At 41.8% G+C, this 144,179-nt stretch overlaps 8 protein-coding genes across 13 annotated transcripts in view; 6 read left to right on the top strand and 2 right to left on the bottom strand.

The window, feature by feature from the left end:
• The window catches only part of josd2 (Josephin domain containing 2), a 6,398-nt gene extending 226 nt beyond the window's left edge, over positions 1 to 6,172 (bottom strand). Inside the window, exons 1-5 of the mRNA XM_083919116.1 lie at positions 6,048 to 6,172; positions 5,794 to 5,923; positions 2,585 to 2,710; positions 1,313 to 1,507; positions 1 to 1,034 (exon numbers count right to left, since the gene is read on the bottom strand). The exon at positions 1 to 1,034 is cut by the window's left edge and continues 226 nt beyond it. Coding sequence (XP_083775242.1) covers positions 926 to 1,034; positions 1,313 to 1,507; positions 2,585 to 2,710; positions 5,794 to 5,915 — 552 coding nt within the window. The 5' untranslated portion in view covers positions 5,916 to 5,923; positions 6,048 to 6,172 and the 3' untranslated portion in view covers positions 1 to 925. The remainder of the gene's footprint in view (positions 1,035 to 1,312; positions 1,508 to 2,584; positions 2,711 to 5,793; positions 5,924 to 6,047) is intronic.
• A 2,937-nt stretch (positions 6,173 to 9,109) lies between these two features.
• Positions 9,110 to 14,494, top strand: ube2s (ubiquitin-conjugating enzyme E2S). Its single transcript, XM_083918990.1, has 4 exons — positions 9,110 to 9,260; positions 10,484 to 10,631; positions 12,708 to 12,898; positions 13,001 to 14,494. The coding sequence occupies exons 1-4, from the start codon at positions 9,258 to 9,260 to the stop codon at positions 13,370 to 13,372; spliced, it is 714 nt and encodes a 237-aa protein (XP_083775116.1). The 5' UTR covers positions 9,110 to 9,257; the 3' UTR covers positions 13,373 to 14,494.
• Positions 14,495 to 20,180: 5,686 nt separating this feature from the next.
• shisa7a (shisa family member 7a) lies at positions 20,181 to 24,044 on the top strand (the record flags this gene model as incomplete). The annotated part of the gene is made up of 5 exons (XM_083917813.1): positions 20,181 to 20,956; positions 21,745 to 21,899; positions 22,277 to 22,342; positions 22,619 to 22,804; positions 23,002 to 24,044. 5 exons carry the CDS (start codon positions 20,181 to 20,183, stop codon positions 24,042 to 24,044), a joined length of 2,226 nt encoding a protein of 741 aa, XP_083773939.1.
• A 7,516-nt stretch (positions 24,045 to 31,560) lies between these two features.
• Positions 31,561 to 41,249, top strand: LOC310950371 (uncharacterized protein). 3 transcript variants are annotated; one of them, XM_083918132.1, is made up of 4 exons: positions 31,561 to 31,731; positions 32,285 to 32,406; positions 34,853 to 35,518; positions 37,613 to 41,249. In XM_083918132.1, exons 3-4 carry the CDS (start codon positions 35,302 to 35,304, stop codon positions 39,979 to 39,981), a joined length of 2,586 nt encoding a protein of 861 aa, XP_083774258.1. In that variant the 5' UTR covers positions 31,561 to 31,731; positions 32,285 to 32,406; positions 34,853 to 35,301; the 3' UTR covers positions 39,982 to 41,249. The 3 variants fall into 3 exon arrangements, with proteins under 3 accessions (XP_083774258.1, XP_083774256.1, XP_083774257.1); XM_083918130.1 differs by having other exon boundaries at positions 34,853 to 41,249; XM_083918131.1 differs by having other exon boundaries at positions 31,561 to 31,883; positions 34,853 to 41,249.
• Positions 41,250 to 44,404: 3,155 nt separating this feature from the next.
• On the top strand, positions 44,405 to 53,361 carry dbpb (D site albumin promoter binding protein b). Of its 2 annotated transcripts, none has more exons than XM_083919026.1 (5): positions 44,405 to 45,073; positions 45,209 to 45,495; positions 46,205 to 46,675; positions 49,737 to 49,987; positions 50,995 to 53,361. In XM_083919026.1, the coding sequence occupies exons 2-5, from the start codon at positions 45,306 to 45,308 to the stop codon at positions 51,208 to 51,210; spliced, it is 1,128 nt and encodes a 375-aa protein (XP_083775152.1). In that variant the 5' UTR covers positions 44,405 to 45,073; positions 45,209 to 45,305; the 3' UTR covers positions 51,211 to 53,361. The 2 variants fall into 2 exon arrangements, with proteins under 2 accessions (XP_083775152.1, XP_083775153.1); XM_083919027.1 differs by having other exon boundaries at positions 45,206 to 45,495.
• Positions 53,362 to 54,196: 835 nt separating this feature from the next.
• On the top strand, positions 54,197 to 63,604 carry ntd5 (ntl-dependent gene 5). Of its 2 annotated transcripts, XM_083919130.1 has the most exons (9): positions 54,197 to 54,266; positions 55,423 to 55,557; positions 55,994 to 56,185; positions 57,560 to 57,589; positions 59,565 to 59,691; positions 60,724 to 60,800; positions 62,011 to 62,193; positions 62,763 to 62,960; positions 63,093 to 63,604. In XM_083919130.1, exons 1-9 carry the CDS (start codon positions 54,200 to 54,202, stop codon positions 63,173 to 63,175), a joined length of 1,092 nt encoding a protein of 363 aa, XP_083775256.1. In that variant the 5' UTR covers positions 54,197 to 54,199; the 3' UTR covers positions 63,176 to 63,604. The 2 variants fall into 2 exon arrangements, with proteins under 2 accessions (XP_083775256.1, XP_083775257.1); XM_083919131.1 differs by lacking the exon at positions 57,560 to 57,589.
• Positions 63,605 to 75,846: 12,242 nt separating this feature from the next.
• LOC310950787 (uncharacterized protein) lies at positions 75,847 to 88,414 on the top strand. The gene is made up of 16 exons (XM_083918780.1): positions 75,847 to 76,107; positions 77,042 to 77,200; positions 79,550 to 79,603; positions 80,544 to 80,599; positions 81,033 to 81,099; positions 81,836 to 81,961; positions 82,090 to 82,286; positions 82,407 to 82,553; positions 83,104 to 83,269; positions 83,377 to 83,527; positions 83,856 to 84,000; positions 84,109 to 84,702; positions 84,820 to 84,918; positions 85,066 to 85,203; positions 85,286 to 85,340; positions 85,430 to 88,414. Exons 2-16 carry the CDS (start codon positions 77,146 to 77,148, stop codon positions 85,858 to 85,860), a joined length of 2,481 nt encoding a protein of 826 aa, XP_083774906.1. The 5' UTR covers positions 75,847 to 76,107; positions 77,042 to 77,145; the 3' UTR covers positions 85,861 to 88,414.
• A 23,070-nt stretch (positions 88,415 to 111,484) lies between these two features.
• pitpnc1b (phosphatidylinositol transfer protein cytoplasmic 1b) lies at positions 111,485 to 131,283 on the bottom strand. 2 transcript variants are annotated; one of them, XM_083918170.1, is made up of 10 exons: positions 130,619 to 131,283; positions 124,236 to 124,384; positions 121,754 to 121,842; positions 121,472 to 121,479; positions 121,246 to 121,317; positions 118,879 to 118,971; positions 116,208 to 116,363; positions 115,321 to 115,384; positions 115,070 to 115,156; positions 111,485 to 113,054 (listed from the first exon to the last, which is right to left on the bottom strand). In XM_083918170.1, the coding sequence occupies exons 1-10, from the start codon at positions 130,664 to 130,666 to the stop codon at positions 112,897 to 112,899; spliced, it is 924 nt and encodes a 307-aa protein (XP_083774296.1). In that variant the 5' UTR covers positions 130,667 to 131,283; the 3' UTR covers positions 111,485 to 112,896. The 2 variants fall into 2 exon arrangements, with proteins under 2 accessions (XP_083774296.1, XP_083774295.1); XM_083918169.1 differs by lacking the exon at positions 121,472 to 121,479 and having other exon boundaries at positions 121,746 to 121,842.
• Between the last annotated feature and the right edge of the window lie 12,896 nt (positions 131,284 to 144,179).

Below are 144,179 nucleotides of genomic sequence, written 5' to 3'. Positions count from 1 at the left end.
TTTGACAAAAATAAAAAGGAGGGTCACAATGTTGAAATCTCATCCACATTTCAAATGAGAATCTCTGCAATTTTTTTGTTCTACACTGAGGGGAGGAGTGAGAGGAAAACAAAGGCAGCCTGGAGAAAAAACAAATCACATATTTAAAAAAAAAAAACTAAAAACCGTGGCACGCTATGAAAAGTGTCTAAAGCGTTGTAGTAAATGGATGAAAACATGCAAAGACACTGGTGGTCCTTCAATGCCTCACCAGGTTATGCCTTCACACACAAAGACAAACAGTGCGAACAAATCTAACTGCAGTGCATAGAAGGTTTACAACAATGGAAGAGATTGTGCACTCGGGCGCTTCTTGATAGCTGATACACTTTGACATCTTGTACGCAGAGTTACACACTGATCTGATTTTGGTGACTTGATAATAAAAGTCTCAGACAGTTAAACCATTTTCCTCTTGATCATGTTTCAGTTCTCAAAAGTAGTCCAGTTATAGTTATCGCAGATGTTTTTTTTCATGCACTAACACGGCAACCTTCCTACCGTAAAACAGTGAACGTTCAGTCTTATGTCACAACTCAAGTATCATCAAACAAGCCCACATTTGCCTCAGACTTAGTTAGCTTAGATGCCCCTTCCCAGTGTTAAAAAACAAAAGGTACTAAGAGGACCACGCAGATGCATGGGTTCTATCAGAGCAAAAGCTTTTACAGCTGTTACAATCAAAAGAGTTCTTCATCTCAGGAGCAAACGTCCGTCTCTGCTTCTCTTTGGAATTTCCTCTGTGTGTAGATATTAAATGTATTTTAGTGCATTCCCTGAAGAGTTTTCTGTACTGAGGTTGTTTTTTTTTCAAAGTCTGTCATTATCCCAGAGAGGGTTTTTTCCCCCCTCCATGCTATGTAACGGTACGTCCCGACCCAAGGCATCACTTCACGTTCTCAGAGTTCAGCCATGAACCGTCCTCCTCCACCTCCCGCAGGACGACCAGGAGCATCTCCGCCACGTCCTGAGAAAGCTGTTCGCTGAGAAATGTACTGAAAGAGTAGCAAGGATATATAAAAAAAAGAAAGTTAAAATAACATGGACACAGACAGAGGGCAGTTTACTGGAGTGCAGCAGCACTCTAACACAAACAAACAGTGAGGTAAGCCCCATGTGACCCCTCATATGGGATGACTCACTCGCGGAGACAGAAATCAAGCAGCACACCAAAGCCAAGTTTGATCTCACTCAGAGCAGACACTCAGATCACATGTCTGATAACATGTCTGCTCTAAAGAGACGCTTCAAAGGAGTGAATGTGCATTCTTACCGTAGTTCTGCTTCTCCCCCGATGCAGACAGGACTCTTCAGTTTGGAGTCCAGGTTGTAGTACTGTCCGTTTACTTGCCGAACAGCGAGCCAGTGCCGCCGTCGAAGTGGGAGGGACACGATGCCCAGAGACACTCGTGATGGGACATTAAGGATAAAACCGTGGACCTTTGACATGCAAAGGCTCTCAACCGTCCTTTATTTGAAAAAAAAAAAAGGGAGAGAGGAAGTATTAAACACTGTGTTTACTCGAATTATTCTTTGTTAACAGTGGTGGGTGTGAGTCATTTTGGGGTCAGTTCAACTTCAGTTCATGTCTCTGTCCCATTTTTGTGTGTATGGCCAGCTGCAGAGCTAAAACTAAAAATCTAAACGGTAGATGTCCTCCAGCATTTTGTCACTCTGGTGTTTTTGGAGGCTAATTTATTACTTTCTTTGGTACATTTTCCTTTCAGCAGGGGTGGAGAGTTTCTTGCTGCTGAATGACTTCTACTAGGTTTGGTTTCTTTCTTCATAAATCCATAAATGCATCCCTAAAAACCATGTGAGAATTTTCGCTCCGCTTAGTGGGGATGTGTCCGGGGCGGGGCAAGACGGGTCTTGTGTTCTGGGCTGGTGCATATTTCTGACGACTGCCGAGCTAGCATCTCCATCCAAACTGGCTCATTTCATTTAAATAACTGACCAGATGTTGCTTTGCAAACGACGTTACCACCTCTGTCTTTCACCAATTTTAGCAGCGGCTGTTTTGACCACGGAGATGATGACTGAAGGTGGTCGCCGTCATGTTCAGTATATATCACAGTGGAAGTTCCAGGTGTGCCTACTTGACCTTAACCTGGCTCACCTACTTCTCCTGCACTTAGTGACTTCCTAAAGTTACCAAAATAAAAGCCTACTTTTTACATTAAAAAGCTAGAGTCTGGGCAACATGCCTTGGGGTTGCATTGAATGATGGTCTAGCATCATTACCTGCGACTTACTCACTGTCTTTGAGACTAAAATGATGCATTTTTTCTTTGATTAGGACAGACTGACACGCAGAGAACTGATACTTAGTGATTAGCTTCAATATTTAAAGTCCAAACTATTATTTACTGTATCTTCAAGTATCTCATAGAAATAGGAAGAATGAGATAATTTGTATTTGTGCATTAAGACCTGCAGTGTGAACGTAGCCAAAATGAGGCCTCTTCAGATTCTAATAAAACAGTTTAGTGCAGTAGAGCAGTCAAGTTTCTCATCTCACAGGTTCTCAGTGCGTTTCACTCACCTGCGCTTGTCCCACCACACTGCAGCCAGTTCTCGGCTCTGTAGCGCCGCCATGATGACGTTGACGTCATAGTTTCCTGTACCTAACACTGAGCGATGAGGGTTCACCACACACTGTGGAGCCAGTCTGCATGGGGGGGGGGGGGGGGGGGGGGGGAGCAACACAACAACAGAACATTTTAAAGGGAAGATCCACCTCCTGTTTGCTACAGCTGCGTTTTAAAGTTGACCTCTACTTGCCCGGACTGTTGGGAGTCAGGACTGCTCTAGGTTTTGTTTTGTTTACTTTCTTTTTTTGTACGAACTTCCCAACATCCGTGGTGATGTAACTGAGGACTGCCCTTCCTTCTAATAAAAATAATTTGTTTATAACAACCTGGACAAAGTTCCTGTGTGTCAAGGAAGTCACAGGGTTTCATGCATGACATTCCTTATCCCACATCACCAAAACTCATCTCATTTCATAGTGAATTAAGTTTGAATTTTACGTTCTTAACAACAGCAACAATAAATGTAATGGCTTTTCCCCTGAAGGTTTATGGTATTTAAGTTTTGTTTTTCTATTCCCTGTTAAAAGGTCCGAGGTTTGTTGCTTGTTTCTCGCTCCAGACAATATGGCCAACATCTTCCATCCCTCTACAGGCCACGTCATATCTCGATAATATATATATATATATATATATATATATATATATATATATATATATATATATATATATATATATATATATATATGTATGTATGTATGTATATATATGTATGTATGTATGTATATATCACGATACAGCATGTTCTCTGCTAATTCAATAAACAAATAGTCTATATGAAATAACCACATGTTGAAGCCTGTTTTTGTATACTTTTGTATACTAAGAAATTAAAAAACACTGAGTTTTTTCTCATTTTATTTGGAATTTAGGGCAAAATATAAACTTAAAATATGTCGCATCACATTTTCTGAATTTTTATGAGTTAGTATGTGTTTGCTATTAACATCAATATAGATTCAATTTATGATTTCATAACGATACCATTCCACTGTAAGACAATAAACGATCAAATCGACTTATATCGCCCAGCCTCAAGACAAAAGCAGCTCCAGACCTGTTTAGACTTGCTTTTGTTTAATGTTTTAGTGTCTTTTAATGTTTTAGCTTTTTGTCTGCATTTCATATCTCTTGTTTTGTGTTTTTACTTGCTATTTTGTCTTATGGAGCACTTTGTGACCAACTGCTGGATGATAAAAATGTATCTCTGTACCACTGCTCTTCCTCTCTGTTGGTGTTATCTGTGACACAAGCTGTGGAAAATACTGCATTTTAACATAGATTTAACCTTTGGCAAACATTTTATCACTCTGCACAGAGAGCAGACATCTGGGGGATCACAAGTACAGTTCAATTCAATTTTATTTACGGTGCCAAATGATAACAAAAGTTATCTCAAGACACTTTACATATAGAGTAGGTCTAGACCACACTCTATAGTTTTTTCCCAGCATTATTCACAGACAGGCGTCCACAGGCTGCTCCGTGTTGTTGGAGACGCCTTTTTTAAGTTCAATAAGTAAATTATAATCTTTTTTTTTTTTTGAGACTTGTAACATTTGTTACATAAGATTTTCCTTTATAAGGCCCACAAAGGGGAAATGTCCTTATTACAGCAGCGAAGTGGACAGAAAACACAAAAGAAGCAGCAGTAAGAAACAAATAAGAAACTAATTGTAAAAAAAGAAAAAAAAGAAAAACAATATAAACTAAAAATAACAGGCACAATATATAAAATATTTTTGAATATTTTAAATTCACACTAAGGCACAGAGGAAAATATTAGTATTGCAGACTGTGAAGTGAACCCAGTTGGTGAACATTATAGTGCAGTTATTGTCATTATCTATTATTAATGTTTATGGTTATCATAATTTTGTCATTTTTATGATGTAAATTGAGGGAGAAAAATTTGTATCAGCGCCAAGGAAATCGGCAAAAATCGGTATTGGCCCTAAAAAATCCATATCGGTCGATCCCTACAGCAGCAAGTTGCAATATCTATAATAATAATAATAATAATAATAATAATAATAATAACTTCCATTTGTCATTCTTCAATTATCCTTGTTCTATATCTCACAAAGCATAATTATATTACAAAGATATTTATCTTAATAAGATATTATATTATTTTTTATATTATTATAAAGAATGATATTATAATAATAATCATAATAATAATAATAATAAATAATAATAATACAGTATTTATCCAGGAAGCGTTTGGCACATTGAACCATACATCCCGCTTTTACACAACATGTATAAAATAACGTTCTGACCATGTAAACACATTATATTGTCATGCAAATGACGCTATGGGCCAATACTTTGTCAGGACAAAAGACAAAACAATACAGGGGATTTTCAATTTACTAGTTCTTCAAGGGAAGCATCATATCCATAAAGCTCAATGCTCCAAATCTCGACCAAACTTTAATCCCTTCAATTTCGTAACTATTTTGAGTCTATCCAGATTATCAATAATAAGAAATGTAATTATACCGCAGAGAAGTTACATGACTTTTTAAAAAAAGATTTAAAACAGTATAGCCTACATCTTATTTTAAGTTCTTTACATGTACTTATTCTTTCTTTATTTATTGTCTTTTTTCTATGCCTTTGTATAAAATATTGTCTTATTTAATCATATTTATTCACTCCATATCACATTTTTACAAACAAACAAAACAAGAACAACTGCACTACATCATGTGAATATGTATATATGTCTATTTCTATTTCTTCCCTTTTCAAATTTAACTTTATTGCTTATTTTTGCTATTTTTTTACCTTATTTTGTAATACTCTGTTGCTGCTGTGACAAAAGAATTTCCCCGTCTGCGGGACATTAAAGGTTTTACTGATTCTGATTATTAAGTATTCATATGTAATGTCATTATAATTTAATCTGTATTGTTTTTGAAAGGAAAACTAATTGTCATTACACACATATATCGTTGTCAAGTATGATGCCATGCTGTTCTGTTTGTACTATATTTGTTCCAAACTGCAAAAAAAGAATAAAACAAAATGTCAGGGGGACTGGTGTGCCTTGTATTTAATACTTTGCATGTGCTTTTTGGTCGATATAAAACAGTTATAGTGCTTTTAGCTCCACATACAGAGCACCGACTCATCCTGAAAACGTTAGCCCTACCGTTTGCAGATGTCGTCGGCCGTCTCCTTGGTGAACACCCGCTCCTGGAGCACGTTGTTGAGCGCATGAATGGCGCACAGCTCCAGTCGTTGCTTCTCATGAAACACTTCTCCTTCGCTCATAATAAAAGCTTTAACATACAGAGAGCACACGGAAGAAGCGCCGTTAACACATAATAAACACGAGCGTTAATGTAGTTAGCTATGGGGGAAGCTACCGGAGCAGCACAGTTCAGCCCTTTATCGTTATCTTACCGTAACGACGGTTGATGTCACCGTGTTTGGTTTCCGACAGCAAAACAACAGCAAAGTGAACTATTATTAATCGACAATGAAGCTTTACTGTCCTGCTGATGAAGCGCTTCCCCGTTATAATAAAAAAAAATGCTGGAGTCTGACAGCTACATCCAGAAACCGGAAGCGGATCCTTTGTTGTTGTTGTTGTTGTTTCTGTTTTTGTCGGTTTGTCACGCCCGTTTACAAGATATTTAAGGTCGTTTGAACCGTTGTGATTCTGTTTTTACCATAGGTTTATACTCGTTCAAGTTAAAATAAATAAACGTTAAAGGAAACTTTTTTTTATTTTATTGAAAAAGAAGTCATTTACAATATCATGGCACAGAAAAAATGACAATAAAACCCCTAAACATGCATAGGCACACTGGATAAAAAGGATAACTTAAATGGTCTTTTTTTTAATGTAACAAATGAAAGCGAAAAGAAAAAAAATAATACGTGAAAATCAATAAATAAACACATAATAATGATGATAATAATAATAATAAAATAATAATGATAATAATAATAATAATAATAATAATAATAATAATAATAATAATAATAATAATAATACTAAATCTAAATTATTTTGTCGTTGCTAGGGGTTAAGTTTAACTTTTCTCGTCTCCTTGACGACGAGCACAAACGTTCGGTCCACAGAGCTCGTAACTGTGGACGCTGTGTTGACGCGCCCCCTAGTGCTGAGCCTGGGTGGTGGTGTTGTATGGCGTTATATTAGTGAAGGAGCAAAGGGAAATTTTGAGCACAGAAAAATACATCTTCCTTCACTAATGTGGCACAAATATAGTAATATAATGTAATATAATATAATATAATATAATATAATATAATATAGCCATAGTGATGAGCTATAATCTTTGGTATAAGATAAAAATATTGATAAATTTGATATAGATCGATGTATTTTACATGCTGAAACTTTTGTCCATCTGTTCTGGAAATGTATACATGTGGAGAACTAAACATGACTTAAGTCTCAATAAATAAATGAATAAATGCATAAATAAATGATTTATTTATTTCTGTATTTATTTATGAATGTATTTATTTATGGTCCTGCGTAGTTGCAAACTGTGGCAAGATATTTGTAGATTTATCTTGGATAATTACCTGTAACTTTAAACTGCTATTGGAAAGTGTCATATCCTCATGATACTATGAAAAAGAATATTTTCCTATCAATCTCATAAATGTAAATTTGCCAAAGTAAAACCTCACTTTAATGTGTTAAAAAATGGTGTTACATATTAAGACAATTACTTCACCAAAAAGAACAAAAAAAGCCATTAAAACTGTAAGATTGTGCTCCCTATGTAATGTTTTCAATTAATTTCCTATTCTTTAATGACCCCTGGTGTTTTTTATGTTGCAATTTTTCTTTTCTTTTTCTACTCATTTGTTTTTGTGTATATTTGATATATTTCTGTATATTGTCATACCTACTTAAAAAAGTGACGTTGTATCGGGTTTTTTTTGCATATTTGTAATGCATACCAACTTCAAATAAAAAGTTTAAATAAAAATAATAATTACAAATGATATAGATTTTTTGGGGGGATTGTAATAACAGACGAACGTGCAGGGAGACAAAACACGTGCAATGGAGCTTATAGATAACCTCTACTTAGCTCTAGTGTTTTTGTTCTGAATAAATTTAAGATGAGTGAACATCTGTCAGATCCTCATATATACATGTGAGGCTCTATATAAAGGGTGTATCATACATAATGTAAAGAGTGCATTTATTGTTATCCATGATGATGAGTGATTTTAGCAGAGATTTGTTCCAAACTGGGTTAGGCCTATTATGAGCACTCATGGTAAGGATTTGGCCTTTTTATGTTATCTTATGTTATCTTATTTGATCTTATCTTATCTTATCTTATCTTATTTTATCTTATAGTATTGTATCTTATCTAATCTTATTTGATCTTATCTTATCTTATCTTATCTTATTTTATCTTATAGTATTGTATCTTATCTAATCTTATTTGATCTTATCTTATGTTATCTTATTCGATCTTATAGTATTGTATCTTATCTAATCTTATTTGATCTTATCTTATCTTATCTTATCTTATCTTACCTTAACTTATTTTATCTTATAGTATTGTATTTATCTTATCTTGTCTTGTTTTATCTTATGATGCAGCTGGTAACCAGCTATGGGGCTTATTCATATTGATATTTAAAAAAAAAAAATATTGGTCTTGATTATTTGTGTAGATTTTAGTTGGTACAGCCAAATCGACTCCTGCATCTTGCTCAACATACACGACCATTTTTCCTCCTTCATATTCATATGTTTTTCTTGGTAGCCTATATAGTATTCAAAAACAAATACATTGATTTTAGTCATTGGCACATTAAAAACAAGAAAAACATCTTTTTATATACAGTTTTTTTCTTTTTATAAAAAGAAACCAGCGTTGTTCCTGCTTGCAAGTAGGAGCGATAAGATGCTGTATTTGTCTGAAATGAGAAGATGTATTGCTGTTGTTTTGTCTTTTTCCGTGCTTGTTCTAGCTTCTCCTGTAGATGTCTTCTTTTATCTCGTAACCATTAGTACTTTTGCTGCTTCTGATGACTCTGGTTTCCAGATTATTCACATGCTTTCAGATAGGCTGCAGTTTTTAAAAACAGTTTTCAATATATTAGTTTCACCCTATGAATAAAATGCAGGTATTCTTCAAATCATCAATGTTCTGCCTCTCATCGCTTCTGTTTAGATGTGATGTGTAGTTAACTTTCTTGTGTACTTTAAGTGTATTTCAACAAAACAGACTCATTTTTCGGTACTGTTCAGGGGGCGTGTGTGAGTTTTTCAAATGGACCAATGGCTGACTAGCATCAGTCATATCCTCGACTCTGTGTGGCTGAATGGGCTTCTCACTGTGACGCAGGGACAATAACGCATCATGATTGGTTCAAGGGCTCTGATGTGCAACGTCACTAAGAAGCCCATTGGTCGAAGGCAGTAGGTTAAACTGAGGATCGTATTTTTGTTCCTGTGTCAACGAAAAGAAGAAAAGAAGAGTAGCCACCAGTGAGACCCGGTTAAGTTTTTTTTTTAATCAGAGATAGTTTTTTAAACATTACGGAAAGGTCTCCTCATATCTGACACCAGACAGACATCCACCTTCTTAGCAGAACTCCTTTTTGAAGATGGTAAGTCGAGGTTGTTGCTAACGGCTAACGGGAGTTAGCTTGATCCGGTGTTTAGCCGTCGCCAGTCGTCGAGCTTTTTAATTTGGGTCGTGTCTACTTGCTGGAGTCTCCGACGTTAATTGAGAGTCGTCATCTACATTTGAACAATGTAATAGATAAATAGATGATGTGAGATACTATATAACATATTTTAAGATCGCCGAGCAGCGTTTATACCATTAATGTTGTCAGATTGAGGCTAGGCTAGTGTTGCTAACGCTAATGAAACACTACCGTAACTATTGGATTGGATGGACGTTAACGGATGTTTCAATTACCATCCCATAATAGAAATGTTGCCTGGCTGTCGTGATTAGTGTAAATACCAGATAGGCTTAAAGGTTACGTCAAATAAATTAACTTCTGCCAAAACTTTTTGAGTCAAATAGGATAACATTACTTACGTGGTGTAAAAACTTTATAGCTCGGCCTAAACAGCCGAAATGTTTCTTATTAGCCAAATTATGTGATAAAAATAAACATTAACACGAATGCAACCTCATATTAGCAAAGAAACATTTGTGAGTAAATAAATAAATAAATACATAGTTTCACAACCTTGATGATAGGCGTACTGACTGGCAAGTTAGCCACTAAAGCCACAATTGAGCAGAATTATACAGTGTGCCTTGCAAATGCATGTTTAACATTAAAATATGATGTATAAATATATGAATATGTCAATAATGATCATTGTAATATCTTAGTATTGTATGCACCATAAACAGCTGTGTTTATAGGCTTTATTCCACCCTAACTGTTAAGCCCAATTTAATATGCAACCCAATTTAATATAATTCAGTATTTGTAGTAGGGGGTCCCTGTTTGGTCTCTCTTTCAGCTAAGGGGTCCTTGGCCCAAAAAAGGTTGAAGACCCCTGTTTTCTTGCATGGTATATATTTCTGTCAGTTGCATTGGTAAAATTCTTTATTTAAAAAAAAAAAAAGATCACTAGAGTGTCAAGGGTTAACAGGCATAGCTGTGTTTAACTATTTTCTGTCTATTGAGGTGAACTTTCTCTCCATCGGTCACAAAGTTAATGGCGTCTGTGAAAGCATCTTGGCCATTTCTCTCAACAATGTCAAAATACCCCTGAGTTTAAGTTTTTTTTTCTTGCAGCTGCTCTGTGTTTGAGCATTATGCAAAACTGGAATTGGCTTAACCATCTTTTTGTCTCTCTCCAGAACTCCAATGTGGAGAATTTGCCTCCCCAGGTTCTTCGGTTGGTCTACAAAGAGGTTTCAGCTTTAGCAGCAGATCCGCCTGAAGGTATCAAGATTTATCCCAGTGAGGAAGACATAACTGAACTACATACAGCTATCGAAGGACCGGGTAAGGATTGTAATATGTTGTCATACCAAACTGGCATTTGCCACGATTAGTTAAATAAAATATAAACTGTGTGTGTGTAAGTTTGTTCAGTGCATCTCAGTCTTGGTTTGAATCCTTTTGTCTGTCCATGAGATACTTAAAAAAAACAACCAACATTCATCTAAAACCCTGGTCAAATGGAATTACGGAAAGGTCGGTACAGAAGAAGTTTTGAATTTTATTGATTCATAATTCGATAACAATCATTGAGCAGACCATGTGATTTAACTAAAAAAATAAATGGAGTAAGTTGGGATACAATTCCTAAAGGTCTAAGGTGAGTTTATCGAGTTCAATCTCAAGCAACTTATTCTTAATTTTCTGTTTTAAAGTCCTCCACCAGATGCATTAAATTATGTCAAAAAATAAGTTATTTGATTAACATTTTTTTAATATGGCTTTCCCACAAAAAGCCACTCTCAAAAGGGGATGGAAGCACATCTAAGCCGAAATTATACTTTCCATGTCTGCTTTGGTCAGCATGACTTAATTGTTGTCATCCTCATCTCCGCAAAGGTCCGTGCAGGCCATCTGCAGGACGGCCCCAAAAATAGGTCAGCTTAACTATTCCTTTTTTGAGAAATTCTGGATCTGGTTTGGCCCCGCCCACCCACCGCTGCTCAGTTGACCTGGGAATTTGGACGCTGGCACAGAGCTCCGCGGTTGGCTCGCAGTCTGCCACGGTACATTTGGCGTCTGGTCAATAATCTGTAGTGGAAGTAGTGGAAGCGGCGCCCATGTTAACCAATCGGGTTTTTCAGACAGGATGCTCCACTTAGCGTCTGGTCTACTGTCATCTGAGAGTTTCAGCCATACACGTTTGTCTCAGGTGAGGCGTTAATATCAGCGACAAGCAGACACATCACAATAATAAATGGGACTAGCATCTTTTATTTGTTTTGTCAGGGGTCTTCAATCGTTTTTTCCTCTAGGAGCTAATCCGACAAATTGAGATCGAATTGAGTCCACCAGCTCATCTCACTGGATAAAAAGCATCTGCACTTGTCAGGGTCTCGTTATAGCTGCTGCACTGAGTCCACAGACACTCTCCATGCCACAGTATTGGGGCCAAATTGTACAAAGGAAATTTCAGACACAATTTCTGTCTAACTTTTATGGTCCTTGAATGACATGTAAGTCACTGCTGTCAGTTTCGTTGACAGATACTGTTGTCTTATTAGGGTTGTTTTCAGCTCCTTTACCTTTTCTTAACTGTACAGTGAAGACAGATGTCACTTGATGAGCCCTCATCACTTTTGGACTCTTAGCATGTCATCATATCGTATGTTTTAATCTGTATGTCTATCCTTATCATCTTCTATGTATATATGCGTCACTTACTCTTTTTGTCACATGATTAAAAAAGATTAGATATATCTCAACCTGAGGTAATAACAGCTCTTATTAAGGAGTCTTGCTCATGATAGCCAAGATGTGGTCACCAGCATCATGGAAATACTTTTTTTTTCATAACTTGAACAGTCAAAAAACTCCTTAAGATTTGCATTAATGCATCATTTATACAAAGTAAAAATAATTGCCTTTCCATAGCTCCTTGAAAATGTCCATATTATTGTATTAAGACATTTTGTCTGGATTTGGTTGATGCTGCTAATTACAGGTGAGACACATATCCCACTGAAACCACACAACCAACAATGTCCATGCCATCTTATCACTACAACTCCTTCACCTCTCTGCATGTCTAATATATTAGACACAGAGACTGGTGTAAGCATCATATATTTGAAAACAAATTTCTAAAACTAACATTGCTTCCTTCAGTGAGTGGCAATACAGTATATTTTATAAGGTCACATTCAGAGTGTGAGTTTTCATCAAAAGTTATAACCCAAATAGATTATGATCACAACAAGAAGTTTGAACTAAATAATGTGGGCTGACTTGGATGTGATATTTTCTATGTTTTTGTTTGTTGACTTATTTGCTTATGCATGACCCGCTTTGTTTTTATGGAGCAAGTATGGCACAGTCAGGACATACTGTTCATGAGATGAATTCTTTATGCCTTGACAGAGGGAACTCCGTTTGCTGGTGGCGTTTTCCGAATGCGTCTGGTCCTTGGGAAGGACTTCCCTGCGGTTCCACCCAAGGGGTATTTCCTGACCAAGATTTTTCACCCCAATGTGGGTCACAAGGGAGAGATCTGTGTCAACGTGTTGAAGAGGGACTGGAAGGCAGAGCTCGGCATCAGACATGTCTTACTTGTAAGCGGAACCATCGGTCTTTGTTCTTCTGATTTTCAGCCGTGTTGCCTTCACTTTTTTTTTTATATAACATTTTCATCTCCTTTTCTTATTTCTCCACAGACAATCAAGTGTCTTCTCATCCATCCGAATCCAGAGTCAGCTCTGAATGAAGAGGCTGGGCGTTTGCTATTAGAGGACTATGCAGAATATGAGTCCCGAGCTCGTCTGCTCACAGAGATCCACGCCATGGGCGGGCCCGGCGGGACCTCTGGGGCACCTCAGGACCCTAATGACGGCCCACAGCCGAAGAAACATGCAGGTGATCCCATGAAGAGAGCAGGACCCAGTGCTGCAGCTGTGCCAGCAGCTCTTGGTAACGGAGCTAATGGAGCCAGTACCACCACCAGCAATAGCAACAGTAGTAGTAGTAGCAGTAATAATGTAGCAGGGAAAAAGAAGGCAGATAAAAAGCGTGCATTGAGGCGACTTTAATACCTCCTAAATTCTCAGTGTGTGTGTGTGTGTGTGTATAAGTGTGTGAGAGGAAGAGTGTGTAAATATAAATATTGAAGTGTGCTGACAATGTTTTTGTTCCCTTTTTTCGGGCTCTTTCTACCACCTATCCAGACTGTCCACTTTGTACTCATACCATAACTTCTGTTTTGCCACCAGTTTGTCCTGTTGGCATTACAGCTTTATTTCCAGACCCAAAGACATGATGATAAAATGTTTGTTCCTCTTTTTAAAGGAAAGAAAAACCCCTTCACTGCAGAAATCATGCCATCAGTTTTTTGCCCTCGGCCTAGTGTGAATGAATGATACAGGAAATGGGTTTCACTGTGGAAAGCATGGCCTCTAATGTCTGTCCATTATGAGACATAACGACTATTGTCTCAGACTGGATATCAGCTCTTTTTAAAGCATTTCTTGGTAAATGTTGCTGTGATGGTACTGTGTACTGCTCAGCAGGATGTTACTTTATCTAAAGTCAGGTTTTCAAATTTAACTCAAAGGAAATAATGGTAGAAGTTTCTAAATGTGTGCAAGAAGTCGGTGGGTTCGCTGTTGGGTGAGAAATATTGTTAATGTCACACAAAATTGTAACATCTTTTTAAATAGTATTTTTCATATTGTGATCTGAGTGAAGGTATGGAAAGAGTTGGCCCAGGTCGCTTTATGTTCTTCATGGAATCTCAACCCCCTTATTATTTTTTATTTTTCTAAAATGGTTTCACTGTCCAGTATTTTCAGAAGTTGTTTATAATTGACATGTTCATATTCAGCTGTCTTGTGGTTGTGTGTGTGAAGACCTAGATCAGTGGCTGTAAGCGGTCGGGGTAGGTTGCCAGACTTGATTAAAACATTATAATCTATTCTCTGTATTAAGCATACAGTGGTGTGACTTGCTTGAAATTCACCTGCTTCCCTACAAAAGCAGTATGTGCTCTCAGATACCCAGCTCTCTGAGCAGCCATATGGGTACCTGAGAAGACATCTGTAGGAAAACCTCCACGTTTGATAGAATATGTCTCCCCACCCGTTGCACTGACAGGGTTTCCTGGGCAGGTTTTCTCTCTGTACTAAATGCATGCGGGGCCTACATTTCCCAAGGAAACACACTGAAGCACTGTCTTAATTTGGATGGAAAATGTGCCTCTGAATCTCCTGTCATTGTGCAGACTGTTGGCTGGATATTTTGTGTCCATTTTAAATTATTTAAATTAATAAAACATTGAAATAAATGATGTAAAATTAAAAAATGAGTCATATTTGCTCTTTTATTCGGAGTTCCCTTGCATAAGTATTTATTCTATTAGCTGCCCTGCAGGAATAGGTGTTTATCAGTAGCCGCTGAGAATGGATACTAGCCTCTACTTTTACAGCTCAGCGATGTACAATAGCGCTTTATTTTGCTTATAGTGGCCTCCAGTTCTGCAGTGATGGAATAAACATTATGAGGGAATCACTAATTGCATCCACCCCCAGCAAAACTGAGTGAAAGTGCACCCGGTAGAGCGTCATTGGACCACCTAATGAAGGCTCCACAAGCTTCTGCTGCAGCCCACCCACCTGTGTAGAAATAGCAGCCTGCCACGCAGGTAATTATCAGGCCCTTCTTAGACACCTGGGGCTCCGCATAAACCTTCACACCTTCCCCAAGCCCCATTTCGGAGGTGCTTAACTCCTTTCCGCACGTGGTGTGGACCTCCATAGCATCACCTATTGACCAATTCGTGAAGCCATTTCCCCTTAAAACAAACAGTGAAATGTATTTTGTGACGTGTCTCTTCTGGTGCAGTGTGGGCCAGGTGTAAATGACATGCACGCTCGGTTTCCTGTCACTTTCTTTGCCATTAATCATGATTCATCCTGTTGTAGGCCTGATGTGGGATCACTGATTACAATTCATGCAACATACAATCCTCAGTTAAAATCTACAAAAAAAAAACAAAATCCGAAATCCGGTTTCATTCATGTGTTTGTTGATGCGCGGCTCGTAAGGAGGCAGTTGTATGTGACTGTGGCACGAAGCCACACACGAGCCGAGCTCATGATCATCTCTTACATGCATCACACAACGTCTCCCTTTCCAAATGTCCCCTGCTCATGTTACACTTTAAGAAAACCTCTGAATTACCACTGCAGGTCCGGGGTCTAATTGACAGTTTCGTTCACGCTCCAGTGTTAAAGCTTTTGCGCCAATCCTCTCCCCTTCCCCGTTTTCATCGCTTTCATAATTGCCACCAACATAATGACACAGTTGCTGTGGCAACCATGTCTCTCTTTCTCCCTCTCTCTCTTTCTCACACACACACACGCACACACACACACAAACACAAAGAAAAACACACTTTGGATCTCGGAGGTTTTCAGCTGAATTTGGATGTTTTAATTGTGTACGTATTTTGTCTCAACCCTTTACTTTTTAAGAAAGAATAGCAGCTACATTCCTGACCATATATATATATTTATATATTCTGTCAGACACAGTCAAAGGTAGGTTAGGGTCATTCAATTAAAGAGGCAAACCTAATGGAGGGGAATAAAGATGAACGCCACCAGTTGAATGGACCTAATGACCATCAGCACCGGTCTGAAGCGACCAATCACAGCGCTCCCCCACCGGCGGACCTCCCTGAGGCCACTCGCAGCCAGGCGATGTAACTTAATCACGCTTGGATATTATGAAGGCAACCAGCTTTAGTCGACTCTAGATGGAGAAAAAGTTAAATTGTTGTTATTTTTATGAGCGCCTGAATTATTGCGTGTTCTCCAGGATATAGTCGCACTAAAATGTGCTGTGCACCACACGGCTTTTTCCAATGTAGTGTAGTTGTATCGCCTTCTCACATGTACTATCAGAAAATCTCAGAACATCTCGTCGGGAACTCTCTCTCTCTCTCTCTCTCTCTCTCTCTCTCTCTCTCTCTCTCTCTCTCTCTCTCTCTCTCTACTCTCGCTCGCGTCTCTCCCGTCTCTTCCGTGATAATGGATTACCAATAGCCTGATGGAGACGCATTAAAAAGAACGACTGAGATCCGCAACATTTGTGAACAAAAAAAACAAAACAATTAAAAAAACAGGTGGCAGCAGATGCAGCAACAGTTCATCCTCTGGCACAATAACAGGCTGCCATCTGAGAGGGATCCAGTGCGCAGGCTCTCCCACAGCGCTGTTCTCCAGCATCAAACCCCAGAGCAACGCACAGGTAAGACACGACATTATGCACCTTTCTTTTTATTCGAGTCACGCAACACGAATGACCGAATTACGCGTAAAAAACTTCATTGATACCTCGATTGTGTGTTTCTGAGTGTATGAAAAAGAAAACGAGTTTGTCTTCTGTTTAAGACGCATCAGCTGTGCTGGAGGCTGTCAAACAAAAACATTTGGATGAAAGCTGCGCCACAGAAACATCTTTACGCGTTATGCCGAGTGGACATGTTTATCATCACTTAAAATACTTTTAATCGACACCACATCGCGACATTATGAACATACTGATATTATAGGACCGACACATCCAGCCGGACTACACACGCACACAAACACACGCACCGGCACGGATACACCCACGCACTCTTACCCTACTGATACATGCAAGTCGTTTCCATAACCCGCATGCTTGTTCGTTGCAAGTTGCAACTTATTAACCTATTGGAGGGTGGATTGTATTCTGGAGAGTCGATGTCCGAATGCAAAGTCATTGCGCAGCATATATTTGACTGAATGCTGCTCCGCCGCTTTCACTGTAATGCATTGCCTTGTGCGTCAACATGACTTGTAAGGAGGATTTTTTTCATCTCAGTGCGGGTTTTTTTTCTTTTTGCAACAGTGTTTCTTGAGAAAGAAAAAAGGAAGCCATTTTGTTTCATTTCCAACAAACACCTGTTGAAATTGTTGCATGCCCCAGCCGTCTGCACACTGGTCAACATCCTGCAATGGAAAGCAATGGGAGCCCGTGATTCATTTGCTTTGATACAGTCGGTTGCAATGAAAGGAATCTGAGGAAATGGTTTGTTCTCCCTCCAGTGGCAACTCAAGGATGCATAGTTACAGTTCTGAATGTGTTGCCCTTCACCCCTTAGTTCCAATCCTCGCTCTCTCTCTTCCTCTCTACTGCATTGCCTCAGCAGCAGAATAAAGAAATACCTACAGGAAAACATCTGCCTCTTGTGTGCGTTGAGCCACTTTTGCTGGAAAGATTTTGGATGCAGGAGGCTCATGTTTTGAATCGTAAATTTTTTAAATCTCATTCATTGTTAGAAAGCTGTAATTGCACATTCATCCGGGGAGTGGTTTGTACAGTACAGTGTTGGCCAGAGGTGAATGAAGTCAGAGCAGAAAATACGGTGATTGAACTTGTGTCGTCTTGTTCGAGCAAGAGATGTGCAGATGTGAGTCTGAAATCTGGTTCTGGGCTGATGGGTGTAGATTGGATTCTGCCTCCCTTCTCTTTCACTGCCTCTTTTCACTCACACAGACAGAGCTGCAGTGCTATTCTGAGAGAGTTAGCTGCCTCAACCCACGCACAGAATCTGAGAAAGAGAGAAAGGCAGAACGAGGGAGAATAGAGGAGAAGGAGGGAGCAAGAGGAATAAAGGAGAGAGAGAAAGAGAGTACAAGGTGGTTTACAGAACGCCTGCTGTAGTCTCTCACATGCACACAAAGCCTTTTTTAATTATATATATATTTTGTATTTTTTTTACAGTTTCTCCCTCTTTAAATGTTCTAACAGCGGCTGATTTTCACTCTTGATTAGCACTCTTCTCGTGTGTGGCATTGACTGTATTTGCAGATCTGTTTGGCGGTGCTGTTTGTGTGATGTGCTATGTTGGATTGGTAAGTGCTGGGAGAAATGTACTTGATTCTGTGCCACCCACACACCGCCCTCCCACTCATGGTCGTCTCTGCATCTATACCTCTGGCTCTTCCCGCTCGCCACAATCTCTTTTTGCTCATTTAAATCCCTACCCTGCATTTATCCTTCTCTCGCTCTCGTTCTCTCTTTCTTCATCGTTTCGCTTTTTTCAGGAGCTCCTGCTAAAACACCAAACAGACACACTAACACACGCTCGGCCTCTCACATGCACACAATTCAATCAGTGAACATGTGTTGTGTGACAAAAGTGAGGTTTGCAGAGCTTTTTTCTAATCACGCCTCTTGTTTGTGTTACAGCGGACACTCTGGCCCACTCAGTCCAGGTTCTACAATTCTGGGAATCCAGCAGAACATTTAGAGACGATAGAAGATAACTTTTGGAACATTAGTCAGTGGGAGAACGGCCGCCTTTGTGTCTCGTTTCTTTTTCCTCTGCTGAACTCTCCTCAGAAGGTCAGAGGAGCATGTAACTGAAACAAGTGGAGCCCTTGGTGATTTCAGCATTCTGTCTCCCCCATCTGTGCCTACATTCTCCGCTACAGATAGGGACGTTTTTGATAATTACATATAATTATAATTTCTGTGGGAGACAGATCTGCCTCTGTCTATTATTGCCAACACCTCCAACACAATAACTTCATACATTTACATATTTCTCAACAAAAGTGATATTCTTTGAACCTCAAAGACAAATCAGGAATAATTTTACTTAGAGACACATGTCACATTGAGACGCAATGTGCCATTCAGTTCATATCTAATTAGTGATACGCTTGAATCACACGGGTAACTTTTTGCGCCTAAAAGCTGAATAGAGAGCATTTAAAATCTGTGACGTTTGTCTCATTTTTTTTGCAATGCGTTACACAGGCCTGGAGTATTTTTCTTGGTTTATCCTTACTCCTTAATTTTCATCTGTTACAGCACTTAAGCTGAGCCTACTTCATTATCGCCCCCCAAGCCCAATCCCAGTAACAGTCTGTGCCAGGCGACAATGGTTGCACATTCATCCAACCATAGAGAAGATTGAGATAAAATACATGGTATATCAATCCTAGATGTGAATAGTGCCTGGAACAAGTTAACATGGAGATGCGTCCCTGCTACAGAGAAATAGGCATCATTAATAGAGAGTTTTTTTCATCTGTGGTGCAGCCTTTTCATCCCATTTGATGATTTACAATGCAGATAAACACAAAATACATGAAAAGAATTATAGATTTCTTACAGCTTAAATAAGTGCCAGTTTTGAATGTTTGCAGTACCAGACTAAACTAGTCATCCAGGAAGGAACAAAACAGATAAACCTGTTTACATTTGGCCATTTACTTTTGTTACAGTGCCACGATCTGCACAGGAATATACAGGACTGCCATATTTTACTAAAAAATCCTTGCTACTCATTTTTACTGGTTACAAAATTAATTCCCTCCAGCAGTGTGTCAGGTTTTTTTGTTCTTTGGTTCAGTGGGAAGTGTAGAACAAGGCATTAAGGCACTAAGCATGACGATTGTTGCTTTCAAATTATCCTTTTTACAAAGCTGCATCCATTTTAGTGTTCTAGACTTGAGAGGGCAAAAGATGAAGTCATTACGCATTCAGAGTACCTTTCTAGCAGTAAATTAAAACCATTTTAACACCATTATCGACAATAATTGAAACCTACCAACTGTTTTTGATAGTGTTCAACCTTACCGCTTGTATTGTTCCTGACCTTTCCTATTTTTACACCATATACATACTTAGTTTCTGTCAAAACAGAAAAACGGGCTTCAGATATCAGTATCCAAAATTACTGAATGAAACTAGTATATAATATTTCACATGCCGTTTTAGTGGGTTAAACTGCAAAAGCGGATACAGCGTTGCAACTGCATTGACTCAACAACAAAAAATAGATCTATTAGTCATGTAAAAATGACGCCCACCACCAATCTCAGAGTCCTCGCTGTCTCCCTGCTCTCCCTGCTCTCCCTCCTTACTGCCCCACTCACCGCTGTTGTGGAGACCTCTCCGTCCCCCCCTCCTCAGCAAATAGACCGCTCAGGGAGGCCTTTCACCGAGCAGCCCGAGCCTGGCCCCACCCCCCCTCTCCTGCTTCTTGCCATGCAGGCCAACATCAGGCCAGCTGCTCTCCAAGCCAGGAAAAAAAACCCTGAGAAACTTCCAGAAACCTCAGAGGGAGTTCTGGAGGTGCCTCCGAGACCCCTTCCCCAGGTCATGTTCCCCAAGAATGTGACTTCATCAGAGGCCCTGGCACCTCCCTTAGGCGCCGCCCAAGTAGCACCCATTCGACCCCGCATGATGGACATATGGATCGACGTATGTCGGGGTTATTATGATGTGATGGGACATTTTGACAGCGCTTTCAACTGCTCCAAGGACACGTTCATCTTTTGCTGTGGGACCTGCCACTACCGCTTCTGCTGCCCAGAGCGTAGCCGGCAACTGGAGCAGGACAACTGTAAAAACTATTACTCTCCAGACTGGGCCAAGCCACAGACAGACGCCATGATATTACCAGAGGACTTAGGTCCTGACCCAGACTTTGATCCACTGAAGCAGCAGAGCCACAACACAGGTTTCGTCATCGGAGGGGTGATTGTGTTTATGGTGGCTGTCGCAGTGGGCATCAAGGTGGTCTTCAACAAGGTGCAACAGGAAGCCAACCAAAGGGACCTCAATATGCCCAGGTGAGCCTTTGTAAAATGAGTTCTTCCATCACCTCTCACTAACGGACTTGTTACTTCATCAGATGCATGAATACTGTAATTAAATCAGGTTTTTCAGGACTCATCATTCTGGGCTCAGGATGATTTTGTTAGTCATCAGATGAAACATATTTGATCTTCATTTACTGGCTGCTGCAGAACTCATGGTTGTTTTGATTCATCTGGGCTTTAAAAAAACCCTCATATATGGGCTGCCATCTTGGCAATAACGATTTGCATTTAGATTTTTGTACATGTTGCAGTTTTCTATCTCGGGCTTTTGTAGTGGAGGATGATGGTTGTAGACCGATATAGAGCGTTTGGTTGATGCCTTAAAAATGCTAATGATTAAAAGTGTATTTTTTCTTCTAATTCTGCTTATTCAAGTATAGCAACAGGTCCATCATTGTACACACTTGTATAACCAAACAGTGATTGTGAAAAAGAGATTACTATACGATTTAAATACAGTGTATGTATATTACAAAAAATATAAGATGCTCTTGAGTCAAATTACTTAACTGTATCCTCCCATCAATATGATTTATCAGTTACCTACCAATCAGCAGTCTAAAATAAAACCTAATAATAATACTACTAATAATATAAAAATACCTGTGAACAATATGGATTATGTGCAAAAGTGCTAGTCCTGAAACAACGACGACAAAGCACAACATCCTGAATTTGATGTGATAGTCAGCCATTAGTGAGTTTATTGTCAATTTCATCTTGTGTTTCCTTTTTCCTTGTGTTACTTTCATCGTTAGAGCCCTGGTTGACATGTTGCGGCATCAGTCGAGCCCAGTCCAGCAGGATGAGAGAAACAACAGCGTAGCTCTGGCTGTAGGCGACGGACAGGGGACACTGGGGAGACCTCCGAAAAATCTTTATGCACCAGGACTACCCAGCAAGGACAACAGATGTGAGGGTTTGGGGTCTCTTACAGCATGAGTGAATAGCACAATCAGAGCTATTGTAACTGCATCCACAATGTTTGCCGAGGCACATTGTGTTTGTCACGTCTACACGTGAATACAGGTTGTTTTCTTTGTCCTACCATCAAGATGTCTTTGTAGCCATTAGGTATTATGTTGGTGAGGGGGACAGGCATCTGGAGATAAAATATGTATGCTTTACATGATAGTATTGAGAAGCTCTGTGCATGTGATAGGATGAGAAGTTGAAATGATGCAGATACATGAATGTTTATAGTTGCCATAATCTTTTTAAGGACTATTAAACTGAAAACTGGCTGACTTCCATTTTGACCTGATCACCTTATGTTCTTTCGACTTGCAGTGGGCAATTTGCAACATAATTTCATCCACTCATCAGGCACCAGCCCCAAACACACCGCAACTATCGGTAAGGCAGCTGTTGAAAGCCGGGCTCCTATGAGAATTACATGTAATCACCACAATGCTTCATTTACTTTGTTCAGTTTCATTTAAGCTCAAAAGTAGACTCATTCATCCCAACAATAATAATGATTATCAGAGCTTTGGTTGCTTGTGTTGAAGTTAAAAACAGACTGTTCCAGTGAATGTTAGCAGATCCACACACAGCTACGTGCGGCGCATTATACCCAGAGGAGCAAATCTCATTTAACACACAGTCGGTTTCTCCCTGTGGTCTCCATAGAACGCACCCCGCGGATGAACAATGCTCAGCTGGCAGCTGGAGGCACCCTGCTTTCCAGTAAACACAACAACACCAAATCCCAGCCTGCCTTCCACCACTCCCTGCACAACCTGGCTCAGCTGCCACCCTCCTATGAGAGCGCCACCAAGCCTGAGCTCAACAGATACTCCTCGCTCAAACGCCTCGGTAAGTACCTTCATTTTAGAGAAATGCGGACAAATGTACCAGTCTGTCTGCCCCTCTCTCCACTCGCAGCTGTTTCGTAAGCACTGAAGCACGGTGACACTCTTGACACGAGGCACAAAGTGCACGATGCGTCATTATGTGCTGATGCTATTTACTGTGGTGATAAACAATTCAGAGAAATTTTGTTTGGCTTCCAGAGAAAGGTCTCGATGAGTACTCGTCTGGTTACTGCACCACCAAGCGCCGGCCTCACACAGCCCAGCCGGCCCTCCAGTCCTCTCAGCACCACCTCCACTGGGGGGGAGACTACACCCTCAGTGGGAGAGGAACCCTCCCCAGGCATGCGGTCCGTCCCTGGATCCCTCCGCCGCCTTCTGGCATGCCTGCCTCACCCACCCCAAATCCTTACCCTCTGGATCCCCCTTACCCTCTGGATCCCCCCGAGCCCCAGTACAATCCCAATTACGACACTCTCTCCAAGCCGAGGAAAGTTAAATCCACTGACCAGCTGCTCAATATGGGTGATGTCCCAGGCAACACGGGGACACTGTCCAGATTGTCCAAGAACCAGCAACACCAGTACTACAAAGCCATGGCTGCCTCCAATAAGAACTCCAACACGCAGACCCTCACCAGGAAGACCCAGGACAGGCAGGACCGACAGGACCGACAGGACCGACAGGACCGACAGGACAGACAGGACAGACAGGACAGACAGGACAGGCAGGAGAGACAGGACAGGCAGGAGAGACACGACAGACAGGACAGACAGGAAAGGCTGCTCATGTCCCCGGATCATTTGGAGGAAAGGATGGGGGTCGGTGGGATGGGGGTTGTGGATCCATATGCCCACACAGGAGGGATTGTCCCCACTCTGCCTCGCCAGCAGAAGGCCCAGTCCCAGCAGAACGTCTGCGCCACACCCTCCCTCGATCGACACCACATGATCAAGATGAACTCTCACCCCACTTCCGGACGAGAGCAGGAGAGAAACACGGCCATGACAGGGCACATGAGCGGGGGCATGGGCTGGGCGGGGGAAATGCCCGGGGCGGGGGTAGTCATGGGAACGGGAACACTAGGGGGCCACAGCGCCAGGAGGATGGCTTTTGCAGCGAAAAGGCAGAACACCATTGAGCAGCTACATTTCATACCAGGAGGGGGCGGTGGGGGGTCAGCAGGAAGTGGAGGGGGGAGTCAGGGGATCAGGACGGGAAGTAAAAATGAGGTGACGGTGTGAGGATTGTGCCTAATGTAAAGTTTCCCCTCATCAAGGGTATGGGAATAGATCGCCCTTCTGCATTTACCTATTAGAAATACAACTACAAGAAATAAAACTAGAAGTATAAAGTATAGTAACAGTATAATGTGTTTAGGCTATTCAAATTAGTGTTATCTTGTAATTAAATAGCTTAAATATGATTAGGATTAAACTCTAAGTGGGGAATATCTGTTCCAACTATGTGATAGCCTACATCAGCCATATTTTGTAACAAAATCTGCCATATTGCCATATACAGCGGTGCCATTACTTGTAGAAAGACTGACTGGAAGGGTGGAACAAAACCAACAGAAGTGTTCATAATTTTGTTTTTATATGTTTTTCAAAAAGTACTCAGGAGCCATATTAGATAGGGAACGAGAGGATATATATATATAGCCTATATCTATATACCGTATATATATCTATATACAGTATACTGTATATAGAGATATAAAGAGGTTGATGAAGAGGAGGACCGTGTGGAATATTGTATCGCAGAATTTATTAGAGAATTGAGCCAACTGCCTGCTGGACTGTCAACCTGCTCAGCTCTCACAGACAATGATTTATTAAACTGAACGCCATGGGTGAGAAGCCCGTCGGACCAGATGAGCGTGAATGACACGTGAGGAGTTTTGGAAACCTGACAACCGACCACATCCCGACACAGGGAGACGGAACAGATTTTTTGTTGCTTCCTATGTAAATGAGCAGGACGGGATGAGGAGTTTCTGACTGGGACGCAGCTGCCTGACACTGTTGGCAGGACTCCACGCCCGATTTTACCGTTGATGTACCCACATTACCAATCTGACGCCTGGGTTGCCTAGTTTTCCATGTGACCTTAGATCCAATCCCCCAAGGGACTCACACTCTGATCACTGTTACACTACAGGAGTGTAAACTGATGTTACATTATGGGTGAGTTTCCCCCTAATGTCCCCATCTGTAGATCAGCACCTACCTGTAAAAAACAATGGGCTACCAAATAATATAGAGCCATCTGTCACGTTATCGAAAAATATCTTGACGTAAACATAGCATGTGTTCAGTTTACCAATAAAAAGGCAACTTGCTTTGATGCAGGTTGTGAACGGAGAGCAAAGGTTTTTTCTACAGAGCACAAATGAATAGGCCGTGACGCAGAGGTTGCACTTACACAACTGTCCTTCAAAGCCATTTATGGAGATACAAAGAAAATACCACAGAGGAAGCTGGTCTGACAATCACCATTTTATTATTCTCACCAGGTGTCAAATTATACAAGTCAGTGATATTTTGTACAGTCAAAGGATTGGCTTCAGAGCGAGCCAAAAAAACCTCTGAGTCAGGAGAGAGAGGGCGACCTGAGGCCTTCTCCTGCGTGGCTCCATACGCCGTAAGAGACTCGGATGGTTAGGAAGCCCTCCCTATCCTCAAGACCAAGACCTTGCTGTATCATAACGCACTTCAGCCAGTATGAGTAAAAAATACAAAAACACAAAAAAAGAGAAAAAAAAGAAATCTTCATCAATAACAACGCTTATCAATACTAAGGGCTATCCTATCCTATATACTGTAGTATGTGATATCTGTGGTCCATATAAAATACTATCTCTTACTCTTGATTTTGTGTTGATATTGTCATGATGTATTAAGTATTAATGTGTACAAAAAAACAAGAGCATTTTAAGCACAGTTCAAAGAGAAACACAGACAAAAAAACAAACACTTTGCACAAATCTACCCCCTGATATTTGCACCAGATGCAAACTTACTTTGTATCGTGTCCTCAAGGTTTACATTCTGCACAACCGCAGCTGATAAGTGACTGATCAATAGATGGAACTGTATTGAGAGAAGGGTCTTTTTTTTAATCAACATGAAATCAGAGATAAATTACGCCGATAAAAGAGGGAATTCGTTACTTGCTTGTTTTTTGTTCAGCCATGTGAAAGGATACAGAGATGATAATAATAGTGACAAACAGAAACACAGATTTCATTTGGACAAATCTTCCTATACACAGTGCTAAATGTAGTTGTTATGAATATGATGGAGTGTTATTATTAATAATTATTATAACTGTTATGGTTATTATTAACAATTATCTTATGATGTGATGTTCTTTTACTTGGTGGGATTTAAGTGTTTATTGTTTTTTAGATAACTAGCATTCTCATGACTAGTTGTTGTTTTTTTTCATACATCTGGTCATAGAGTCAAGTTTTTAAAAACATTCCCAACGTTGATGCATGCCAGCTCCATTTCATTGAGAGGCAGTTACAGTATGCCTGGATCTGAAGGTTATCGATGCCTATATGGCTCATTTTTCCAGCTGTATGTACTGTGCCTAGACATCGGCCTTATGACTTCTTGATCTCAAGTGAATACTTATGTTTCCACCTGGGTACAAAAATATCTATTGAAAAAATCTGCAGCCTTCTAAACGTATGTGTAGACGACGGAGTGTTAGATGTGTTCGGGACGAGCCAGAAGTTATTAACCAGACTGGAGGCGGTCTGCTGTCTCTGCTGCAGCAGCCTGACCCAATAACATATTAAGGGTTGTACACACTGAACCCATGATGCCATAATGTATGTGTGTTCGCATGAATGTTTATTACACAGAGAGGAGAAAAATGGAGGTCTAATGGAAACCTGAATGCGTTGAGTGTCTTTTTTCAGGGAAATAGGACAGGTGACATACAGTAGTATTAGATTTTTTTAATAGAGCCACAAAAAGGTCTGTAGCAAAGTCTGTAATATCTCACAAGCCATATCCATCGGAACTCATTATCACAATTTTATAAATGGTTAATCTAATTTGTGCAAGTATTGTATTTTGTATAGCTAGTACAATCAGAATATTTTGAGTGATCTCTTCGACATTAATTTGAGGATTCAACAAATTATGTGTTAGTATTTAATGACTTGTACAGTGCCAAACTCATAACATTTTGTTGTCTTTCTATTGTCATAGCCTCCTACAAGACTACAGGGGTTATTAATTTTTCACAACTGAGAACTAACACAAAGGCAAGTAAGCTAAAATGGGAGTCGTGAGAAAGAAATGAATGAATATGGTGTGTGTTTTTACCATTATGAATTCATTTAGAGAGAGGATGGTTAATGGCCACCTGAAATGTAAAGCATTGCTAACAGTAAATTGTACGGACAGGGACCGTGTCCAGTAATGAAATTCATGGATTTATTTTCATGCCTATAAATTTCAAAACAACCCTTTTGTTATTGTTCAATGCATTGATCCCCTTGGATACGACAGTGACTTACACAGAATTTGTATAATAAAGTTGGTGGAAAAAATGTTTTGTCATTCATTATAGCATGTGAGTTTCATTCATTTATATTATTAAAGTAATATTATTTATTATTTCACTAAATTATTAATTATTACCTTTTCCCTCTCTCCTACGGCATCTGAACTTATGTTTACTCCTTTTACACATGCTTCAATATTAACCAAACCAAGGCACTTAAAGATATTCAAGATTCAAGATTCAAGAAGCTTTATTTATCCCGAGGGAAATTATTGTGCAACAGTTTCAATACAAAAATGGGAAAGGATCAGAGTGACAATAAGCTAACTTAATCAAATCAAAATAAAGCTAACGTAAAATAAATCAAACAATTAACTAAGTGTGACAGAGTGCAACAGACATTGTGGTTAAGCGTAGGTATATACAATATACAACAATACGCAGCGTGCAGTTTAGCAGCAGATTGAAATAAAATAAGTACAAACTAAATAAGTGAGAAGGAGCGATAAGTGATAACAGTGTTAAAAATGTAGCAGCATTTCCTACAGAACTAGGTTACAGTAAAGCACAGTGAAGTGTAGCAGCATTTCGTACTGAAGTAAGTTACAGTCAGTTACAGTAAAGTACAGTGTAGCAGCATTTTACTGAGATACGTTACAGTAAACCACAGTGAAATGTAGCAGCACTTCCTACAGAACTAGGTTACAGTAAAGCACAGTGAAGTGTAGCAGCAGTAAGTTACAGTACCACTAAATAAAGTGATGTAGTGGTGATATAAAGTGACAGTGTAAAGTGTAGCAGCAGTAGTTACAGTACCACTAAATAAAGTGATAATTCCTCAACCATTGGACCCTCCACACACTTTTCTTACACTGAAACATTAAATGGCTGTGCACCTTACCATGCAATAAAATGAATACTATGTAACCTGGGCTGTACGCCTTACAATTATTAATTTATGAGAGGAAAAGTGTACCTACCTGCCTGTCTGCTCAAAAATATCTATCTAAGATTTTAATATATAAGGCAGAAGTACAATGCTCACTTTCTGTTTCTTGAACCCCTACTCCGCCTCAGCCTCAGGTAACAAACAAAACAGAATATAACAAAGCACACATTAGGGGGGAATAAAATACCGATCTAAGATGTAACAACATATCAGACTTCAGTTAGATGTCCATGTATATTTGCAAAAGGGTTCATTCAGGACTATCTTAAATTGGAATAATGTAATAGTGTAATCTAGTTTAAGTGAAATTATTTAGACTTGTTCAATGATGCAAGAAGTATTTGGATCCTCTACTTGAATAAAAGTATCAAGACTACGACATAAAAGTACTGTATTATGAGTCCTGCAGTGAGAACAATGAAGTTTTATTAGCCAAATGCACTTAAAGTATAAAAAGCGAAAGTGTTCATGAAGCAGAAAATCAGCTCTGAGTATTATTATACACCATAAATGATATTAACGGTTTCCTATTTCTGACGCGTTCATGTCAGAGCTGGATGAGGTGGAGCTAGTTTTATATACTGTGAGCAGTTTAATCTGCAACAGTACATTCAAATCTTAATCTGTAAAGTAAAAACTACAATATTTCCCTCTGAGTTATAGTGGGGTGGAAGTATATAGCACAGAATGAAAATACGCAAGTAAGTCCAAGTACCTCAAATCATCCTTAAGAAGCACTTGAGCAGAATCACCTGCTTACATTCTGCCTTCGGTCACACAAACATGTTTAGCTTTAACTTACCGTTGACCTGGTGACATCTATTCAAATCTTTTCTCACTCTTCAACATGTTTGTGCTGCTTCTTTCTTTTTTTACATTTTTTTACAGAAAAACACATCTTAGTTTAGACATGGCCTGAGGAAGGGTCACTATCTTTTCTAAAATATCTTCCTCCCTTGAAACAAGACTTGCGTGAGACGTCTAACATGCGACAGAGCAGACTAACGTGTTTCTGCAACCGGCCATAGTTTTGAGACCAGTGGCTTGGTCAGAGGCAATATCTTGTCTCTGACCAAGACCAACATTAACAAAAGGCCTTTTAGTCTTCAGTAGGTTAGTGCGTGGCTCAATATCTCACATCAAGATGTGAGATATTGTATAAGTCACATTAAGGCTATACAGTGCCAGTGGGAGTGGACAATGTGCTTTTTAAATTAAATGAAAAGGCAAAAATTGTCTTGATGTAGTCCACAGCTCAGAGTGCAGAGTTATATCACATTGTTGAGTGAGGTGAGGGCTATGGAGCTCATATTTAAAACCTCCTGTGAATACATTTATTGCACTGAGATGTATGAAGGCATAAATAAAAGAGCAGACGAAGACATTGTACTGAAACAGAAATAATTTTTAAGGAGGTACACAAAGGGCACGAAAAATATTATGTTTGTTTTAGCCACTGATGCATTACGGTCCTAGTAATTTGCACATTTCACCACCAGGAGGTTCAGTGGCTCTTCAGCTTCGAGACAAAACAATGTTAATGCTGAGAAAGACTGCACATTTTCCATAAAAGGACAAATATGTGTAAAATGTATGTGTGTGTGATTCAAGGCTTTCAGGGCCTTTGATGGTCCTGAGTAAACGATTCTGCATCCTACACACTGTGATGGGCATCCTAACCCAGGCGTGATTGTAACCATCCGAGAGGCAGAGCTGAAATGATTCATATCTGTGTGATTATTACGACTGAATCAAATCCAAGTTGTGTGTGATGATAAAATGGTGATTTTGCCTGAGGTAAACGTCCCCACAACTTCATCTATATTTCTTAATCATCAAATTGATCTGGTGATGCAGTTTGTAGATTTGTTGCTGGTTGTTTATAAACTGAATCAGTTATCATCTAAGTAACATCCGCCAGTCACAGTTGTTAGTACAGTTTGGTGTTTTTTTAATGCTCAGAGTTATGGATGTATTTGTGATTGAAAGCCCAGTGATAAATGAAATTACAAGCTCCATATTACATCCCTAACAATATCCAGATAAACAAACAATTTGGACTGGGAACAGAGATAATTGGACATGAACTGGTTGTGGAGTAGATATAAAAAATAATAATTTTGATAAGCATAAAATGTATCTTCAGGATAAACTAATTATGTTTATGAACATTACCAGTAAATAGATCCTCTTTTTATTGTTACTTGTGTGATCTTCCTTTTCTTTCTATGCAAACTTTATTAAAGGCTAATATCACTGGAGAGAGCCAACAAATACTTCCCTGTACATGATGAATGAAAAGTTTATTATACAAATGAGAGGCTATGATACGTATGACCTTACAAGAGAGGGAATAACTGATGAGACAGAATAACTTATCACAACATATTTGTTTCATTTAATGCTGTGTATTTGGCTGTTATAACCAAAAGATCATTTAATATCCCTTGGGTATAATAGGCCTTATTTATTTATTTAATGCTGTGTTTATTAGCTATACATATATATATATATATATATATATATATATATATATATATATATATATATTATTATTGGGTAAGTGTGTCTCGTATGTATCCAATCGGCAACTTATATTTTTAAATGTTTCTCAGGGCTTCAATAGGAGGCAAGTTTTTTTCCCCAGTGTTGAAAATAAAATAAACATGAATTAAAATAGTCCGGCCAATCTGGGGCCCTGCACATCAATCAGCCTCTGTATTTATATATATAGGTATATTTATATTATTATCGTTTGAGAGGGCCTAAGATTTTCATTGCCAACAACTGCTTCCCTGTAATTGATTGACATGATAAATAAAATATAGTCTATCTGGGCATAATTAAATATGGAAAATACAGGCTATGACCTGTGCTTAACCCAAAGTAATAAGAGCTAACTAACTAATACAGACAGAATAAAAGATCACAGCATGTTTTTTTTGTATTTAATGCTGTGTGTTTATTAGCTACAACCAAAAGATATAATATCCCTCAGGTATAATGACACACACACACATATATATATATATAATAACAGGCCTATAAGACAGCAGCTAAGATGCAGCCCAGTCTCCCAATAAAGCGTGACTTTTAATATAACATAATAAAGAGGGCTGTGGAAAGTGTATAAATGGAGACTATAGTTCACTCAAATGATTATGCAGGAAGAGGGTTGCTCTTTTCTATAACCAAACGGTGAGTGTGGAGTGTGAGCCTAAATATGCAGCCACCCGTCAGCCCCGCAGCTCGCGCTACCCGGAAATATTACAAGGGCCGGAAAGGACCGATGTTAAGGGAGCACACACGTCACTCAGTTTTACCCAAAAATATTATCACCGACCATCCAAATTTACACCTCGGCCGTCGAAATCCTTGGCTCCCTGTCGACGCAAACAACCACAACCAAACGACCTGGAGGCGGCTGCGGTGCTGATTTCTCTCGTGGGAACCGTGTAAGTTAAGTGTTCACTCGGGCTCAGCATCAGTGAAAATGGCTCTGGCTATCGACTGGAAAACAGCACGCAGAAATGGACGCGAACGGTAGCTAGAAGGCGTGACAGGCCTCATCCATCTGCATCTGTGCTCTGCGACTGGATATGCGTAGGTAAACATTTAGCCGAATATAATCACGCATATGAGTGTGTGCTACCGCTGGCGTCGCGGTGTAAACGGGAGTTTGCGTGTTTTTTTTAAAATAATTTAGCTTTGGGAAGAAAAAAAATGGCTAACGTTAGCTTCGTTGTGGTTTTCTACATTGCCGTTAGTCGCCAAATGGCTAAACACGGCGAAGCCAGGGTGGAAATATGATGCTAAGGAAGAACCGTGAAGTTTTTGCAAGCAATGTTTTCCCTTTTTTTTCGTTTTTCGCCTTCTCAAATGTTAGCAAATACTATTACAGGACGCCTCCTCGAGTGTGCATCCGTTATTTCTCGAGCCTGCTAATGTTTACATTGTGCAGCGGGGTTTGATACTGGTGTTAACGCATTTACTGCTCCTTCTTCGCAGGATCTGGTGATTTCCACTAAAACATGAGAAGCAGTCAAATGTGCGGTAGATTATCTTCCTCGTCATCTTCCAGGGGAGCAGCTCACTCCCCGTTGGGTTTAAAGCATCGATTGGAGGAAACGGTAAGATATTAACGAGGTGAGCAAAACGAGATTCAAAAGTGAGGGACTGTAGTTTGCACTTTTTAGCATTTTTAGTTAGTTTATTAACGGGGAGATTTAAATGCACAGAGCAACTTACCTTCATGCCGTTACAAACTAATGCGTTACGCAACAGTTGCATTCTCTATTCTCCCTTTTTTGTCGCTATGAGAGGTAATCAAATTGTTTATTATAAGAGTTTTGATAGGTGGGGTAAGTTTGGAAAAGATACAGCTTTAATGCCACTGCACATGGTGAGTACAGGTATAACAAAAACAGTTTAATTCAATAACATTTTATTAATATTGCCAAATCTTAATAAAAGTTAGCTCAAGACACTTTACTTATAGAGTAGTCTAGATCACACTGACTAAATTATGATTTACAGAGACCCAACCATTCATCCATGAGCAGCAGCAGGTCACATCTATAATAATGTGCTGAGAGAGGGTCAAGGCACACTGTATTTCATTGCTGTGGTACTCTCTACTTATATGTTTATGAAATAATATGAATAATAATAATAATAATATTTATATACAGTATTTATCCAGCAAAGTTGTGCAGAGTGGCTTTTAACAGGCAGGAACGTCAAATGGACTCAGCTCTATGAAGGACGGCCATGTGTCTTGACTTGAGTTTAACATAGTTAAGTGCCGTAGATATAAATAAAAAAATAGTCAATATATAGGATGAATTATAATCAATATGTGATATGAATAGATAACTTCATATCTACAGCCGAGTCATCCTCTTGACCTGCCGACCTGATCTGCTGTTGAATGTTGTTTTCATGCAACATTGCTACACCTCTCTGTACATTTTTCTCAATAAACATTTGGTACTTTCAGAGATAGCCACATGTACTGTATTTATGCTGTATTGAACTGCTGAAACATGTAAGGATAAAGGGGTAGGTAAGTTAGTGTTTAGTATTGTCATACATTGGGTCACCATCTCAAAAGTAGCTTTGTTAAATAAGGAAGGTGTGCCGCTAATGTACCTTTATGAACAGCTATATGTGTAGACGGTAAGAATGTCGAAAGTAACTTTTGCCTCCTTAGTAATGATGAACCAAATGTTAAAACGAATTGGCATTCATGCAACAAATCTGGTTGTGCTGCAGTCCAGCAGAACCACATCATGGTAAGTTATTACAAAACACAAAAAGATGTTTATTAACATGTTTAAGTGACCGTAAAAGTCAACATTTCCTGGAAAGAGATACCTTGAAATGTTGAGATTTTGTATTTCCTTACCTTACATAAAGAGAAGATGTAACAGAGCGTTGAATTGTATATTGGTCACATTTCTCACGTAAACTGATCATAAACCATTTGCGCTGCCTTTACCAGTTTAAGCGTGCCATGCACACGATGGGCCTTCTCCAGAGTGCGGCCAAAACCCGCCCGTCCCGCTTCCAAGCGGGTTTGCGGTGACCTCTTGCTGACCGACGTGACAATTCCCCTTTCTCCCCCTCAAACAAGCATGTGTTGCAAGACTCAATTCATGTCTCTGCAGCAGGACAGCAAAGAGAAACACGTTTTTTAAAAGTTCAGCTCTCAATACTTTTGCAGCTTTTAATGGAATATCTGTGGTTTGAAATCTATTTTCTCTCCCTGTTCGTACTTTAAGATCTCTGATCATTTTTCTGTTTATGTTCGCTTTCAGATGTTTAGGAGTCATGTTAAGTTAGGGCTGATTGAAACACAATGTTTTCTGATTATGCTTCATGATATAGCTTTTAAATAAAACAATAAGACTTTGGTTGTGAAAAATGTACAGGAAATGAAATGTATTTACCCACCGTTTTAAAGCCGCTGCTTTGACCTCTAAGGCTCGCTGGCTTCTAAATAGCAACAGAAGATGTTGCCACGCAAGAACAGGAATGTCTGTGGTAATATCCTACGTTTGTGTAAGTGTATATTTTATGAAACTAAAAATAAGGTTATTGTCTACCGACGGTCCCTTGTGACCTCTGTGCTTCCAACACCGCCAGGCAACAGTGGCACAGAACTCCAGAGAGCAGGGGATAAGGGCACACGGCCCGGCGTCAGATCTGTGCGGAGCACCGGTACAAAACACCTACGCGTCACCGACCGTATGATAATAAACATCCAAAACAAAAGATTCACTTTCAGGGTTTTCTGTGACATGAGAAACACCTTCAATATACTTGTGCTTAAAAAAATACAAAAAGGCCCAAACACACAGAGCTACCATAGAGCCATAGCCCTGAAAAGCCACGCCACTGAAGACACCCCTTCAAGCGGGTAGCCCTGTTGTAATGGAAATGCAAGTCCCTGCCGTGCTGGTTGAGCCAAGCCAGCACGTGTATGGAAAAAAAGGCTCAAATTAAATTTTATTCAAAGCTATAGTCCTGTTCCTCTCTATGACTTTCATCCCTTTGTGAATTTTGTTTCTTCAGCTGTAGGAACGTCTTGGCTGAACACGGATGAGGAATCTTGCTTAGATGAAGGATAATGTCATCGCAGTAACTCACAAAGGAAACAACAAGAAGTCATTTGAACTGCTTCTCAATAAAAACTATTCTAAGCAATTTTGAAATTAGGTGGAACTCATCTACCTGTCTTAAAGACATTTTTACCCTTTTAACTCATCTTCCCGACCACCCCACTCATTTTGGAAGTAGAGTGTGGGCAGTGGATAATCAACAGGGAGTAACAGCACCAGAAGTAAACTATCTGGAGAGACGAACTTGAGATTTAAGACATTCAAGTAGTTCTGGAATAAATAGTAGCATAACCTCACTCTTAGGGTGTAGCTTGTTTTTCACCATTCAGTGGTGGGATCATTTTTGCCACTCCTAGAGCTGGAGGTTTGGCCCCTGCACCCCCATGTGCCAGTGAGTGGGAAATGTTCCAATTTGGAAAATACAATCTGGACATTATAGAGATGTTAAGTGGGCACCAGGCCCACCAGTTTAAAGGCCTTGGTTTAGATCGACAACTCCAGCATCAACAGCAAGTGCAACTTCACCAGCATCAACTCCAGCAGCAGCAGCAGCAGCAGGCTGAGTCTTCTGGAGCTCTTCTGTCTGGACTTGGCTTGGGCCCCCTGCAGGGGTCAAGAGGTAACGCCTTTTCTGATTCTGCCTCCATTTTTGCCAAGATGAGTGCCCCTCCTCCCCCACCTTTACAACAACAGCCTTCCTCATCTCAGAGCTCTCGTTCAAAGTCAAGCAAGATGAGCAGCAGCAGCTCAAGCCATTCATCAGGCTACCCACAGTTCCTGCGCTCTTTCCACCCGTCTGAGGCAGCACTAGCACAGGAGCAGTTACATCCAGGTGTAGGCCGCTTTGAGCACTTTGCTGGGGGAAGTAGCAGTAGTGGGAGTAGTGGGGGATTAGGAGGATTAGTAACATCAGCACCCCCACCCCCTCCTCCTCTGCATCCCGGCCTCTCTGTCCCCCAAGTAACATCTGGTCCCTCCTCTTCCTCTCCTTCCCCTTCAACATCTGTGGCCACGTCTATTAACCCCTCCAGCAGCAGTGCAGTCAGCTCGTTGGGACACCAGTTGGTTGGGGCCCAGTCTGATGCACGAAGCCTTCACCAACAATTTAGTTGCATGTTAGCTGCTAATCAATATTTTCTTTCTGGGGTGCCTGCTAATGCTAGTTTAGAGCAGTTTCTTGTTCAACAGGGAACCCATAACCACTTAGGGATTGGTTTAAGTCAAGCAGGTGGGGAGCCTAGTTCTAGCCTTGCACCGCCTCCTGCTTTGCATTCTTCTCACTCACATGGCCACTCCACTTCCCAGACACAGCAGTCCCCACAGCAGCCGCCCCAGCAGCAACAGCTTCCTCCTCACACCCTTTCTCATCCTCACTCCCACTCCCATCACCACCCGCTCCACCCAGGCTCCCAGCCCTCATCACTGGGTGGCTTTGACTTCCAGGGCATCCCTGTACTCTCATCAAATCAGATAGCTTCTCTGATGCAGCAAGAAGCAGGTTTGCCACTCCCCTTGCCACTTCATTTATCATTATCTAAGGATGATGGTAAAGGGGAAAGCAGTGGAGGTGGCAGTGGTAGTAGTGGTGGTAGTAGCAGTAGGAGGAAAAAAGCTATGGCTGGCTATTTGCCACAGAGAAAATCTGAGACCAGTGGTAATAACAGCAGTGGCCATGGCCACGGGAGCCACAGTGGTAATCCCAGCAGTAATAGTAATGGTGGGGGGCTTAGTCATGGTCAGCCCCCAGCTTTAATTGGGAGTGGGGTTGGTATGTCAAATATGGGTGGAGACCCTTCATCCCTTCTTGCCTCATCCTCTTCATCCTCATCAGTAGTTTCTTCCTCCTCCTCTGCTCCCTCTTCCACTGCTGCCTCAGTACTGGTTACTAATGATTCTCACTTGTCTAAATCTGATAATCAGGGCTCAATGCAACCTAACAACACAGAGTCTGATTCAGAGCCCGTTTATAGCTGTGGAGAGTGTGGCAAAAGCTTCCCTCACCTTTCAAGCCTTCGCAGGCATATGCGCATGCATGAGCCAACCACAGCAGGTACTAGCAATTCTTCTTCTACTGGCCTAAACCCCATTCACATTAAAGCCCAGTCTGACCCAAGCCTTCCCCATTCGACCCAAGAAACCCCCCATACCTCAAACAGTTCTTGTCCTAGCCCAGACAAAATATTTAATTGCCCTGATTGTGGCAAAGGCTTTAAGAAAAAAGGGCACCTCCTGCAACATGGTGTTATACACTCTTCAGCCCGCCCATATGGCTGCTCCACCTGCTCGAGGGCTTTTAATCGTAGAGAGTCACTGACACGTCATGAGAAGATACATGAGGAAAAGCCATTCCGATGTCCCGCCTGTGGTCGTGCCTTCCGTGAGAGCACCTCTCTACTCAACCATGCTGCCTCAGGCACCTGCGGCAAGCCAGGTAGGGGACCCAAACAAAGGGGCAGCAAGACAGGATCTGATGGTGAGGACAGAGTCGGGGGTGGAGGAGGTAATGGAGGAGGGGGAACTTATCAGAGCAATAGAGGGATTATTTATGGGAAAACTGAGGAAGAGGATGGTGTAATCATTGTGGGGGAAGGAGAACCAAAATCAGGTTTAGGATGTGATGGTCTGTTTCAGTCTGGAAGGGGAGGGAATTCAAATGACAGGGACAGAACAGATGCTAAATACCCCACTGACTACTCTCGGAATCGTTACACAGGCTACCATGATGACCATCGTTCTCAAGGTAATCCATCTCCATGCTACTCTGGTGCCTCTCCCTGTGGAAGTGGGATGGCGGGCCCAGCTCTGAGAAAGGCACCCTTGGCTCCAACACTACATCCACACTCACAGAGCCACAACCAGCACCACCATCCGCAGCAACAGCCCCACCTGCCCCTTTCTTCTCTACTGGATGATTCAGAGGATGATGTCACTAGCTCTGTCAATAATGCAATCTCTGCTATAACGGCAGCGAGTAACAGTGGAAATAGAGGGGATGATAGGGGAGACATCATAGGAGGTCTGCTAGGTGGTCTTGGTTTAGGTCCTCTGGGCTCACCTTCATCAACATCTGGTATGGATAAGAATTTCAGAGGTGGTGGAAGCCAGGAGGCTATGAGCAGCAACCCACAGAATCCTACCACCAAACCAAAACGTCCCCGCAAACCCAGAGCTAAGAAAGATCCTGCAGCTGGAGATCAGCCCCCAAAACGTAGGCAATACACCCCCAGAATGGGGCCCAGTGGCCTCCCACGCACTCACCTCTGCAGCGTCTGTGGTAAGGGATTTGCACGTCGCGAAACCCTACGCAGGCATGACCGCATTCATACTGGAGAGAAGCCCCATCACTGCACTGTTTGTGGAAAGTATTTTAGAGAAGCTTTTCACCTCAGCAAGCATCAAACAGTCCACTCTGGGGCAAAGAATTACAAATGCAGCATCTGTGGGAAAGAGTTTGGTTACTCTCAGAGCCTCAGGAGGCACAGCAAGCTCCACCAGAAAGGGGAGCTGGAAGAGGTGCCCACAACACCAGCTCCAGATAACCATAACAGCTTTAACCCAAACCCTCAATGTAGCGTGGCCCAAGACAGGAGCCAGAACCAAGCACCAAGCACCTCCTCCTATTACTCCTACCCTCAAGACGTCAAGCCTCAAGAATCCAACCCCCAGCCACAGCCTCCGCAACCACCCCACCCACAGCCCCCACCTCCACCTCGACTCTACACCTGTGCTATATGTTGGAAGTCGTTCCGCCACCACTTCCATCTGACCGCCCATCACCAGACGGTTCATGAAGGTGGGGGTGAAAAGCTCTTCTGCTGTGAGGTATGTGGGAAAGCATTTGCTTATGCTAACAGCCTCACTCGTCATAAGCAATCACAGCATGGGATGACCCGCACTGAACCGCCTAACCAGCAAGAAGGCAGCAGTGGGTCAGGAGACAGAGGTGGGAGTGATGTAAATCAGTCACCATCAGAGAGTGAGGCTGCCACTAATGCCCTGCTACAGATGGCTCCTTCCAACGAAGGCCATGGAGGGCAGAGTCTTAGTGTCGTCACTCATAGCCACCAACAGCCGCCCCCGCAACCACCAACTGGTTACTCCCCCCTCTTTTATGATGCTGCAGCCCAATCTTCAGCCTCTAATGCTCCATCTTACTCGCAGCCTCTGCCTCCAAACTCTACAATCATGGCCCCCCAGCACCCGCATTCCCCGGCCGGGGTGAAAGGAGAGCACATATATCCAGCTGGATCCCGTAGCCGTACGCTCCACACCACAGCCCCATTCCAGCCCCTCATGGAACTGCCCTCCACTGAACATCATCATCTGCATCATCATCATCATGTCTCCCACCATCATCTTCATCATCAGTCAGGTACCCAGTCTCACCAACACCTCGACTGCAGCAACCAGTTATCACACGATGACATGAGACGACACAAGAAGAAAAAAAAAAAGTCCAACAGGAGAGATTGGAGGGAAAATAAATGGGAATCCCAAGATTTAGTCAGATTCGATGGAAGCAAAACGAAGAGAAAGATAAGTTGTACAATAAGGGGGCAGTTAAATAAAAAACAAGGCTCTCTTCGTTTGACAATTAGACGAGGAGAAGGATCAGGTGGTGGTGGGTATAAGCTTGTCAACACCGGGGGAATGAAGGTGCAGATCCTCTCGTCTCTCAAAGTCCCTGTGAAACGCTTTGGCTGTCCTATATGCCCCAATTCTGTGTTTTCCCGTAAAGCGGGACTGCTAGTCCACATGGCAGTTAAACACCCACGAAAAGCCTCGACCACTCAGGAGCGACTAAGGTGCAGTGTATGTGGGAAGCAGTCTCACAGGCCTTTGGCAGCCTTCATCCATCGGGCCTCCCATCGCGCCAGAGGGACTTTCTCCTGCCAACGCTGCTCCACTCGCTTTTGGAATGCTACACTGCTCTACAGGCACAAGGTGTCCTGTCGCCGCAGGTCTAAAGGACTGCAGCGAGGAGATGCTAACAGGCTGAAGATTTCAAAGAGACCAGGAGAGAGACAGACCCGAGAGGGTCAGGAGGAGACGCCATACCTACAGGAACCATACAGATACTGAGCATCCTGGTATCTGAAAATGGTGGCATACCAGTGAGATATGTCAGTTCTAAAATGGTAAAGTGAGAGAGAGAAAAAATGGACTTGAACGGGCAAATGCTGCCTTTTAGGAGTATTTACATCGTGTCTCTGTTGACTTCTACTCTGCTGATTATTAGAATGAGTGTGTTAACAACTACTGTAGAGCATCCTATAAAATATCACCAGAAATTCTTCCAGATTATATTGGAAGGTGTTTTCAAAGACGTGACTGTTTCCATAGGTTCATTAACCCCTTAAGTGCATTGACACTATGCTTGGCTGACACTGTGCAGTTACTAGACAAGTTTAGGTGAAATGACCTGCTAATGTATCTCTTCCCCATAACTAGACTCCCTGCTAAAACTCTTGCTGTATGATAAACGTCTCTGCTGTGTACTTTGTCTTGTTGTTGTTCACTTAGAGGCTCTGAGGATTTTTTAAAAATGTAAAGTGCATTTATTAGGAGTAGGGACATGAGGACAAAGACCCTTGTTGATAGTTTGTCAGTGCATGTTTGTTCTCTGGTCAGGTTTTTTGCTGAGGTTGTGAAATCACTCCTCCAGTATGTGATGGTTTATTCAGTATATCCCCAGAAGTTTGTAGTGTTGAACCTGATTTTAAAGTTGCTCTATATTCCCTAGTGATTGAATCACATAGATAAAATGTCAAAGTTGCTGGTAATTAGCATTTCAAGGATCCCTCTCCTGCCAAAATGTACGAAACTTAAAAAGCCTTGCTTAGTATGTTCACTTGACTTCATTTATTTGAGATATCCCTAGCTTTTATACCAAGAGATTGAAAATAGGTTAAACAAGTGGACTGTAACACATGTTTATCTCATGTTATTTGTATGCTCTTTTTAGCAGTGATTATTTCTACAGTACTTCACGGTGTGTTAAAGACAAGGACCTATCATAATAGAAACATGTAATATTCCATGTATTTATGTGTGTAACCCAATCAGTCTTCATGCCAATCTTCTACTTAACCCCTTCTACGTTTTACTTTTTGCCCCGTTGCAATCATCCTATCCTTACTGTCAAGCCTTGTTTTGTTTTTTCTTCTAAAGAAAAAAAAGTTTAAAGTACATCATGTCACTTTATTCACATGAAATGTTCATACCCCTGTCAAGCCTTGCTTTGTTTTTCTTCTGAAGAAAAATGATAGTTTTAGGAGATTTTTATCACATTATTTACTGAGAAGTCAGTAGTTGATTATATTTCAGCAATGAATAAACCTTAAGTGTAATCATTTGTTTTGCTTTCATTTCTCATTCAAAGTTACCCACTGCAATATCCAGAAGGTACAGGTACAAACGGCTAGTTGCGAGGAAGTCGTAACTCTGACCAAAGTCAGTATTAAAGTTTTTCAATTATATTTAGCTGCATGTCCTATGTGAATTCAAGTGGATTCAATGGTTTAAAGGATGTATTGGAGTCCGAATCACCTTTATAGGCCGGGTATGTTCACACATAAAGGAATTTGTCATTTTTTTTTCCCTTAGTGTACAAATAAATAGATACAACAGCTAGGAACAATTACAGCAAAGCTGGAAAAATAAAGGTAAAGATGAGACAGGACTATTATGTATGCAAGTGTATGGAAATATAGGTCAGGAATTCTATAAATGTATACAAAAAAAATCACCAATGCACAACAATAATAATGAAACTAGTATTCTGTAGGTTGTAAACTATACAAATAGTGCAAAAAAACAAATACTGAATACATGTAGAGCCTATTATTGCTAACTTCCTGAGCTGGTACAGAAATCCTCTGGTCTTTTTCCTCATGGTGTCTATATTGGATGTCCACTTTGGGTCCTGTGAGATGGTGGATACCAGGAACCTGAAGGATTTCATGGAAAACAATATTTCTCCACTGCGATGGCAACAGATGGAAGTGTAAAGATTTATCACTGGCCAGATTACTCCAGGGTAATTAAGTGTTTCCAATAATTAAACTTTAAATTATCGCTGTACACCGAATAAATTGCTGGGTAAAAAATAAAAAAAAATCTCACTCCTAGCTCCACCAGATGGCAGTAAGCAACTCTTAAATGCTGTACTCTTGGCCTGGCGTGGGTGAGTGAAGCAGTCACATGGATTCTGCACTGATACAGGGTGGACTGGAGGGTGTTGTATGACTGTGAATTATGTGCCTGTCTGCTGTTTACCACAAGATTAATGCAAAAGTAAACAAAATACTTGAGTATCACTCTGAAATCTCACTGGATGTTTATAAATTAATATGGTTTAAGGGTAAAATGGAAGTAATTTTGTGTGAACTGTACATTCACATTAGTAAATGAGATTATTTGTCTGTCACTCTTTCTGTTATTCCCAATCGATGATTTCATGGTAGAAAAATATAAAAACAGTTAAGTCTTTGATACTTTAATGAATAGCATCAGCCACAACGTTGTGATTTAGTTACAGTTAGACTTTGAAGTGATAGTAGGCTATAAAAAATACTTTTAAAGTCCAATGTGTGTGCAAATTCAGATAGATAAAGTCAATCTCTCCTGCTTTCACACTTGCAATATGATGATTCATACCCATTGTTGTTATAGGTGGGGTCCCAGGTGGTTATGATCTGAGGGGCCCACAGCTGCACAAAACTTCCAGTTGGGTAGTTTTGTTTAAAAGAAAAACAGGGGGTCTCAGGGACAGTGTTAACTGAAGGGGCCACAGCACCCCCTACACACACAGCTGACGGCACTGTTACATTTCATATTTAACACAAGTTTATTAAAGGATAACCCTTCAGATGAACTATCTCGTTTTTTAAGGGGGTCCAACATGAAACAAACATTACAGACAATGGACAAAATCACAAACAACTTACATACATAAAGGCACCCATTTACCAACACACTTCTTTACCCTGAACCCACAAATAACATTAGTAGTAGTAATAATACTAATAAAAAGACCATTTTAATAAAATAATATTATTCATAAAATGTTTAGGTTATAACAGATATATTCAGTGGTGGCAAGTGCATTCATTTAAGGACAATTACTTAAGGTATTTGTACTTTCCCTAAGTAATTCCATGTTAATCTACTTTATACTTCTACTCCACTACATTTCATTAGAAATATTGTACTTTTTACACAACTACATTTATGTGGTAATTTATAAACTTTACAGATTAGGATTATTGATACAAAATATTATCAACAAATGAAATAACATAGTGTTATAGATGAAGCTACACAGCAGTATATAATGTAAATAAATCAGCCCCATCTTCACCAGCTGCAACATTAAAGTGATATTTACATGAATCTATCAATAACTATAATCTAATATGAAATGGAGTCTGCATAATGAGTTATTGTTATACTTTTGTAACATTTTTAATGGGTGACTTACCTGTATCAGAGTATTTCTACTACTACTTTGACTGGGGTCATATCTCTGAGTATATACTAGATAAATATTCACACTATAATTCACAATATTCACATGAACTGTGTGGATCAGGGGCTGCAGGAGGACCTAAGTCCGTCTGTATTTACGAACTTATACATGCCCAACTCTGGAAAAAAACAAAGAGGTGATCTCCTGTGGCGCGCGGTGTTTTGCATGTGCTCTGCAAATGTACAGTAGGCCAGACAGCCCTCGCGCTTTTTGTGTTTCGAACTGGCCTCACGCGGCAGTGGCATGCACTCGGGGGGAATCCGAGCGGGCGGGTTTGCTCGACCTATTTCTCTCCAATGGGCGCTCGTCGTGGGCGGCGCGACGAGTCTCCATAAGCCAATTGGAGCCGGAGCCGCGAGCAGGACAGGCGAGCGTTTCCCGCGTGCCTCCTACACGTGAGCTGGAGCAGCTATTGTACGCCTGGAGGCAACGTGCTGAAGCGTTCCTCTCGTCCGAAAAAACGGCACAGTCACGTTTTCTGTGGATTACAGGGAAACTGGAAAAGCCATGCTGTAGCTCTTGATGATCAGGCCGCAGAGAGCCAACAGTGTGGTTTAATAAAGGTGTGACCCTGAGCACAAATGCACGAGTTTATTATGTGTCAAGTCCCACTGAAGGTTAAGAGAGTTGCATTTAATCTCATGTGTATATCGTGATTGCTGCAGCATAAACAACCCCATGAGTGTTGTTTGTACCCGTCAGACAAAACAAACAACCTGCTGCTGTGTCCTCGAGGTGTGGCACGAGGGTAGGTGTGTCTCATAAATAATAAGACAGAATTGGGAAGATCTCTTAATGCCGCCTGGGCCCCGCCTCCCTCCCTCCCTCTCTCTCTCTCTCTCTCTCTCTCTCTCTCTCTCTCTCTCTATCTATATCTCTCTCTCTCACTCGTTTTGTTCCGCGAGGTGTGACGTCACGTGAACTGCCCGTGTCCATTCCAGCTGAGAGAGAGAGAGAGAGAGAAAGAGAGAGAGAGAGAGAGAGAGAGAGGACGATTGGACGTGGACGTCGCACGGTCCAAACACACACCGAAAGTCTCGTGCGCCCGTGGCTGGAACCACCGGATGCAAAAAAAAAAAAAAGTACAGACAGCAAAGAGGAAACAACCCCTCCTCCTCCTCCTGCTCTCCTCCTCCTCCTCCTCCTCCTCCTCCTCCTCCCCACGGCGGACAGCAGAGCGCGACAGCAGAGGAGAGAAACACCAATACAACTTGTCATCTGACCAACACAGTCACTGCTCTCGTCGCTGTGTGTGTGTTTTTTTGTCCACACACTGTTTCCCTTCGGTTGTTTTCTGTTGACATCTTGCAACTATTTTGGGATCATCTGTTTTTTCTTCTTTGATTGCCGGACGGGATATTATTCTTTAAGTTTTGTAGACATTTGTAACATTTTTCCTGTCCTCTGTGTGTGTGCGGGGGGTTTGCGTTGTCATTTTGACGTCTTTGCATTTCTTTTTTAATATAATTATGGACAGTATTCCTACTCGGATGGTCTGACTGTCGCTCCCACACTCGTCCTCTGAGAATAACAGCTCGATCTACTCGAGAATTTTTTATCTTTTTTAAACAACAATCAACTGCAATGGAATATTTTGATGAAAATATTTCTGCAAGACAATAAAGCACTCTGCACAAGTGAAAGGTATGTAAATGTTAATATAATCACTCTGCTTCGTATAATAATATCTTTATATACTTGTTATTACAATGTACTGTTGCCCCCCCCCCCTCTCTCTCTCTCTTCAACCACCCCTACACCTCCCTCCTGCACAAGCAGTCCTCCAGCACCAGCGTCCTATTGGTAGGCTCTCCGGACAGTTTGCCACGCCCCTTCAAGTGCCCCCAGTATCTTTCTAGACCCCATCTGGCCCAGGATGTCCAGGCAGCTCTCCCAGCACCCGAACCCCGACCTCCCAGCCGGCACAAGCCCACAGTTTGGAAGTTGTACGCAGCCTGCAGGCTCCATCACAGGGGGGCAACTCACCTCCATGGCAGGTCTTAAATCCCTCCTGCAGCACCCCATGAAGGCAGACCATCGTTTAAAAACCCCATGTGATGTAAAAGGTGAGAATCTCTCCTTTGTTGGATTCATACCATGTGACAGTGTTGTCTGTAATATGTGAAATGACAAGAGAATGAATAAATCATGCCCCTCTGTTACACCCACTGATGCTGTTATGATCATACACATGTGTATCATTATATACCAAACAACGCATTTGTCTTAATTTTACACCGCAAAAGTCTGATGCACCATCACACACATCATCCACAATGACTCTTCCATGACCCTGATGGGCATTCACCTGGATTATAATCCCTGCTGCTGCTGCTTCAAATGAGGGCCCAGATTACAATGAGCGGTGACACGTTTCGGTTTAGCTGTCAGGCTGTATCGTTTTCTAAAACGTGCCTCCAAACTATTTTGAGATTTGTTCAGGGGCTTATGTATATGTTATAACAACAAATTGGTTTCGGCTTTTGCTTAAAGCTGCAATTCAGCTACCATCTGCTCCATCTGTGAGTGTGTATTTGAGTGTGTGTTTGTGAGTGTGTGTGAGGTACAGAATAAAATAAATATTTTTGCAAATGTGCAGTTTATGGATATACCTGCCACCTTATGTAGTTCTGTACAGGTGTGGAGAGTCGATGTTAGCATCCACAGACTGAAATATAACTAAATAATGTTTTTGACCGAACTTTCTTGTTTACTGAATTCCTCATCATCTTCACACTGTACCAATAATGAATCTGTTCTCTTAATCTCTGGCAGACAAAGAGAGGCTGGATGACGATGAGGACTCAATGGGAGTGTGTCCCATGAGGAATGGCAGTGGAGTAGGCAACAGTAATAGCAGCAATGGAGGTGGAGGAGGTGGTGGAGGTGGAAGTGGAAGTGGAAGTGGAAATGGAGGAGGAAGTTTCAACCAGTTCTTGGGGCCCCTTTTGTGGGATCGCACCCTGCCTGCAGATGGGGGCCTCTTCCAGCTTCAGTACATGGACTTGGAGGAGTTTCTGATTGAAAATGGAATGGGCAGCATGCATAACAACAACAGCTCCAGTTCAGCCCAGATCCCCTCACAGAGCTCCCCGTCAGCTGTGCCCAACCAGAGCTCCCAGTGCCTACCACCATCGTCCCCGGCCTGCTCTACATCTTCATCCCCATCCTCCTCTTCTTCCCCGTCGCTCATCGGTTTGGAGGTGGCTCAGCCGCAGAGCCTTGGAGGAGGAAATGACTTTCATGGTGAGTTCACTTACATGGAGCATTTAGCTCTTAGCTAAATAGATGGATAGCTGAAACAGAGAGGAAATAAAAAGATCAAGGACAGTTCATTCAAGGTTTTTCCCTATCAGCTCAAAAACAGCAATATCACAGAAGTTTTGAAAACTTTGCAGAGCTGACAAACTGAAAGAGACAAACTGTTCCCTTCCACTGATATGAGAGTAATAGACCCTACAATTCAATCCTGTAATCAAGGTTATATCGTGTGTTTATAATATTCCCACAGGCTTGTGATTCAGCACTTTAACTCTCCTTTGAGTTTATAACAAATGCTGCTGTGACCAAGCATTTTTCTGTCCCTCGGGGTCAAACTAAAGGCAGGAGATACAGTCACATGGCTCCACACGCAAAGTCAACTTGAAAGAGAAAAATACAGCAAAGAAATGATCCTCTGAAATTTTATTGTTTTCATTTTGTAGCACGGTTGGAGGGTTAAAAACTGGGTGAAGGGAGCAGGGAGATGTGGAGAGAGAGAGAAAAAAGATGAAATACTTTAAAAGAAGAAAGTCTGGAGCTATTTTGATGAGTCAACCTCATAGCACTGACAGGGAGGTATGGTTTATTTCAGCATGTGAGCTATGTACTGCAGTGTACAACACAATCAGCATTCAGTCCCAGCCCATTATAAATGTGCAGCAGGGTCAAAACAGCACTAAGAGAGAGAGAGAGAGTGAGAGAGAGAGAGAAGTGTGTGGAGCGTTTGCGGTTGCGTGTCTTTAAATCTCTCCCCACTTCACACGCCACAGCCATGTGTACGAGCCAGTACACGTGCCGAGGCTGAGAGTACTGGAGTGAGAGAACTAGAGGCAGGGCCAGGAGAAATGTAGGAGGGGCCACGAGGAGGGACATGTGGAGCAACAGGAAGAGTTTCCCTGTGCTGCTGCTGCTGCTGGACTTCAAACAGGAACATTTGACCACAGATGATGAATGACATTAAGTACAGGAGGATTTATGCTGTATTGGATGTTGACGCAGGACATTTATGTGACAAAGTACACGTGCATAGATTATGATAATGCATTTATATTGCATGATAAAGGCCAATGCATTTGAATAACAATCTCTTTACATAAAATATTATAATTACAACAAATTAATAGGTTTAAAGGTGAATATCTTGTAGTGTACACCTTTATATATATATTATTATGTGGGTTAGCTGAATTTGAGAAAGTTATTCTCATCATCTCTCCCAAAGAAGTTTGAGTGACTGTCTTTTAACCTGCAACAGTGTAAAGGTGCCTGACAAACAGCTGCTTCATGAATATTAAACTGAGCAACACCTGTGGTAATAATAGGTACCTAAGAAGGAGTAGGGCTACTGTTTGCCTTTACAACAGCCTCAGAGCTTCAACTTCAGGAATGCTGTTGTACAAGTGCTGAGTAGTCACATACTGGACTATGTCTTAAAAAACAGAAAGCCCCCCGTTCTCTAAAGGGTTGAAACACATGGACAAAAACGCACCAAATCAACCTCTGCGTTCCAGAGATCCCAAAAAGCAGGGAGAGGCAACCGTGTACCACAGGAGGGCCGAGGGTTTTGCAGGGTTTCATTCCAACAAAACACTGCACCAGGTGGTTGCTCTGACTCGTTCCTCCTGTCGGGTTTAAGCAGCATACATCATTAAAATCTTCTGGTTTAGTCATACACAGAGAAGAGAAAAACAAATGGGCATATTTTCTGGCCTCTGTGGCACCTGGTTGCCTGCAGTACCAACACCTAAAGATTCAGTGTTTGTTTAGACCCGCTGATTATTTATCATGGGTCATGCTTGACTTCATCGTGGTTCCTGTGAAAGCACTCTTTTAACTTGTTATGCTCTTATCCTGGGACAAGGGAACATCACGAGGGAACACCTGGTGTGAAAACATGCCCTCATATTACCTGGCCATTTTACAGCCATTAGTCGTGAGATAGCTGCTTTATCGATGGCCACATCTTAGATAGAGGGGAGGGTTGTGTTTTTTGCTAGTGAAACACCAGGTTGTGTACTTTTTTGTAGGTTGCTCTTAGGGTAGTGTTTCCACATAATAAGTCTGCATTAATGGCCAGCTTTGTGGAGCTGTGTTGATGCAATCCTGTGGTCATTTACAAGGCTGCAGTACTGTGGTGTTAAATGGCTACCCTGACTTAAGTTCTCTACGTTTGTTGTATAATGTGACTGTTCCTCTCACCAAATGAAATCATTTTAAAGTTTAGTTTTCAATACTCTAAATCAGACCAGCTTTAAGTTAAGCTAGCCCCTGCAAGATTGAGGAACAGTCAATGGGAGTTTTGTGCTCTTTTAGGGAAGGAAAGTCAGAGTGACTGCAGTGCATTGGGCCTGAAAGGGGGCGGGGTGAGGTATAGCCCTATACTGGCCCCACTTAAAGAAACTGGTTTTGTGGGGAGGGGTAGAAAGTTACATAACACTTCCACTTATAGATTTCTCTATTGGTATTTAGTTCTAGATGTTGGCCTTGGTCTAACAGCATTTGTGGTTTACATTAATAATATGAACCAATATCATGCACCAATTGAATTAACCCAAGGACAAAGATAGGATCTCCAGGAACATTAGTTGCAATTTGTTTTTTAAGATACATTATAACCTTTTTGATTATGGTTTCTATTATTGACAGCCTACGAGTGTGTAATAAATCATAGAGTATATCAATGATTCTTTGATCTAATCTAGTGTGCAGTACTTGATATAAAAGAGTTGATGTAGCGATACAAATGATATTAATGTATATATTTGCAGGGTTTATTCTCTAAAGATTACCCTGTCCCTGAACACCTCACTGTCCATGAAAGCTGTATCAGCTAAGGGCAAAGGAATGTTGTTAGTTGTTTATAACAGGAAGAAAGTGGCTCTCTGCTTCCACCTGGTGGTCACCTTCATGTAACGCTGCACGTGTTTGTGTTGCTGCCATCAGCTACTCTAGTGAAGTTTGACACTATTTTCAATTCCAGGATAAATGCAATTCAGTAAAAACAGAAAAGGACCTAAAACAAGATTGTTCTTCTTTTTAATTCCAGGGAGTCAGACGAGTATGAACGACTCCTGTGAGTCACCGTGTTCTTCCTCCTCGTCCTCCTGTCCACCTCTGCTGACGCCCACAGACAGCGGGCCAGATGCGTCCGGGATGTTTGACATGGATTCTTCTGACGTAGATATGTCCAACCAGCCCAACTTTGACCCCAGGAGGCACTCCTTCAGTGAAGAGGAGCTCAAGCCACAGCCGATGATCAAGAAGGCCCGCAAGATCCTGGTGCCTGATGGCTTGAAGGTGAGCGCGGTGCGAATTCTTCAATGCATATTCAGCAGTGGTGGTCAGTTTGAAGTAATTTTAAGACATGATTAGGTCCTATGAAGGCACAAATCTTATTTAAATCGCTTATATTTGTTCTACCAACAATGCAAACAAAATTACTTACTCTACAGTGTTTCTGGGATATTTTTTACCTTGTGAGTCTGTGAAACATCACATAGAAAAAAACAATTATATAAAAGTAGGTTTCTAGAAGTTACAGAAGGGCCCCAAACTAAGGACCTAAGGCTCATGTGGGGTCAACATCTGTGCTTTATAGCTTGGAGCCAGATCTAGATATGGTTTAAAAGTGATCAGAAAAATCTAAAAAACCCCTTTGGTTAATTTAGGTCTTGTTCATTTACTGTGATATTTTACGGAGCAAAGCAGCAAATCTTCTCATTTGAGAAACTGTATTTTTTTTTACTTGATAATTGAATTAAACAATGTCTAATTGTCACAGCTCTCATTCTAAGTTATACATATACAATAAAGAGAAGTCTAAGTCTAGATATGCTAAATTAATGTTCAATATAAGACTAGAAATTACTAACCCGAGGAATCATTTTAAAAAAAATAAAGAGTCACATACAAGGGTCTGGGCTAATATTTAGTACTTTTCAAAATAAAAGTGTTTCACAATAAAAGCATTAAAAATCAAAGATGTAGGATGGTAAGAAACACAAGAGCAACAAAATAGAACTTTGAAACAGAAATAACATCAACTAAACTCAGTCCTGAGCAAACTCTGAGGATGAAGCATGTGAAAGGAACATGTCCCACGCTCATTCATGGCCAAACACCCACATCACCAGTAGCTCTTCAAGAGTACTACAAAACGAGCCTGAGCATCCATTGATTATTTTATAAAAGTGCCTCCACCTAATAATATATGGACTCCCTGATCAACCGGAGTAAATCATCTGATTGGATCAAATTGGCCGATAAATAATCAGTGTTTTTTATTTCTGTCTGTCCTCTGTTAGGATGAGAAGTACTGGACCAGGAGATATAAAAACAATGAAGCAGCGAAGCGTTCTCGAGATGCTCGCCGTCTCAAGGAGAACCAGATATCTGTGCGCGCCGCCTACCTAGAGAGAGAGAATGCCGCGCTCCGGCAGGAAGTGGCCGAGATCCGTAAGGAACTGGGCCGCTGTCGCAACATCCTTAGTAAATACGAGAACCGCCTCGCCGACCAGTGATGAAGACGTGGAGCTAAATCAGGAAGAGGAGGAATATAACCTGGATGAAATTTAAAGACTCTCGAATTCTTGGGGTGGCACAATTGACAATGTTGGGTCACGGAAAAAGAATGATGATGATGATGATGAGGAGGAAGATGATGATTATGATGATGAATGTATAAGACAAGGAGAAGGTTTGTGTTTTGAAGCTCAGGTGTCTTGTTTTATTGAGGTGTCAGCTCTTAAAAGTGAAAGACGGAGAGAATAATTTAACAGATGAAAAGATGTGACTTTTAAGAGTTTTGTTATTGGAGAATTGTATATTTTTATAATACTTAAGAAAAATTAGAGGGAGAGCAACTTTGATGAATAATTTTGTATATTTTCTACATAGAGACGGGGAAAGCTATGGTAAATATCTTTTTATTATAGATGAGTCAAGAGATGTTCAGGTGGTCAGCCATCGATGGGTATTTTTTCGACCTGATTATTGTAGGCAGGATGCAGCAGCAGGGGCGAGGACGCATGTAACAATTGTAATATAGAGAGCAAAAATTATCTTATAATCGTATAGTTCAGCATTTTTGTGGATTTTATTCAAGCACTTATGTTTTTTCCTGTTTTGTTTCGGTCACTGGGAATGGGCATGCATAGAGAGACAAAAGGGGGAGACACCATGTAAACAGTCCAACACTATCTTGTTTTGTGCGCTAGATCTTCATCCTTTTTTTTTTAAATCAACTTGAGTTCGCAACAATATTCGTTCTTTGTACTTTGAGCTCAACTTAATGCGCTCTGTACATCTTTCTCTAGTCCATACTTTTTATCTTTCACTCTCTTTTTCTCTCTCCCAGTCGAGTGCTTTTAATCCACTCTGGTGTCTTGGATCTCACCTAAGCTGGTGAAAGCCTGTTGTGATGCCCCCCGGATAACTCTGCTCCCTCTTGATCCTCTCTTTTTGAATCATTGGGACTTTTCTCTTCCTCTGTTTCTATATCCAACTGCTCTATTTCTGTCCGCTCTCACTTAACAGCCTATCCCCTCATAGTTATGTGCAAACACTTCCCGTGACATTGTGTCTCTCTTGTACCTCGGCGCTACATCGAGTGGTTAAACAAACTGTTGTAACATATTCTGAAATAGTAATCAATCTTCCCGGTAAAAGCACATTGTTACTTTACTGTACTTTATGATCACACTTTAATTAGCATTATTATTATGGGGGAGGGGGGGGGGGGTTGTTGTATATTGAATAGATTTTTGTTTATTTGATGTATTCCAGGAGATGGGTTGAATACCCCCGTTGAGTGGAATGGTGTTAATTTCTCAGATTTCTGGGAGAAATAAAAGCCAAAATTTCCTATGTTGATCCACAAAGCTCGTTGCTATTTAGTGCTTTCTTTCAATACTGCTCCTTCCTTACTGTTTACTCCTGTTATTACTCTACTTTTTACTGTATCTATAAACTTCTCTGTGTACCCACAACACCTACACATGGGGCATGGTACTCTGTTCCTGGGGGAGGGCTGACTAGTAATAGAGTGTGATTTTAATCCCCTTAACGATCATGATGAATAGTTACCATTACTGCTATTATTATTATTGTTATGATTATGATGCTTATCCCTCTTGTTGTTGCTGTTCTATATTATTGAATGATTTTCTTTCTTTGGAAAGGGATCCGTTGCACCTTGAAACATCTTTGATCGTCAGTGTTCCTCAGAAAGACTATTCACTCTCTCGCTATTTGCATCCTGTCTCAGACCTCCAGACATTACTCGCTTCTACTATGGACACCACTGCCACCTTGGTTTCTTTGACCGTGGATTTCACGAGTGTGGTTCAATAACATGAACATAAGATTCATGCAGACTTACTTTAACCTTTCGTGATGATCTCCTCTGTTCCCCCAGCGATGTACGGACTATGAACTCTATGCTCCTTGTTGGTTTATTTCAGCCTTTATCACCTCAATCAGTGATTGTTTGCTCTCCCCAACAGGATTTAGTCTCATCTTCACAGATGTGGTTGATGAATCTTTTAGTGACTCTTAATTGAACTACAACTGCCCTGCTGCATCACTGGTGTCCATGGTGACCAGCCCGCTCAGGGCCGGTTATTTGGATATAGTCGAGATTTTTTCCAAAAACACCAATAAAAGATTGTTCTCATTCACTACTGCTTTGCTTGCCTCTCGTGTTTTATCACACTTTCTTTTTTGATTCATTTTGAAAGTCTCCCTTAAGCTTTATGTGCTCGTATAGAATTAATGCCGAGTTTAGACCGGGAGTAGGTTATCAGGCTTAGGTTGATAAATGATGTTGTCCTCCTGAAATGTGAGCAGACTATAATATGTGGTGAAATGTCCCCAGACTTGTTTTTTTCCTCCCTGTTTGTTCACATTGTGTACATTCCTTTGATAGGCAAAACAGTCCAAAGATGCACTCTTGTCGAACAAAAGGCAAAGCTACTTCCACTGGACCCTCAATGTTTATGTGGATCATGAATATGATTAATCCTCCAATACAGCTGAGTTAGAATACTAAAGTGTGACGACAACATGATTGGAAAATAAAAGCATGTATAGTGGCTTACACATCAATTTATGACGTGAAGGTATAAGTCACACTGGGCTGCGTGGTTGGATGCAGAGGAGAGCCAAATGCTGCATTCATGACATCAGGTAAGCTCCCATTGATTCCCTCTTTTGATAGCATGTCCTGTTTGTTTATCATGTGTGGGGGCAGCAGCCATGAATCACCCTCTTTATCTACTATCTCAACAGAAATGGGTGAAAGGTCCCTCAGAATGGAATTTTCCCCAATTCTCTCCTCAACACAAACCAGATGTGGGTTTCGGGCTGTACCCTCTCCCCCTCCCTGGCTCTTTCTCTCTCTCTTTGTCTCTCTCTCTCTCTCTCACCCCCTCCCACCCTTTGTTCCCCCTTCCTTAAAAATGCTGTGTCTTCGTGTCCCTCCCTCATATCGTCTGAGGCCTGGCTTCAAGGATGGACTGTGCACTGCTGCTGCTGTCCCTGTGGGCTCTGACTGGAACGGTGTCCCCGCAGACTCCAGGTAAGCTCCTCTGACTGCATCCATCACTCACACCTGGGAGAGCACTGAGCCCTGCATACATGATAAACACTGCATGCTTTTTCGCTCTGTAGATTGCCATTTGATATAAAAATGATCATGTAAGCGAAGCAAGTAGTTACATTTGCACCCAATCCTGCACACTTTGAAATGCAATGGATTAACTAAAGCAGAGGCTGTGCAATATGTGTGAACTGTGGATGGTTGAATAATGTTTATGCATAATTAGACAAGTTCACAAGTCTGTATTTTACAATACAGTACATGGGTGAGTAAATTAAGTGTTGTTTAAAGTAAGTGTACATTTGTTTTTATTTGTGGGATGCCACAATTCGATGTCACATTTTAGTTGTACATAGTTAAATAGGTAAATTGTTTATATATTATGGTGAATTCTGTGTTTCGTTCACATACCTTCACATGTGATTAGGACTTCCATAACTCTGGTTTGACAAAAACTATTACTAACTAAGTGTCTAATATCAAAGGTTCTACCTGTATGTACTGTACACCATGTCTCCATGCTGTTCTGGGATGATCATGTGTGCAGTAACGCGGCACATGTGTGTTTGTGGTCACATGGCTGATACAGTAGCACACATGTTTTCATTCTAAGGAATGAAACATGGGGAACCCATGTCTGCCCCATGCCCCCCCAGCCCCTCCCCCTCTCAAATGTTCTGGACATTGAGGGCGTGTCGATGTTGTAATGTACAACAAGTGGTTTGGTAATGTGTGATGGAATACATCTGGAGAAGTGAAAGAAACAAGGAGGGATTAAAGATCGCTCCTATAAGCGGATCCTGTTCAAATATGAACTACTCCACTGAGAAAACACACACTAAACTCCATTCATAGGAGCGAGACAACACTTTTTTATTATTAAAAAAAGATTGATAGCTGAATGGCGAAGAGTAATAAGGCCTGCCATCTAAATACTTACTCATCTGGCAACCTGGGTGGCAGATGTTTTCCTGGGCCACCCACACTGAATTGACTTAACTTCAAGCAGAAAACAAAGCAGAATTGGCAAACAAAAGTCACTACGTTTTTTTACGAGGGGGGCCGTGAATGCAGTAGAAGCAAACAAAAGGACAATTCCTGCGATGCTTTGATAGTGTGTGTGGTATTGCAACAGGGTCGTGTCCGGAGAGACTTCTGGGAGAGGAGAGGAGGAGGACGTGTCCTCGGTCCTGTAAAGCAGACAGAGACTGTGGCAACAAGCGCCAGTGTCTGTGTGACGGCCAGTGTGGTCTCAGCTGTGTGGCTCCAGGTAACTATTTGTATTCATGTGTGCCCCCCAGTGTCACTGTGAACACTATTGTGGGCTCAGTCATTAAAAGTGTTTGTTTGTGTGTGTTGTTGTTGTGTGTTTGTGTGTGTGTGTGTGTGTGTGTGTGTGTGTGTGTGTGTGTGTGTGTGTGTGTGTGTGTGTGTGTGTGTGTGTGTGTGTGTGTGTGTGTGTGTTTGTGTGTACGCAGCTGTGCCAACATACATCTTTGGGTGTGTGTGTTTTCCTGGCTCAAAATGCACCCTATGTCAGTGCTGAACAAGCTTTTTATTATTCCTGTGCATTATGAAAGAAGGAATTGTGAATGCATGCAGTCTAGTTATACAATCTCCTTAGTGCCACTTTCAACTGGTTCAGTGTGGTTTCATTTGAAACAGTGCAGCACATTCTGAGATCTTCTTCTCTCCTTTCTCCTCAGGTCGAACTTGTCCCTGGCCTCTGTCCCCCAGCGACAACTCAGAGGCTCGCCTCCTCTCTCCCACTCACTCCTTTTCCGCCCTGCTTCAAGTGCGCTGCAAACCAGGATTCACATTACCCAGTGGCTTGGATGCCACTATTCGCCGTTGTCAAGGTGACAAACAGTGGAGTGGGGATGAGCCCATCTGCACAGGTGGGTTTGAGTTCAAGAGAAAAAATGTTCTCTCACTTCATGTTTGGCACCTTCATAACTCACACGCAGGTAATTAACATTTGGAAGGATGCTGCTGTTTTAAAAAATGTAATATTGTCGTTGTTTAACCAAAGCAGCAGATACACGTCGTGAGTGCAGTTCATAAGTTAAGGGCCATTGAGGATTAAACATAGCTGTTATTTGTGATATTTGTGTTTATGCAAGACAGACAGAGAGACAGACAGAAAGACAGACAGACAGACAGACAGACAGACAGACAGACAGACAGACAGAGAGAGAGAGAGAGAGAGATTCAGGAATAAAACCCGTCTGTGGTTGTGTCGACTGAGACATTGCACAACTGGGACCTATTCTCCTCATCACCATAGCAACCGGAGCTTTAGTTGTTCACATTGAAAGCTGAACACGCGTGCACATAAATCTGTATATTCTGTTTCTATATACATATGTATGAAATATATATTTGGTCATTTTTTGGGGGGGCAGAGTGTGTGATGTGTTATTATGTCGTTTACTCGCAGGTAAAATTAGACTGTGAGCTGGTCCTGTGTTGTTATTCAAAGGTGGACAAAAAAAAAAAAAAATTGAATCAGGATGAATCACGACTTCTTGAACCTCAGTTTAAATAACAATCTAGCATTATAAATGATTAATGAGATCATGTTGTGACTAACCTTGTGTGTGCTCGAGGTCTTCTGCAGTCTCTTACTTGACCTAAAACTGACCCGGGACCAGGTTTGCTTTAATGACGTAAGCCACAGGGACCAGAACACAGCTGTAAACATATAAAGCTGGAGCAGCTGACAAAGGACACAAAGGACTTTCCAGTATAAGTTAATTTACAACCAAGGTACCACTGAGCCCGGAGATAATCATGTGGTTAAACGTTTCAACTTTCTTTTGGTCTAAATATGGAACAAAAACAAGATAAATCTGAATAAGTGGCTCACAAGAGGCAAAATTACCGCTGTGCCATAAGGCTGCACAGCGGTACATGTAGTAAAACCATCAATACTTCCTAGTATCTCGACACATCTCATCCACATACTGCACCTGGAAATATGCTTTTTTGCTTGTGTCACCCTGAGAGCTTTGATACTAAAAAAAAAAGACAATTTCAGGTTTAAATGCCTGAGACCTGCATTAATGAAGCTACAGTAAACATGCTTTCTTAGGAATCCTCAACCCAGCTGGGTCCCTGTTTCACCCTCAAGATTTTTTATCATTTCAAAAGATGTGAAATAAGGATACGATTCTCAGCTCTCTATCTCTTTCTCTCTCTCTCTCTCTCTCTCTCTCTCTCTCTCTCTCTCTCTCCCTCTCTTACTCTCTCTCTCTCCCTCTCTCTCGTAGAGTATCCTCCTGCTGAGAGACAGGCAGAAGGTAGGTGGGTTTTTGAATGTGTGAGAGCGTTTGTATTGTGTGTGTGTGTCCTTTGCATGTGTGTTACAGTGTGAGTCGAGCTCCTTCATGCCTGTTGAGAGGCAGTGGGCGGCAGATCACTGTCAAAGTGGCAGAGAGCTGCATGCATGCAACGTGAGTGTCAGCGGGTTTGAATGTGCATCTACTGTGCGTTTGTGTGTTCATGGGAGAGAGAGAGGTAAAGAGGTAGAGCGGTAGAGAGGTAGATTTTTTCTGTATACATTAGATGTTTCTGTGTGTGTGGGGGGGGACGGATGGATTGCACATGTGTCTCTTTGTGTGTGTGTGTGTGTGTGTGTTTGTGTGTGTGTGTGTGTGTGTGTGTGTGTGTGTGGGCGACAGATCACAGTCAGGAGAGTCAGAGAGTTCTCTTGCTCATGCTGCTTCAGGCCTTTCTGTTCCCTGCTCTCCTCTCCTCTGCTCTCTTCTCTCATCCTCTTTTCCTCTCATCTCTTTCTCCTCTCATCCTCTTCCATCTGAGGCCTCTGATAAGGTCTCTCTCTACAATGGGAGCCAAGGACGAGCATGCAGCTCTGGGCTATTTAGTTTGCAGTGCGTGCATGCATCTGTGTGTATGTGTGTTTTTGTGGGAGAAAAACAATCGTAAAAACAAGACCTTTTACATTTTTGGTCTCAACCTGATTGCTGCTTATTTAACGCCGTGGTTAATTCACATTCACTGTTTTGTAATTTTATTAAAAAAAAGATGTACCTGCTTCATAGCTGTTTGGTGCAGCAGCCTGTGTGGGTGGCAGCAGTAGAAGAGGCAGGAGAAGGGCGATATGTGAAAACAGAACTCTGCTTCGGGCTCTCATCCATAGCCAAACAAACTTGTAAACCTCCCTCTCCCATAGGCCCCTTTACATTCTTATATTAACGCTTCTCGGTTTCAGATACCTAAGACAGCCCTAGGCAAGAGTAGTCCCTTTTAAAGCCACGTTCAGCTCAGAAGCCCCGCGCTTCACGGAGATCAGGTCGCTCCAGCCTCTCTCCAAGCACCACTCTTGATATTTATATTTTACACAAGCGTGAGGTACTCAAACTTACAGGAATGAACAGTGCCAGGTGTTATACAATCACAGATATATAGCTGTGAGCTTTGGAGAGGTGCGGGGCGGCGCTTCACCTGCTCATCGAACTTTGATTTATTATATAAGAAGGGTTGTTTCAACTTATAGAACAACACTGTTGGTGTGGGTCACATACAAAATAGAAACCCTGGTTAATACGAGTCAAATGAGGTAGCAGGATTGACTTTCCTTCCTCTATCCATCTATTTTTCTTCCTTCTTTACTCCCTAGTGGCTGTTGCATGCAAAATCACATCCACACGCTGATTCTAATGTATTCCCTGTGTTCCTGTTTGTAATCGTGTTCATACAGATTTTCACGTTGTGTTTTTGAATCACAAAAGCACATTAGATGCCCACTGAGCTTTACACACATCAGTGTCACTTAAGTGGTTGAAGAAGAACTATTTACACCCTTTACCTAGTAGGGTACTAATACGATATAAAAGTACTCCTCTACATGTAAGTGTTAACAGGTATAACTCCTCCTGTGGGTGCCCATACTGTAAGTGGGTGCAGGTGCATAAGCAGATAATGAAAGATGATTAAAGTGGAGTAAAACGTACAATATTTGCAAATGAACTGTAGGACAAGTGAGGGAAATGTAAAAGTATTAACAAGTATGATTTGGAAATACTCAAGTAAAGTACCTCAGAAGTGTACGTAAGTTCAGTGCTTGAGTAAATGTATTCCCATTCCACCAGTGCTGTAGGAAGATGCAAGCTTTCTGATGGAAAAATAACAGTTATAAAAAGTAACTGAAGGCTGGTCCGACTGTCTTCTCGTAATTCTTCTGTTTTTACAGTGTTGTGTTCCTACTTTTGTTTCAATAAATTTAAAAAAGTCTAACCTTCTGTTTCTCTTCAGGGACTCAGTCACCTGAAGAGCCTGCTGCTGCCCAAACCTGCCCTCTTCCCGAGGAGATCATCAACACCTTCAGCATCCAGGGCGACGCCACGGCAGGAACCTCCATCCGCTACAGCTGCCTGTCTGGGTGAGAGACGGGGGATAATGGGATGTTAAGGTTGTGAGTGCGCAGGCGGAGGCTATGACAACCTGAAATGATAAGTAGGTAGAAATGGAGGAAGTGTGAAGACGGAGAAGATGTGTGAAGTAGATGGAGGGAAGGCTTGATCACAAGGAGAGCTGTGATAGAAGAAATACTCAGATCCTTTACTTAAGTAAAAGGACTTATACAACAGTGACACAATACTTGCATTTAAAATCACACTAAAGTTCAGAAGGATTATGGCATAAATATACCTTAAGTATTAAAAGTAAAGATATACTAATCCGACATTGTTAGATCATTAATACTGATGCATTGACGTGTGAGACATCAATTTTCCGTCTATAACTCAGGGACAGAAGGAGACTTTTCATCGGGTACTGAATGAGTGACGCTAATCTTGAAACTGTGGTGATGGTGTAGATCTTCTTTGCTGCCAGAGGATTATTAAGTCTTGACAGTTTGGATGTAAACTGCAACTTGACTGGTTGCCGGAGGCATACAACCACAAGGTGGTAATTCTAGTTCAAATGTCAAATCTGAAATTTGACAAACTAAAGCAAAAACTAAATGTACAAACTAAATGTACGGGAATAAAAGAGTACAAGCATAAAATGTCAAAATCGAGTACCTCAAACTTGTACTTGAGTAACTGTACTTGGTTATTTCCCACCATAGTGGGCGAGGTGCTGGGGAATGATGGGCCACGAGTGATGAATGTCAGGGAATTCATTTTGATCTCTCCATTGAGCTAACTAGGTCATTACAGTCTAATCTTGTATTGACTCCCCTTTACACATTGACTCATCCACAGCATAAGATGAGCCTGAGTGGATGTGTCAGTCAAAACTGTGCACGCAAAATTCAGACGTTCTGAAAGAGAGGGAGACAAAGTGTAAATAGGAAATCATTTACACCTTTTTCATCACTTTTATTGGAACGAGGCTCTTTAGCTGTCAATACTGCTCATGACACACTGCCATCTGCCTACATCACTCTGTCCTTTCTCTCCTGCAGGGCGGATATAGTGGGGAGCAGTGAAAATTTCTGCCAGGATAATCAAACCTGGCAGTATCCTCACCCCATCTGTAAAAGTAAGTGCACTGTATCTTGCATCTTGCACTGGCTGTGTGTGTGTGTGTGTGTGTGTGTGTGTGTGTGTGTGTGTGTGTGTGTGAGCAGGCATGTGTGTTGCGATGTCAAGGTTAGCAGGAGAAGATAGTCACTTTGACTATGCCTGCACCTCATGGTTTACTAACCTTCCAAAAAAACTCAAAACTAAATTACAAACATCCCAAAACAAACTAGTAAGGCTGATTCTCCCGCTTCAACCTCTCACTCATCTCACTCATGCTCATTTCAGTAGCCTTAAGTGGCTGAAAGTAGAGAACAGGGTAAATTATATACAACTGTGTATGGTGCATAGAATTATGAAAAATGAGGTACCTAAATATCTAAATAATTATTTTTCTAGAATACTGAACACACACAGCTACTCCACAAGGAGAAGTGCTACTGATTTAGTGGTATTTAGATTGAAAAGTTGCTTGGGAAAGGGCTCTTTTTTATATTCAGCGGCAGTTTTATGGAATGGGTTACCGACCAATCTGAAGACAATGGGTTCCCTAGTGAGTTTCAAAACCGCCTTAAAAAGATGGTTGAGTATCAGACAGTCATAAGATGGTGGTATTTATTGGTATCTTTTTAACTTATGTATGTGTATGTGTGTATATGTGTATGTGTGTATGTTTGTATGTGTTTGATTGAATTGTGTTGTTTTATTTCCTTCCTACACTATCATATACATTGCATTTGACACACACGCACACTCTCACACACACACTTACAAATGCATACACTACGAAGGGACCACAATGGAAATAAGCCCTTGGGCTTTTTTGTGTTATCCTTTTGTCCTGATGCACTTTTGTATTCCTACCCTTGTGCATATGACAATAACAAATTTCAATCAATCAATCAATAGAGCGGTGGTTGATGAGAGAGATGAACTGAGAGACACAGTGTTTATTTTGTTCATTTATTTGTTGCGTGCATGTGTGCGCAGATATCTAAAAAAAAAGAGTGAATCAAAGAAGGAGACAGACAGAAACACACAAACCCTTTCAAGTATTCACCTTTCAAGACCGACGGCCCTGTTTCACAGTGCTTTTCTGCCATCATGTGGCCAAACCGGACATTGCACGGCCCTGTTGTTAAAAGAGAGTAAAGCCAGAGCAAAAGAAAAGAGACATTATTGCTTCTGAATAAGCAGACTGATAATCTGCCTCTCTCTCACTCTTTTAGAAGTGTATTGCCAGCCTCCTCCAGGGGTGGAGCAAGGCTACGTGGTGGCTGTCCAGAAGACTGAATATGAAGTTGGCTTTGACATCCACTACCTCTGTAAAAAGAACTTCCTGCTGGATGGACCCCAGAAGGTCACCTGCCTGTCGAATGGCAGCTGGAGTGCATCGCCCCCATACTGCAGAGGTGAGGGATGCTGGGTAAAGTGACTTTGAAAGTATTTAAAACCATAAAGACTTGGATTTTGTACAGCATTGCACATTCAGCGGATTCAAATATGCTATGTTGCATTAAACCAGAGGCACCGCTTGCAGCAAAGGAAGTCAACATGCTTGAGGCCCCAGGCCAGCGGGGGGCCCCCGAGGGCTGATAAACTTTAAACTACAGCAGTGACAATGTGAAAAGTTTGCAATGACAGAAGAACCCTGACTTCTCTAAGGGGCCTCCACCTGACTCCACCCACGTTTCTATTGTTCTGGTTTTATTGTTATATTTGTTTTATTATTCTTCATAACTAACTAAAATGTTTGAATTACAAGTTGTTTAATGTTTATATTCAAATTTGGATAATAACTAACTTGGAAAATAACTATAATCTTTACATTTCAAATTTTCTTTGTTAGTGTCAGATTATTTATCACATAATGGTGATGAATGCTGGTTCGGGGGCCCCCTGTGAAGTGTTGCCCAGGGCCCTAACACACGTGTAAATCATGCATTATTACACTTTGATACCTTGATGATCTTTTTCACAGCTCGCTGTCTCATTCCTGCTGAGCGAAGCCGTGTGGTGATTGGTGGTGTAAAGCGCTGGCCGTTTGACGTTACAGACGCGATGGTTCCACACGGGGAAAATGTGATGTTCTACTGCAAACACCCTCATAAGCATTGCAGCTTCACTGCAAGCCAGACCTGCTTTGATGGAAAGCTGCAGCCCCCAGCCTGCTACCTTGGTAAACCCTGGACCCTGGAGGCCCATGCACCTTTTCCTTATCTGTATCTGTCAGTCAGAAGAACATAAGGGGGATTGAATCACATTATTGGCAGTTTTGCTATATTTATGCACCTCCTCATGTGTTTTTCAGAGCCCACGTGGTTTCAGTACAAACTCTTTCCTCACCGGCTGGTCTCAGAGATTGCAGCATGTGACCCTGATGATGTGGAGTGATGACCTCGACCCACCCAAACACTCATGACCATGTGTCACAATAAGAACACCTCCTGACACACACCACCACCACCACCACCACCAGCAGCTCTTCTCCACTCTGCAGCTTAGCTTTAACTATCAATGCTATGATTGTGGTCTGTTTCAGAAACTTTTTTTCACAGCTCTTGTGGATCCTGTTCTTGTGGCTTTTGTCCCTCTCTACTGTATTCTATCAAACTGCAGGGCGTAATATATAATCTGCAAATCACTTTGATCCTCCTCCAGCTTGAGCGGATGCATACTGTAGATGCAGAGCATATGAGGATGCATATATAATGCATTAATACATGCTAAAACAGTTATGTCTGTGATGATACCTTCATGTAGCCTAACTCATAACGACTCGGTGATATCTCACTGTGTGATCTTTCTTCCCTCTGTTGAGCCTGACGCATCAAGTCTTAAGGCTTGTAAGTTTTAATGATGTGAAATAAAGTAATGTCAAAACGTTTTTGCTGTGTGGCTTCCTTTAACTGTCACATGAAGTCCTACTGTGTGAGTCCAAGTGCATCTTATACTCCATCCTCTTCATGTCTCTGTTGCTTTTCCTCCCGCCTCTGTGACTCTCAGGCGGTGCAAAGAGCCTGTCTGTGCAGGCTGCAGGTTCAACCGTATTCATAGGCTGAACATGGCTACTGGTCGGACCCGGTAGGCTGCGACACCATAGCAACTCCCCTTGACCCCTCCCTCCCTCGGCATTCGCAGCATCACCCTTTTACACTGCACAGTCATATTTGGTCCTCCGGAAATATCCACAGCACGGGTAAGCCAGTCCCTATGCAGCGAGTGTATGGGTGGAGTATAGTTTAAAATACAGTTTAAATGTATCGAAAGGTGTCCGTACGCCGGCTCTGACAGCACGGGCTGGAATAAATGACAGCTCGCCGGGTAAAGTTTGTCGTTAACCTGCCGGGGTTGCGCTCACGGTGTCTCGGACCCTCGGCTCTAAAATGGCTGGCTGTAGGTCCGAGGAAGCTCCAGTGCAAAGGGAAGAATCTGCTGCTCCACACCGCGACTGTCTGTAAATATACACGTTTCTACTCCGACCGTTAGCGATGGCGTTGTCCCAGGTCCGAGAGCTGTCAAGGCGCACACGCACCATAATAATAATATTTGGCATTTCGGACCTAGGACTGTGCGTAATGGCGTCCTCCCCGGGCACTGCTCCTCCGTTTACACCCAGACTCATTTTTTTTTAAACAGCCGTGTTTTAGCAAAAATAACAACCACAAAAAACTGAATATGAATATTGTTCCATGACGAAATGACACGTTTTCAATCATGTATGTTTGCATGTGGATGATAGAAGTATAAGAAAGGGAGAGTACATGTTATTTCGCTCCCATCAGTCGGACCCTTCCCGTGATCCGGTTCGTTTCTCTGAATGATCGTCGACCCCTCGGTTAGAAATTTGCTGAGATGTAATTTCGGATCATGCGAGGTAACAAACACAATTAACAAGGACGGTGTGTGTGTGTGTGTGTGATGTTGAGGAGAAGGGGGGTCAGTTGAGCCGCTCATTATCTCGGACTGAGGAGTTGTGGGGCTCCGTCTCATCTTTAGACTTAATAATATCACATAATCATTGATTATTGGCTTTTGCACTAAACTTGACCCCAATAATCACCACTGAAACACTTGAGTTTTTTCCAGCCATTCCATGAAACTCATTTAAATCCCTTCCTTTGCCACCATGAAACATGCTTATTTTTTATTGCAATGTACCACTGTTGAGTTTCTAATCTATAATTTTATTCATATTTTGTAGAAATATAAATGGGTATGCCCCAAAATGGATTCTCAGCTGGCTTCAGTCCTGACCGGTGGCAGTCTGGATGTCCAAAATGGCAGCCAGTGTGCAGAGGGAACAGGGCTGGTGGTCGAAGTGATTTTGGACCCAAAGGAGACAACCTCACCCAGTACTGTACCAGGTAGCCTCCAGCAGTGCCCTGTCAAAGCAGCAGCAGCAGCAGCAGTGACCACCAGGCAGGCTGCTCCATCAATCAATGGGAATAAGCCAGAGGTGGGCGGGACTTCTGAGCCTTCAGCCTCTCAGGAAACGAGTAAGATTGGTGGGTTCAGACAGCCAATCACAGTAAAGACTGGAGTGCCTGTGTTGCGCAGCCAACCAATCAGACTCAAAATTGTTGTTCCCCCACGGTTCAAGAGGCCAATCACAAACTCTGCCATCAGCCTGACCAAAGACTTTGCTCACTCACATTATAGAAGACCTGTTTCGGTCTTAGCTGGAGCAGAAAAACACACAAGTAAAATCCTAATATCTGCTTTTAAGAATGAAGGAGAAATCAAGGAAGTGACTTATTATCAGACTGAGGAAGCTAAGCCAGAATCATTCCACGACACCGGGGCAGAGAGAGGTGAAACAATGTGCAAAGAGACACTTGTTTCAGGTGCTAAAATCATTCACACTGATGGGTCACAAACTCTTTTAATCTCACGCACTAATCCCATCAAAATATTGAGCCTGAAAGGAGTCAAAGAGGAAACTACAGAGACAGAAATTGATGAAAATATGCCTCTAATTTTGCAGGAAATTAACTTGAAGTCTTGTAGGACGTTTGATGAGGAACAGACAGAACCACTGGACCTGAGTCTGCCCAAAAAAAGTGAGCGTAGGTGTGAACGCTTACTGGACGACTCTGGTTGCGAGAGCTCGCTGATTATGGAGGTGGATGAGTATGAGGGAGAAGGAGACAGAGATATAGTAGAAGAGGACGATGATGGTGAAGGAGAGGGCGCAGATACTCTTGAAGACTCTCTACTGTCTCCTTCTTTCCTAACCTCCCTCTCCGCATTAGACTGTGACACTGAAAACCTTCTTCTCATAGACGACCAGGGCATACCATATACGCTCAGTCCAGATGGACTCAGAGTGCCGCAGGTCGATACATCCACGTCGGAGGAACGGGTCAAAGGAATGGGGTCGCCGCTGTTGGTCACGTCAGCAGATCCTAGCCTCACCCAAAGTTTAGATAATGCACTAAATGCACCTTCTGATCATCTTTACCCCTCACCAGCCCCTGCTACTGATTCTCCATCACTAGGTTTTGATCAGACAAAGACTCCAGAAGTCTTCTCGAGTTTGATCACAAACCCAGATCCCTCTACGGCCGCAGAGCCGAGCGTTACATCTGTTCTGGAGGTTAACGCTGTCCGATCAATCCCCGCCCAGCCCATTCAAATCCTCACAAACCCTTCCTCTAGCGCTCCTATTCTCCTTCTGTCATCCTCGTCCTCTCCTCAGCTCGCCTCTCAGGTGGGTCTCTCGCTTCCCCTCTCAGTTACTCAGACGTCCCTGGGTGCTTCCGCCCCCATGTTCCTTCTCCTTTCGTCTGTACCCGCTCCCTCTGGTGACTCTGCCTCTTCCTCCACCCCCATCGCTGTCCTCGACCCTTCAACCGGCCATTTGTCCCAGATCACCGCAGCCTCTGCCCCCGTCTCTCTCCAATTGCCTGCCGGTCAGGTCAGTGTGCTGGGATCACCCCTGCCCACGCTGTCCCACCCTGTCATCAGACTCAGCCCAAACAACCCCCCCGTCGTCCTGTCGGGAGTGACTGGTGTAAACTCCAGCTCTGTTCTAAACTCTCTCAACATATGTTCGTCCCCTCCCACTCTTCAAAACGAGCACCACAGCACGACCCTTCATTCTCAAATCAGCTCTTCCGACTCAAACCCTGGAAGCGAAGCCATACCCGCTGAAGAAGTCTCAAGTGAAAACAACAAGCCATCAACTTTTACAGCATCTTCTCCGCAGCCACCTTCAGCCAGTTTTACCTTTGACCCCTTAGCTCAGCCCGACTCAGAAGCCAGATCACCAGCCTCGGAGCCCAGATTTGACCCGTCTGACCTGCACTCAGAACATTTACCGCTGGACGACCATCTTTACTTCTCCAACGCTGCTGCTCCCCCCTCCCCTCCCGTTGGACCTATTCTCCCCTCTGATAAACTCGACCTTGTCGATCCGCTGGATCCTCTCTCTCCAGAGGGGTCACCCAACTCCATGGCCTCCCGCAGGGTGCTGTACTGCCAGCTGTGCCCGCGGGTCTTCTTTTACCTCTCTGACCTTGAGCGCCATGCCATCACGCACTCGCAGAAGAAGCCTCACGTTTGCCAGCAGTGCGGCAAAGCCTTCAAACGCTCCAGCCATCTGCAGGTCAGTCCCAAGCTAATTATAACTATCATTTAATCAGCTGTACAAGTAAAAATAGCAATCACTTGAACAGATGTCACAAATCATTCATGCCATGACTGCAGGGCAATAACTGATTTTTAGGTCACTTGGGTGCAACAGCAGAAAAGACCTTTACCACAATTATGACATTTTTATCACCTTTAAAGTTGATATCTTAGTAAACAGTAGCTTATTTACGCTTCCAGCAAACATGGAGTAACATTAGCATTATTTTGGAGTTGATGTATTCGGAAATATTCACTCTCCTTTTAGCTTAGCTGCTGAGGGAAATATCTCACTCTCTAGCTGCTAGATGCACCACTATGTTCACCAGCTAGGCCAGCGCTTACTTTGTCTGTCTATCGTTTGGTGCTGAGCAGGTAGTGTACAGTTGGTTTTTTAGATCCTTTTAGATAACTCCCCCAGCGTGCTCTGATTGGTCAGCGTTCCCAGGTCTTCCACATCTGCTCTTTCTGCATCTCTGCATCTGCACCGTCACTGCAGCCAGGGAATAAGTGTAGCAGCACTTCCTACCTATATATATAGTAAAGCTGTGACATCACAATCGTACTGAAGTCCTAACGATTACAAAAACTAAAATCACCAGAAGAGAAAAACGAAAAAACACCTGTTTTTTTCATATTCTCCGACCGGAAGCTTCTATTTCCACATTAAAGCAGCTCTGAGGATTCAATTGTAATTCAATTTAGATTTTTGTTTTTTAAAATGCAAATCAAATAACCACTCATTTTTTGTTTTTTAATGTCCGATTGTGAATTGAAAATCCAATGACCAAAAGATACACGCACCTTCTGAATACTGGCTGTGTGCATTTCTGTGTGGATTGAGTGTTTTGATACTTTCACTGTAGTTATAAAGCAGCTGGACCTGCTTTATAATTAAAAAAGACATGGGAATCTGACTTTTTACATTATGAGACCCTTATTATAAAATCTATTACGACTGTAAGTGCATTAATAAAAGTGTGGAGTGATATTTTCAACTCTTTTGAACAATTTTTTACTATTTTCTTTAACAGAGACACAAGCACATCCACACAGGCCAGAGGAACTTTGTGTGCCCCATCTGCACCAAACGCTTCAGGGAGGCCGGTGAGCTCCAGCGCCACCAAAGGGTCCACACGGGAGAGAAACCCTACCAGTGCCAACTTTGCCATACGCGCTTTGCCGAGCGGAACACGCTACGCCGACACACCAAACGCAAACACCCTTACCACCAAGTAGCCATGGAAATGCTGAACGAGAGAAGAGGAGGTGGAGGAGGCGTGGATGGATCGGGCGTACAGGAGAAAGAAGAGAGTGCTGAGTGGTACAGCTCCACTGTGTCTAATTTGGAAAACTCAGACTCTGAGATGGAAACTTGAAAGAGTTTTCTGCAGATAGACTCCAAAGTGAAGGGAAGGGGAAGGAAGATAATGATATTTAACTCCAGTGAGACCATAGACTGTATTATAGAGATGGACGTAGCTACCGTGGCGTCACTCACTGACTTGTGGACTACTATTTTGAAGCCAGGAGATTGCATTTTGGCCGTCGCCATCTTGGGTTTCTGAAACCGGATATAACCATATTTGGAAAGCGGCGGTGGGGAGGAGCGCTAAGCAGCGTCAGCGTTTCTATGATGCTGTGCTAATCTAAATATTAGTTGACTTGAGTCATCCAGTGGACTAATGCAGGTGAGCCCTTAGCTCTGGTCGCAGAGCTGGTTGAAAATCGCCATTTACCCTTAAGTTGCTAATGCTAATGCTAGCTAGCTAACGTTAGCATTGTTAGCCATGTGCAACTGAGCACTGATCAACATTTTCAGGCGACCACAATGTTACAATTAACTCTGATGAAGTAAAAACACACTGTGAGGGGCTCAAAGTCCTGAGAAATTTGACATAGACAACACCTTTTTTGAATGTACACAGTACCGTTTTTGCGTATCGCTAAACGTCTATCCCGTCGCTAGCTGGGTGACCTGTCAATCACAAGGTAACCAGGCCCTAAACCATCCCCTGCTTTAACGTCTAATTTACTCTAAATGAGACCATAATTCACAACATGAACCTCAATCTGTGTTGAATAAGACTTGAAACTAGCCATTGAGACCATAAACGTATTAGGAAAACGTTTACTGAGTAATAAATCAAGTGAGAAGTAGAGTCAGACTGTTATACAATTGGAGCGCTTTTTGCAACCTGTGGAGTCGCCTCCTGCTGGAAACTAAATGAATGCAGGTTAAAGGCGATTCCACATTGGCTTCACTTTTCAGATACAAGCTACGTCCATCTTTATTACCCAGTCCATTGGTGAGACACTAAATGTTCATCATTAATTAACACTAAAAAAAAGGGAGCACTTGCAATATTTATTTAAATGTTTATAAGCTATTTTTTTTATGTAAATGTATATTATTCCCATTCCATTTAGTGGTCAAAACTTCAATGGCAAACATGATTTTGACTTGAGCTTCTTTGTATTAGAAAAGTTGCATATATGTATATAATAAGCTCATGCTTGACATCATGTTTTGTATTTGAGATCAGAATATTAATTGAAGTTGCATTCTCATACAATTCAATATAAAACCCTCAAGTGCTCAGAAAAGAAAAAACATATTTAATTCAAACAATCCTCTGCTCTAAGTGTGTAAATAAAGAGTACTATTTGTAAGAGCTGCACTTCTGCACTATCTTATGTGAAGGATTGAATCTATCTTTCTTACCGTCAGAGACACTGTGAGTCATTTGCACTTGTTTTAAATCAATAATAACTTTTTTACATTGTGAAGGAAGACGCTTATACTTTATCTTTTGCTGCAGCTGTCGGTTTTACGTATTTAATTCATATGTAAAAATTTGACCAAATGTTTTGAGTTATTCATATACACTATATTGAGATGTGTTTTTTTTTAGTTTTTGTGAATTATGTTAAATTATTTGAATAAAATTTTGTCAACTGTACCTGAACCTTTGTCCCGTCTTTTCCGCTCAGATGTTAAAAGAAGTATATTTGATGTGGCTTTTCAGACTGATCACATATGACTCTCCTTAATGAATAGGCCCAGGGTCCATATCTTGGCTTTAATTTAAACTGATCCGAGTTGATTGTCTTCTCCACATTAATCTCCAAAGATGAAAAAAAAAAGAAGATACCTGATATATATCTGCTGGACTGCCTCCAAGGAGTAATTGGGTTTGTAAGACAGTCCTCTGTTTTTTTGCACACTCTCAATTTTCTGCTCCATTTAAGCCACTGATCCTAACAGAGCTCAGCTCAAGATAAGTTATTAAATACTGCACCACTCAAATGACCTGACTGGGTCCTCTTGGCTGACCCATTCCATATTTCCACGCTGGCCATTGTGCAAATAGAGATGTGCTGGCACACTGAAAGCCCTGCGCAGAAGCTCCAGTTGGGCAAACTCACTTTTATAGAGGGTCAGTGGAAGGAGAGAGGTGTGGAGCGTGTGAAGAGCAAAGGTTAACCCAGCAGAGGATGAAGAATGTGCTCCTGACGGTCTGTTCTGGGAGATAGTGGAGGGTATTTGTTCTATCTATTAAAACTGAAAGAGCAGATATTTAATGCATATTTTACTTTCACCATTTTACCTTTAACTGAGTGTATCACTTGCAACTTGTAGAGGGAGTTTACATTATTAATATTAGTTTACATATTAGTTACAAAAACGTCCACAGAGGACTCATAGACTTTTTTTCAAGTCTGTCTCAAAACAATGCCCTTATGTATAGTTTAGAGTTAATGGTCGCTGTAATTGTTCTTCTTGTCTACACTGGTTGTAAAAGGATCCCTTCGTAAAGTGATTTCAATGTAAGAGATTTAGGGACAAAATCCACAATCATAGTTTTCAGTTCAGCTGAAACCAATATGAATCTTCAGCAGTCTGAGTTTTACAAAAAGCATATTTTTAGTACAAAATTCCCTTTTTGTTTTATCATTCTCAACAAGGGAAACACTGGAATTAAAAAAAAGGGGAATATTGTACTAAAAAAAAGAGTTATAGGTGCCGTTAGGTTTGACCTTTGAACTGGATGCATTTTTGGACGTCTATGACAGGTGCAGGAAATGTACATGATGTGGGGTTTTATTGTTATTTTACATTTTCCTGTTTTTCTTTCACTGGTTAATTTTGAATAATCAAGTTATTTATTTAAGCATATATGTATTTTTGCACTTATCTAAATGGTAGCCATGGTAGCCTATCAATCTTATTATGACAGAACTGAAAATCGGACAGTCAAAATCTACTGAGCCAGAAAATGCAGATCAGGAGCAATAAGCTAATGTTATCACCTCTACTAGCATTATCCCGCCCTGCCTAGTGTCATGATCATTGGTCCTTAGTCTAAATTTGATGTTGAAAAGACGTCCACAAATGACAACGTTTGATAAAAGTTGAAAAAAGACGTCACCTGGCTTTACAAAACCACCCCTTCATGGGACCAAAATTGGACGTCCAAAAATGACACTCGTCACTCTGACGTCATATTGTGCAGTGGGAAGGTCATCTTTTCCGCGCATTTCCTATTTTCTTCTCAGAAAGAGCCAGTCACTGACTCACCCGGTAGTCCCTGTTAGTGACTTGATGGGCTGTCCAAGGGCTTCCCATTCCTTTAAGCAGCCTGGTGGTTGAGATGGCCTCAAAACCCCTGCAGCCAAGCCCCATTGGGAGCAACTGTGTCCATTTAACATACTGGTTGCATGGCAGAGGGGACATGATTGGTCCTGCCCTTGTCCTGATTCAGGGTCTTGGGACTGGGAGGAATATAATGATGGATCTGAAGATAATATATATATATATATATATATATATATATGTTCTAGGTTTTCCCATCTTGTCCACTTGCCCTGCGTTACCCATGAGACTGTTTTAGCACATCATTCTGCCCCGGCGTGCTGCCATATCTCTTCTAGGCAGGTGCTGCTCTGTGCTATGTGGGTCTACTTGTGTCTAGCCCAAAATCGCCTCTTCCATGCTGCACTTGGCCCACACTGTCTCTATGCCTGGGAGCGGACGCTGCACCACCCCAGATGGGTTCCACCTTCTGCCTGCTGACACTCTGGGAGCTGCTGCCTGTGTTGTGGCGTCCTGAGTTTCTGTCAGGGTTAAGGACTTTTTTCGTATACCTCAGTAAGGCTGCTGATAGGCAGAAGGTACCAAAAACAAACAAACCGGTATCACTATATTCTGTATGATGATATATCATATAATTAAATGTAAATCCATTGAAGATTCTTTCCATAATTCATACCCTTGACACGCATTCTGATACCCTGTAATGCAATGTAAGCATCGACTGTATGCCCCTCCTCATCAATCTCATAAAAAATGGGGCCCTAACTAGCAATCACTCCTAACCTTCTTGTTGTAGAAGCTCATTTAAGTGCTACATACATATTGTTAAGGTCACTCTGAGGGTTCATTCATTAAATCAATGCTGTTCTGTCAGTAACACAAAACAGATTCTGGTCCCCTAATTGACACCACTGGGCTGTTGCATCGCTGAGCCTACAAGGTCCTCAGTGCATGATGATGATGAATATTCAACCGGTCAAGAGAGTGTGAGATCAGCAGTCCAGCTGGAGATGTGTGTGTGTACAGTACTGTGTGTGTGTGTGTGTGTGTGTGTGTGTGTGTGTGTGTGTGTGTGTGTGTGTGTGTGTGTGTGTGTGTGTGTGTGTGTTGGATTGGTAACTATCCACATCGCACACAGCTTCAAAGTTCAGTGACTGACTGACAGATGGATGATGGACAGAGTGTGAACAGAAATCTGTGTGGTCTGTGTTTGAAATCTGTCTGTGTGTGTTTGTGTTTGTGTGTGTGTGTGTGTGTGTGTGTGTGTGTGTGTGTGTGTGTGTGTGTGTGTGTGTGTGTGTGTGTGTGTGTGTGTGTGTGTGTGTGTGTGTGTGTGTGTGTTGCATGAAGCAGAACGGGCAGCAGGGCTTCTGAGTGGCACGAGGCACATGGCCAAGTGATTGAAGTGATAAAGGTAGAGGAGGAGAGGAGAGAGGGACGAGAATAGACCCAGTGATGGACGACCAGGGAGAGGCAGCAGATGTAATGAAGTGTGTTAGACTGGTATGTTTCAGCTTTTTACCCTCTTTGATACATTCAGCGCTTTGATATGTTTGATTTGTTTGTTGTATATTCGCTCTGTTGCATCACAGATGTCCCATTATTGTTACTGGGAGCCAAAATGATGGAAAGCTAAACTAACCATGGATGGATTTCTTTTTTTTTCTTGCCTTTTTTTGTTGTCATTGCAAAGTTCAGCCATGTGAGGGCACACTCACACTTGTGATGTGTTGCATGTAGTGGCTCATGCTCTATGCTGTCTCTCAGCTCTCTCAAATGGTGCAGGGATACTTATACCAGGGTGAAAGGCAGAAGACAGACACTGAGCCTTGGGAGAGCTGGATCTACATTCAAAAACTCTGCAGTTTCAGCAGTGAAGGCGGCCGCGTTGGCATAAATATGAAATCGCCCGTGAATATACTTTTATTTCAAGCTTGATGCTGTGCGACGCATGTGACGGCAGAGACCCGCATGAAAAGATGAGTCCAGAAATAAACAGAGAAATGTGATATTTCACAAGGGAAGGCGTGCAAGCCTCCTCGCTCACCAGACACAGTGCAGGATTAACACTAGTGTTTGTGTGTGTGTGTGTGTGTGTGTGTGTGTTTGTGTGTGTGTGTGTGTGTGTGTGTGTGTGTGTGTGTGTGTGTGTGTGTGTGTGTGTGTGTGTGTGTGTGTGTGAGAAAGAGAGAGAGAGAGAGACAGAGTGTGAGGGAGGGGGGAAAGGAGGGTAACAGGTGTTAATCAGAGAGGGAGTCCAGGCTGTAGAGGAGAGGGTGTAGCTCTGAAGGAATAAGCAATTACATCACCTTTCCCTCAATAATGTGTCATGCTGTCAGTGCCATCAGTGTTTTTGTGTGTGTGTGTGTGTGTGTGTGTGTGTATGTGTGTGTGTGTGTGTGTGTGTGTGTGTGTGTGTGTGTGTGTGTGTGTGTGTGTGTGTGTGTGTGTGTGTGTGTGTGTGTGTGTGTGTGTGTGTGTGTGAAATGCATTTACAGGGCATGAGATGAAAAGCTGTCTCATGCCCTCTCAAAGGTGAGATTCTATAATGACTGAAAAAAGCAGATGTAGTGCGTAAATGGCAGCCGAAAGAGCCGTCCGTCTATAACCATGTATTAAAGTAAGGTTCCCGTTCATTTTGTGTTCCATTAGTTGTTCCATTTTGTTCCATGGCAACCGTAATTGGCCCATGCGGTGCTATCTCTGCTTCGTGTTCTACGATTAGTGGATCTTGACGTCACACGTTCTTTCCACATCAGATGAAATGGCAGCAACCTCCTTATTTTCCTCTGTTTTCCTGTGTAGGCCCCGGCTCTCTCGTAGTAAAGACTTCCCCCTGTGTTGCACCCTCCCCCCTCCTTCCCTTCCTCTCCAACTTTTGCTGTCTCTTCTGCCTCACCCTCACCCCCTCTACCTCCCCTCTCTGTCTCCCCCTCTCTTCGACCTGCTGAACCAGCACACGCCGCCCTGTCTGTCAAGTCGACAGAACAGGTGCTCCAGCTACGACCTCACTTCCCCCACTTTCCCCTCTCTGCAGCCCTAAGGCGCAACACACACACACACACACACACACACACACACACACACACACACACACACACACACACACACACACACACACACACACACACACACACACACACACACACACACACACACATGAATACAGAACATGCACACATTGGCACTTTCCTTCATGTTCACCCAAGTTGCTTTGGAAGCTTGAGGTGAAACTCGAGTGATTTTGCTTGGCACCAGCACTGATACATACTGTAAACTATATGCTGACGGACACTGACTTACTGACCTGTGACTCTCAGTTGAGTCACACACTCGCACACGCAATACACACATACGTATACTTGCACGCAAACAGTGCTAAATCACTTTAAGAGGGTGACCCAAAGGTGTCTTGACAGGAGCATATGCGCCTGCAGCCCTGCTGCAGTACATGATTTGATGTGAGTCCAAATACTCCCAGGCTTTTCTCGCTGCCTTGTAATAAACTGTCTCTTTATCCTACCTTCAATTTTCTCTCCATCACATTATGTGGCAATCCAGCTCCCAACATTGAGGAACTGCACTGACTTCATCACTGAGTCGACTCTTTGTCAAAGTCAAGCACAAACAAACACAAAAGTCTTTATTCTCTTTCAGTCGGCCACCTCAATCAATCAATCAGTCAGCAGGTGTTGGGGGGTGAATGGCTGCTATAGGGGTTGGGAGAGGAGGGGAGGGGAAGGGGGAGATGAGGCCACGGAGGGGGGAGGGGTACAGTTTGACAGTCGCCCACAGTTGGCACCAAGGATCCAGGATGCTTTGGGGCGGACGGAGGAGAGGGGGGCAGTGAGAGCAAGACAGAGGTAGAGAGGGTGAGTTTATATCGCAAGGGGACGAAGGGAACCACTGATCCTTTCTCTCTTTGCATTTCACCTTTACAGAGGAAAAAAAAGAAGTGGATATGAAAAGAACATGAAAGAAAGAAATCGTCATTAAACGCACTACGAAGTTCTCTTTTCTTCCATCTTGCACCTCTCTCAATTTAATCTTAAATCCACTCCAATTTCCCCCGAGGGACTCAATTCTCTCTTTTCCTGTAAGTATTCTCTTTCATTCTCTTGCTTTTATTCTCTCAGTGTTTTCTGTGCCTTCTTGCGCCTCAGTGCCCTACTGTGAAATAATGAGAAATCTCAATCAATTGCTTGTTATTTGATTGCATTAATGAGTGAGTGGCTTTCTTTTTTGGACTATTGTAAATAAGTGAGATGTGTGTGCGTTTAAGGGGGTTTGGAATCGGAAGAGCAATGTGGTGGTTTAGTATGCATAACCTCAGCTATTCCACAGCATGTGTGTGCTTGTGTGCGTGTGTGTGTGTGTGTGTGTGTGTGTGTGTGTGTGTATTTGTGTGTTTGTGTTTGTCCATTCCCTTCAAACAGGCTTCCTGTGGGTGTTCTGTAGCTGGCCGGTCCAAATCAATATTGTTAATAGGTTGTGTGTGTGCACTAATGCAGCTTATGTAGATTTCCAGCTCTCTCTATTTGAGAGGCGGCTCCACTTCTTTTAGTGCATGACACATTTGGGTCCTGCTGTCACAGTGTGAGTGTGTGTGCTGTAGGTGTTGCGAGTTCATGTTTGTCCGTCACAATCAGCGTCCTCCAGTCCTGCTGGGGCTTCTGTCTCCGTCACTCTCCCTTTCCTCCTCTTCTTCCTCTGACTTCTCGCTCCGTCCCTCTAAAAGCCTCCTTGTCTGTTTAATTCTCTGTGTCGTTGGTTCTGTCTCTGTGGGTGGGCCTCTGTGACTCTCTGTGTGATTATGACAGGCTGTCCATAGTGAGGCCTGCTGTTGCCACAGCAGCTCACTGCAGTGTTCAGTCCGCCTGTAGGTCTGAGAGGCTTTGAGTCTCTATTTCCCCCTCCATCTATCTCCGCTGTGCTTTGCGTGCCTCTATCAATATCGGTTTGTGTCTATCAGTGGATTAACAAGCATCTGTCTCTCTCACTCCCCTGCTTCCTCTGCTCCCCTTCACCAGTGAGAGACAGAAGGAGAGGGGTCCATTCCTCCTGGTCCAGTGACACCAGGAATTTCTTCTCTCTCCATCTACTCCAACCCCACACCTATCCTCCCGTCTCCACCATGACACTATTGGCCTCTGAGAGGTCGCTTCTCATCCGGAACAAGTTCCGCTCAGGTGAGGATCCTGGGGTCTCAACTCACGCCAATTAGAGGAGAGAAAGATTTATTTTCCCCATAACAGAGGCTTTACATCTTGGGCATAATTGGCAACATTAGCATCAATATAGAGGTGAAGTGTTTTGGAGGGTTATTGGCTGGTCGGTCACATTGTCTATCATGTGATCAATAGAGTGAAGGTATTGACTAATGGCGAATGGATTTAGTGATTGATACACACGGGCAGGGATGTGTTGAATAGACGTGAAGACAGTTGTGCCCGAGGCTAAAGATCTCTGCATTCTACCAGGTGACAGTTGTGTGCCTTACCAGGAAAGTCCTTTTTAATAAAGACCCTTTTAAATTTATATAACATTAAATATTCATGGCTAAATAAGCAACAAACGAGTTATTGATAATGATATCTTAGATGATGATAGATTATATTTTTTAATTTATTTGTTATTTTTGTCATTTATGTATTTTTTATATTTCATTTACATTTTGGACACTAAAATATATCAATATATTTAAACGTTTTGAATAGAAATTAGAAGTAATGAATAATAGGTAAAAAAAAATGTATTTATAAATAAATAAATTATAATATATATTTAAATATAAATATATGTGAAATAAATTGTATTTTTTAGTTAAAAAGAGTTTAATCTCTGTATATGATAAAGAAATAAAAAATAAAATAAAATAAATATATGTCAGAGGAAGCTGTTAAGTAACTAAAAATTTGTTATGGAGAAGGATTAAATAAGTGTTAAACTTATTTCCACATCTTTTCAGAACAAAAGAGTAGAATAAAAAAATCAAGTGTTTGTTATTCATGTATCTATGTTTTCAAGTTGTGTAATATTATTATTTTTTCTGTTTCCTCTTTTTTACGTTTGAAATAAAAAATTAAATAAAAATGAAATGAAAAAACATCATATCGCAGTCTGTAGAGATTGTTCATATACAGCGGGCAAAAATAGTCAGAATCAGCTGAAATGAAATTCAATGTGACGTTAGTGAGTTTTTTTCTAATTCATACTCTGCTGATTACAACTTCCAGGAGACGACTGGCATTCTGCGACAAACAGCATTGGATTCATAGCTGCATATTTCAAGTTTCCCTACAAGTTGTAGCGGCTGCTGTTGTGTTCCCAGACAGCTGCCGTTAACGGCTGGTAAAATAGAAAGGAGGGGAAATGACATAGACGCAGTCCCCTAGGTGTACAAACACCTGCTGGAAAACGTGATTCCTCAGGGCAGCTGCTCTGTTTGACATCATGTATGTACAGCAGAGCCTCGGCTAGTGTGCAGTAGTCTGCTACATCAAACTACTGTTGATCCCTCGTGATAAAAGCATTGACTTTTGTCAGCCATTGTATGATATGATGCTGTTTGTTTGAGTCCTTATTCTTTGTATCTGAGTTTGTTGACCTGTGATTCCATTACAAAGTCTTCAGGTCAATGTGATAATCATTGTGATGAAATAATGACTCCAACCTGATGTGAGAAGATCAACCAAAACATCATTCTCACATTGTTTAATTGGAATGATTTTGAAAAGCCAGAAGAGAGAGAAATTGACAGTATTTTACAATAAAATTGCAAAAGAGGAAAGATTGGAGACAAAACAATCAACGTAATTCTTAGAAATACGTTTATTTAGTTTTATCCTGTAATAAGGACTGACTTGGGAACCACTATGCTATGTAATGTGATTTCAAATGTAGTTTGAGACCTGTTGGGCCTCCAGCGCTGCTTTCCTAACTTGTTAAGACGACAGAGCACGGCGCGTTAATCTGCTTTTAATCCTGATTTTTACAACGTTAAACTTTTGTTTTGAGTCGCCAGAGAGGCAGGAAGAATACAGTTAACAGCACAAATGAGGATGACGTGAGGAGGAGGGGATGCAAGAGAGGCTTGTGGAGGGAGTGGGACAGCTGAAGGGGGGATGGGACCAACAGAAATAGACATACTGAGAGATAAATAGTCACTGCCCTCAGCCCCCCCCCCCCCCCCCCACGCCTCGACAGGTCTCTCAGGTCTCAAAACTCACAGAAATGTATCATGCCCTACCCTGCTTCACCTGTTTTTGTGTGTGTGTGCTAAATGTTAATGTGCGAATGCGTGTGGTGTGTAGATGTGTGCAGGCATGAGAGGAGATATATAATCTACAAGTGTTGCAAAGTCATGAGGTAATATAAGTTACAAGGCCATATCATTTACCAGTGAATGTGCATCGCTCAACTCTTACCTTTCTGTGTCTGCGTCAGATCGTTTGTCCTTCAAAATCAAACTAACTCACTGTTCCATCAGTGTTACTTGTAATATTTCAGCCCGCTCAATCTATGTTCTTGTCTTTCAGTCCTGCAGTTGAGGATTCAGAACCGAAGGCAGAGTGAAATCAATGCAGACTCTGGTTAGTGCGTGTGTATATCATTTACATTGTGATCGATCCCTGCACACTATGACTGCAGGTTGAATTTCATATTAATGATCTTCAGGTCAACCTCTTTGCACATGACACATGATTGCCTATTGATTCCTGTGTGTCTATGTAGGTTTTCGCTATATTGACCAGCTTTTTCTTTCCTTTTATTTTTTACTTTTGTTTCAAATGTTGTGTTTTTGCATACTTTAAAACTCCTGATTGTGCGAGAGCCTAGAAAGTAATGCTGTCATATTATACCACCCACAATAAGGGATAACACTTATGTCAAAAACGTGATGCAAAATGTTTATTATGAATCAGCTGGAACAATAAGGTTGACAACCACAAATGTACTTGATGTGCAAGATGTGCACTGTATTCACATTAATATGTCTGTGCACTCACCCATAGCAGGTGTGAGAGATGTTATAAACAAATTAATTCAGTTATTAAATGCAAATAATATGCAAGGAGTTTGCTAATTTGTATATTAATGTAAATGCATGGAGGTAAAATATAAGTCAAAAACAATATGCTCTAAATATCAGGCATTATCTGAACACAAATGTGCAAATAAATTGTGCCAAAATACAGATAAATTCAACCGGATCGGTGCAGCAAATGTGATGCAGACTAGTCCAGAGTGAAGACAAACAAAAAGACAATCTCAGGGACTTTGTGTCAGACATCTCAGGCTGAGTTGTCTGAGGGTTGAAGGAGGTTGCATGAGAAACTCTGCACATTCTGATGCCTGCCAGTACAAAAGAGCGCCTCAGATGCTCCATGCTGTAACTTGGAGGGAGGAGGGGAGCTGAAGGCTGAAAGTGCTTTGTTGACGCACTGGTTCACCTGAGTTGCTCCTCTACTATGCTAGCATCCTGCTGCATTATTTCATCATATGACCACTGGATCTCATCTGTTTCCATAGGGTTGAAATCGACGTTTCCTCCCAAAAAAGCAGAGAAAGACCAGAGTGAAGCTCTGGTGAGTAGCATCCATTTTCTCAGTGATATCCAACAGCATGACATTCCCATACAGATCACATACTGATTTTGATGCACTAAGAGCCAAGTTGCCATGTAAAGATATTTATATTAATTTGTATAGTGATTATACTTGAATATATGTAACATGATTTGTGAGAAAAGTATTAAGTATAGATCAGTGTTTCTCCACCACTGAATGGGTTTTTAAATGGTTTACTGTGTGGCTTCACCTCACTTCAAAAGAAACACATTTGTACTGGTTTCAGTGGTGAATCTTTGTAGCACAGGACCCTGGCAAAATGTCGTGGGAAAACACTGGTGTAAATTTCATTAGACTACTTTGGTACTGTATTTTAATTACCCCCCCCCCCCCCCTCCCCCGTAATCTGTGGGCCCTGGCTTTTGGTTTGACCTGCTGTTTCCTGATGCAGCGTCTAACTGACGATGGTGCCACTCAGAAGTTGCCCCCTAGTGGTCTGAATACTGAAACTGCACAAGGTGATGCCCTGCCAACATTAATGTTGATTTCTCCTTCCTGCTACCTTGTGTTCTACTAGCAAAGTGCACATATTTCCATGCCTCTCTGTCTGTCTGTCTTCCTGTCTGTAGTTTATCATATCTGCTCTGCTCTCTGTTGTACAGTGTGAGGAAATGAAGTGTGTAAATCTGGCAATTAACTTGGCTTTTCATCAGCTGCCAGTTAAATAGATATGTGACCTTGTTGCTCTCTGTAATTCTGTATTTTAAGCAGCCTGCAAACATATCAGTGATTGACAGCACATGATAAACCCGCCCATCCAGGCATCAGAGTCATCGTTTACTGACATCTTTCTCTCTTTATCGCTTCCTCTCTCCACCCTCCTCTCCAGACCTTCTAACCTTACTTTTAATTTGAAAAGAATGTTATTATAACATTGGGCTTTTAATCTGATTTCGCTTTATGCCCTTTTAAAAATGTTACGTGAATGTGCTTGTGTTTTGTGTGCGTTCATATCCAAGGGAATACATCTCCCTATGGACTGGAGTGTTTACCATTTTTTGATTCCTCTGCCCGTTTGAGTTGGGACTGACTGCCTGTGGCAACACTGGTGTGCATGCTCATATCACATATGTTCAAAATCTCTCTCTCTCTCTCTCTCCAATTTCCTCTCCTCTCTCTTTCTGCTGATCTCCCATCTGTCCCCCCATCTCTCCATTTATCTGCATCATTTCTCTGTCCTCCTCCCCCCTGCAGAGAGGATTGTTTGCGGGGCCCAGAGGCAGAAGAAGACTCGCCAGACGCAAGACCTCACTGAGAGGATCCAACATCCACCTGGGCCTGTGGAGCAACAGCACAAACCCACACTTCCCCTGGAGAACTGTGAGTCAACACTCATCCGCATGCACCTGCACACACAGACACAGAGTGGCACTTTTTTAGTTCCCACCCAATCTCTTTTCCTCTCCTCCTCTTTTGACCTTACCTCCTTTCTCTTTTCTTTTCCTCAGGCCCTGCCTCCTTCCCTCTGTCTGCTGATGTCTTCGAAGATGACATTTCCTCCTGTCCCTCCTCCTCGCCCAGTGAGCAACATGGCGTTCACCAATCACAAGCCTTTTCTTCATTGCCAGGGCTCTCAGGAGACCAATTACTTAATGACTTCTCAACTGTGGGCCCGCCCCTCAACCACAGCCCTGGTCATACTCAGGTGAGGAAAGGACACTGAGAGTAAGACATGTGTGTGTTGGCAGCCACATTGAAGTCTGATGAATGAATTCTTCCCAATACCCCTGATAAACACATTAAAGTGAATATATTCTGCCTTCAGTCTGGTTTGGCATTGCTCCCGGCAACCGAGGGCATCAGACAACCTTTGAGTATAACACTGAGTGAATTAAACTCCACGGCAACAACAACAACAGGAAGACCAAATGGGATGTATCTCACCTCTCAGACCACACCCCTGCTGCCAAAGGTAATATGGGTTTAGTGCATAATAATGTTGTCACGAAAGAAAAGGAGGTCTCTTTTGTTTTGTATATTATCATGACTCCTCAAAAAGAAATTGTAATGGCAAGAATGCAAGCAAATAAATGTGGTAATATGACATTTTCATCCAGACAAACAATTGCTTGCTATGGTGCTCACAGCATGCATTAGAAATAAAAGAGCAGTAGAGGTCTTCAACCTTACAGGATGGTCACTCATCTATTTTGTCAAACACAATGTTCTGCATTCATTACTGTCAATTTACACTTCTGGGGGAGCTCAGTATATGCCCTGCGGGTAACACATTCACACATAAGTAGCATGGATGTATGTCCGAGCCAGCACATGCTGTGATCTGGAGATTTGTGAGGCATTTGTACATTTCATGTAAGAGTTTCACCTTGACACGGGGCAAATATGGTCAAACAATGTGATACGGCATTTTCTCTGTGATATTTTGTACACTGCTCTTGAAATTACTCACTAGAACCCCAGCAGGGTCACAATTGAAATTTGGGTAATGTGTGTCTTTACAGACAGCTCGGCCTCCCAGCCCCATCTGCTCATCCTCACTGCCCCCCTCCCTTAACTTCAACCATCTCCCCCGCCCACGGAAACCGCGGGACACCAAACCCAAAATGAGGAAACTCAAATATCATCAGTACATTCCTCCGGACCAGAGAGGAGGGTCTGGGACTGGAGGTACCAATATCATGCTTTACTTACCTACATTTATTAACTTTCATTTGGCCAGCCAAGGCTTGATCTTGTGGTGAGGTGTTTGAATTTAGCCTAAACAACTGTTCCAGGAGGAGCCAAACAGAAGAGCCCTACTCCTAACCAGTCTTTAGACCCAGCCTACTCCCATCTCCTGAAGCAGCAGCAGGTCTTCCTCCAGCTGCAAATCCTCCAAAACCAGCAGCAGCTACAACCACAACAACAGCTCACTGTTGTGCCCAGGTATGCAAACAGATTGCTGTTTAGAGTGTCGGGTAATCCTAATTGAGCTACCTCTCTTAAAAAAGATTATTTTTGGCCTCTCATGCCTTTATTTCGATAGTACAGCTGGAGGTTGACAGGAAATGGGAGAGAGAAAGAGGGGGAGAAATGCAGCAAAGGGCTGCAGGTCGGAGTCTAACCCTGGGCTATAGAGCGACCTGCTTTAACCACTGAGCCACCGGGCGCCCCCCAAAATGAGCCACGTTGGCAGATCTCTGCTTTATCAATGAGTTTAGGATTTTAGTCCTCAGATAGTTTTTGTGGGTTAATGCTTCTGTCATTCCTCCAGTGGAGATCACAATGACCTTGTGAAGTCCTCTGGAGCCTTGCCCCTGAATCCCCAACCTGTTCTTGCCACAACACACCACACCCCTACAGACACGAACCCTTCGTCCAAGCCTGAGCTTCTCCCTGCAAATCTCGTCGATCTAACGGTAAAAAAAGCATGAAAGCACTGAAAGAAGTATTATTTACAATTCATAGCGAAGACAAACTCTCAAGTGTCTTTTCCGCTCCCCCCTTTCCCTCTACCCTTTCTTCAGGTGTCAGAGTTGCGGCAGCAGCTGCGTAAGCGCGGCCTCCCCGTCTCCGGCACCAAGCCTGCTCTGTTACAGCGTCTCCGCCCGTTCCAGCTTCCCCACTCTTGTCTCACCCCTGCTCCCCTCTGCCAGCTGGGTACCAGCCTGGAGCCCCTCACCCCCTGCCCGCCGCTGCCACCCAGCCAGAGCCCCGGCTCGAGCTCCAGCTCTGGACAAGACTCACCCAGCAGCAGCCCTAACCAACAAATGTACAACCCGGACAGGGGAGTTCCTAATGGGATTCTCACCGACGCTCAAAATGGAGTTCAAAACGGAATTTTGAACATGTCGAACACTTTCTCAAATGCTGCGTCAGTCAGTTCAGCAGGTGAACAGTGTCTTTCCAACGCTGTCTTCCTGGCCCCTGCAAGCACCGCCTCAGGAACTCCAAGTCCCAGTCTACCCATGTCGTCCTCCTCACCCCTGCAGTGTGGAACTCCCTGGAGAACTGAGAACGAGCAGCAGCAGCAACAGCAGCAGGAGCTGAGTGTGGAGCTAGAGATGAGGGAGAGATTACGGAGCAGGCCCAGGGACCGCTCTACTAACACCGGCAACGAGGTTAGTGAAGACAGGCTTCGATCTTTGGTCTGGGATAAGTAGGAGAAAAACAGGATCTATATATACGCTTTCAAGAACTACAATCATTCATGTTTTTTTTTTAAATTATCCCTTCAGTCATGTGGAGGATCCCTTCATCCATTCCTGCAACAGGATCCTGGATGCTCCAGAGGGAAGCCAGAAACAGATGCACAGACAGAGGTGTTGTTTACACAGGTAAACACACACAAATCAATACACACATAGCTTGGATAATTACTTTTCAAGGGCATGCTACATAGCCTTCAATCTAGGAAATGGTCAAACGTGAGCATATGCTCATCACCCATCTGTCAACTAATTTACCCCTTGCTTTCTAATCAGGTGTTTTGCTGCCAACCGTGTGATGTGATTGGCCAGGATTTTGAGCTGCCAGTGCAGATTACGGCGAGCCCAGTTCAGTCCTTGCCCGGTGTTCGCAGCTTGGAGGAAGAACTGCAGGAGGCTATCCAGAAAGCACAGGTTAGAGTCTGTAGATGAACAGAGACAGATCACCAAGAGTTCCTTTTGCACAGTGGGATTTAAGTGTTTGCTTTGGTCACAGATGGACCCTCGGCAGTCCATAGATGACATTCTGGATGAGCCCATGACTTGTGTGGGTAAGTATCCCATAATTAATTAAGAATACAACTTTAATGGCACTCATATTTCTTTCAGTGTCTTATCCTTTTTACTATCACTCTTCCAGGCTCTGTCAATGTCTGTGATCATAAATCCCCTGCCCACTCAGCCCCCGGCCCTTCGCCTCCTCCTCCTCCTCCACCTCAAGCCGATCAGTCCCAGGCCTCCCAGCAGCACAGGGACGACAGCTTCCTGCCCTCGCCTCTTTGCTCCTCCCTCTTGCTGGAGCTCCCTCCATCTCCCGCTGTAATAAACCCCAGCCAGGTGATCCCAGCTCCTCCCCCACCCCTCATCTGTACCTCCCCTCTGCCGTCCACTGGGAGGTCACGGAAACGGCGGGCTCCGTCATCGTTTGACGCTGCCGACTGGCTTGAAACACTGACGTCTGTTCTCCGCCCTCTTACTCCGCCGACAGCTCCTTTTGTTGAGTCAGACTTCAGTCTGGATTCAGATCTGAATGTCAGTCGAGTGTTGGATCTAATGATAGAGCAGTGGTGATGATTAGTGTGCGCATATCTTTGTATGTACAGTAGATGATGATAGATTTTTGATAGTCATGAATGGGGCAAAGATGCATCCCACTGAGGGCACAAGATTGTGAATAGCAGCCTCCATCTGTCTATCAATCACTGAAAGGCTGTCAGAGTCACTGGCTCCACGCAATGTCGAGAGCTGGATTCATTGCAGCGAACAGATTAAACATGGCTTTGATGGGGCAACAAGAGCACAAACACACGCACAGGCATGAACACTGCAGAGTGCCGTTTAAAAGAACTTGGGCTCAGCCAGAAATGGCAAACAAGCAATACATCTGTGGATTGACACACTCCACAGCACAATGTTTGCATTTCAAAACAAAAGAAAACCTGGTGGCATATTAATTTAAACATGCTTCCTGGTTGCGCTGGGAGAATGTTGTTTCTGACTTATCTCCAAAACCCGTTGTCGGATTGGGTTGAGTGTGGCCCCTGCTGTTGACTCAGTCATTGAGTCCTAGCCATTCATAAAGCCCATTTAGACTGTGTAGAAGCCAGACAGAACACACAGCTTGTGTGTGGCTCCAGACCTTAACCCCAGTGCCAGACACACAGTCGGCATGCAGAGGGAGAAAGCTGGCAGAAGCTGCACACAAGCAGTGTGTGTGCAAGCTCATGTGGACGTGCAAGTTTGTGCGAAAGCTTGTGTTAAGTATGTGTGTTCAGTATGTCTGCCTGTGTGTGTCTGAGCACACAAGGCTGCTTCTGTTTTGTATGTGTCAACACCCAACTGCTTCCATGTAAATTTATCAGCATTAATGCCAAATGCACTTGTTATTTGTTTGCTAACAATTAAGTGTGCCTGTTTGTGTGTGAGGTATGATCGAATTGTGAGAGGATACGTGTGAAAGACACAGGGAAAAAAAAGCTCTGCATTTCTGTGTCCACATTTCAGACCAGACATTTCATTGTAGAATCATTGCCAGCGGGCAGAAACTCCAGTGTAGCTATCCAGTGTAATCATCAGAACAGCCACATTACCTTGTTCAAGTCACCGTTCTCCGGGAGAGCAATCAGGCACCCACCCCAAAAATAGTCCCCATACAAATGCTCCAATCAGACAACTGAGAGTTTCCTCATCACTTTGCAAAAACAGGTGGTCATTTTGTTCCCTGATTAACCCCCAACAGTGTCTGGCCGGCCGCACGGTGCTTACCCTGCTACTAGCAAAGCCAGATTTAGCACAATTTATAACCAGACCCCAAGGCCACACCTGTTCACTCAGTGTAAATTAATTCCACACATGTATTATTTGACATTGTTAAATATTTGCTATACAACGACCATTCATATTAAGAGAAAATGCACTGTAGAATTAGCACAACATAATATGTTTTGGAGAATACGTAATACGAGCAGAGGTGAGCTTGCCACCTGAGGCTAAGGCAGAAAAACACTGCACATTTTCTAAATGGTCAGTGACAGATCTTGCTTTTATATTCTACATGATTTACTGGTCGTGCAGAAATGGGCGTATTATTTGTTTGCATTATACAGTTTCATTGAGTTATGTCCATTCTTTCAACCCCACTTAACATAATGACATTAATGAAAAGGAATCTGACAGGGGTTAGCTGCCATTAACCTCTGCCGTACCAGATAAATGTAATTTAGATACAAGATCTCAACTACATGAACTTATATTCTGCCACTAATTGGCTGCATGTCCCATCAATCATTTGGGAGAGCTCTGGTTTGATAACTAACTGGACATTCCCTTTTTAAACACCACTTTATTCTGAAAAAAGGAAAAAATGGTTTTGTCCCCTCCTCAGTCTACGAAGTATTGTGTTAAAATAAAGGTTAAGTGCTGAGTGCAATATGATTTGTGTAAAGGGCACATAAACTGGCAGATCTGAGGTCATCATGCCATGTTTTTTTGTAACGTTTTAGTGTTGCTGCCGGCCAGTTTCTTGTTCTGATGATAAACCGGTGTCTTACTAAGCGAGACAGCCTCAGTAAGTTATCGGAAGAAGACATCTGTGCCCAAGCAACACACAGCTTAATGTTGAATCAATTATTGTACAGCTTTCACTACAGAGACTATGAAAGATGCAGTTGAATGTGGACGGATGACTATGATAATCATAGTGATCGATAAACATTACCTGCTGCACAAATAAAAAAAAGAAGAGAGAATTGATTGGCAGGAGAGTAAGATGCTACCTCCTGTGACTTCCAGTGCTTTAGGGCCAACACAAGTGTTTTCCTTGTTTTTAATTTCCGAACACTGGCGCAGAGGTTCCTGAAACACCCCTGAGACAGTTTCACAGGTTTTTACTAAACCCCAGGTTTGATACTTCTGTTTTAAACTGGGTTGGAAACTGTCCTGATCAACTGGAAACATTCAGGTGTTTCAGGTAACTGCGACTCTGTCGGCCACTTCTGCTGCTATAAATGCCTTATTTTGAAAATGACAATAAAATGTGTTTGCTTTTATTTATTATGTAAATTATTCATGCAAAAGATATCAACCACTGTCCAAAACTGTATTTAAAAGCATTAAGAAAATTAAAGTCTTAATAGATTTTCTATTTGGTTCCGCTTTGTTTTTGTTTTTTATTGCTGTACAGTGAGACATTGAAAGGATTAACAAGTGGATTGCATGAAGAAAGAACCCCTGATAACTGATATATTTCACAAGCAACTCTGTCTTATCAAATATTTATGATCATAAAGTAAAATTAAATATTCATTTGCACCAATATGCTACTTAAATAACCATGAAGCAGCACTAACATCCACATGGCTTGATGGTTAATCTTCATAATGACACAGAATTGTAATGCAGAGAGAACAATTATGTAGGCTGGCTGTAAATAAAAACCTGGATAATGTATGAACTCCAGTTAGTGATCATTATAAGAAATTCCTTGTAGGTTCATTATAATTGAAATTCCTCATAATAAACTTACTCATGTATATATATTATTACTACACATCACATCAAATGTTATGATGTATCAGAATGATATTTACCATCAAGGGATGTCAGCATGCTAACATGCTAAGTAGTAAATTGTGTGTTTTACCACTTTGACCACTTCCGGTCAGACGCTCCAGGAAAATGTCCTCTCATTATTATTTTTTAATTATTACAATTTTATTTTTTATTAAATTATTTTAATGTTTTAATCCAACGTTTCTATGAAGGTGAATTCAACGATATTTATTCGCATTAGAAAATAATTCACAAATAAATAAATAATGTAAATAATTGTAGTAAATTCATACAAAATCGCGCTGGGTCGACCGCGGCTTTTGATTGGTTGCTCAAAGGTACCGCGTCATAGAAAGACGTTTGTTTACTAACGTTAGTCACGGGATGAATTAGCTAAACAAAAGCAGACGTTAGCCGTTAAAAAATACGATTTTCCGGTGTGGCTGTGTGGTATTTTATCGACTTGTTGTTCCGTTAAATCAAGCGAGGTTTGCAGTTAATTAAGGAGCAGAAAAGATGTCAACATTATGGACTAAGTGATGATAAACTGTCTGATGAACTTCACCTAGCAAAGCGACACACAAGAAAATTGGGATCAACGTCACTGCCGACGTCAGACATGGTGCACTGTTGTAACCTCTGTGATAGGTGAGTAACGTTACTTTTATTTAAATTGACTTTTAACGTTAGCTGTCAATAAAAGTGGTTATCGTATGGTGGTGGCTACAACTTGGTGATGATGTGAACTTTGTGATCTATAACTGTGTAAAAAAGTGATTTGCTGCATGTAACTGTGCACGGTTGTATTCATGGATGGATTACTGAACAGGCCTACTGGGTTATAGGCCCAGGAGCCTATAAATTCAGGGGCCCCTTAAAGCCAGAAAGACCAGAAATATACACAAAACGACCACGTAGAGACAAACAATTACGACAAAGACACGCAAAAATGATTAAAAATAGATGTGAGACAAACAAAACAACGATATAGAAACGTAAAATGTCTAAAATGGACGAAAAACCACCACAAAAAGATATAAAATGACTTAAAATAGATGCAAAACAGTTACAAAGACTACTAAAACTAGACTTAAAATGACCACAAAGATAAAGAAAACAAAATCAACGGTGTAAAAATAAGTGCAAAATTACAATAAAATGACAGACAGAGTTAATGACATAGGTTGCCATCCATAGAGCCATGGCTGAAAAAAAGTTGATTTATCATTACTTAATGTAGCTATTCTTTTTTTTTGCTTTTTAAATATATTCTCGCTCAATATATTCTGCCTCTTTCTGTAAACTGCATCTGCTAATGAATGGAGAAACTTGGCTTAATGGATCCACATGCATCTGATGGATGAGTCAGGATGTTTTCCCTCTCTGATGTCTTGCCAAACAACTCATATTACTCTGCAGTGCAAGAAGACGCCTCAAGGAAGTCTCCTTTTTTCTCTCCTCAGCCTTCATAGTCTTCTCCAGTGGTTAAGACACTATTGCTGCAAATGAGCTTTCTTCCTTTGTAAAAGCAGGTGGGTTGATTAATTGATTGACTGATCAGAGACCAAGATGTGTTGTGAGGATCCATCTTCATTCTAATCAAAGACAGGAATATAAAGATACAGCAGACGATTCTTTAGACTCACTTACAGCTCAGGGAGATCTAAACCAGCCGTGTCTGTTAGTTCTACAGAGAGCCAAAGCTGCGCATGTTGACAAGTTTAACCCTGCCATACCTGTCTAGAGACCAGGCACAAAGAGAAGAAATAAGATGAGACAATCTACTCTCTTTGACTTATCCACCCAGGGGTGAGAATGTGTTTTCACAGGGGTAATACTCCAAAGCTGTGACCAGGGTGTAATGAGGGATTCTCTGTAATGGCCCCTCTAGCCGTTCCACATCACTTCCTCCCCTTTGCGATAACCGCCTTCCTGCACGATTTCATGGGAATTAAAGGGAGAAAGGTGTGTTTCATATGTAAAGCAGGTAGCTCTTGCTGAGACGTGAGATGGTTTGGGTGGATTCCCCCTCCCTCCATCTTTGCCTCTCTCTTCTTCACTCTCTCTCGTTTCGTCTCTTGGGTCGGTTGGGTGGGGGGGCTGGTTGAGGTAGGCTTTGATCACTGGCAGAAGGTCGCTATGGTTCGATTTCTGTGGCGCTCCTCTGAGAGGTTTGCTCTGCAATTATAAACCATGTGAGAGAAGGCAGAGGGATGTTAATTTCTCAGCAGCTACTGTAGGCCGCGTGTCAGTTAGCCAACAGCGAATCATGAATCACGTTTACAGTATGAGGCAGAAAAAAGGCTTTTGGTACCACAGTAACCAGTGCATGGGATGTAAAACCCATTTAATAATCTTTTGACTATGTGAGCTGTGTGGTTATAAGAGACTCAGGGATGGACTACAAGAGCATGAGGCCCTGAATTTCTGCGAGCTCCCCATCCACAGCCCCAAACATACTGTAGATAGCATAAAGTACTTACTTAAACCTGCATAACAGATTTCGAGGCCACTTGGAGCCACATTCACATATTTACCAGCCACAACAGTGACATTGGTATGGGAACAACCACAGGGAAGGTTTTGAGTATTTTGCTGTGTTTATATGTGTGTCTGTGGACAGATTTTGTCACCACGACAGCATCGCAAGTGTGCAAAACTTTTACAGGTGTGTGTTTGAGATTAAAATGAAGTCAGGGGTACGAGGGTGTGATCTGGGTGTGATCCGAGCAAAGGGTAGAAAGTTGAGAAAGGGAGTTGTGGCTGGCGTTATCCGATCGCAAGATAGTCTCTGTTGATATGCCGTCAACTATATACACATCCAGCAGATACAGAGTAACATTAGCATTTGCTTTGTCTTTCTGCTATAGTGTGCTATAATCACATTAAATGTCTACACAGAGTGGCTTTAAAACACTCAGTTTTTCAATAATTAAAACAGAAAATACAAAAGAAACAAAGCTGAACAGATTCTTGGTTTTAGATTCGTCTTTATCTCAGCAGCCGGTGTAGAAAAAGGCATTTGCAAATACAGTGTTGTTCCTTTTATATGGACCCTTAGACTGCTTCTACAAGAATATAGAAAGAAAATAAAAACATCTGAATGTATAATTTCCTCTTGAGACACAAAACATGGGGACTCAATGAAACCACAACAGAAATGTTGTTATCGCTGCTGAAACTGGTGAATTATTACTGCTGCTGTGCCTAAAGCTGGAAATATTTGAAAAATTAAAATGTTCTCTTGTGTTGTTCTCTTTGCCATTAGAAGGTGGAGTGATTTGTATGATTTGAGCTTATAAAAGAGAAATAATTGTGGGAAGATGGGGGATGATTCATGATGATAAACCGCTTCTGTTAAGAGGCTGTTGTTGAGGAATGATTAATTATTCTTTTTATGTTCAGAATAACTAATTTCCTTGTAGTTCTCTGTTCAGCTGTATCTAACTGGTTCATTTACACCTCCTCATGAAATCTGTTATCACACAGTGCACGCGACCAATATGGAACGTGCCCCTCAGCATTGCTAATCATAAAACTACGACTGGGGGAATTTAACCTCCTCACTGCCGTCTGACTCCTACTGCACAAAACCCTGTTTCTGTGCTAAAATCTTGCTCAGGGGACATCCACAGACTATTTCAAAAGACATGGCAGAGTGCAGTTTTATCCTGTGAAGGGGAGGATGCCCGGAAACTGTTGAAAGTAGCCCGCGTCTGTGTCTGTAACTAGAGGCTTCTGCTGCTTTCCAGCATTGCCACACATCCAACTGCAGGGCTGGTTAGGCTGAGCAGAGCTGCTGCTTGTCTTTGTTTAAAAATGTGTGAGATGGGGGAGGCTAATTGGACTAATTAGCGCCAAAACAAGGCTCGACTGAACAGTCTTTCTGAACCACAGATGTTTTGCCTCTTTTTAGTTGAAATAGGGTGAAGGGAGAAAAGAGACTCATTTTCAAGGCGAAGCCATAGTGGCATTATTAGGCTCTGTGCAGTCACAAAACAAGCGGGTAGACATGTTTCTGATGTGCTGGTGTTTTAACTGACCTTTGCCACAATAGCGGGAGCCTCAACAACTCCAGCTTCTTGACAGTCTGTAGTTGCGGCTCGCTACCCTGTGGGATGAAAGCTTAACCAACTTTACACTTTTCTTGTCTGAACTCTACTTTTTTTCTGGGCTTAGTGTTACCTTAAAAAATGTTTGAAGTTTCCAACTGTACTCCCAAGACCCCAAGACTTCATGAAGACTTCATAAAGACTTCATAAAAACTACAACACTCTACCTCGAAATACACACATAAAGTGAAGCATGAGCACAGCATGTAATTGCCTTGAATTCTATGAACAGGGTTTTATTTCTAGATACAGTATGAATGTCATGGCTACTTTGATACATAAAATCAGTCTTTTGCTGAACTCTGTCCAGGATCTGCTGATGAACACGAGGAAGACTCTTTTGCCCCATTTTCATCATTTGCTGCTCCAGTGCTTCATCTTATCAGCCCAAAATGACTCCACTATGCAACAAGCACATTGCCTTGTACCAACAACAAAAAAGTAACCCAGAGGGTTTTTTGGTAAGTATCCCTATCTTGAAAATCTTACTAGCATGCTGTAGGCTTGGCATGGGATAAATATAGACAGTATTTTCCATTATAGTGGTTTATTAAAATCTAAAATACTGGCAAGCTTTCGTGGATCCTGTGAATATTTTAGTATGAAATTTAGTCTGAAAATAATCTCTTCAAGACATTGCTCCAATGACAACCAATACTATAGCATAATATGGTAATTAGGGTCGCAATTCATTTATGTAGGGGTGACACACAAAGCTACTATCTGTACCTGTTTATTCCATTAAAAAAGATCAGTATTTTGATTTATACTGGATGCCGTTAGAAATCATCATTCTTTCTGTTTTCAGTTATTTTCTCAGCTTTTAAATACTCCTACAAATGTATCCACACAATAGGACTTGTTACACCACATGATAATAACTAATAACATGCCCCTTGTCTTTTGGAAACGTTACTACTGTGACTAGTGAGTCGGGCATGCTAACATTTGCAGATTACATTACATGTAAGAGCTCCTGTTTCTCTATTTCTCTCTTGATGGATGCACTAAAGCACAGATATAAAGGTGCTGTATGTATGGGAGCATTACAAACAGCACTATTTTCTATGTAAAGATATAGTGGAGTTATGGCGCCCTGAGCAGAGATTGAAGTCGCTCTCTCTCTTGCCTTGTAATACAAGCTTCTCATTTTGATGGCCTTGCATGTGAAAGCCTTGGTGCGTTGGTGTCAGACACTGAGGGTCTGACAAAATGTTGGTATTTGATAGGGAAGCACCGACTGTGAAATTCAAGGCCGATACCGTTTTGTTGTTGTATTTATTCCAACTTTTGCCACAGGGAAATTAAGAAACCGTTCACTATACAATCTTTGAATGAGCAGTAATTCAATCATACAAATTTATGAAACAACTTATATATTAAAATATCCTTCTTTCACATGAAAAATAACTGCTTCAAAAGCCAAAGATTTGTTGTCAACTATTAAATTAACTGCCAACTTTTTTGATTTGAGTAATTTTTAAGAAAAAAAAAAATTCTCTGATTCCAACTTAAATAATAATACCATGAAAACAAATACATTTTGTATATGATTTTTGGGCAAAAGTCAAAGCCCTAATCGATAAGGGAAATAATCGTTAGATGCAGTCCTATTTCTAAAACAACAAGATAGTTTGACCCCTCCTCATTAGAGCCCCAGGCACATTGTTTTGGCATGTGGAGAAATGAAGACATGTCAGGCATGCTGTGCCTTGTTACGGCTGCAAGGCTATGATTGGACAATCGCTGTACGGTGGTGGGCTTTAGGGAGCAGTGAATTGTTTCATTCAGGTGAAAGGTCAGTATAGGGAGGGTGCCTGTGATGAATATCTATGTAAATATTTGGATTCTGTTCTTATTACTTCATATCCAAATAATGAATTCATATTCGTTTACATCCCAAGTGAAGTGACACAATATACTCTCACACAAACAACCAAAATCTTGTCAAGAAATGCCTTTCAAATCATAAAAAGGCCCAAATCTCTTTAAACCTATAATGAGAAGGTCAGTAATCAGAATGATAGCAGGACGAGAAATGTATTTTTTTGAACTGAGCCATTTTTTTAAGCCTTGGGAGGAAAAAAAGCCTCACAAATGCATTACTTAGCTGTGTTGAAGTCAGTGACCTCGTTCTTCAACAGCCAGAAAAAAAAACATGTTTTCAAAGAAACAAACAAACAGGTTTTTTATTTTTTATTTGATTTTGTTTTAGCAGAAAGATCAAAGAATTATGATTCATTCTTGCACAAATTAGCACTTTAGTTCTGTGTATCCTCAAAGGTGATCCTGTCTTCATTTCAGTGTTGAAGTTCTTCTTGACAAGTTACTCTGCATAACAGTGATGTTAATTTTAGAAACCTGACCGTGAGTGTCAGTCTGGTCCTAATTGAAATCCAGATTTAATAATACATTGATGCATTAATTATCTGTTATAATAAAGGGCAAAGATGCAACAAAAACTTCAGAAATCTCACCAAAATCACACAAAGGAGCGTGTGTGTGTGTGTGTGTGTGTGTGTGTGTGTGTGTGTGTGTGTGTGTGTGTGTGTGTGTGTGTGTGTGTGTGTGTGTGTGTGTGTGTGTGTGTGTGTGTGTGTGTGTGTGTGTGTGTGTGTGTGTGTGTGTGTGTGTGTGTGTGTGTGTGTGTGTGTGTGTGTGTGTGTGTGTGTGTGTGTGTGTGTGTGTGTGTGAGAATTAACTGGTTTACTGTGGTTTTATTGCCAGATGTTTTTTATGTTTTCTTTCTGCAATGTGGCAGAGGATTAGATCATTGTGTGTCCTGTCCTGTTTGTTATTGAATGTCGAACACTAATAAGTGTTTTAACTATTATTTTCACAAACTCGAGATAACACAAGCAAATCTGTCTTAGCTGTTTTACCGCACGTGTTGTTTTAGAATTTCCGGGCATATGATATATGGCAGGACAAGACTTGAAAGGACACATGATAGTACAAAGTACAGGACATAATTGATCCCAGCTGTGAACCTGGCCACACTGCACCTGAACTGTTGATTCATCCTTTTGGGAGTTGTTGTCTTGTAGAAGTAAGATTACAACCAAATCAGATAAAACAAAGCCTGTGCCACAAGCATTTTGTGTGTCTTTAAGATTGTGTATATGTGCCTACAGAGGTCACAGCTGAGTTCCAGCGCAGTATGTGTACCAGACTACACCGCTCACTGCTCCCTTTCTGCTCCCCGCTGGGTCTTTCGTGTACTTTTTAGAAACGACTCATGTTTGAGGCCGAGTGTCAATGACAGCCCACCTTACACACTCAGCGTCTGTACAGCTGCACGTTAACACAGCCCAACCTTGCCTCCAGCTGATCGCATTGTAATAATGAAAAATAGATGCTGGGGGTTTGTGCATGCCTGGCTGCTCACTTGAGTGTGTGTGTGTGTGAGTGCATGTATACATGTATGGATGTTACCTCCTCAATTAGTTTGCTGGGAACCAGGGTGAGCTGGTAGGTGTGTTCACCCTGTGGCCACGTTTCATCCATGTTAATGAGGATATAAGGGCTCCCATCCCTCCAAGGTCATACGCACTGTAGGAGTACTGTAGGGATTAACTACTCCCCTGCATTCTTATTCCACATGCTCTAAATGTGACCATGGGCATGCACAGATTAGACTGACCTCGTCACACAAACGTGTGTTCTCTCTGCAAACATGTAAACATGTATATTGTAATCAACGCATGCTCAAGGTGCGCTTATCCCTCTCACCCATATCATCAGCAATGCTGTTTTTACATTTGACATTTATATATAACAGGGAATAAACTCAGATTTTATCCCACTGAACATTACATAGTTCAGATATCTGTCCTGTTGAGACAGTGACAGCATGTCCTTTCACACTGTCAAAAGCAGAGGTTTTGATGTGATCCTCTTTCCAAACAGCATACCGTTAAAGGAATAGTTCATAGGTGCACTGTTTTGGCTGAATAATCTTTTTTTCCTTTTTCATGCTGAGGTGGTGCTTTTGGATAAATCTTCGCAAAGAAACTCAGTTGTACAGATCTGTCGATTTGTCAACTAAGCATGTCTTTAGTTGAGGACAGCCATTTTAGAAAATGTGTTAATTTTCTTTGTTGAGAGTTAGATGAGAGGATCCATACGACATGCATCTGTAAAGCTACAGTTAGCGTAGCTCAGCACAGACTGGAAACTAAGGTAACATGCAACACATCGTATCTTGTTTTTTAATTCAGACAAAAACTTGTTTGTACATTTTTTCCACTTCAAACAAACCCATGATAAAGTAATGGTTAATTTTTTAAAAGTGGGGTTGTATGAGGTACTTATTGATAGTCAGTGTAGTTCCTTCAGTACATGACGGTTAGCATGGAGAAGCAGAGTGCCATTATGGAAGCTGCTGTGGACCGAGTGCAGCAGCAAAACCTACTTTAATCACTTTTTAAAAAAGGCCTACCTAAACAAATGAAATTAGCTCAAGTGTGGTTCATGGAATAAACAAATACAAGAAAATAGAAGTGATGAATCATGACCGCACCAACGAATGCCGCTCACTGTAAGGCTAGGTTTCTGTTATCCGTTCCGACATATTGATTATGATCTCTCCGTTCATAATGTGTGCTGAAAATAATTCCATCAAAGCTGCATACATCACTACTGCGAAGGAGGTAAGAAGTTAAATTACACACAAGCAGATACTGAAAGATGTTGAAAATAACAAATTATATTTACTGTGTGTGGTTTCTGCTAAATAGCTTGATGACTCAAAAAACTGATTTTACCTAATATAATGAGTGAGGTGTGTCCTTTTAATTTCGGTCATGATGTTTGCCACAGTAACATGGAACAACATGTCACAGGACTCCATTTACTGATTGGCTGCAGGTATTTTTGGCTGCAATTCCTCTCTCATTTTTGCAGATGATGTGTTCCTGATGGCATTGTCGGTCAGTGATCTTCAGCACTAGGACTAGGTGGAGAGATTATATCTCCACACTGGCCTGGGAACGCCTCGGGATCCCCCAGTTAGAGCTGGTTAATGTGGCCCGGGACAGGGAAGTTTGGGGTCTTCTGCTAGAGCTGCTGCCCCAGCGACCCGACCCCGGATAAGCGGTTGAAGATGAGATGACATGGTAGCCATCTCCTCCTCTTTCCAGTAGCTATGCTAAGCTAACAATTGCTGTTTGTATCTTCATATTAACTGTAGATATATGAGTGGTATTGACCCTCTCATCTAACTCTCTAAAATAAATATATCTCAGAATTTTGAACTGTTATATTAGGCACAAGACTACATGGACATGCAGCAACACTCATGCAACATTATTATTATGCAGCATTTAGTTGCCTATTCTGTATTTGTGCAAAAGAAAAAAAATCCTGGCATGGCTCTGTCCGTTCCACAGTTGTGTGGCTCCTCTATGGCTGCCTCTTTAAACCCTCCAGAATGCTTCCAAGGAGAGATTGCCATGCTTGAGCTAATCTCAGAACCCAGAACCAAATCTTGCTCTGTGGCAAGCTACTGGTTGTCTGTCAGGAGAGATTTCTGCTCCCTCTACCTTAACAACCGAGCCAACCAAGCATGACCACCTCTCCTTCAATGGAAGACCCATATATGCCAACGCTCTCCCCTCGTGTCTGTCTTTGTCATTCAGTCTCTTCGAAAATTCTGTAATCCAAATGGATAGGAGGGATGAGGGATGCAACACGAGTCATAAATTGGGGCTCAAAACCTATTCCAGCTTTTGAATTGTTTTTCCACTAAGCTCTCTCAGTTTCTTGTGGGTATAGTTGGAGCAGAGGCTGTTTGACGAGGCAAAGAGTCCAGTGGTGCTGCTGTCAGAGCTGTACGACGTGCAGACCAGCTGCTAGTGAGTTTGTACATTCTCTGGTTGAGACTACGGGCGCAACAGACAATGTTAGACAGACGACAGAAGATGTTATAGGGGTTCATTGCATTGCTCATGGACACGTCAGTGGAACAAGCTCCATGTAGTAGCTAGAACCTTTGCACTCTGTGGTTGAAGGGTGTTTTCCCTCAGTGTGACAAGCTGATTAGAAAGTATTAGATACATTGTTCAGGAGCTGTTCTGCTTCAGTTTATCCTGTTAACAGTTGAGGTGAGCAGGATTGATGGAAGGGAGGTAACCAGTGGACAGCCAGTCGCTCTCCCACAGATGGAGCCACTTCCTCAGCTTAAGAATCATGTTGCACGTAGATGGAACAAGAAATGTGTCCATATTACTGACTCAATTACTGAGTTTCTACTTTTCAGATGCATTCATTTTTATATGTATCCAGTAAGCAGTCGGCAGGAGAGGGAGGACTGCATGCAGAGACATTATATGGGCAGCATTATTTTTCAACACTGGATAACACAGAAGCAGATCTTAGGTAGTGAGTAACAGGCCCTGCAGAGATGCAGATTATGTGAACTAAAGGCTTCGACGTATCCCTCCCCCAAGTCTCTCCACACGCTCACATGATGCACACGCTGCCCTTCGATACCACAGCATTTATTTTTCTATCCATCGCGCCCGACTCGAGCATGGCTCACTTTTTTTCGCCTCCCTCCATTCGCCCTATCATCAGTGTAAAATACCTCACCCCTGCAGACAGAGACAGATGGAGAGAGCAGCACCGGCCCCCTGCTCAGCTCCAATGATTTATGCCACGGCAGCACAGACCCACACACACACACATACACACACACACACACAGATACACACCACGCACACATCTATGCATTCATGCATACAGTATGCATGCGATCATACATCAGCAGATGATATTGCATGCATAAATACGCAAGGACTCGCTGGTGACACAGAGCTGAATGCATGACGGCACCTGTCTTGTGTTAATGTTAAATGCCACCGCTCCAGGGCTTTTTAAAAGGACATGTGAATCTTTGAAGCAATGGCAACAGAGGCTGACATCATTTGTCCCTTTCTATGACAGTTAAAGAGGAACAAGCTGCGGGCACATTCTTCCTCCTTATTCCACCTGACTGAGGTGTCAGACCTAAAAAACCTATGTTATACTCCGCCGCAACACTTTGCTACAAGAGTGGACTATCTGCTGTACTTTTTATTAATCGCCAACCAAGCAAACTGAGTGAATTTTAAGGGCACATAATGAGCAACATTGCTGCAGAGAGAGAGAGAGAGTGAGAGAAAACTGTCAGTATGCAGGGTTGTGTTCGTGTGAGGGAGTGTATTTGTTTATGCCGCGTTGTGGTCTGGGGCTGTTACGGTGTTGCAACAAGGACATGCTTGGTGTACATGAGGCAACGACTTGTAAGTAAGGTCATCGTACATGCTGTCCTCCTCTCTTAACCCCCTCTCTCTAACCACACACACACACGCACACGCACACGCACACGCACACGCACACGCACACAGAGCCACCTTTTTAATATTAATTCTGTTGTGTCGAGGAGTTGGGAGATGGGAGGGAGGATGGGGCACAGAGATGGGGTTGGGATGTTGAGAAGGGTGCTGGAAGGCGGGTAAGAAAGGGGAAAGAAGATGGAAAGACACAGTCAAGAGATGGCAGAAGTAGAAAAGAGGGGAGGGCTGATGGAGTAGTGAATGGAGTGATGAAGGTAGAAAGATAGAGAAAATAAGGGAGGTAGAGCCAACGTGGAGGGGAAATCGTTTATCCTGCAGCCCAGGTAAGGGTGACCTGTTTGTCTCTGTCGGCCTCTGTTACTCCCCTGATGTCTCTATAATAGGCCTGTGAAGCAGGTAGACACGACAGCACAAAGCAGCGGCCCCCAGTAACAGAGGCTTACGGGCGCGCTAAAGCTCCATTCCACCTCAGTAACTTCTGGGAATTCACAGAAATTTCAGTTAATGAATTAAATGGCACCATTTGTTATTTCCAATGATGTGTTTTTAGCTAATGCTGTTTTAAAAAGCACTGTAAAAAACTAATTCTTTTGGGCAGCTGCAACTGCATTTCTTCTCAATTTTTGTTGTTTAGTGGAGTATTTTATCAGCCATGCTGGAGTAGTGTTAAGTTTGGCAGCTACATGTATTTTTCTTTAAATTGAGCCTTAGTTTTAGTTATTTATCAAATGTCCTCTTTTAGTTTTTATCATATTTATTCAACCTCTTTCTGTAAAAAAGTGCCATCATCAAGTCTTAATTTAAATGTCTAATACTTATCCACTAAATACCTGCAAAACTAAACACGGTCCCATCAACCTCAGCTGTACTTTGTGTTTGATGCAAATGCAAATGTAACACACTGAACTAAGATGGAGAACATGGTAAACATTACACCTGCTAAACATCAGCATGGCATCTTTGTGAGCATGTTAGCACTCCGACAATAGCATTTATCCTGAAGTAAAGTCCCACAGAGCTGCTCAAATGACTGTGGAGTTACTTTTGTTTCCCCGTGATTTACTGTCCAAACACAGTCGATGTGACGTCATGTCAATATATTTCTGGCAGAGAAAAATCTTTTTCCCTGAAACATCATTGTTAGGTTTTCGCAGCAGCACTTCAGAATAAAAAACAGCGGCTTCTTTCTAGATGTACGACTTTGCACCATTGTTCAACAATCACACAGGGAGAAATCCATTGTAGAATAAAAATGTCAACACTCCATGACAAACGAACTCCTTCAATACACTGAAGACCACAGATTGATGACTTGTAACGGTGTAAGAGTATTCAAGGGAGGATTTTTCCTTAAGGCAGTAGCTATAGATCTAGCTTGAACTTAAAATAAAAGTAAGCCAGGCAGCCGCGTCTCTTTGATTTGTGTCTCTGCTCACTTCCTCCTCCTGTTTTTCATTTCACTCATCGTCCCATCCGCATGATGGGGCAATGACAGCCCCCTCTTTGCTTGCAAAGAAATCACCTCAGTGAAGATCCATTTCATTACTTTGATTTGGAAATAAAACAGAGTGCGGTGGCAAAGTTGGAAATGAGCGCAGATAAGAGGAAGAGAAAGACAGAGGGGGAGAAGAAAGAGAGACGAGAGGAAAGCTTGGCCTAGAGCTATGGAAAGTTGTAATAGATGTTATGTGAGCAGCAGGAGAATAAAAAGCATGTGGGCGTTTATATAGAATTAAGACTTGGGTAGTGATTACCATATTGTCTAAGACCTTTCAGTTTTTCAGAGGATTGCATTGGTTTTTCTCAAATGACATCCACAAATAATACATATAGATATACATTTACACACATTAAAAACAGTGTGAGCAGCATCTCATAGAGTAGGCTGAAAAAAAGTCCAGCACAGAAAGGATGATGTAAGAAATAAAAGGATTTCTATTCTCAATTTACACCAAACTTAACAACTCAACAATAACTATGTTGGTCCACAGTGAGAAACGTATCAGTTTCACAGTAAGTCTTCTAAAATTTTGACATTTCTACGTATTGGACTCCTATTCTTTTCTTTATGCCTGAATACATATTATCGGAGTGCCAAGCATCTGCCTTTCAAAACAAAAGCAACATGATCAACATTTGTTATAAAATTCAGTATTTTTAAGATAGTAATGTAGGGCTGCACAATATTGGAGAAACCCACAAATATAAGTATATTGATTGTAATAAGCCAGCTACCATCAATAGCTAACTGGAATTTTCACCCTTCAGGGGGGTCCTGGGAGAAAATTTACATTTTAAAGTTAAAACGCATCAATCTGCCGTTCTTTGAGAGCAAAATGAAGAGGCTTTAGATCTATGAAGAACTTAGTGCTCTAATCATAAACACATTGATAGATATTGTTATCCTGTGCCCATGCAATTATCCATCATGGATCTATCTATAGGCCATAAGTGAAAGATATGTATAGTGAAAGGTGTATAACGTATGTAACGTTAGTTGTATATCAGTTAAAAGGGCTTTTGAAACAGTTATTTTTCATGTGAAAGATGGATTTATGTATTTGAGTCAAGAAATAACAAGAAAACTTATTTCAGACCCTATTATCATGTAAGATTTTAGTTATTTTGCAAGTACTTGAGTACTCGTTAATATTTAACATTTAATGCGAGTACTAGTAGTAAATATAGAAATGACTTATGCATCCCTAAGGTGTTGAGAATCTAGCTGAGGCAGCTAAGTAGCTTAACTCTTAGCTCTTAAAGTTTCTGTTGTGTCTAGGGCTGCACAATTAATCGAACATTAATCGTGATCATGATTTTGGCTTCCAACAATAAATGAACACGATCAACTTTGATGTTAAAATGCGTTCTCCACTCACAGAAAGAAAGCCCCCGCATATCAAATCAAGCGCCCACCGCAGCCTACGTTGAATCCCTACTGTGTCCAATAAGCACAGGGCAGTGTGTGTACAGCTTAGGCTTTTTGTCGGCAAGCTGCTCATGTGTCAAGATCAAGGCCGCTCCTCCGAATTTCTCTATTTGAAGTATTTTTATTTCATCCATTTGTACATTATATATTGCAGGAATGTAGAACAACACATAAGGGAAAGCAATGATCTGTTTATTTAAATGTGAAAATTAAAAAAATTCAATTAAAATCAATGAAAGGTCGTGATGATAATCGTGATCTCAATATTGATCAAAATAATGGGGATCTTGACTTTGTACATAATCATGCAGCCCCAGTAGTGTCTGATCCCAAAAGTGACTCATTTAAATACTTTGCCTTCAGTCTTCACTTATTTGCTGACATAATCAGTAATACAGTGAATGCTAGAGTGGCTGCCAATTAAATGAGGTACATTTTGTAACCTTGTATTACCCCCCGCGGGATGTGTTGTGCCTTTAGAAAGTTTCAGAACAATATAGTGCATTGTTCCTGCAGCAGATGAAGCATCCCTTGTTTCACAGAAATATGGTACTTTGTCCTTACAGCTGAAGTATATCTTGTTTTACAGTAATCTTGTCTATAGAAGGCTTCTTCACAATTATGTCGCCCATTGTTCTTTCAGCTTATGAAGTGCCTCCTGCCATTTGTTTTATGTCATTCTTTGGAGCTTATAAGAAAATAAATGCTGTTGTTTGAATGTACGTGCTGGAGGGGAAATGTAATTCTACCTTTGTAGATCAATACAAAAAACATTGTATTCTAATATATTCCACTCACTATCCTAATCCATCCTCTCCTATTAGCAAACATATGGGCATGCTGGCTGCAATGGCTGTTATGTAATTAATAGTCATGGTGGGGCAATTAAAATCGGGAGGCTTTATGGGCTTGCTGATTAAGATATTTAAAGCATCAAGTACCCAAGGCTCTTATTTTTATGCAAGTTTCTGCCTATCTTTTTGTTTATACTCATTTTCCTTTTGTTTCCTCTAGCAAATGTATGTTTGTGTGAAAAATGAGCGCTGCTTTGTGCTTGTGTGCGATTTGAGAGTACGTACACGATGAGGAACAGTTTTAACACTTATCCTTGACTTTTCCTTTACCCGCATGCAATTAATTACTGCCCAGAATAGCAGTCCTGGGATCAGCTGCTAAGGAAAATGAAAACACATCAGTGTAAATGCAAAGCCAACCATCTCTGGGAGCGTTGTTGTGCAGCTTGCTGAGACCCTGCACCGCCATCCATTTGCAATGACAATCATTATCGCGTGAAAGCAGTGGTCTCCGACTCTATTCCAGAGGGGATGTGTGTGTTCACAGTCCCACAGTAATCCATATTCACTCTCTTAATTGGTTCAATTAGTTCTCTCAGATACTGTATGAATTTTACACTCTGCCTGTCCCAAGATAAAGTCCAGTTAACGTATTACTGGGCAGAGGTTACAAATTGGGTTCCCGGTAGTGAGGCTTAATACACAGAGGATTTGAAGTCATTTATGTGGTTGAGTGGGCTAAAAACTATATTGCTGACACTGTAATGAGGGAACACAAGCATCTTGGCCTCACCGTGTAGTCTTGTGCAAGACTTGGACTCGTGGGAATTCACACACACACAGACGCACGCACATGCCATATCAGACACAGATAACGTCACAATGGGAGGTAAATATTCTTACAATATTATCACATTAATAAGCACTAAGTCACCCTTTAATGTGCCTAATGCTCGTTCCTTAATGGTTGTGTCTGTCCAACCAGATACAAGGGCAACAGCACTTCACCTGTCCTCACTGAAAAGGATTAATCACACAAAGGTTTTTTTTTCCCCAAGATCACTGACCAGGCAGGGGAAAATAAAATCAACAGGCAGTCTTTTTCCAGCTATGTATTTTTCCTGTCATTTTTATCTTTATCACTGTTATTGTAATATTCTCCCTGATCAAACACAAGAAGTCTGGAATGCAGATACTGAGTGAAGGTGCACTTTTTGTCACTTTTTGTCAAAATTATCATTGTTTTGGAGAGTAAGGGTTGCCAATGGTTTGTCAGCAGCCGCTTTGAAACAGCCTGTCCAAGGCAGCAATGTTGCGCTGTTATACCACCTCACCATTCTGTATAAAATGGAAATGGATTTGGGGGGCAGAGGTTCTTCACTGTTAAACCGGCGGCGGAGGTAGTCGTCACAGAGCCGAATCAACATCTGTGTAAAGAGGACGGAAATACGAACCAGCCGGCTTGGGGTCCGACTTGTTTATAGATGATGTAACTTATTATACTTGCATTTATGCATTTACAAAGATAGCATGGTGCTTTCCTACATTGTGAAAAGAGTATGTGGATGAAGCATTTTAATTTAAGTCATTTTGCGGCAAAGAAATTAGTGGCTAGCTAGCTAGCCAGCCAGCTCCCAGCATGGCAGGACTACACGCACACTAGAGATGCTTGGATAGGATTATCCACCTGCCACCCACCCAAATGAATTACTTTTTCCTCTTTAGAGACTTGCATGGACATTTCTCTCCCCCTCTACCAGTCCCTGTATGAATATGTTCTGCTTAACGGAGCACTCTGTGCGTGAGTTTCATGGAACAAAGCCAAACACTGTTCATCTGTTCATGTGAACATTCACCGTTCACCTCTGCAGTGGAGGTGCGTACAGAGTGCAGTCCCTTTAATCAGTGAAATGCACAACCCCCACCACAATTTACATTGGGATACAAAGGAGCTTGAAGGGCAACACTTTCACCTTCTACCCCAGAGCCTCACATGGGGAAAAACTTCACCAGAATTTCAACAGAAATGATTCAAAAGAAATTTCTATAGTTTAGAGAGAAAACATATGCAGAGATCAGAAACCGCATACTGTGTTTGAAACGTCTGTATATCAGTTGAGCAATTGGTGTCACTCACACTGGTCATGTTTTGGCACTCTAAATTAATTTAAATCAGAGTTGCATATACTGTATATGCTGTCAACAACCAGCTGACAGTAACACTGTGCAGGACTGTGGGAACTACAAGAAACCAAACACAATAACAATAAACAAAATAACAAGAACACATTTGTTAAGTCAAGTTTGCGACTGCTGTGCGTCACAAACGTGGAACTTTTTAATGAAGATGGCTCAAAGTGCATTACAATTATGAGCTGAAGAACTTTCAGGATGGTACGTAAGGATTTCATATGCACTTTCTTTTCTAACAGCTTTTGTAAGAACATCTATCACTCATAACTGTTTGATGATAAGCAATTGATAAGTTATTTTTATGTTTTTTTAACTATAGCTTAATTATCAATCAGTCTCTGTTTTTATCTTCAGACATGTATCTGACTTCATATTTCATCTACACATAACTACAACGCAGGCATGTGCTAATTCACGTTTTGCCATGCTTACACCACATTTGTAGCTGAGTTCATAATTTTACACATATATGAATACATAACAAAGACAAGGGTTATGATGAATCGATTTGTCATAACTACATTGCTTTCTAACTTGTGTTTTGTGTAACATATTAATTGTATAACGTTATGAAATAAGTGCAATCAGTGCAAGCGATTTGCGTGGTCGCCCATTATTACGTCAAACAAAGGCCTAGGGGGCTATGCAGGAGTTTCCCAACCAGTGAATGATGCAACTATTAAGAATTAAAGGCTGTTGGGTTTTCATCTGCATTTGCACCAGTTTATTTTTGACTAAAAAGGTTGATTGTGGATTGATCATCCCCAGGAGGAAGGATTATGTACAGATACAGAAATAGTCACATATATCTTTGTATCAATGGGAAAGGTCATGATCGCTGTCTGAACGGTTGTCCACTTAAGAGAATAATAATAACATGTACAAGGACTCCGTACATACCAGTAGCCAAGAACTGAATAACATGGAAAATATAGGTTGCGAAACAGGATATTGCACAACACAGTGCTTGCAGAAGATGTCCAAGTCAGTCGGTCATGTACCGTAACTAAAGCAGGGTCACTGTGACATTGTAACTATGGGAGAAGATGGCCAGATCAGGAAATGTCCCTTTATGGACAACCAGGGTTTGGCAGAGACGCTAAGTGGGTCGTGTGGTAACTGCTTATGTGAAATAAGTGTATTTCTATCACAAATTGAATAATATTTGGCACAGAAATGGTGATGTCCGTACAGACATCAAGGTTGTTTGTGCAGGTTTATAAAAATGAGAGTGTAATTTTTCTATGGCTCTTTTTGATTGCAAGATCCCATGATGCCAATGAAGTCCTCTTCATGAGCCTCATAGTGTCATTGATTCCTTCCTGAGATCGAACAGCAACAACTTTTAGCTTCAACACCTTTAACATGACAGAAAAGCTGGTTTTAGTCTTTTCCCTGTGTGTTAGATGATTGTATTTCGTCTGTGGTTTTTTTATATTTCTGTTTAAGGAATAACCAGTGGACGGCACGTTGGTGTGTTGGTTAGCACTGTCGCCTCACAGCAAGAGGGTTCGAATCCCGGCTGTGTGGAGTTTGCATGTTCTCCCTGTGTCTACGCGGGTTCTCTCCTGGTTCTCCATCTTCCTCCCACAGTCCAAAGACAGTCACGTGTTAGGTTAATTGATGACTCTAAAAGGTGTGAATGTGAGTGTGAATGGTTGTCTGTCTCTGTTTGTCTCTATGTGCCCTGCGATAGACTGGCGTCCTGTCCAGGGTGTACCCCCTATGACGCGCAGTGTCAGCTGGGATCGGCTCCAGCCCCCCGCGACCCCAATAGGGACAAGCGGTTGAAGAATGTTTAAGGAATAACTGGTGTGCCGTCTTGGCCAGGTCTACCTCGGAAAAGGGATTTCTGTCTCAAGGGACTTCATGGTTAAATAAAGGTTAAATAAATAAAATAAAATAAATGTGTCTAAATGCCCCCTTAGGGATGGGCAGTATCGTAGGCTATAAATGCTGTGGCTTCAGTCCATGCTCTGTTAAATAAGAAATAAAATAAATATATAACTTCCCAGAGTTATAAAATCCTGTCTATTTTAACTGTGCAGTTTTGGCATTTAATAAGCCTTTAAACATTTCAAGGTAGACTGGATAATATTTCATCTTCTTACCTTTAGTCACTTTCCCACACCAACACAGCCCCTTGGCTTTTTTTTTTGATGCAGTGCTAATTTTGGTCTGACCGCCTTCAAATCTCTGACATAACTTCTATGATCATGTGTCAAGGTATCAGTAACCTATGTCAAACTGAAGAAAGAACTAATAACTAACAGTATAGAATATAAGTATTACAGTAAAAACAATCACAAAATCCATCAGTCTGACGACAATGTAGCTTCTGGAGGCACTGGCAAATATTTCAGGGGCTCTGGTGTAGCCAGCAGAGAGGCCAAGACTTCCTCTTCCGTCCACCGGTCTTCACATCCAATTAGCAACTTGAGACACAAATAGATTTGGAATGGGCTGGCTCGAAGCTACAAAACTAGCAAAGGCTAACAGGCTATGCTAAGAAGCTGGCTAACCTACTTCACCTGGAAGGGGATGACAGCCGAGGGTGGCAGCCCAGAGACAGAGGCACTTAGCGGCTGTATCAACTAGAATTCAAACAATGTGAACTGCAGCATGTGGGGTCAAAGCAGGCTGTTGAAGATTTTTTGAGATTACAGTAAAACAAATTAAAAATGACATACTTTTATTCCCTTGCCTTCACTTTGGCCCTGCAGTTTGATACAGTGTGGAGCTTAAAATTGGTTTTGACTTTCACCAAAGTTGACTTCAACTTCAACTTTATTATCCTGAAGGAAATTTGATCTGCAGCTGGCATCACATCAAGGACCATAACAAACATGAAATATTGAGTAACAAATACAGGAAAAAATGAGAAAGGGTGAACCTGCCATACTAAACCTGTAGCTACAAAAGAAGCTAAAACATTATAAACAGCACAGTAAATAATACATGTTAAATTAAGTTCTGTACAAAGCTGTAAGAAATGAAATGGAAAAATGCGCACGCTCGTGCTTGTACATGTGCAAACGTGCTTTACAGAAGTCCACCTCTCCCAAACGGTCCAAGGCCGGCAAGCGTGCGGCAGCTAGGCGCGGTACGGTTGCACTCACACTGGTCAAACAAACTAGACTTTACCCATAAAACCTGTTTGGGCACGGTACGGATGGACAGTGTGAGTGCGCCCTGAGTGTAGCCTGTTAAATATGGTTGGAAAGCCTGCCTGAGGTTGCAAGCCATTCACACTATGGAGGAGTATGAAAGGACAACAGGTGCTAATGAGTCGTTAAACCCACTTCACAAAAGCGATTCTGTCTAGAAATACACCAGAGTTAGAGCCCTCATGTGACATATGTAAACTAGGCCCTGCAAACCTCTTACATTTGTTTTGGACATGATCAAGACACAATTTCAATTCATTGTTTGATGTTATATCACAGAATATGCGTTTAAAGTTGTAAGATTGTCATCTATTTAAATGTCTTTTAAGTTACTATCTATCAAATAAATCAGTTAGATTCAACCACACAGCATGATTTTAACCGTGACCAACAGTGGACCTCCAAAATGTCTCCTTTTCGATCGCCTGTCCACTGTGGATGACGATGCAGAGGTCCACTGTTGGATTGGTGTACACACACACACACACACACACACACACACACAGACACACACACACACACACACACACACACACACACACACACACACACACACACACACAAAACACATTAAACCAATGTTGGCATGTGAATTGCGATTGAGTTAGCGACATGCTAAACTATGTAGCTTAATGGTCACTCTCCTTTAACGACTGAGTTAAAGATACTACACAGCGAGGAAATGGGGACCCAGTTTGAAAGACACAAACTCACACTCACTCATGCACATGCACACGTCGTCAAACAAATGAGGCAGTTGCATTAGTGTCTGTCTAGTGAATGGAGAGCGTCTATTGATCTGGGACTCGTACATCAGTGTGGTTTGGCAAAATGCCATTAAGGTGGAGGAGAAATTATGTAGGACACACGGACACTTTTTATTCTTTTTTTTCCCAGAATATACTGGCTCAACTTCCTGCTTGTTCAAAGTGTCTTTCCATCCAAATTTTATTCTTTATTGCTTGATTTGGTTTCTTTCCTTCATCTCCAATTCCTTTTTTTTCCTTCTTACTGTTTCCCCATTGTCTTTCCACCGTCCTTTCCTCCACCGTGCTATTTGTGGGGTCTGATGGGTGAACTGGGAATAGCAGGATGATTCAGCACTACAGGGTCAGGATCTATGATAATGTACCATGGGGAACATTTCCATATAATGAACACAGTACATCTTCTTTAGAGACCCTCTTGAGGAACGAAGATGAGGACACATAGATAAAGAGGAACGAGAGAAAAGGAGATCAAGGGAGATTTCAAGAATAAGAAGAAGAGAGGAAGAATAAAGAAGGAAGATGGAGAGAAAGGAGAATGAGAATAGTGAAGACGGCAATAATGAGAGAGAAAATTCAATGTGAGAGACAAAGAAGTGAAAGAGAAAAAGGTAATGTTAATGCAGTGCAGCCGGCAGTTTGTGCTCCCTCTGCAGCACTTGTGAACACTCCTGGCTGTGTTGAGCGCTTGCTCTTTCATATCAGCCTCCTGCTGCTACTGTAAAAAGACATTGAGATAAAGAGTTTTGTGTGCATTTATTTACGTGTCAGTGTGTATGCGAATGTACGTTTGCGAGCCCTTTGTCGGGAAACTAATAACAAATTGTCGTGCTGGCTCTTGATTTGTATGGATAAAAGAAGCCATAATGAGACCCATAACGCAAGCTATTTAGTACACCATTTGAAGCAAGCTGCCATGTCTGTCAGTCACAGGAACTTCCACGGCTCTCTGCGACAAGCCTGGGCTTTTGTCCTGAAGTCTTGAACAATAAAGTGATACAAAGATGCCAGACATGCACACACACCCAACAACCCTGCATCTATTAAACATTCATTATTCTCCTCTCCGTTGTCTTGCACAGAGAAAACTGCAACCTGCTACAGAGCCAACCAGGCTGGACCAAGTGTGGCTGCTTCTTTTCATGTCCACTGCTGCTGGAGCCGGTTCCACATGGCACACAAGTGTGAAATTGGTGAGTAGATTACATGCGAGTGCTATGATGTGAGCGCAGCTGGTCCATCTACTGGTCAATACTGATCAAAGATGGCTGATAATGCCTGCAGGGAGTCAATGTTTCTCACTTATCTAGGCAGATATAAGGACACTAGGGAATCCTCATTGGGAAGAAATTGTATTTATTGATAAAAATCCATTACAAAAGACTATACAGTGTAATTACCAACTGCGACAGCAACGCTGGTTTTGTGAGTCATGACTGGTGTGATCCCGTTGCAAGATAGTCTCTTGTTTCCACTTGTCTTTTCCACTTGATTCATCATATACTTGATTCAAACAATATGTTATTTTTACAAATAAGAACAGCAAACTTTGGAAATTTCATCATTTCCATTGATGATGAAACCTGTTCTCCTCTAAATGTACTTAAAACGATTAAGCTAATAGTCCTATAAATGGTCATATCATTGACTCATAGTTGAAATTTAGCCCTGGCTTGACCCATTTGCAGCGCTTAGCTAAGTGATCAAGGAGCCAATACAACGCCTCACTGCCTCTGTCAATACGCCTGGTCTGACCCATTGGCTGAGGTGGAGAGGGGAGCCGATCCATAGCACTGACAGCCTCCTCCCAACTCCTCCTCTCTCTCATTAGATCCACTCTATTAAACTCCTTATGCATATGTCTGTAGGCTGCTAGGCAGGGGCTTGGAAACAATCGGAGAGCCCCGTAGGTGGTCGCTGAATTCCATCCACTGAGGAACTGACAGAAAGCGCATTTACAGGTAGTCGAAGACACTGGAAGGATGGTTGACTGCAACACGAGAAATGTCTTTGAGTTGGCACATAGTGTTTGTGTGTTCTTGTGCAGCAGTTTTAACATGCGGTAAAGAGAGCAACTACATGCGCATAAGTGCAGATGAATATCTCTATGGTGGTCTCAAAGTACATTTTGGGAAATATTCGCTCTCCACTGGCGAATTAGATTAAAATATCAAACCACTCTTATCTTATCTGTACGGTAATAATCATCAGCTGGTTAGTTTAGCTTAGCACAAAGACTGGCTCAGTTTCAAAATACAGTACAGGCATCTATCTTAATTTGTTAAGATGAACTGTAGATAAATTGTTCAACAGTTTTATTTGAACATTAATACAATAATGAATTGTCCAGTACATCAGCCCCTGTAAATCTGTGAATTGATATGTTCATACTTTATTTTTTATGGAATAAACAAACAAGGTGTACCAAGGTACTAATTTATTTTAAAAGGTTGTGCTTAGTCAATTTTGTTATCTTTGGACAGGTCAGCCGTTGACCCCTAATTCCAGTCTTTATGCTAGGCTAAGCTAACCAGCTGTAAGATGTAGCCTTTTATTTGACAGACAGAAATGCAAGTGGTACTTCTTCTCATCTGACTCTCCCTCGGAGAGGAAATAAGTCCAAAATGTCCCTTTATGACACTGTTTGCATGTGGGTGTGTTAGTGTTTGAGAAACAACATCACATGACTCTGGTAAAGGATGACATGGGTTTCTGTTTGTTTGTGCTGTACAGTATATGTGTGCATGTGTGTGAGGCGTCATTCTGGGGTGGAGTTGAGGCGAATGGGACTGTGGGGCACAGAGGAGGCGGAGGGGTCAGACATGTCCACAGTCGTCACTCCCATCTTCTTCAGGGAGCGCGCGTCTGTCATTGAGATGGAGCGAGAGATCGTGGGACGAGAGGCAGCTGGTGGGCCTAAAAGAAAAAGAGAGAGAGAGAGAATGTGAGCGAGCGAGGGAGATGTCTTTTCTGATTGTTCCTTTTGACTTTAACTACGATTATCCTTCGCTATTTGCTCTGAAAACACAAATGCTTTTCATGTTATACCAATAAGGCAAATAAAAAATGAAGATGACAGACTGCGAGATGGAGTGAGAAAGCTATACACATGACATGAAAGAAACAGCGGTACAGAGATAAAAGAGGAGGAAAAGCAAAAGAGGCACTGAGAAGAAGAGAAACAGAGGGACAACTGTGTCTGAGGTTTCAATTTATTTAAGTATATATTAGATCTGTGTTGTGAAATTAGATTACCATTAGTCAAACCCCTCATTGGTATTCATCCCACACACCCGACTTTTTATTAGACTCTTGAGAGTAAATGACATCCATTTACTTTTATTACAGCAGATGAATGAAATGAAAACTGAGGTAAATGCAGTGGCACCGTTTGGCCTGTAGGGGGTCACGGCGGTGCAGTGAGCTGCAGCAGATTGAGCAATGACTGCAGATTTGTTGCAGCTTGATGTCTCTCATCATCACACACACACACACACACACACACACACACACACACACACACACACACACACACACACACACACACACACACACACACACACACACACACACACACACACACACACAGAGCACATCCAGCAACAAGCTACAGGCCATACTGGGAATTCTACCTTTGATATCTCTCACTTCTGTTTTTGCACTATTTGATCATATTTACTCATATTTATTCACTCCATATTATACCATTACAAAACAAACAAAACAAGAACAACTGCACTATATCATGTGGATATGTATATATGTCTATTTCTTCCCTTTTTTAATTGAACTTTATTGCTTATTTATGCTATTTTTTACCTTATTTTGTAATATTCTGTTGCTGCTGTGACAAAAGAATTCCCCCGTCTGCGGGACATTAAAGGTTTTCTGATTCTGATTCTGACATCCAGCTGAGGTTCACCAGACTAACCAGCAGGGGGCAGGGTGACCACGCACACACACACACACACAAACACACACACACACACACACACACACACACACACACACACACACACACACACACACACACACACACACACACACACACACACACACACACACACACACACACACACACACACACACACACACACACCACACAAACAACATATGCCCAGACACAGACCCCCACCAGGGCTGACATTTGCAGCTAAGTGCTGCAATGGCTGGTTATTTATGTTGGGAGGGCTGGTGATGGGGAGAGTTCAGCAGGTGGCTGCATTACACTGCTTATCAGAAAGACGCAGTGGCATTATCACTTCATGACTCAGTCTACACTCTTCTCCTCTTCCTTACATTTGTCTTTCGGTCGTCCTTTTCTGGGCATACACCCCCCTTCTCTCCTTCCTCACTGCTGCTTGTGTTGTGAAATGCCTCCTGACTGCTCGTCCTTCTCCTTTTTTTCTCCAATAGATGTGCACCAGCCATCTGGGTACTTGTAGAGCACAGCTAAGGCACTAGTGGCGCAAGCCGCTCAGAATTACTTAGTAATTCTAGTTATTAATTCATACTATTTTGTCTGTTGATGACAATGGATAACATGGTGAGCTAAATAAATAAAAAAAGAACCTGTTCCGATCTAAAAATGTGTATTTTGCCTCGCTGTACACTTCCTTTACATCTCCCTCTGCATCTGCTGCCAATTAGGCTGAAATTAAATGCAAGAATAATTACCGCGGAGCACAAATATACATTTCAGACTGCTCTTTTCATGTACTGCTCATCTCTCTCTCTCTCTCTCTCTCTCTCTCTCTCTCTCTCTCTCTCTCTCTCTCTCTCTCTCTCTCTCTCTCTCTCTCTCTCTCTCTATCTCTCTTTACCTTCACTGTTCTCACATCCTGCTGTGTTCTCTCTGCTCCCACCCCCCCTTTTGTCTCCCCTCCCACCCTCTGTGGTATTTCAGTGCAGGTCAGGAGCTGCAACCTCACCTGTGTTGTTCAGGCTGGATTTGACTTTGCTGTTGGTCTTCTCTTGCATCGCTTGCTCGTACTCTCTCACCTCCTCCAAACTCAGCCCTGTGGGAAAGCAAAGCACACAAACACACACACACACACACACATACAGCATCAGAACAGAGTATGAAATATGTATTTAATTTCACAGTGTGTATATTCGAAAATACCACCGCATTGTTTTATCTTGTATCTTGTAATATGTAAAATTTTGCATCGTAACCCACCGTGCCATTCGTCTATCCACGTTACTGCTTGCCTGTGGCCAATCAGAAGAATGTCCCGGATGTTCTAAAATAATACCAGAAACAAAAACAAATCAGGAAAAAGAAAATGTAAATGAAAATGCCACATGGTGCTCTGAATGTACCTTACTGTAATTACTTTCAAATAAAGGGATCGTGGTTGAGATAAGTGTTACTTATCTTAAATACGTGGAACTTATCTCAGGGGTATTATTTACACTCGCCTTTGTCAAAACTAAAACTGCATTCCTGTAAATGTTCTATCTTTGCAGTAACAATGTTGGGAAAAAGGCGTTGCTGGTTTCGTTCTTAGTGCTCTTAGTTTTCCCATCATGCTGCATTGCTTTGCTTTGAATTGGGTTTTTTGTTATCAGCTCTTTTAACTCTTTTCACCAACTTCCACTGTGAGAAACTCTTTTGAAAACCATTGCTTTGTTTGTGTCAAAAGAACAGAGGCCCTCTTACGGCTTTTGTTCTATAAAACAATACAGCAATGGTTCCAATCAATCTGAGGCTAAGAGCCTTCTTGGCCATGGCCTTGGTAATTATACTAATGTCTGGAAATTAATGTCGTAATGATTTATTTGTGTCAAAATGCAACACGTGGCACATTCAAATAACAAATAGCCAATCAGGATGGTTGAGGATCAACATTTTACTGCAGGTGTACAAAGACCTCCATTCGGAAATCAATGTTTGAGTGAAGCACAGCACCTTATTAAATCCACTTGGCTGTAAACTCCAATTTCCCCACCTTGTATTACACCTGTATGGGCTCGTAACGTTAATTGCAGATCGTATCTTGATCCAACCCTCTTTATATCAGCGCAGGGGAAAAGCGTGATGGGAGAAAAGAAGCTCTGACTCACTTTGTGTATGAACTCCTCAGTCCTGGTCTGGAAGCCGTACACCTCGAAGCTGCACTGCACTCTCTTATAGGAGCACATAATGGGCTTATGGTCATCTCTCCAGCCCTTCTCCAGAGGCCCTCGGCCGGTTTTGCTTGACTGCCAGAGACTCGGGTCCTGCACAGAGTGAAAAGTGGGTCTGTACGTTATTTGCTGAATTTGCAGAAACGTTGGCCCTGTGAGCTGTCTTTGGGGAGGGGGAAACTATGGATGGATGTGTGTGTTTGTGTGTGTGTGTGTGTGTGTGCACGTGCGTGAGTGCGTGCGTGCATGTGCGCGTGATGGTGGAGGAGGTGCAAGCAGATTGTTGCTGGACACAGCCCATAGGAGGAAAGTGTGATAAAACACATTATGTAATCTTATGTTTCCACCGTGTCCCTTGATCTATGTGATATATGCTTAAGTATGTATGTGTATGCATCTGTATTGGTGTGTGCTTGTCTGTATGCTTCTGTGCACCCTGGACTCTGAATTTAACCTTTGTCTCTTAAGACTTGGAGGGAGTAAAGAATTGTTAGGAGGGAATGAAGATTAGAAAAAGATGCGTATGTGTCGGTGTGTATTACTGACTTATGCTCTTTCAGAAGCAAAAACACAAGCCAGTAAAACAAAGTAATTAAGAAGTGCCAGCATCTATGTTCAGTTGTTCCCAATGAGGAGAGGGGGGTGTGTGAGAGAGAAATAGCACTGAACTCAGCATCTTTTTTCAGAGCGCCCTGACTTTTTCGTGCAGTTGCTATGAGCTTGAGTTGAAAATATCAAAACTTTTCAGAAAAGTCCTGGTTTTGTCACTCCTTTTCAGGTAACTATCAGAACTAGGGGTGGAAATGAGAGTAACTCACGATACGATACTGTTATGATACACACTCACCAGCCACTGTATTAGGCATACCTGGTGCTTAATAAAGTGTCCGTGTGGTCTTCTGCTGCTGTTCCCTATCTGCTAGAAAATAGGTTGTATTGTGTGTTGACAGATATTTGAGTTACTGTTGCCTTTCTATCAGCTCCAACCAGTCTGCCCATTCTCCTCTGACCTCTGGCATCAACAGGGCATTTGCGCCCACAGAACTGCGGCTCACTGGATATTATCTATTTTTCGGACCATTCTCTGTAAACCCTTGAGATGGTTGTGCGTGGAAAACCCAGTAGATCAGCAGTTTGTGAAATACTCAGACCAGCCCGTCTGGCACCAACAACCATGCCACGTTCAAAGTCACTTAAATCAGTGACAGAGAGTAAATCTGAGGCTCGCTTTGAACTGCAGCAGATCGTCTTGACCATGTCTACATGCCTAAATGCATTGAGTTGCTGCCATTTGATTGGCTGATAATTTGCATTGACGAGCATAACTGAAGAAGAAAAGATATCCCTAAAAAGGCAAAGAGCAAGAATTTTGTATTGATTGATTGCAGTGTCAGTTTTACAGAATTTAACAACTGAGATGAATCAATGCACAACAAAGTGCATTTAGTCTTGACGTAGTGCCTCACACACACACACACAGACAAACACACACACACACACACACACACACAGACAAACACACACACACACACACACACACACACACACACACACACACACACACACACACACACACACACACACACACACACACACACACACACACACACACACACACATAATGTTTTGCAAGCTGATCAATACGATATATCGCCTTACCGATATTTTGTCTCACCCCTAAAAAAGTAGCTCGTGAGAGATTTTATCACTGTATGTGTTGTAAGCTGGATGTTAGCTGTGTAGTCAACTCTCTGTTAATGTTGTTTTGATTCAGCTACCTAGCTAATTTTGTTGTCATAGAAACAAAACCGATATGCTTTTTGATGAAACGCTCCCCAGAGAAAGACAAAATGTCCTAAGTGTAATCCCAAACGTCCGCAATTCTGGAGAAGATTGTTAGACTCAGTACTCGAACAAATAAACCCCATCAGTGCTCCTTCAGGAGGTTGTGCCAGAGCTAGGACCCGATCAGGCAGAGTGAGTTTTGCAGGTTGAAAAGGCGTGGCGGACCACACTTTTTTGTTGAAGACGCCCTGATCAGACAGAGCACTGCCAGCAGTCTGGCAAAGTCTTGTTGTTGTTCTTCCTACTAGGCAACCACCAAATCACTCGGCAAAAGCTGTTGTTTTATTTTGAAGCCAAATGATGTCGGGCGCTTTTTTCGCTTTGAGTTGAATTTGTTCCAAGTTGAGACGTTCAGGGCACTTCTGTAAAAACACCAGCAACCCAAAAGCAGCGAGCAAAACGCTTCACACTCTTCTCACTTCACTCTTCACATTCAAAACAATTACAAAAAGCAGGCCAAGTTGTTGTTGCTGTCTCAATTTGAGCCACTTTGTTTCTTTCTCCTTTACAGAGTCAAGGCTGTGCATGAATACCAGTTTTTTTTTCAGCGCACACAGAACAGACAGATAGTGGACTGTGTGGAGATATTCACTCCACTTCACAAAAAGGTTATTTGAGAACTCCCCTTTTCAGTGTGATCATACAACTTTTCCTTTGCCTCAATAGGCTCAATGTATTTTTTTTCTACGCACAATCATTTGTTTTTGCCTTTGTGAAGCTTTACTTTTTTATGTTTGTGTGCATGTATCAGAACAGTACGTACCTCTGACTCTTTGTAGTGCTTTTCAGGGATAGGGTCACTCAGGATATCCAGGAAACTCACATTCCCCGCTGGGGTTGGCGTGTCCCCAAACACCTACATCCAAACAGATGGGGGGAGGTCATACAGTATAATGAGAGCACACACACACACACACACACATACTCACCCACCCATACCCTCACACACTTACAGTCACTCACTCAGTGGAGTGGGGGGATGAGAGTAGATGAGTAACTGTGTAGAAAACTGAGGTCACACACCATAACACCCTCACTGTATCCCACCCTGAGGCCCTTGGAGCAAATCACACTGGAGCAAACAGAGGAGAGGAAGGACAGAAAGCAGAAGAGGGAGAGATGAGGAAAAAAAAAAAGACGCATAAGAGATATTTAAAAGAGAGAGAAAACAGAGGAGTTATGGGAGCAGAATACATTTGATGCTAGGGACAGAGAGAGGGGGGGGGGGGGGGGGGGGGCTGCACTTTTATCTGACCTGGTTTAAAATGTGTTCTAAGGGCGCTCTGAAGTTGTTCATTTTACAGTTGAAAACTAACAAATAAGGAAAACCCACCAAAAAGTAATAGTCCACTACGCTCCTGTGATGCTGTTGTTGGTCTTTGCTCCCTCTTACGGCACAAGTTGCATTACATGAATGTATTGTTGCTTTTTACATTGTGCTCAAGGCATGACTTTAACCGCCATAAATATTATTTCTGTCATTATTTAATATGTTTTGTTTATATATACCTGTATATATTTATTTTGAATCTATTTTTATGAATATTGAGTTGTCAGTGTTAGTTAGGAACTAAAGTTAAAGTTAGTTTGCGTTGCACTTGGACACTTTATGGTGCAACAGGTAAACCACACACGAGGTGAGGGGTTATTTCTCCGTCTTTTGACAAAGAAGTCATTTTAAGTGTTTTTTTTAGAAAGTAACTCGCTCCCTCTTGGTTACGTGCAGCCAGCCAGGTATGTGTTCTACGTTTGTTTTTCCCGAATATAATTGTATTTACTTCATACTGTGTGTGTGAATGCGTTTATGATTTCAATGCCATACTGTAGTTTGACGGTGGATTGTGATGACCGCAAATAAGATGACGACAAAGAACAGTAACCAGTACCATGGTGTCGTTTATGTCCCAGAGGGAGAGATAATGATGCTCTCTCTAGGTATCCCTGTCATTGTCTCTGTGTTTTCTGTGTGGTGTAGATATTCATACAGATTTTCAAATCCATTAATTATGTAAAAGTACTTATACCACACTTGTAAAATAACTCCATTACAAGTTAAACCCCTGCAAAGGAAATGTGACTTAAGTAAAATTATGTAAGTAAAAGCTTGACAATAAGGTTTCAAAACTATTAATACTCAATATGTTAAAAAATACCCTTTTGCAACTATAATCCATTTTTTCATTAGATTATAATGACTCACGCTTTAATGTTTGAAAAGCGCTGTTTTCCTTGGTTGAAGTGGAAGTTGAAGCTAATTTTTTAAATCTTGTAGGGCTGCAACTGATAATTATTTTTTACATTGATTGATCGGACGATTCCTTTCTTAATTTCTTGAATAAATTATTTGAATGTTGTTTGTTTTGTCCAACTATTGATTCGACAAAACAGGAAATGCTTTTGCTGTTTGTAGCTTAATCCATAACAAAGCACCATATTTTATAAGCTCTTATGATTTGTATGTAATGTTTTGTACCTATTTTTTAAATGAACTAGTAACTACAACTGTGAAATAAATAAATGAAAAGATCTAGTGGAGTAAAAAAGTACAAATATTTCCCTCTTAAACGTTGTGGAGTAGAGATATAAGTAGCATAAAAATAAAATACTCAAGTAAAGTACCTCATATTTAGTAGTGTACTGACTTATGTAACAACCTGCGTAGATCATGCACGCACTCAATTTATTTGTGTTTGTGTGGAATAAACGTATGTAACCTGTAACTTCTTGACAAGAAACAAGATTTGCCACATTTTTCTCTCCAAGCAGAATTGTAGATCTCCATATTCTGACATGTTGGTTCTTGTTACCTGATCGCTCCTTGATTACATGGTGCAGAGACGAGGGCCAGACAGATGTGCAATTGTTACTGAATTTCCGTGTGTGTTTATGCGTGTGGACAAAATGCAGCACAGCAGCCGTGTTCACCGCCAATGCATGTCTGGTTAATAGATCTGCCGATACTGCATTTTGTGCTTTGCTTGTTTTCCTTGTAATGGACACATCAATGTGATGAACATTTTCTTTTTGCTGCAGAGAAAATCGCAATGTCCCCCACCCCCCCTTGTCTTTCTCGTCCCCCTCTTCCCTAATCACTCCATCTTTCTCACCCCTCGCTCCCTCTCATACTCACATTGCCGTTATCGCCGCTGTTGTTCTCGAATCTCGTCTCAATGCGGATGCTGAACTTGGGGAGGAATGATACCTACGGGGTAACGAGAGGTAAAAATGGAGGAAAAAGGGGGTTGAGGGCAGAGATATAGAGAGTGGAAGCAGGCTGCAGATTAGAGCCACTGATACTGGAAACAGATGAGCTCTGTTGCATTCATGTACAGTAAATGATGTGTGAGAATACTTACTGAGTACTCTGCAGCACCGGGGACATTCAATATGGAAAGGGAGAAACAGCATTAGTTACTCATACATGCATGAGCACGCAATTGCTCTTGCACACATACACGTTACCACCGGGGGAATACATGCATACATAGTGTTGAATATTTGATGGCACTTGGAAAACCAGCTGTTAAAAGTAAATAAGTTTTGTATTATGCATCGAGGTGAAACTAACCTGATGTTTAACACAAACAAAGGCACTCAAACAAACAAACAAACACACACACATGCACACACACACACACCTGTGATAGTGTACGGGTAGAAGTTCCAGGCCTTTTCCGTCACGTAGAAGAACCGCGGGACAAATGCTTTCGCCCAGGATGGCAGTTTACTGAACGCAAAACAGGAAGAAAGAAGAATCACAGTCAGAGAGAAGAAAGGAACGGTAGGTGAGAGAGATTATGGAGGGAGACAGAGAGGTCCTAAGTGGTTTTTGTGCCATTTATAGCCAGATTACCTGTAGGCTACTCTCACCACTGCGTTCATTTTTATGACTCATTCCCAATTACACCTGTGGTGATGAATTGTTGCTGTAGCTTCAAGGTCACGTGTCAGAACATGATTGAGGTAAAATACATTGCATGCACTGTACTTAGGTGTGTGTGTGTGTGTGTTCCAGCATATCTTTACTAATGAGGACCAAATGTCCCACAAGCACGGAAAGATTAGGAAAATCCTCCACAGTGAGAACATTTCTTTACTTCTGCAAGAGTTTATTTTAGGATTAGGCCTTGGGTTTATAGTGGTGATTAGAATAAGTGTTGAGGTTACATTAGGGTAATGAGAGAGGTTAGCGTGGGGTTAGAGAACAAATTGAGAGTTAAAAGAATTCTAGTTTTTTTTTTTTTTAGGCAGTGCTTTCACTATAGTCACAATTCATTGACTAGTACGTATGAAATATAATAACATAAAAGTATTTACAATACCAACTAGCCAACAGTTTGCAAAGCTGGGGTAAAGGTGCATGCCCAAAAGAAAAGCCCACATTTCTGGTCGAAATGTTATGAAAGACGGGGATATCAACAGGTTTTTAGATATGTGTGAATATCGAAACATCAACCTTTTCAATAAGGTGTGGAAGGCATGAAAGAGGAAGGTCTTGTTTGCACGGCTGCTCAAGTGCGTCACCAGTAGAAAACTTGGTAAAAACATTGCACATGTAAACAGGGGTATTAGTAGCATATTCATTTTTATTAGCCATGTAAACAGCTTAGTAGGTCATTCCTCATAGATTAATGGTTTGTCACCCTGAAGACAAAACAAATAAAACCCTTTCTTTCAGCACAATAACCCAGACATTGCAGGTATGCGTAGTTTCAAATTCCTGCGGTTGTGATTGCAACATTTCAGTTGCTTACTTCCTTGTTTACCTTGGATGATTGTAGCTTGAAGTAAGTTTAAATGATTTATTTTAGCACCCCTCAATTTACGGTAAACTGTTTTTAAAAAGTTGATAAAGGGTGTCTGATACATTCTATCATGGTTGTAATGACATGTAAAGACATTTCTAAGTGTGTATTACTGGAAGGTTCAAAACAGAGCTTTAGAAGCTTTCAGAAGTGTACATAAATAAATAATTCATCAATTATTTTAATTATAACATACACCTGTTTAAACAATCTTAAGAGTCATAGTTGTTCACAAACAGAGAAATACATGTCTGTATGGTAGGTATGAAGCTAAAGGTAATGAAATCCACCTTCCAGCACCTCTGAAGTTCACCAATTAACACGGCTTGGTGGTCAAATCCACACAAAACTGAAGTGTTAAAATGACCATTTGTTGTTTTATCGAGGGTTACATCCTGAACTATATGCAGGATTAATGCAGCAACTTCCTGGAGTGTCTTCTGGTCGCCTGGCAACTTCTCCCAGCCTGCAAATAGTTCAGCAAATAACCCCTCTTAAAATGTTGTTTGTTTCCAGATTAAAGAAGTGGGATGTAATGTTGATTAGGGAGCTTTGGATGTGCTGGTAGGCAGATTTTGTAACCAATACCAAACAGGCTATCTGTTTCCAGTCTTTATGCTAAAATAAGCTAATCCAGCTGCTGGCTCAAGATTCTAACGTAGGATACAGATGCAAGAGTTGTACTGTATCGATCTTCTCTTCTAACTTGAAAAATGCTTAAAACGTCTTCCTACGACTACATTACAGTGTGCTATAAAAGATTAAGTGTTCTACTTTTTATTAATGCTTAAGAGAGTGTGAAAATACAGTGTCACCATTTGTTTTGAATTTGTTTTGTTTCAAATTTCTTTGTGAGCACACATGGTTGTGGTGTGACCAGTCTCTGATACCTCAAACTGCCAACAGAGACATGTTTTTATGATGTGTTTGTCTCATCTGAGAGTCTGTACCTACACAATCAGAACACTTCACTGCACGGTGAACTCATTTTACAATAACATGTCTACTGTAACCCCACGGTTGGGCCTCAACATGTGTCAGGCAGTGGGTATTTGGACTTTGGATGTGGGCAGGTTACACTGTGACTGAGGTTGTGGTTGTTAACTATGTTGATATGATGTTTTATTGCTTGTCAGTAGTGATACCTGTAAGGTGGATCTATAGAGCTTAAAGCTTTACAGGGAAGTGAGAGATCAAAGATCGAACACAATCCGTTATCAAAATGACAGAGCTGACAACTCCAGGATAAGGCTCAGGTTGCAAATCATCAGAATTATTTGTTTTAGTGCATCATTAGTATAGAGGCGCACTCTACCTGCTGAGGTAAATTCGCTTCTCTGTCAGCTGTCCCGGGCCGTGCTGGGGGTGAATATCTGACTCATTCCTCACCACCTCCACCCCTTCGCCCCCACCACTCTGCTCGCAGCTGTGCTTACTGATCATGTACAGCTGCCCGATCCTGTACTGGAGCCCGAGGAGAGGTTTAGGATGAGGTGTATGAAGGTGAGGATGGGGAGAGAAAAAAAAAAACTGGTGGTGAGAAAATGTGAAGCACAAAGCAAATTCATCAAAAGCATCCAAGGTGAGTGCAGTGTTAGTTTCATTCACAAAGTGTTTGTTGATTGTGGTCATGCAACAAGGAAAATTTATATTAAGCACACAGGCCCTCATGTTTATCTCTGATATCTTAAAATAATACTAATGAGGGGCTAGAAGACTCCAGGGAGACCGTCCTTTCATGACTGGTTTACTGAAATCGGTAAAAGTAGATGCTGAATAAATGTCTTGTAGAAGTATTGAGAGGTGGGACAAACTTATTGAAAAATGGGGAAAATATATTATTTATCTATATTGGGGTAACAGGGATTGACCACTGCTGGTGTTGGTAGTACAGTAGACCCCCTGTAAATATTACACAGAGTGTATTACTTACAAAAGACCTGTGGGCCCAATTTGGTGGGTTTTTCTTCTCTTTTATAAAATATTTTCTTTAATTTTTCTTTTCTATAATAGTTCACGTTTGTTATGTATGTTTTTGTCTTTACTGTTCATTTTCTGAAAACTGTAAATTCTGTATTATCTCCTCTGACACTGACATACAGTACACCCCCTCTCTGTGTAGTGTTAATTTAAACTAAAAATCCTTTTTTTTTATGTGGCACAAATCTCGTGAGTGTTTAATCAGAATTCAATCAATTCTGTCACTTTATAAATCCTAAAGAAATAGCCACTCTTGTTGGATCCAGGTGTGTCAGAGGTTTTCCTGTTACAACCTCTCTTGGTTTGAAAAGATCATTAGCTTATTGAGGATAATGGTAAGTATTGTTAGCAAACGGGTTAGCTATTGTAGTTTACTGACGTTGCAGTCGGACTCTTCTCCAATTACATTACTGTGATGCTACATTTTAGCATTCAGCATTACAGGTTATTGTTCTTGTGGCCACAGTAGTTGTATAGTCTCAATTTAACATTTAAGCTTGTAGACAACTTCATTCCATTGTTATTTATACAACAGTAAGGTCTGACCCATAGACTGTATAAAAAATTGGATGTAGCATACAGCTTGGGGTCCGTTCTCTCAACTTAATCCAATCGTCCGCACCTTTAGGAGTTGCCTTGGCTGGCGTTTACCTCAGAAAGGAAGTGAGGGCCAGCAGCTATCCGTCACTCAAGATGCCGCACCCCCAATTATTCATGAACTTTAACCTCCAATAGAATAAAAACTAACCTGGTCCAACAACATTCACTCCCCTCAGTGTTGTCATGGAGATATGACCTAAACATAAAGACTGGAATCTCTTTTTTCAATACAAGTTAAATTTTGATGTGAAAACAGTCTGTTTAACATGGGGGTCAATGAAAAATTGCTCTATTATGCAAACTACTCTAGTGGCCACTCGGACAACTGCAGTTTTTGGGACTACCTTACTGGATCAACAAGTAATGTGATTGGACAAGAGGCATTCCTTGAGTGCTGATAAACAGAAAACATCACTGGTATTTTTAAGTGTATGTATCACTCAGCTTTACAAGTGTAAGTTTTATAGCGTGATCACACTATCCTTTTGGCCGCGGCCAAAACCGGTTTTTCAGCTAAAGTCTAGTACCTTTAAGTAGTGTGAGCGCACCCGCTCCGCGCTCAACTGGGGCCAGCTGGGCCGCCACGGCCCGCTTGAAATAGGTGGGCTTTAGCGGAGCCGTTTGCACATGTACGAGCACGAGCGTGCGCACGTGTACGCGCACGAGCACGAGCCCTACGGCAGTAGCGTTATGTCCGCCTGTTCGGACATGTAAATTGAAGGAGGGACCATGCGCGGACATTTAACAACAACAACAATGGCGGTGAAAGGTTCACGTTGGTGTGGTGCGGAGGTGGAGTGTTTACTGCAGATTTGGTCGGATGAAAATATTCAAAAACAGTCGACAAGACGCACAAAAACTCTGAGGTCTATGGAAAGATTTGTAAACAAAGCCACACACACGCGATCAATGCGTGTGACGTGTTACAGCTTGAAGGCGTATGGACAGCAAGAAGTATTGGCCGAGGCCCTGGTAGTGTGAGTACAAACGGGGCTGGGGCGCGGGGGGGAGAGGGAGGGGGGACAAGTACCCTAAAGTCCGGGTCTCGGTCCGGGAGGATAGTGTGAGCGCGCCCTTATAACCGGGTCATGAGCCTGCACAGCAGAGATGAACATATTTCCACAAATAACATTTGAGTTGAATTATGGTCTTCAGAGAAGGTTTAAGGGATGGAAATAAGCCTGCAAACATGAGCGCAAACTTCCAGGTGAGCTCATATGACTGTGTTAACAGCACCAGCAAATGTAGACAAATGATAGAAAAGCACAGATGAAGCTAATGCTGACACTGAAAGGTAAAAAACATGGGCTTCATTCAGAGAGAGACCAGGGAATGTTTCTGTCTATCCCTCTGTCTGTTAACTGGTGAGAATCACACATGCCACCAAAGAGACTAACCAAAGGCTCTTATTTCACTGTTTGCACAATAAATGTAAACATAAAAATGTAATGTGTAGACTTAGCTTATACAAAGTAGCAAGCTAGTGCGCAGGAAAATGTTTGAGCTGCAATATATTGTCTGTTGATTTTCAGATGAACAAGAACATCGATCCAGTCAGGCTGGTGATTGAGTCAAGTCATTTGTTTATATTGTTAGCAACATGGCTGACACTTGCTGTCGAAAGCAAGAATTTGAACCAGAAACCCAGATCTCAGTGCTATGAGAAAGACAAAGTAAAACACCTGGTGGTATTAATAAGTACAAAGTTTCTGTTACTTTACTTTACTATAGAACAGGTGACTTTTCTTTCTTTTGCTAAGTACTGTTGACATACTAGTGCCTATTATTATTTTATCCCTTTCATAAGTACAGGCGCTTTTCTCTTCCTTTGTGCCATAAAGCCAGTCGTCATTTTCCCGGGAGTTTGTACCCACTGGCAGAGAGTAAAAGCGAGACTTATAGGGAACCAATCTAAATGCTGGTAGTGTCATTATTCTACAGCCATTATATTGTGCAATCAACATTTACTGTACTTCATAATGATAAGTTAAAACAGAAACGCTGTTGCCAATTTAATCTAAATAGAGTGTAATAGGATAGAGCGTGGCATGTTCTGTACAGATTTTAAAGCCCTTTAAGGCAAATTTGTGATTTGAGGCTATTTAAATAAAATTACTTGACATTTAAGAAGTGTTTAAATTGAAATTGGATGAATGAAAATTGAATGTTTAACAAGATTCCACGCACTGGTGGCCACAAGGTAATAAGAAATGTGAGGACTTTAATACCCAATCAATAATACCACTAATCAATGAACTGTATACTCCATTGAGAAAATTATAATAACCATCAGCCACAAAGAGGAAGTAGCTGGTGGGAGTGATGACGGAAAAATCTCCTGGCAGCAGGTTCTGCAATTGTTGCTGAGTGTGATTCTGTCTCGACAGGCACTTACTCAGTGCTGCTTAGGAGCATGTTTTTATATTTGCTCTTCATTTTTTTAAATAGTCACTTGCTGTGTGTAAAGATTTCCCTCAAGTGACCCTATCTGACATCAAAATTTAATTTGAATGCATGGGAGTCTGAATTAAGGGGGACGGAGGGGCAGATGGGACTTTGTTCTCTGCTGCAGCCCCAGTTTGTGCTCAACGCTGATGAGGCAGGAGTTAACAGTTTTTCTGTTAGTGAGTCTAAAGAGGACGAGGCCTTTGGGCATCTGGAGCGGCCTCCTCGACGAGCTCAGACTAACACATTCAGTGCTTCCTTTTGAACAATGTACACAGTAACACTTCAGTTTCTGCACTGATGCTGCTATCATTCTGTCTTTTCCTGCTTAACGTTGGTGTTCGCTTTAATTGCAAAACACTTTGGCGAGCTTATAAGTTATTATGAAAAAGCAATAACATTTTTACTGCAAACAACTAAACTGTTCTGCTGTGGCTACTGTAATGTAATTCATTTTGTTGCCCTATATTGGTGTGCCACTAAAGCATTATTTTAATTAAAAATATAGAAAAGATGAGGGAGGAAGAGCAAAAGAGGAGGTTAGATCTCAGTTTGCTATCCTTCAATGTACCCTGTTGACATCAATGTGGCACTCCTTCTTGTTCCAATTACTGTGGACTGTCAACATTCAATATTTACTTATTGGCTGTTTATGGGACTTAATTAATCACAATGATGGGCTCTTTTACATCGTCTTAAGACTAACAGACTACAGCGGTGAGCTCCTCCCACACAGGTTGTGAATCTGACTTTCTGAAAATTAATATCCTAGCAGAAAGTTGAGAAGACTTATAGTATGTCTTTAAATCACTATTATTATGCACTCTGAATGGGTGTGATAAATTATGTTGAAAGACTTATTTATTGAAGTGTATTTTCCTCCTACTGTCTTTTTAAGAAAAAGGTTTACAAGCTGCGAATTTGTCATAAATTCCTGAGTGTAAATATAGCTCATTGTGGGGCGGAGACTCTGCAGATAGTGTCAGTGTGACGACAACTGAAGAATGAAAGATGTTACAATTGAGGTTAAGACATGGTGAGCAAAGACTTGCATTTGTTATGTAACTGTGAATCTCTCTGTTGACAATGACAATGAGACAAATACAAAAACCTTATCCAAATATTTGTAATTGAACGTGTACTCAGCTCCAGTATGGGAAGAGGATGGCACAGTACTGAAAAGTCTTTTTCTGTTGATCAGTGTCACATTAAATCTACTTTGATTCAATGCCATAAGACCAGAAAACATGACTACTTCCATTAGCCTTCATTACGTTACAGGTGGGATGATAAGATTCATTTGGCAGTTGCTTCTTTGCAAAGTGATTAGGTGTCTTTAGAGACAGCAAACGCCGGTAGATTTGGCTGAAGAGTGCTACTTCGCTGATGCATGCATCAAAAACAGGCGCTCTTTAAATCCGAGGTATGTCATGAGATTAAAAAGATGAGATTAGACTTGTAATTAGCTTAGTGATTGTATGACTAATTGAACAAAGTGCATGTCTGACCCTCTCTCTTTTTTGATTGCTTTTGTGAGCGCTCAAAGACACATTTACGTGCACACGGGGAGCTGAGAGATCGAACCACTAACCTTACTAACCCTCTCTACCACCTGAACTGCCACTTTTTTCCCACAGCAGAACACAATAGTGAACATTCCTCAACACATGCTGAGCCGTATTGGGTTACAGAAGTACCACTGGGTATTTCTCACCTTTAAATCAGCACGAGCTGCACTTAAAACTTACATCCAGTTGAAAGAGGATTTGCAGCAAGCTCAAGTTTCTGTGTGCCCTGAACTGATACTGTAAATCCTATTTTGGACTGCTATTTGTCACTGTCATTGTTGTGGTAAAGTGTAGAACTGAAGAAGAGGGAGGGGTGTGATAGGAGGTGATGAGGACAGTTCTTTTGAAGGGCACTTTGGTGCATAACTCCCTCATCTGCCCACCGTTCCTCTGTAGCGCTGTCACCTTTGTTTATAAGCCTGCAGGCCTTTTGTTTGAGTTTAGGTCTTGCAAAGCTGTAACCAGTCAAACTAGTTTGTGCGCTACTGCTGCTGCTGTTGCTGCTAGGTGTGCTAGCGCAAGCGGGGAAGTAGAGAAGCAAACAGACGGGGAGATAATTTAGTCACAACAACAGCGCCATGATGCTGCTGGCCAGGTGTTGTGCTTTGGCTCCATCAGATTGTCTGAGCCTGTCGCTGCCGAACATACTTCGCCATCGCCCGGTGTGCCAAAGCTCCCACAGAGCAGCTGCAGGAGGTCTTTGTGCACTCTGTTGGCCCTTTTTTCTTATCAACACATTAACACTTTCACAATTACAAGCTGAAGCAACACTTTCACGTTAGAAATGAATCCCTCTCTTGTCTTTCAATTTAAAGTTGTAAGAGTGTGTAAGATAAAGTGCCAGCACAGTGTGGTGCCAACAGTGTGCATGTGTGTGTGTGTGTGTGTGTGTGTGTGTGTGTGTGTGTGTGTGTGTGTGTGTGTGTGTGTGTGTGTGTGTGTGTGTGTGTGTGTGTGTGTGTGTGTGTGTGTGTGTGTGTGTGTGTGTGTGTGTGTGTGTGTGTGTGTGTGTGTGTGTGTGTGTGTGTGTGTGTGTGTGTGTGTGTGTGTGTGTGTGTGTGCGCGCGTGTGTGTGTGTGTGTGTGAGAAAGACAAACACACTTACCTCATCCACAGTCAGTGGCATACATATGCGGTACTCTTTCATCAACATGGTGCCGTTACAGAGAGGACTGTCTGTGTGAACTGTGTCTGTGCTTGAGTCTGTCTCGCTGTCTTGGCTTACATAGTAGACAGGTTCAGGCAAGCAACTGTACACTGCTGATGCTGGACCACAGTGACCTCTTTCCTGACGCTCTTCTTCCTTTGTTTTGCTGATGTCAGTAATCCATTGAGTTAAGTCCAGTCCTCTCTGTCAATGAGTACTCTGCTGTTTTCGTACTTATTCCCTCCCTCGCTTCACTTCTCGCAGCCCTCGTCTCTCCTGTTGTGTTTTCTCTTTGTCAATTAATCTCCTGGACTTTTTTAACTGCCGTCTCTCCCTCCTCTCCTTGTTACTTCTGCTTTCTATTCTCCTGCCTTTTCAGCTGCCCCTTTTCTGTTTGCTGTTTTCTCCCCCCCTCACTTTAGTTTCTGTTTGCTTTCTTTCACAGCAGTGAGAAAGTGATAATTAGCTGCGAGGTAAGATTTAAAGCCAACCAACTTTACCTGCTCTTTCCCTTTCTCTGCCTTCTCTGTGCTTTGTTTAAATCCTCCTCAGACTTTTCATGCGTAACCTTGGTGCCTGCTCTGCGCTCCTCCCTTTCCCCTCAGCTGCCATCCGCTGCTCTCACTTCCTCAGATTCCTTCGCATGTTCCCTCCTTATCTCTTTTTTTCTCTCCCTCCCATAGTATATACTCCCCGCCCACTGTACTTTAATACCTCCTCACCTGTGTCACCTCCCCCTCTTCTCCCTCCCGGTCTCTGATATTTATCTGTTCTTTTCTCTGTCGCCAACACTGTTTTCAACAATAACACTCCCTATCATCTTTCTATATCTGGCAACGTTGGGTAACACAGTTTGTTGACATCAGTCTTTGAATTTCAACCACATTCCTCAGACAGGACCCCTGACACAGGGGGGTAGTCAGGGTGGGCCATTGGATTAAATATTACCAGAGCCAAGAGAACTTCCATTAAGCACAGTGCCAGGCTCACTTACATTGTATTACCTCACGACCTTCAGCCGGGTTTAATTGAATCCGTGTTTAGTCAATGAGTAGAGGAATCGAAGCAGTCATTATTTGTCGCCCGTGTCCGTCCTTGAGTCATGGCCCTGCTCTCCTTTTGTGTGAGAGGGATCTGACGGCGGCTGCCAAGCACATATTGTTGCCTCCTCATCAAATAAGAGAAGCAGATGTTTGGCTTCTCCAGGGTCAGTCTGGCAGGGGCTGAAACTAATAACCGGCCCTGGATTCTGACTCTCCGGTGGAATTCACTTCGCTTTACTTAGTGCAGCCTTTAGACGGGGGGGCCAAAGTGGCTGTCCTCTCCGCATGTCTTTGCTATCATCCGCTCTGCAGTGAAAGAACAGTGGAAACAAATTCCTGGTGGAGTTTGCTCCTATCTTATCAGATCAGTGTTTAAAGAAGGGAAGCCACTTCAGAGAGCTGAGGTGTGCTTTGCTCCGTCTCTGCCTCCATCTTCACTGGAAACACAGAGCTCTGACAGCAAGGCGGTTTAAAGGATGATTGGTGGCGATTTAGATGTGTTTTCAGTAGTTGATCGAGTCATTGATTGCTTTGATTGATTATTTAATTGTGGTTGGTTAATGGTAACCATGGTGAAGAATGGCATTGCTCTCGGATCACTGATCCTGCAAATTATTGAGCAGATCAAAAGATTGGTGTCTAGATTGATTAATGGATGAAATAGATGTTTACTTTAAATTTATCGCGTTGAAAAGATCAAAGTCAGCGGTGGAACTTGTTACTGAAGAATTGAGAGAAACACTATTTTTGAAATGTCTGTAATCTTTTTATTCTTAAGGTATTTTCACACCTCAACTAGAGAGAGATGAGAAGAAATGTGGGGCGAGAGATGCAACAAAGGCCTCATTTATACGTGGTATCAACATGCGATCTGTATCTGGATACATTATCTGGATAATCACATCTATACTGGTATTAGTAATCCTTCTCATTATCGTGACTCTGCCAGCTCTGTGATATGATCTCAGAATGCAAATCAGTTAGGCGGGGCTGATGGACTTGTAGCTTTTGGCGGGAAGATGCAGAGTTTGGTGACTGTTCAGAATATATCGATATACATGGTTTCCACAGGTCCTTAAAATCCTTAAAAGTTTTTAATTTGAGGGGAAGAAAATCAAAGCCTTGAAAGTTTTTGGGAAAAAGACATAAATAGACCTGGGTCCTTGAAAGTGCTTGAATTTCTATATTTTGTACAATAGACATTTTTGATTTTTAACTTTACGATAATAAATAGCTCTTCCGCTGTCTTCATGTGTGTCTCATTGTATAACTATGCTGTGTTGGGTCCTTGAATTTGAGGCCTGGAAGGTCCTTGAAAAATCCTATAATTTGATGTCTAACAATGTGCGGGAACCCTGAATCTAAAATGATAGTATGTTCTCACTCTTGAGTGTCTGTGTGCAACGCTCCAGGCTTTCAACTATTAACCCATCCGCGGCAATAGTTGATGCTCCAGAAGTAAGAGCTTCAAAGTACTCGTAAGGAGGAGGTCGGGGTGGTGTAAACTAACACAGAACCCCGGAGACCGCTGTTAGTGTCTTGTTTGTGTCCCGGGCCTCACTTTAATTACGTTACAAATATACTTATTTTAACCACACACACTTTCACAGTTTTCAAAACCAGACCCAAGTAGTTTTGTTTGAATTCACAAAGTTAACCGTGTGTTCCCCATGTTTAAAACAGCGTCCGTAGTTAAAGCATCCCAGTTGGACGAGCACAACTACCCTTTGTGATGACAAGTGACGAGGGGTCTTGATAAAGCTTCCGTATGTGATGTATTGGGACGAGAAATGGTTCAAATAGCCTGGTAGAAATTAGGTCGAAGGTTCCCAGTCCAACTCGAACTGGGGATGTTGCAGTTCATGTTTCGCACCATAACCTAATTCTTACCTTTTGGGTATTTTTACACTTTAATTGAAATACTCACAATAAGCACATAGCAAACTAAAATGTAAAAAAAATCCACCAGGTTTTGAAACTTAAAAATATTAGATTCTCATATATTTCTGATAAAAATCTCACCAATCATTTTATTCTGTCCAAATAAAATTATTTGCGGAGCTTCCTGTCTGTCATCGATCGCTCTGTTTTACTTGCGCTGCTCATGCTGCGTTCCAGTGCCATAGGAAGTCCGAAGTTTAGGACCTCCAACTGGGTAAAGTGCACTGGAATGCCTGTTAGAGTCGAACCTCCTACCAGCGCATTCGGGGAAGGTTGATCTCCCTAGAATTCGCTAGTTCCACGTTGACAGGCATTACAGTGCACTTTGCCCAGTTGGAGGTCCTAAACTTCGGACTTCCCATGGCACTGGAACGCAGCATTTATCTCTCACCTCACGTGTCGGGGCAGGGGGGAGCTTCAGTAGCCAGGCAGGGGGAAGAAGAGGGTGGGAAGCAATGTGAGACATGCAAGAAAGTTAAGAATTGCTTTAACCCAGTGTGCAACTAAACTTTTGTTAAAGATCGGGTTACTCTCTGACATAAACATTTTCAATAAACTTACAGCTGACAACATACTGGATTTCAGTAAATTCTTTTTTCCAAGTTAGATAGTGTGAGATTGATTATGTTGTGACTGTTCAGCTATGATTAATCTTTCCTCATCTTCATCTCTTCAATGACTAACATTCAGCTGAGCAAGCAGTGCAGTTCTTCCACCTGAGTGAAACATTTTAAAACTTCTGGTCAGAGCTGCCTGTCCTGATTTCATGTCCTGCAGGAAGGAGGGCAGGCGGTGATTGAATCAGAGGGGACTTCATCATGGTGCTTACACCTATCACATCCCCTCACATCATCAAATGAAAAATGAATGGATGCACTTAAAAAGCTAGTGAGGCGTTCTTTGACCTCTATGTTTCCCGCTCTGATTGTGTTCATGCACGTGCGTGTGTTTGATAAAAAGTCAATGTTTGTGTGTGTGTGCCCGTGTTGCTATGTGTCAGTGCTGCGATGGTGGTGAGCAGTACGGATGTGTATTAAACTGGAAAAAGGAAGAAGCACATTGACTTGTGGGCTGCCTGCCATTGCTGCATTACTGGCTCTCCAATCTCAAGGTGTAGTCACAAGGTCAAAGGTTTTCTGGTGTCGCCTCCAAGCATGTGAATGATGGACCCCTCCCACCCGGGCCTGGATTAGCACTGGCTCGGTGGAGGGCACAGAGTTGATGCGCTGCAGCCTTTTCATCTCACAGCAGGGTAAAAGGTAAGGCTTTGAGTACGATTTAAGATGATGAATTCAGCAGCTGGTGCGGATAAGGTTTGACTGGTTTATGAGCTTTGTGTTGTACAGTTATGAAGTGTGGTAAGTAGAGGCATCTTTCCCTGAGTGCGTCCGGATCCTCAGCCTCCCTCCCCTCTCTCCACTATCACGACAAGCCCGCTGGACGCCTCTGATCTCTGTTTTGGTCCAATCATCAAAAACCTGAAGTATTTGGGTCAGACTTTAGCCTGGCAAAGAGAGAGACAAGAGGAGAGAAAACATAAGTGTGAAAAAGAGAAAGTACACATTCCATTATTGTCCTCTGTTCGTGGAGTGTCTCAAATCACAAACGCCGCCAGATGCAACTGCATGGCGGACGAAACATCTCGTGTGCAAACATCTCTATGTTGTGATGAGCAATGTGTTGCGAGTGGGGGGGGTCTTTATATGTATGTTTGTGTGGCTGTCTCCTCTGTGTTAAGATGTAGGCTTAGTCTTAATCTCCTTGTAGTGAAGTATCAGGCTTGTTCTAAGACATTGATTGGACCAGCTCCTTAATTGATACTACTGGAGGACCGCCTGCCGGGGGAAATGTGGTTTCTATGTCCGTATCTGTGCTTTTTTGGTGTGTTAGAAGTTAGAAGTGAATCCCCCGGTGACCTAGATGAAACAGAGCACTCACTTATCCTTATCGAATCCCAATCTCATGCGTCCCACTGGGAAACACACATGCACACCACAGAAGAAGACATGGTCTTATCCCACATCGTTAGGGGCTCCAGAATGCGTTCCAGGCCACGGCAATCAGTGCAGCACCCCAACATGACAACTTGGCGCAAGAGAAAGTTTCACTGCCTTCATTAATTCCTACACACACACACACACACACACACACACACACACACACACACACACACACACACACACACACACACACACACACACACACATACGCACACACGCACACACACACACACACACACACACACACACACACACACACACACACACACACACACACACACACTCTACCCCCCTCCACATTTGCACCACATATTAACTCATTCCATTACACACACACAGGCTTCTTACTCTGTAATCAAGTCCTAAGACACTAATTATAAAAAAGAATAATTCATCTGCAGCTTTTCACCATATTCATGAGCTCAGCATTATAGACTGAATTCCATACATTGTAGTACGCATGTTCCCAAATGAATTATAGATGTTATTTGAAATTGTTCAGTGTTCTTAAATGTCATCATTAATCTGAACAAGGACAGTGCCAGCTGAGATCCGCAGAGGAGAGTGAAAATGCGTTTTTGTCTCTGCAGAGTTTGTGTGTGTAAAGGAAAAGATAAAGGATCCAGATCTATTCTATAGCTTGCATTACTCCTTTGTGTATGAGAGAGAGAGAGAGGTGACGGAAGGAGAGAGAATCCTTATGTGCATTAGAGGCAGCCAGAATCCAGTGTGTATCTGAAGGCGCAGAGCAGGGATGATCAGAGGGTGTGAGCCCACCACATTCATCAGGGCTCTCCACAGGGACAGAAGTTGAGGCGCACCACAGAGACGAATAAAAATGCTGCGGACCGAAAAGAAATTAAATAATTTATTCCAGGAATGGAGTGGAGGGGATTTGGAGACAAGTATGTGTGGAAGGGGAAGGGCAGAGGAATGGATTAGGGCCGCAGTATAGTGTCTGTGCGAGATAGAGAGGCTAGCACTGTGGCCCTGAACTTTTTTCCTATTCCACACACCGCCACTGAAAGGAAATTCAATTGCCACTTTCCCCTCACTCTCTGCCCTGTGTGAGAGAGCGGGAGGAAAAGTAAAAAGGGAGATAGACTCAGTGGCTGAATGCAAAGTAAATGCACACATACAGCGTCGTGTAGTATGCCAGGTGGAGGAATTTAATGAAAGATGAAATGGCTCAAAACAATGAAGTGTTCTTCTTTACCGGAGCCCCCCACTTTCTGTCTCTATCTCAATTAATCAGCTCAACATACCGTCTAGCCCTGTGTCCATTCAGGCTCAGAAAGTCATCCCACTCACTTTAAAGCAAGTACTTCTCTCCACAATAAATACAATTTTAGTGAGTTGGCTGTTGAATGCAGCACCGTGTGAAGATCTCAGTATATTCCCCTGCGGCTCGAGGTCTGTTTGTTTAACTACATCCATGCCAGATCGAGAAACTTGCCAGTCACAGCGAGAGGAAACTATAGAACTGGAAATCTTAAATACAAAAACATGTGACATGCATCAATAAACATGGTATATTTCAACATGTGCAGTGGACCGACCCTCACGTACTGCAGTGACCAAAGCTGTGTGAACATGCCAAAATCTATTTCAGGTAGAGTTTACTGCCAGTCTGACACCAATCCCCTGAGACACTACAAGTCTTGCAATATCTCTCCCTCCCTTCATTCAACGTCTTTCTATACGGGACCTGACAAACATACTGCAGAATGATAAACGATCTTTTCTCTTAGTCACCCTCATTAACAGCACTTTGAATTATAGTCAAATCAATTTAAATTGCTTGTCTCTGTGTGTGAGAGGGTCTGATTAGGATTTTTGGCGTAATATTCTTACAGGGGGAAAAGTAAATACACCTCAATATACTGTAATATAAACGTACACAGTAAGATTAGTGTCATTATGTTCAAGACATTTACCTCCAGGGACAATAAGTGAAGTGAAAATGTTTATTTTGGAAAACTGTAGTTTCCAAATCACCAACTATTAACTGTCTTACCAAGCCAGACAATCCACATTTGGTTTCAGTCAAAAGTAAAAACAACTCTTGTATGAACATGCCCCCTTTCATCACTTGTGGTTGTGGATATAGTCTTAAGAGTCTATGGAGTCTTACTGTAAGTAGCATTTGTGTCGTTGATTGTGTCTGCCGTTTAAGCTGCAGGGCAGGGCGTCCGTTTTGTTCAGCATTTGTCTTATAAGTGGGATTTATCAACAAAATAGAAAGAAAAAAAACAAAGCTATTTAGCTGCCAACATGTGATTTCCAGATGGCAGACTTCTACATGAATGCAGGGGAGATAAGTAACAGTAACAGTGTGCTGCTGGGCAGTTCATCCATAACAATGCATCATATTTTATAAGAGAATTAGTTTTGCATATCAAATCTGAATGTCTAAAGAGACTAGTTACTAACTGGCTGTCAAATACATTTAATGTGGCAAAAAGTACAGAATTTTGCTGTACTTGAAATGCTCCAGTTAAATACAGTGTTTGTGTAAATGTACCTAATTACATCCCACCACTGATGCACAACCTGTCAGTGTTCAAAAGTCTTCTGCGGAGAAAACAAGCAGCACTTGACCAGCAAGAAGATGGTAAAACAGAAACGCAGTTACAAACATCACTTTCTCAGTGAGCTTCATCAACAGGTAGTCGATTAGTTGATTGGTTGATTAGAGCTAGTAACTATATTGATAATCAGTTAATTAAGTTATTTTTAAAATCAACAATTCAAAATCAAATTCTCTTTCTCCAGCTTTTCCAATACGTATTATTGTAAACTGAATCACTTTGGTTTGACATTTGAAGATGTCACCTTGGGCTCTGGGAAATTGTCACAGTCATTATTTTCTATTTCTTGGAGATTTAGAGAAAGTAATAAACAGACTAATCGTTGATGAAAATAATCCTTAGTTGCAGCACTGGGTAAATTGTTTTTTTGTTTTTTTAACATTCATAAGAGAAGCTTTCCCACAACAATTAAGTCAGTAATGAGATTTATCAACTTCTGTTTTCATATTGCTTTGGCATTGTTTCAGCAGTTGGGAGTAGAGGAATGTAGCTCAGTACATTTTCCAAAGTCTCTGTATTTAAGTACAAATCCCAGGTGCTTCTGTACTCTACTTGAGTATTTTGACTGCGCTATTTACTCTAACATTGCACACAAAACACCAAGACTTGACCAAACATGATGCTTTTTAGATTAAACTGTCAAAATAGAGCAAAAAATGATTAAATGATTGACAGATAATTAATTTGCAACCACCAAAAGTCATTTTCTGTATTTCCTTGTAATTTTTTTAATAATTTATGCTTTTTTAAGATTGTTCTTTTGAGTATTTTTACACTTTAGAATTTACTTAAATATCTGCATAGTTCCTCCACCACTGGCCATTTGCAGGACAATTCTTAATTTAGAAAAAATAATAAATACCCATTTACATATCTAGATTAACAGTTGCTATTTGAAAGGAAATTTCACCAACAAATGTTTCTGTACATGTGTGAACAGTAGATGTGTGTGTGTGCGTGCGTGCGTGCGTGAGAGAGAGAGAGGGAGAGAGAGAGGAAACCTTATTGTTTGACTGTTAGCTTAGAGCTAAACAGATGCGTAAATAGAGATAGGGGTCACATCAGATTAGACCAAACAACAAAAATCAAACTGTCTGCCTCGCTCACGCTCCCACACATAAACACACACATGCTCTCAAAGACGGTAGGTGGAACTGGGAAAAACGGCAAAGCAATGTGCCAAAATAATACGCCCAGCCCTTATGAACCACAACACGCTCCTGCACTATAACTATAATGTACATGCACTCAGACATTGTGGGTCTTTGTTTGCTACAGATGCATACCGACACACACTGTGGAGTAAATACAGTGATGACGCATACCATCACATGCCTCATAAACCCTAATGTTACCACTCCAATATCTCCATAGGCCCCGGGCAAAATAGAGAGACCGCCATAGAGACAGAATGGAAGAGAGAGAGAGAAGCACATGGGCGAGCTGTGATGATGAATTGATTGATGAATGCAAATGAAGATGAATGCATGTGGCAAATGCAGATAACAAGAGGAATATGAAGAGTACAGCGACTGGTTCACCTTTTCCCCGTAGCAGAAAATCTGAATAGCTGATGTGTATCTGGCCTATTAATACCGCAGCAGCGACAGTGAACGCACCACTGAACCAGATATGGATCCCTTATCGCAAACCGTGTGTCCCTGAAACAGTGGCCACCAGTCTTTCTATACCATCTGGAACCTAATCGCCCTACATCCTAACCTTTATTGCCATATGGACGGGGTCCTAAAACTGACCATAGATCAGTGTACATGGAGAGTAACAGCAGTTTCTTAATTGTTTGTTGTTTGTTAGTGCAGCATTGTGCAGCTATTCGCACCAAGGGTGAAAACGGCTGTGTGTGGTTAAAACGACTGACTTTGTGTGTGTGTGAGTGTGTGTTTTGAGTCAGTTTTCTGGCAAAATAATCATGCATTCTCTTGTTCTAGCCTTTCAAAAGTTTTCTCTATCTTACATCATTGCACTGTAAACTGATATTTTGGTTTTGAGCTGTTGGTCGGACAAAACTAGCAAGTTGTCTTGGGATTCACAATTAATCAGTTAATTGGGAAAATAATCAGTAGATTTATCTATGATGTGCTAATCTGTACACCTGTGTGCAAAGCCTTCTTGTAATAATTGTGGTTACATGTCTGTAACTTTTGTCAATTTCACCTTTAGAATTAATATTATAGTTATTATAATTGATAAAAGGCTCAGTTCACCAAAATCTCTTCCTAAAAAAAAACATTTTCTGACTCCTCCTCTACTGATATTTAGTTATACAGATATTTTGGCTTTATTTGTCCAGGTTTTGAGAAACCCATAGCTGACAACTGTTGACAGCTTGTTCTTTGGATGACCTGGAGTAATGAGGACACAGATTTTGGAAAGAGATGTTGTTGAAGTTTTTAAGCCTAATTTTTCAGTGCTGAAACGCTACCAAAATTGCATTTGGCACTATTGTAGGATGGAGGCAGATGATCCTGTATCTCAAAACCAGGGCAACCCCCCAACCCCAGCTATATGTATGTGCTGGAAATATGTATTTTTTTACTTTGTTTTTAAGTCCCCTTCAAAAAACAAGGGTGTGATACTTATTATTGGGTACACCTGTTCAACTGCTCATTAACATAAATATCTAATCAGCCAAACATGTGGCATCAACTCAAGTTCACACCCTGCACCAGACTTTGAAGATGCCGTGTTTGTCGGTGCCAGACGGACTGGTTTGAGTATTTCAGAAACTTCTGATCTACTGGGATTTCCTTGCACAGCCATCTCTGGGGTTTTACAGAGAATGGTCAGAAATAGAGAAAATATCCAGTGAGCAGCAGTTCACTGAGTGAAAATGTCTTGTTGATAGCAGAGGTCAGAGGAGAATGGCCGGACTGGTTCGAAATGATAGAAAGGCAACAGTAACTCGAATAACAACTCGTTACTATCAGGCACATGAAGGCATGGATCCATCCTGCCTTGTATCAACAGTTCAGCCTGGTAGTGGTGGTGTAATGGTGTGGGGGATATTTTCTTGGCACACTTCAGGCCCCTTAGTATCAACTGAGCATCATTTAAACACCAGTCTTCCTATTGTTGCTGACCATGTCCATCCCCTTTTGTACCCATGTTCTAATGGTTACTTCCTGCAGGATGAGGCGCCACGCCCCGAAGCTTAAATCATCTCGAACTGGTTTCTTGATCGTGACAATGAGCTCACTCCATTTAAATGGCCTCCACAGTCACCAGATCTCAGGATGAGGGTTGATAAAGGCCAAAGGCGGGAGTCAGCAGACACTGTGTTGAGACGGGATGGGAGTAAAAACAAAAAACACTTGTACCCGAACAATAGCTGACACCGAAAAGCACAGTACGAGGCAAATGTCAACTTGTGCGTAAGCAATATGTTTTATTGACTAATATGGACGCTTGTGCAGACCCATTCGTAGTCTGTTTGACTGCCTAAAGCTAAACTGCAGCTCTGATGAAACATGTTGTGTCAAATGTCATAAGGAAAATAGTATGCTGACGATAATGCATTCTGTGGGTAACAGGGGCGGGACTATAAGCTTTTGCTTTTCCCGCTTTCCCTTTTAGACATGTGAATTGTATGATTCAAACAAAAAAAAGGAATAATGTGTGATGATGATTGATCTAACTGACATGCCCGAAATAAACAAATAAATAAATAAATAAATAAATAAAAGGAATAAATCTCAAGAGACTCATTGTGCAGCCGACACATGACATCATGTAAACATGGACCAAAATCTCTGTTTCTATCGTTTTGATGAATCCACGCCACAGAGAATTAAGGAAGTTCTGAAGGCAAAAAGGGACGTCCAACCCAATCCGGCTGTAAAGATGTGTCGTAACGCCCTTTCAAAATATGATTTCCGGGTCCAAGCCGTTCAGAGCTTCGTATTTATACAATGTAGCAGTCCCCCATTGTTTGAACAGATCTGAGTTTAAAAAAAACAACGTAATTGTCATTTTACCTGTGTCTTATGGGTGAAAAAGATATCTAACTGACGAAAGAGGTGATCGCAATTGTTCACATTTTTGGCATTTGGACCCGGGTATCGTGTTTTGAAAGTGTGTTACGTCAGACTAAACAGCCGGAAAGTGGCAAAGGTGCACTTTATAAAAAAAAAAAAGAAGTGACTGCTGCATATATACACACAATACTGCAGCTTGGGTATTGCTTGGAGTCAGTCTCACATTGACGACTGTTCAATTAGATTGAACCGAGGTGTGCGACCATCATTTACCAAAACCTCCAGGGGCAAAAGACACATTTCTATCAATACAGTGAGACCTTTGCCCTGTTTGTCCTAAAGCGGTTGTTCCATTTAAGCACAAGGTCCATCTGTGTGTATGTGTGTGTGTGTGTGTGCGTGTGTGTGTGTGTGTGTGTGTGTGTGTGTGTGTGTGTGTGTGTGTGTGTGTGTGTGTGTGTGTGTGTGTGTGTGTGTGTGTGTGTGTGTGTGTGTGTGTGTGTGTGTGTGTGTGAGCGTGTGTGTGTGCGTGTGTGTGTGCGTGTGTGTGTGTGTGTGGGATCCCGAAAGACAAATCAAGGTCTGCAGAAAAGGTTAAACCCCAATAACCAGACCGTTTACTGTGTCGCCTGGTGCACCGTCTGCTGGTGATCTGAGGTTAACTATTGCTCCATTGATTAGTGCTGACCCAAGATTACACACAGAGGAAAAGAAGGATGACTGAGGGGAAGACAACAGCACATGCACCCTGCCAACCCCCCCCCCCCCCCCCCCCCACCCCTCAGAGTTTCTACAAATTCAGATTAGAGGGAATTATGAGCACAATATAATCTAGCACAAGACTACTGTTGCATTTCTCTCATTAAAAAGTTACCTAATCATACATTTTTCATTCCAGGAGTTCACTAACTGAGCTGCAGTGTTATGATACCGCATGTTCCTCTCTCTCTCACTCTCTCTCTCTCTCTCTCTCTCTCTCTCTCTCTCTCTCTCTCTCTCTCTCTCTCTCTCTCTCTCTCTCTCTCAAGCTGCTCACACATGGTCACTGACATGCTACTGTAGTTTCTCATACATGCACGCAGACACACACAAACACACACACACATTCGCGCGCACGCACGCTGCAGCTCTCCATGCAAAGACGCACCGGGCAGGGGTAACACTCACATGTGGATCCACAGACGCTGGTGTGGCGCCTCCGTTTTGCTTGGAGAAGCAGAAAGAGGCGATAGGAGGCAGGAGGAGAAAAAAAAAGGCAGGACGGCGAGGGAGGGATGCAGGGAGGGAGCCAGAGGATGGATGGATGGATGGAGGGGAGGGAGGGGAAATGCGGAGCGACGCGAGGAAAGGGGGGGGGGGGGGGGGGGGGGCTGAGTGGCTTTAGTAAATATTTATATTGCAGTATGATACGCGGGAGAGTGAAAGAGAGAGAGAAGGGGGGAAGCGCGAGAAGGGGGGAGATATAGAGCGTCCATCCCTTTATTAATTTTATTCCGGACCGCTAAGTTTAGCATTCAACACGTGTCGCCAGTGATGGAGAGAGGGAGGGAGGGGGGGAGGAAACGAGAGAGAGAGAGTGAGGGAGGGAGGGAGGGAGAGAGAGAGGTTGACGGTTGCTAGGTGACGGGGCGCATATACTGAATTTTAACAAAAGAACAGGGAAAGAGGGAGAGGGAGAGAGAGAGTGTGTGTGAGAGAGAGGAGAGGAGAGAGGGAGGGAGAGAGGTAAAGAGAGATCGGAGAAATTGAATACATGTAGAACATATATATATATATATATTTAGATATATATATTTTCCCAGCGTGTGTGTGTCTGTGTGCGTGCGTGTGCGGTGGCGGCGGCGGTGGAGGGGTGGGGGGGGACACCCGCAAAACGGATACCTCAAAAAGGAAGGATGTGAAAAAGGATGGAGGGACGCAGGAAAAGAGGGGGGAAAGGCTGGTGAAAA

Source organism: Echiichthys vipera (genome assembly GCF_963691815.1).
Source record: "Echiichthys vipera genome assembly, chromosome: 8".
NCBI lineage: Eukaryota > Metazoa > Chordata > Actinopteri > Perciformes > Trachinidae > Echiichthys > Echiichthys vipera.
This window is presented reverse-complemented; position numbering and strand designations above follow the sequence as displayed.

Coding starts and splice junctions, on each gene's coding strand:
- dbpb (XM_083919026.1), top strand. CDS start 45,306: ATGTCCAGGCAGCTCTCCCAGCACCCGAACCCCGACCTCCCAGCCGGC. Junction 45,496..46,204: donor AACCCCATGTGATGTAAAAG/GTGAGAATCTCT, acceptor AATCTCTGGCAG/ACAAAGAGAGGCTGGATGAC. Junction 46,676..49,736: donor AGGAGGAAATGACTTTCATG/GTGAGTTCACTT, acceptor TTTTAATTCCAG/GGAGTCAGACGAGTATGAAC.
- ube2s (XM_083918990.1), top strand. Junction 10,632..12,707: donor TACAGCTATCGAAGGACCGG/GTAAGGATTGTA, acceptor ATGCCTTGACAG/AGGGAACTCCGTTTGCTGGT. Junction 12,899..13,000: donor GCATCAGACATGTCTTACTT/GTAAGCGGAACC, acceptor ATTTCTCCACAG/ACAATCAAGTGTCTTCTCAT.
- pitpnc1b (XM_083918169.1), bottom strand. CDS start 130,666: ATGTTGATGAAAGAGTACCGCATATGTATGCCACTGACTGTGGATGAG. Junction 121,843..124,235: donor AAGCGAATTTACCTCAGCAG/GTAGAGTGCGCC, acceptor TTTTGCGTTCAG/TAAACTGCCATCCTGGGCGA. Junction 115,385..116,207: donor CTGAGGAGTTCATACACAAA/GTGAGTCAGAGC, acceptor GTATTATTTTAG/AACATCCGGGACATTCTTCT.
- ntd5 (XM_083919130.1), top strand. CDS start 54,200: ATGGACTGTGCACTGCTGCTGCTGTCCCTGTGGGCTCTGACTGGAACG. Junction 55,558..55,993: donor TCTCAGCTGTGTGGCTCCAG/GTAACTATTTGT, acceptor CTTTCTCCTCAG/GTCGAACTTGTCCCTGGCCT. Junction 56,186..57,559: donor GGATGAGCCCATCTGCACAG/GTGGGTTTGAGT, acceptor TCTCTCTCGTAG/AGTATCCTCCTGCTGAGAGA.
- LOC310950787 (XM_083918780.1), top strand. CDS start 77,146: ATGACACTATTGGCCTCTGAGAGGTCGCTTCTCATCCGGAACAAGTTC. Junction 80,600..81,032: donor AAGACCAGAGTGAAGCTCTG/GTGAGTAGCATC, acceptor TTCCTGATGCAG/CGTCTAACTGACGATGGTGC. Junction 84,703..84,819: donor CTACTAACACCGGCAACGAG/GTTAGTGAAGAC, acceptor TTATCCCTTCAG/TCATGTGGAGGATCCCTTCA.
- LOC310950371 (XM_083918130.1), top strand. CDS start 35,302: ATGTTCCAATTTGGAAAATACAATCTGGACATTATAGAGATGTTAAGT.